This window comes from Equus quagga, chromosome 13 (genome assembly GCF_021613505.1).
Source record: "Equus quagga isolate Etosha38 chromosome 13, UCLA_HA_Equagga_1.0, whole genome shotgun sequence".
In the NCBI taxonomy this organism is placed as follows: domain Eukaryota; kingdom Metazoa; phylum Chordata; class Mammalia; order Perissodactyla; family Equidae; genus Equus; species Equus quagga.
The window spans coordinates 33,716,540-33,859,668 of NC_060279.1; the positions used below are offsets into that span (position 1 = coordinate 33,716,540).

The following is a 143,129-nucleotide window of genomic DNA, read 5'->3' on the forward strand; positions in this document are numbered from 1 at the left end:
CAGAGGCAGACTGGCTGTATTCTGTTCTGTTATCTCAGTCTCTGCCCTGCTCCCAGCTAAGGGGACGTGGTGTTTACTTTGTTATCTCCCTGGAAATGTCCTGTTATCCTCCCTTCTCCATCAGACCAGGCTTCCACTGAGGACAGGGCTGTGTCGTCTCCTCTCTCAACATCTGCTCCCTTCTAGAGCTCAGAATCTCTCCCTGAGCTAACCTTCCCTATAATTAATGTGATGGAGAAAGATCATACTAAAGACTCCTCCCCTAACTTCTTGTTGTTAATACTGTCAAGTCGATTCCGACTTCTAGCAACCCGGCTTACAGCAGAGCGGAACCCTGCTCCATCTTTTTGAGCCATCCTTTCATCCTCTGGCACTATTTCAGACTGTGTTCCACTGCTATTTACAGGGTTTTCATGGCCAATTTTTTGGAATTGGGTGGCCAGGTCCTTGGTCAACTTGGGGTGGCAACAATAATCAATGCCAATGATAACCAATGATTACTTCAGGGGCATGTGATGGAAAAAGCCACATATATCCCACGAAATCCTTCTCAAAGGTGTGTGTGAAAACTGTCCTCCCTGAGAGGGCCCATCAGCTGATGAGCAGAGTCGGGCAGGACCTGGGAAATATCCCACTGCTGCTCCAGTCCTCCTTGGACCAGGGCAATGGGCCCCACCAGGTTCTACTGGGCAGATCATGGTGCCCCTGATCCTCTGACTACCAGGCTCTTTAGGAAGCTCCTCCCTGTACAGTATGCAGGCTTCTCATCCACAGTGTATTAAGGACTTAGGAAATGCCATCTTTGTCATCACAGCCATTAAAAAATTGAGCAAAAAGTTCTTGGTCAGGAGCCTAATCTGCTATTATAACATTGTTCCTGTGGGCAAATCCAATTCCTTCTTTTCAATACCCATCAGCCTTTCCAGGAATATAGCACACAGTCGGAGATAGTGAGGAATGGGGATGGGAATAATCTCCCACCCAGCTCCCCTACCTCTCTATCTATCCATCTAAAATCGATATGCCAACAAAACCCAAATTCATATACCCAGGCCAGACCTCTCTCCTACATTCCACACTCACTTATCTGCTTAGGTGTTTAACAGACATCTCAAACTTAGCATGCCCCAAACGCTGCCCCTGATCTTCCGTAAACCTCTTCCACCCACCGTCTCCCCATTGCAGTTGATGGCAACTCCATCCTTCCTTAATTCCTTTCCTTCTCTCCCCCCTCTACCCCCACCACATCCAATCTTTCAGGAAGTCCTGTTGGCTTTACCTTCAAGGAAGATCCAGAATCCGACCCTCCTCTCCTCCTCACTGTTGCCTCCCAGCCACCATCACCTCCTGCCTGGGTTACAGGAACAGTGTCCCAACTAGTCTCCCTTGCCCACCTGCACTTATTCTCAGCAGAGAAGCCAGAGTGATACTTAGATCATTCTTCTGGCCAAAACCCTGAGCTGGCTTCCCATTTTACTCAGAGCCATGGCAAGGTCCTTTCACTGGTCTTGCAGGCCTTGCATGGCACCACAGAGACCTAACCCACTGTCCCTCCACCCCTGGCTCTGTTTTCTCGAGCCACACTGGCTCCTGTTTCTTGAACCCCATTAGGGTCTTTGCTCTGGCTGATCTCTTTGCCTGGAATGGCTTTCCTCTGGGTTTTCCAGTGGCCCAATCCTTACCTCTTTCAGGTCTTTGCTCAACCCTCTCCCTCTCACTGAGGCCTTATTTAAGATTGCAGTGCCCTTGTGCCTGTACTCCTTATTGTCCTTACCCCCTCTATTTTTTATTTAGTCTATAGCACTTATCCTCTTCTAACATACTATATAATTTATTTGTTATGATTACTACTAATTGACTCCCCCCGCCCCCTTCTCGCACTGTAAGCTCCACGAGAGCAGGGATCTTGGTTTTATTCACTCATGTGCCTAAATGCCAAAGAATTCCAAGCATATAGTAGGCACTCAATAAACATAGCTTCGAAGAATTAAAGAGAATGGGAGGAGACAGACAAACTGCAGCAGGAGGAGGTCACCTCCCACTCCAGGGCCCCTGGGGAGGTGGAAAGTTAGTGAGGAGCAGCCGTCTCCTCATGGGTGGCCACGAGGTCCCTAAGAGCCCAGAAGGTTGTCTGAGCCCAGCCAACTGATTATGCTGCCTAGCAGGCGGACATCCAGATATAGAATCTCCCAGCCTGAGACTCTTGGCTTCCTCAGTGGAGGGATGCCTGAAGAACAGTCACTTACTGTCCTGCATGTCCCCCACCCTCTGCATTAACCACTTAGTTCACAAGTACCATTTGGCAATGTGCTTCCTGGGTGTCAGTGGGTATGAAACCTGACCCTTCCAGGAGCTCCCAGCCTCCTTAAGGAGACCATTAACACATTTGGAAAAATGTACAAATGATGTGCATGATTGTTGATTCAGCTTCATGCAAGGCTGGAGAGTTGATACTATGAGATCACTTGAGAGGAGGCTTCTTGGAGAAGGAGTGCCTGGGGCTGGGCTTTGAAGCTTTGATTGGAGAAGGAGATGGGTCAAGGGGTATATTCTAGGCTGGGAGGTAGGGGAAGAGCCTGGAAAAAGGGGCAAAGTGCATGAGTTTGTCAGGGTCAGGGGACAGACAATAGCTCAGGCCTGTCTGGAATCGAAGGTGTGAGTTGGGGCTGCTAATTGCTGAGTCCTCTCCATCTGAAGGCCTCTCAGGGGTGGGGCTGCAGGAGAGGGGGAGGTAAATGAGTGTGCCAGCTGGAATGCTCCCAGTAAGGGGTGGGAGTGAGCGTGAGGAGGGTGTTCCCTCCATGCTCCAGGCAGAGACCCTTATTTCTTCCTCTGAAAAATGTCCAATGAAGACTCATCTCTCCCACACTCCAGTTTCTGCTCCATCTTCCAGGAGGCAAAGGAGAACTCGTCTTCTCTTTAGCATAGGGGGCCAGCTGACTCAGTCCTCCAGGAATGTGGCCCTACTCTGGTGGCAGCATTGAGACTATGCTGGTCCCCGAGGCCAAGAGCCAACTTGGTGATGGGATGTTTGTGTCTCCTTTAAACTGGGTGGTTGGACAATCTCACAGGGCTGTGTGTGAGGGGGAGGATGTTCACTGGGGTCAGTGATGGCTAGATGGCCACAGCTTCAAGGGATGGGACACAGCAGACCACCAATACCCTCCTCTGCAGGTCCAAGAACTCCCCCATCCCAGGGCCCTGACTCATGCTGCTTCCCACTCTCTACCCTGCCCTCCCCTCCCTTAGGCAACTCATTGGCCCTTCAGAAGAATATGGGATATTTCTAGCCCAGTGTGGGTACATAGCCGGATATTCTCTGCTTCAGCCCTGATCTGGTGCTGTGGCTGAGAGCCCCCTGCAGGCAGGTGCTGGTTTCCATCCTGGAAAGTTGCACCCTCCTTACTGTACAGCAAGGCACAATGGACAATCCTATCACCAGCCAGCCTGACCCTGGGCAGCTCCTCTTGACATCCTCACCACAAAAGTATGACTCAGAGAGAGGCCCCATGGCTTCTGACCTGGCTAGTGTGACTTACCTCTGGGGGACAATCACGGCATCATGTCCTTTGGAGTGACTTATGTGCTGTGCTTCTCTATCTGACCATGACACTGTCCCTTTGCTTGGACAGGCTCTCGAGACAGACAGCACTTGGGGCTCCACCTAGACAGTCCACGTGGGACTCTGAATGCTGCAGGAGCGGGCATGAGGTGGGTTGCATTCAGAGCTTGTTGGGGTCTAGGACTGCCCCTCCATGGCCACTGAGGCAGCTCCAGTGCTCTCCACCATTATGACCTTGGGTCCTGAATGTTTTGGGGCTTTCTGGATCTGGGTTGGCAGGATTCAGGTCAGGCAGCAGAGAAGCTGACCAGGACAGGATGGGCTGGAGTAGTTTGGGCTGAGGGTGCTGTAGGGCCCTCTGGCCTGGAGATCTTTTGCAGGCCCTCCACCCTCAGGATCATATCGAGGGACCTGGAGTGTAAAATCCTACCTGGTTACAGGCACCAGCCAGCTGTCGTCCATGGGAGTGGACTGGGGCAGAGGAAGACATGGCTTTTCTTTCTCAAATCAATTCACATTTCAATTATTAGGTTGCATCATATGAAATTACCTATATTTGACTATTTTTTTACTTATGAAAATGGCCATTTTCATATGATTCAACCCAACACATTGTTCAGTCTCCAAATAAAAGCCCGGTTTCCTGATAATTAAGGGCCAATCAACTCTTGACTTCACCCCAAACTTGCTCTTCTTTCTGTATTTCCAGTTTGGGTAAACGGCACCTCCATCTCCTGGTTACCCAGGTCAGATACCCCAGTGTCATCCCTGACCCCTCCCCATAATGAATACCAAGTCCTGTGTCTTCTAGCTCCTAGATGTTTCTTGAATCTACCCACTTCTCCACCCCCACTCGGTTCCAAGCAATCATCATGTCTTGCGAGGATCACGGCAGTAACTTCATCTTCCTGCCTTCTCTCTCTCCCCATTCAATCCATTCTCCACACAGACACCAGAGTGAGCTCTTAAAAATGCAAGTCTGGGGACCAGGCTGGTGGTGTTGTGGTTAGGTTCTCGTGCTCCGCTTTGGTGGCTCAGGGTTTGCAGGTTTGGATCCCAGGCGCGGACCTGGCACTGCTTGTCAGGCCATGCTGTGGTGGCATCCCACATAAAATAGAGGACGATTGGCACAGATGTTACCTCAGCAACAATCTTCCTCAGTCAAAAAGAGGAAGATTGCGGGGCTGGCCTGGTGGCGTAGTGGTTAAGTTCGCACGTTGAGCTTTGGCGGCCCGGGGTTCGCCTGTTCAGATCCTGGGTGCAGACTTATGGCCCACTTGGCCGGCCATGCTGTGGTAGGCGTCCCACATATAAAGTAGAGGAAGATGGGTACGGATGTTAGCTCAGGGCCAATCCTCCTCAGCAAAAAGAGGAGGATTTGTGGTAGATGTTAGCTCAGGGCTAATCTTCCTCAAAAAAAAAAAAAAAAAAAGCAGCAAGTCTGATCATGTCATTTCCCTTCTTAAAACTTTCAGTGGCCTCCTTTTACATTTAGAATTAAATTTGAAATCTTACCATGTCCTACCAGACCCTGCATGATCTGACCTCTGCCATTCTCTCCTCCGGGAGTCCTCCTTGCTCATTACCCTCTGGCCATGGGGACCTTCCTTCAGATGTTCATATATGCTGGGATCTTTCCAGAAGGGTTTCCAGTATGCTCATCCTCAGAGGCAGGCCTCCCCACTTTGCTTTGCTGACTCCTCTCCCTGCTGGTCTCAGCTGGAACGTCCCTGCTCGGAGAGGCCTTTTGTGTTGCCCGGCACCAGCTATATTTTGCTCCCTCCTTCTTCTTGCTCATGGTTGTTAGTTATTTTCTTCTATAGAGCTCAGCACAATTTGAATTAAACATTTGTGTGTATTTATTTAATGTCTGTCTCTCCCAACTAGATTGCAAGCTTCCTGGGTGTAGGGACCCGTCTATTTTGCTCACAGCTGTGTTCCCAGCATCTCTGGCAGGCAGTGGTGCTCATGAGCGATGTGCTGAGCGGTGAATGCTGCAGACAGACAGCTCCGTCCTCCGGGAAATCAGGGGCCGTTGTCCCTAGTTTGATTCCAGACCCACTCTGTTCTGCTGCTTCTGAGCTACAGTGCGAGCTGGGGGATTGCTCTCTGTGATGAGAGGAGGTCTCAGGTCCAGGAGGTGGATGGGGATCATGATAGGAAAAAGTCCAGGGGCAGGGTCCCCACGTTCAGGCCTGTCCTTCGCATTCATCCTGATTAGTTAAGCTAACAGTTTGTTACATAAAACGTATCCTGTCCTCCTACTTTGACCAATATACCTTTAAAATGACCTGGAAGGCCAGATCTGGATTCAGAAATTTTGGACATTTTGGGGTTTTGTTCCAGAACTTGGTAGCATAGGGAGAACTGGCCCCTCATCCCAGGACTGAGGCCAGACTCCCTTCTCTTCTCACCCACACTCCAGTCCTCACTGTGAAACACCTTGTGCCCACATGTGTGGACACCCCAGGCTTTGTGTCTAAGCTCCACACTGTCCCCCAAAGCTGCCCCTTAGCTACCTTCAGACCTCAGCCTGCACATATAGGCAGTTTGGTCCATGTTTGGGAGGATGAACCTAGGAAAAGGGCTTGTATAAGTCCCAGATTCCCATTTGGACAGGGAATTCCAGGATTCTGGATTCCTGGAGTGTGTTCTAGAAGGGGGAGAGTGAGCTCCAGGAGGATGTACCCTTGGCCCTTTGCCGTGGAGGAGAGCCAGAGCAGGCCCTGCAGGACGGGCCCAGGGCAGCGGCCCTCTTGCCTTGGTGGAAGGGTAGTACTATCTGTGCTCATGGCCTCCTGGGGATAACTGGACAGGGAAGGAACTGGTGGACATCTTGCTGCTGTGCTCATCCTTTCTGGACACAGCATCTAGAAGAATAAACTCTCTGTTAACTGGTGCCTGGAGTTGGCTGAGGCTCTAGCTGGTACTCTGGCTTCCTCCCAGGCGAGTACACGGAAGAGAGCTCTACACCTTCTCCCGACTGCTCAGGTCTCAGGACACCAGGCAAACCAGAGATGGGAGCCTCAGCCCCACCCCTGCATTCCTTGTCTCTCTTCCTGGAGTGGCCAGGCCTGTGGTCAGTCTCTCTTCCATCTGCTTCTCTCACATTCTCATGCTGAGCCATCACTGTGTGTGGGGATGTGGGCTCTGTGTTCAGTGCTCAGGAGGAGTCCAAAGCCTCTGGTGTATATGGGGATTGTTAGGGATTTTCTAGGAATGTTAGGCTGTAAGGTTGTTATCAGTGAGGGACAGGAGAGATCCCAGTGTATTTCTGAGCAAGGCTACCAGCTGATTGTCGCTTTGTGGGTGGGTAGGGTGGGAGGTGATGGGTTGTTGGTGTGGCGAGCAGGCCAACAGTGAGTCTGCCAGAGCAGTGAGCATCTGCAGTTAAGCTGGCTGAAGGTGGGCGAATGGCAAGTGGGTCAGCCAGTGGACAGTGGAGCAGCCGGCCGAGCTTGGACCTCCTCATTTTCTCTCCAGCTAAGCTGAGTTCGAATGACTTTACCTGACTTTGGAAGACTCCTCAGGGTCTGAGCAGCCCCAGTGAGATGATACAGGCCTGAAGGCCAACAGAGTGGGCTAGAGGGTGGGACTAAGCATGTCAGCGTCTCACTACAGTCATCTCACCCAGGACCCCCCACCCCAGGAGGGTGGCACCAGCCCCAAGTGAGCAGACTGCTATTCCTTTCCTGTACACCTAGAGGGGAATCTAAAGACAGCCTACCAGCCTGCGATGTCTTGGTATTCCAGGAACATAGTCAACCAAAACCCTGATGCTGCTCTGGGAAGACCTGCCACAGGAAACCACTATGCCGTACCTTCTTCAGTTCCTACCAACTGAGGCTTTACTCACAGCCAGAGCCTCTGTCCCTTTCACCACTTCCCCTGGGGACCTGATTGGCCCTTCTTGGGGACAGAGTTCTCACAGGCCAGGAGATACCTTTGAATGCTTGCTGGGGGTTGTATTATCACTGACCCATTGGAAGCATTTGTTGACATGTTGCTTCCCCACTAGACTGTAAGCTCTTTGAGGGCAGGAACTGTGATCCCACTATTCAGGAATCTCTATATCCCAGTTGGTGCTGGGGCATATGGTAGGTGATGAATAAATGCTCACTGAATGAACAGATAAATGTGTTTCCTGTTCTACAGATTCCTATTCAAACTTCTTTAGGTACTTAATTTTGTTAAACCAGCCCCCACTTCTGACAAGGTGTCCTGCAACTCCTCTCCATCCCCCAAAGGGAGGATCCTTGACTCCAGCTAGGCCAATCAAGCTTAGGATGTTTCTTGGGTATTTACACTTCAGTGAGTGACATGGGAACAGAAAACAAAAAAGATTTATTCCATGGGGGTCCTAAGGAAGTTATCCTGAGGCCTGTGTCCCCAAAGCCACCTGGCTTTGTCCTTTCTGAGGCCCAGTTGGTCGGTGTTGTCTTTGGTTCTCTGAGTGCTATAGATTGAATGTTTGCATCCTCCAAAATTCATATGCTGAATCCTAATCCCCAGTGTGATGGTATTTAGAGCTCCTGAGGGTGGAGCCCTCATGAGTGGGATCAGTGCCCTTGTAAAAGAGACCCCAGAGAGCTCCCTTGCCCTTTCCACCATGTAAGGACACAGCAAGAAGACAGCTGTCTATGAGCCAGGATGCGGGCTCTCACCAGACACTGAATCTTCTGGTGCCTTGCTCTTGGACTTCTCAGCCTCTAGAACTGTGAGACATCAATGTCTGTCATTTATGAGGCGCCTGGACTATGATCTTCTGTTACAGGAGCCTGAATGGACTAAGACACTGAGCTAACTTTCAGATAGAGTCCTTCTTTCACTTTAGTTAAAACCAGAGTTGGTTTCTGTTGCTTGCATCCAAAGAACTCTAACTGATTCAAGTGTTTTCCCTTTATTCTTAAATATTCTAAAGAACGTGATTTTTAAAATGACTTTATGTTCTAGATTTACTTGTTTAGCTGATTTCCTATTGTTTTGTGCTTTTCTGGCAATAATATTACTACTTCCCATCAATCTCTCCTTTTTTTTCAGTTGTGATAGATTCCCTGAGCAACATACTGAGAAAAGCGTCGGAAGAAAGGAAACCAGAATAAGTCGTCTTTGTAGGAAGCACGACTTGTTTCTGACACACTAGCCAAATCCTTTCATTGGTCTCTTTTGTTCCACTGTCTATGCATTCATTCTTTCTTTCATTTTTAATTCATTCTTCATGTTGGAAGGGTCTTAAGGATTATCGAGGGTGGGAATGGCAAATAGGTTTCATCTTGGCTTCCCACTTCAATTAATTGGTCAGAATTACTTGAGCATTGTGCCATATGTGGACTCAGTGGCAAAAATGTGTTATCACTAATTATCCACGTCTGAGATGGTGCTGGAAGGTGGAAGTCTGGATATATATACCACATATTTGTCATTTCTGATCGAATGCAACTCCCCACCTAATATGAAAAGTCTCTAGTCTCTAGTATTGCCCTGAGTTGGTTTCTGCTTAGGCACATTCATTAAAACGGCTCACTTCATATTTGGATTTCTCCATTTGCTAGAAAGTTCTTCCCTGGTAGTATGGTGGAGGGTAAGGGGCTGGACTGATTTAGATAACCTAAAACTAATTCTGACTCTGCCACTGGTAGATTCTGTAATTCTAGGGAGTAACAATCTCTTTGGGCCTCAGTTTTCCACCTGAGAAATGAAAAACTTGAACTGAGTAACCACAAAGTTTCCTTCCAGCTTTAAGATCCTGTTATTCATATGAGTCAATATCTGCCTCACAGTGACATGTTCCTCAGTTAAACAGTCTAGCCTCTGTGAGAGCACTTCAAATATCTGTGGACTTATGCCCCTCTGAGTTTCTTGTTCTAGATTGAACATGACTGGTTTTTTCAGTCATTTCTCTTACGATAAGGTCTCTAGACTTTTCACCATTCTGGTCATTCTCTTCTAGACACTGAGTTTTTCAGTGTCTCCCTGGAAGTGTGGCTCCCAGAACTGGATGCAGGCTGGTCATGCGTGGGAGTATTCTCACTGCTTACCCATGGGCTCAGCCTGCCCCTCCTGGCAGATGGGACCCATGTTGAGCGGTGCACAGCGTGAGGGGAGGCACCCATTAAAACTTGCTCAGATCTGGGGCTAGCTGTACTGTGCAGTTTGAGAGGCACTCCTTCAGTCTGCATGCAGAAAAGATGCAAGGAGCCCTGGAGTCAAATCTGGAAGGAAATGGTGCTTCCCCCGAAGACCAGTAAGTAACCTAGTGCTGAGTAACTGAACAGATGCTACTTCTTCATAAACATGAAAGGAAGATTTGCCAGAGATGTCATTAATGTTTGCAGCACCTTTTTTAAAAAATGAGGCATTGGGTGCTTGTATCTCCATTGATGAAAAATAAACGTCTCGCTAACCCTTCTCTCTTGCTATGCCCCCTCTCCCTTCTCTCCGACGTTATGTCACATGACTCCTTTGTCCTAGCAGCTCTTGTATTTGTTCATTGCACAGAAGAATAGGTACAAAGGCTTTTGCTCAAGGAAAATAAGATGAAAACAAGAAAAAGCAAAAGCAGATTTGGAGAGGATTCTGGTCTGACCACGAGCCTACTGGAAATAGTGGCTCAAAGGTTGTCGTGGGAGGAGTCTGACACCCACACAGAAGGGAGCTCTCCTGTCCACCCCAACCCCAGGGAAGGGTGTTCTGAAGACCGCAAGGTCTCACGTGCTCTGGTTTTAAGCCATCACTCTGACCCTTTCCCTTCCACCTCCCACCCCCTCCTGCCACTCAGCCATCCTGGCCTCCACTCTATTCTTCATAAACATCAACCGTACTGCCACTCAGGGCTTTTGCATCTCTGGTCTCTGTTTGGAACGCTCTTTGCCCAGTCACTGCATGGCTCACTCTACTTTACTGGGTTCCTGTTCAAGTGTCACCTCGTCAGAAGGTGTTCTCTGATTGCCTTATCTAAGATGGACCCCTTCTCCCCAACACATCATTCTTCAGCCTTTTACTCTGCCTTATCTTTCTTCTTGTTTTTTTTTTTTTAAAGATTGGCACCTGAGCTAACATCTGTTGCCAATATGCTTTTTGTTTTCTTCTCCCCAAAGACCCCTGAGCACATAGTCGTATATTCTAGTTGCAGATCCCTCTGGTTGTGCTATGTGGGATGCTGCCTCAGCATGGCTTGATGAGCGGTGCCATGTCCACGCCCGTGCCCAGGATCCGGCCTCAGCCTTATCTTTCTTAATAGAACCTGTCAACATCTGACATATCCTTACTTGCTTATTTGTATCATCTCAAATAAAACTCCATAAAGGAGTTGCTTTGTTCATTACCAATTCCCCAGTTCCTGGAAGTGTACCCAGCACATGCTGGACCCTCAGTCAATATTTGTGCTTGTGTGACTTTTAAAGCCCAGTGCTTGACACAAACATTGTTCTCACAGAAGCGTTTGAGTTTTTTACTGGAGAGTTAATTAGTCCACTAGTTCACAGGTGAGTCATTGGGGATGGGAGCATCAATTTATTTGAGTTGTGTAGGTCTGTTCAGAAAGGCTCTGGTGCACCGCACTACAAAACCACTGTCCAAATGAGTTCACTAAGAGTTACCTTGTGAAGGGAGAGTGGGGGTCTCCCCCAATCCAGAACTGCTCTGATCTGAGGTGGGGCCCTGGGGATGAAGGGAAGGAAGGTGGGGAGCGGTGTGCGTGTGTTTCTTCCATACAACCACCATGGCTCATTGCTAGATCCTGGGCTTTCCCTTTCACATCATTTTAAGGGACTGAGGCCAGTTTTGCTTGATTCATTGACCAGGCATGGGGAATGTCTCTGGGTGGCAGGTGTGGGCGACACAATCTGCCAAGTTGGGTGGCCATGTGCACTATTCAGGTGAAACTGGGGGAAGGTGATGGGAGAGAAGTGGGTGCAGGAAAGGCATGAGGACTAGCTGAAGCCAGGTGACCAGCAGGGGACCTCTGAGCAGAGCCAGCATCCAGGGAAATTCCAGGACTAGTCAAGTGGAGGAGTGGCCATGTGAATCTAAAGGCCAGTTGTGTTGACCGTTTGTCCAAGGTGAAGTGACTGCCCAGGACTTGGGGAGAAGAGGCAGGATCCTTGGACTGGACTGACATCCTGGGTAGAATGAAGCTGCCCTGGGAAAATACTTCAAAACCTACCCCTGTTTCTTCAATGCCTCCTTCCTCTCTATTATCAAGGCTTCAGTGAGGCCCCAGAAAAAATCCAATTACACCTGGAAGGGAGTAACCATGAATGTTATCATCTACTAATCTCTACGTGTAGCTTATCAAACTTTTTCCAGTGGCAAATGCCCAGAGCTTTTCTAGACTCACTCAGTGGCAAATTGTATTTTCCAATGATGGTCACAATTATAGCTTCCACCCCACATGCTCTTCTTTTTCTTTTCTATTTTTATAGTGGGTAACTTTGGTTTATAACGTTATATATCATGCTCTTCTTTCAAAGTGATGTTGACCATCTTCCCATTGAGTAGTGAACTTGAACTTGAGTGGCTCTTCTGCACTTGGATCTGAAAATGAGCGTGGCAGATTCTAGGATCCCTCAGCACCATTTACCTCCGTAATTTTCCTTCTACTTAGCTTCTCCTGCCTCCTTGCTCTCAATCTCAGGCAGAGACACTCATCCTGAACTGAGCTGCTTTTCTTAAAGTTGTGCAGGAACTTCCTGTTGACTGGGGCAAATCTAATATCTCTTTTCTGGGTCACCCTGCTAGATAGTGAGGAGAGAATCTCAAATCCCACACCCAGCTCCTCCAGGAGGCATGATGATCAGCGAGCATGGTGAATGTGTCAATTAATAAGGTATTCCCTGAAAAATGGCACCCATCCCAGCCATGGTATGTTAACAGTTTCTTGATTGTCTCATAGCTGCAGATTACCTTTGAGGGCCATGAACCCAGATGAGCTGAAAGTCCTTTGGGCCAGAAGGAGAAACCCTTGTCCCTCACTTTGCACCTTTACCTGTTTCTAGACCTTTTCCTATGATAATGTCTTGGTGGTCAGGAAGCCTCAGGGTCTCAAACTACAGGGGCTGCGGCTGGGGCTGGAGCTGGAAGTGGGTGATTCAGAGTTTCCCTGTTAGTGCAAATATCTAAGATCTATTACAGTTGGGACCCAGGTTGGAGGCAATCCTCTGGGTGCAAGTTGGTTAACACTTGTGTTAGTCTGCTAGGGCTGCTGTAACAAGATACCAGAGACCGCGGGCTTAAACAACAGAAATTTATTTTCTCACAGTCCTCGAGGCTGGAATTCCAAGATCAAGGTGTCGGCAGGCTTGGTTTCTCCTGAGGCCTCTCTCCGTGGCTTGCAGATGGCTGGCTTCTCTCTGTGTCCTCCCGTGGCCTTTTCTCTGTGTGTGGGTGCTTCCCTGGTGTCTCTCCCTCTTTTTATAAGGACATCAGTCATATTGGATTAGGGCACATCCCAATGCCCTCATTTAACTTTAATTATCTCTTTAAAAGCCCTATCTCCAAACACAGTTATGTTCTCAGGGTTAGGACTTCAACATATGGATTTTGGGGGGGCAACTTGAGGCCATAACAGTGCTTCATGAACAGTGGCGGGGGAGTGAATGCCTTGGTTAGCCAATGTCTCTGTGGATCTTGGAGAGCTTCCAGTTGTCCTTGAGGGAATGTCCCGTTAGGCCCATCTTGCTCAGAGCAGAACCAGATTGTGCAAAGAGAGGAGAGAGAAGGGGAAGGATGTGGAAGGTTGTGCCAGTGTTTTCTGTGTGATGGCTCCCAGGGTGATGGTTTCCCAGGCTGCTCCTGGGAGGCTGGATGGGAATCTCATGGGAGGTACAGGGACCAGGGTGGTTTCCAGACACCAGCTATGTCCCAGAGCATCCTGTGCCTGGCCAAGGGGGTTCCTGAAGATCCAGACATCAGTTTATATCCTCCCTCAAGGTAGACCCTACACAAGTGGGTTCTCTGTCTCTGGAGCCACTCTGTCAGCACAGACATTCTTCTTTTTCCCTGGCAAGGAGACCAGAAAGAAGGTTACCCCTCCAGTGTTGGGACTCTTAGCATCCTTGGCCTGGCCCAAAGCCTCTGAATCCTAACTGTCCTGGTCCAAGATCACTTCAGGAAAAGGAACATCTCTCTTCGTCTTCTAAGACCCTGGAAAAGGCAATGCTTCAAGAACAGGAAGTTCTTCCTAATGTCTAGCTTTCCTCTGCAACTATGTCATACACTTAGCTATAGAAGGTATACAAAGTTAGAGCTGGGATGGATCCAGTTAAATGACTGGCCAGAAGCCACGTGGCAGAGCTGGGGCCAGCCTCCAGACTCCTGGTGTGGAACCCTTCCACTGTCCCAGGTAGTTGGGTTCTCTCTGTCCCTTCTCAGTGGTCAAAGCTGCTCTTTTCTGAGCCTTCAAGACAGTAAGCTAAGTGAAAGCAGTCAGTCACAAAAGACCACATAGCACATGATTCCATTTATATGAAACCCCCAGAATAGACAATAGAAAGTAGATTAGTGGTTGCCGAGGGCTAGAGGGCAAGGGGGATTAGAGAGTGATGGCTAAGGGGTTTTGGGGTAATGAGAATGTTCTAGAATTTATTGTGGTGATGGATACACAACTCTTTGAATATAATAAAATTCATTGAGTTGTACACTTTGGATGAACTGTATGATATGTGAATTATATCTCAATAAAGCTATTAAAACAAAATGCTGCTCTTTTCCTGGCTTCCATCTTCTTACTACAAATCTTAGGGACTGTCTGGGGCAAAGGGCTAGAGCCAAACTCTAGGTGGAGTGCAGCCTCAGCTGCTCCCTCCTTCATCCCTCACCCATGGAAAGAATACACAGGAGCCAGCCATCCAGCCCTGTTTCCATGTGCAGTGGCTGGGCCAGAACTCTTGCCTTCTAGGACACACCCACCACAATGAGGTCTCCTTCCTCCTTCTCCTTGCTGACCCACTCTTTCCACCCTGGGGCCTGCAAGCCAAGTCAGGCTGGGATGGACAGATCCAGAAGCTTGGGTCAGTCAGGGGTTTCTTTCAGGGGCAAAGGCAGGGGCTAAGCTGGATGTAGAGCTCAGACCTGGGCCCAATCTCTGAGTCTCCCCTTCTCTCTTCTCCTTGAGAAGGAGGCCCTGTCAGCTCCTGGCCAGAGAGGTGTTTCTCTCAGGGAGCATTTCCTAGGAGTGGTAGGCAAGAAAGGTTTTGGACTCATCTAGACTTTTACTCAACAAGCTTCTATTAAAACCAACTAGGTGCCCAGTGGTGACCCACCATTTACCTTTAAAGGGTTGAGAATTCAGTAAGAGAGAAAGTACAACGGGTGCTGTGACTGGGGTAAGCAATGAGTATTAAAGGCAAGACACTAACCCAGCCTGGGGGTGGGGGAGAAGGTCAGGAAGGCTTCCTGGAGCAGGCAAACCTTGAAGATCATGAAGGAGATAGCCAAATGAAGAAGGGGAGTTGGGGGGGAAACCATGGAAAGTGTGTTCCAGACAGAGAGAATAGAAGGTGCAAATGCTTGTAGATGTATGTAAGAGAATAGTTCATTTGAACTGCAAAAGAAACTTCAAGTAGTTCAGTCTGATTGGAGGCCAAAATATAAGATGGAGAGAGCCAAGAGATGACGTGGGAGAGGTAAGGAGGGCAGACCATCTGAAGCCTAAATAGGAGGAGGTCCAAACCCTGTCCTCCTTCCCAGAGGTCCACCTCCTGCACCTGTAGGACTCCTACCTGAGCAGGGGCCCCAGTACCAGGCAGAAAGGAGACCAGCTAGGAGCAGGAGCAGCGAGACAGGCACCACCACCAGCAGCACATCTTTGTAGGAGGCCCTCCCTGGAGCCAAACATGGAGGGGCTGGGGTCAGAGGTGGACTTGATGCCTCACAATCCCTCAACCCCTGACCCCTGGCCCTTGGCATACCTGCCTCCTGATGGCAGCTTTCCCAGGGGGTGACTGTGGCTGATTCCCAGCTGACAGGATTGGAGACAATGCAGGAATAGGCCACACGCTTGTCTCCTGGTCCCAGTGAAACCCTCAGCACCTGTCCATCCGCGAAGAGGCCTTGTGACTCGATACTAAAGTCGATGGTCCCTTCTCGTCGCCAGCTGTAGGTTATGTCGCTGATGTTGGGGGCCGAGCAAGACAGGAACACCTGGCAGGTGTTGGGGGGCTGATCATCCCCTGGTACAGCAATGAACACTTGTACTACTGGCCTGGACACGGCATCTGGGCAAGAACAGTGGAGCAGGTGTGGGTTAAGGGGATGCTGGGTGGGGCCCACAGCTCCAGCTCTGGGACCCACGTGGGGTTAGATGCCACCTCTGACCAGGCCACTCTTGCTCTAAAACCTGGCCTGGCTCCCCATTACCCACAGGACAGAAACTGAATTCCTTAGTCTGGTATTCAAAACCCTTTGTGAAATGGACGGTGTCAATCTTTCCAGCTGTGCCTCCCTCTGGTCCTCCCCATCCATCCTCATTAATTTCTAGTTCTCCCAAACATGTCATGCTCTTCTGTATCTTTCATGCTTTCGTATGGTTCAGCTGTGCACACACACCTTTCTCTTCTCATTCTCCTAGAAAACTCCTACCCATCCTTCATGTCCCAGCTTGGACACATTGCTTATCATCTTGATTGTGAAGCTTTCCCCGATATTCCAGGTGTGGCTCTGTCTATCTCTTGTCATGGCACTTCCCTCATGATATATCAATCAGAGGGACAGTAAGTATTTATTAAGTCATCCAAGAAGACAAGCACATTCCTGGACTTTCGGAGCTTACACTTTGGTAAGGAAGACAGATATTGACAAATGACTATGAGTAATTAAGAAAATAATTACAAAATGCTGTGAAGGAAGACCGGGGGTAGAGTCTCTGTCTTATTATCTCCATAACCCTCGCTCTCCAGGTGCTCAGCTACCTGGGCCACTGAATAAATTGGTGTCCTGACATCCTAGGCCATGGCTGCCTTTTCCTATATGGGTTGATGAGTAACTACTGAGTCTCTGTGGCAATGGAGGCCAGCGGGAGAGCATTCTGGTGACGATGGGAGGGCTCAGTCTCTGATAGTATTCTAAAATCAAGCAGAGTAAAACCTCATTAATGCCAGCTCAATCTGGTGGGATTTGTGATATGAAAGAAGAAAAGATTTGCTGGGCACACTAATAGTATAAACAAAGATTACGGGGGGGATATTTACACTACTTAAGAGGACAAGCTGCTTCCAAACACGATCAGGCACAGTAGAAACACCCATTGACGTTTCTAGTAACTGATCTGCTAATTCAAATCATTCTTATCTATTGTCAAAGCAAAGCTCCTAAGGACGGCTGCTTGGCAGCTTTGCGCAATTAGTTCTAATCACGCTATGTATTTGGAAGCAATAAAACAGCAATTTCCTTAAAATCTGTAATTCAGATGCTGAGAACAAGGCGTCTTAGAGCTTAGTGGTGTGGGTGCTGCATGTATTATCACATTCAATGTCCTCATTTCACATGTGCGGCAGCGGAGACTCAGAACAGGGAGAGGCTCCAGGGCAGCCTGTACGGTTGTGTAGGTTATTCACTGCAGAAGGGCAATGGGCTAAGGGGACAACAGGTGAAGGTGGGGGTGCTGAAATCCAGCCAGCACTCTGCTTGCCAAGCCATGCAACCTGCTTCAGGGCTGCGTGCAACCAGAAGAGCAACCATCCAACTGCACACCAGCACTCCGAGTGGTTCACCAGAGGACAGCCAGTTAGCTGTCTCAGGGTGGGGTGTCTCTCCTCCCCAATTTGCTCTGCCTTTCTCTCCCTCACTGTTTCCCTCTTCCCAGCTGTCACCCCTATTCTCAATTCTCAATTTCTTTTTTCTTTTCTCCCTGCTTTTTCTCCCCACCTAGAGGTGGAGGTGATGGTGGAGGTGGTGATGGTGGTAGAAGTGATGGTGGAGGTAGACGTGGTGGAGGTGGAGGTGGAGTTGCTGGAAAGAAAGGCCCATCCAGCCCCCCGTGAATTCAGCCACTCCAGCTGAGGTACTGAATGCAGCTGCATGAACGACCCTGGCAAACCCACGTGGAGCAGAAGTCTTCCCAGCTGAGCCCTGCCAACCCACAGAATCACGAGAAATAAAAATAGTTGTCGTGTTTACTCAGGCGGTTCGGGGATGGTTTGTTGTGCAACAATGAATAACTGAGAGAACTCATGAATATTATATAGTTAAAATCTCTAAATACATCTAAAAGAGCTCTTTAAAGAAATATAAAATAAAAATTCTATAATTATAATTTAATATTTTAATAAAAAGCCTTGTGTCGTAATTTAATTGGCAATATTGTCTTTCCTTTTTTGTGGTACATAAAACGATGGCATGTCTTATGATCTTAGAATGAATGGAGAGCAGGCAAGCTCTGTCCCAAATGTCACTGTATTTCACCTTTATAGGCATCTACATGGTAATATTATGACACTCCTTCTACAAATGAGAAAGGTGAATGTCAGGGAGGCTGAGCATTATGTCTAAGGCCACTGAGCCAAGAAAGGACCAAGTTGGAGTTCAGACAAGGACTGCGGGTGGTAAAGCCAGGCTGCCCCACATAGGAGCTCACCTGGGAGAACCTGAGGAGTTTTTTTAGATGTGGCTGCAGGGAGCAGCTGTTCCCTGAATCAGTCATGAAGTCAGAGGCCAGAGGTCTCTGGAACCCAGTTCTCCAGCTCCCAGGACTCAGGATGCCTCTCTGGAGCTTTTGGGGGAAGGAGGGTAAGAAAGCTAGGGTCAGGTGCACTCACCATACACCTTGAGCTGCAGGATCTGGGTCTGGGCCCGACCTCCTGTGTCCACCAGCAGCACTGAGAAGTTGCCGCTGTCTCCAAACTCCAGTGGCTGGAGCTCCAGGCTGAGGTTGCTGTGCAGCTGGGCTCGGCCCAGGAATCGGGAGTGGTACAGAGTCTCCAGGGAACCCCGGAAAAATGTGGCCAGCAGCTCCTCCGAAGGCCAGAGAGATCTCCAGATGGCCTCTCGGACTTGGAAGCCAGGGGCACACTCTGCCACCAGCAGCACTGAGCCCCCTACCTGGCCCTGCACTTGGGTACCAGTGACTGAAGCAGGAAGTAGAGCTGAAAGAACAGAGAACCGTTACTCTGCCAGTCCCAAGCTCCTCGTCTCTCTTGTGCACACAGCTAAGCTGCCACGGAGCAGATCAGGGCCCCTCTCCCCACACTCCCTCCAACCAAGCTGAGGAGGGTGCACTGTGCCAGGGACTGGGAATAAAACAGTAAGGAAGAGAATTCAGTCTCTCTGCTCATGGAGCTCACTCTTAACCAGACTCTTAAGCAAGCAATTAAAATATATTGTTAAGTACAATGATAGGAAAAAAGGGGTGCCTTAGGAGAACACAGTGAGGATGATAGAGTGACCTCAGCCTTGAGGGGCTCAGGGAAGAAATGGTTAAGCTGAGACATGTAGGAGGAGTGGGAATCAGCCAGGCCAAGTGGAGGGCTGTCTGGAGCGGGGGATGGGGAAGCGTTATAGGCAGGGGAAGGGCCCATTCAAAGGCCTGGAGGGTGAAAGAGCCTGGTGCATGGGGAACTGAAAGTAGTTCTCTGCAGGGAGAGTAAGAAATTTCACTGCAGGGTTGGCGGGAGCCAGATCATGCAGGGCCCTGAAAGCAACTCTGGAGTCTGGGCTTTATCCTTAGAGCAATGGGGGGCCTCTGATAGGTTTTCAGTAAGAAAGTCACATGATTAGATGCACGGTTAGAAAGAGGACTCCAGCAGAGGTGTGGAGAATGCATTCGAGGTGGTTGGTAAGACTGAGGCTGCTTCTATTAATCCAAAGGAGAGTGATGGAAACTAGTGTTGGGGAAGGGAGCCCCTGGGACGGGGAGAAGTGGGAGGAATTGAGAGAGGTTAAGATGTAATCAGCGAGATCTGGGAGTGAAGGAGAAAGGAATTAAGGATGGCTCCCAGGTCCTTGGGACCCACTGAGTGCCATTCTCTGTGATCCAGAACAGGAGAAACAGAAGGCTGGGGAGGGGTGGAGGGTGGGGTGTGGAATGAGAAGTTGCTGAGTTTTGTTGGGAACATACGGTTTGAGGTGTGTGGGTGACATCTCTGCTCGAAGTGCCCACCCTGACTCCTTTGCTGGATAATTTCTGCTCATCCTTGAAACATCACTGCCTCCCCCATCTCTCTCTGTGTTCCCATGGTGGCCTGCGATCACGCTACGGACGCCCCAATCCCTCTATTGTTATTGTCTGTTTACGCGTCAGCGTCTCCCACTGGACTGTGAGTTCCTCTTTTCATCTTTGTACTCCCAGTGCCCACCACTGTTTAGAAGAAGGATATAGGAGAAGCTCAGTAAACTTTGCTGGATGAACGAGGGAATTGCTGAGGACTTACCTTGTGCCTGGCACAGTGGGGACGCTGGGGTGCAGAGCAGAATAAGAGCAGACGTGTAACATACCCAAGTGCTGGGAGTTTGGTTAGGGAGACGTGTTCTGGATGGCAACTCAGCCAGCCACTGGCAACTCCAGTCCCTTGCCCATCTATCTCACTGCTCTCCCCAGCCCCAGTCATCTCAGGCCTAACTGGAGATGGCTTCAGTGTTAATGCAGAGTGGAGGCATATCATACGGAGAGAATAGCACTGGACGTCAATCAAGACTCCTAGGTTCCATCCTGCCCTGGCTCTGCCATGAATGAGCTGTGTGAACTTCAGCACATTCCCCTCCCTCTCTGGGCTTCCATTGTCCCAACCGTAAAACCAGGGGTGCACCCAATCAGTTGCATTCATCTTGTTTCCCATTAAGAGCCCTTTGGAAAAATTAGTTTTGCTTCCTCCCATGTCTAAGGATTTGAAAGATTTGTGAACTAAACAAGATTCCTTTTTTTGAGGGATTTCCTTCACATGTCTAGAAATGTTGAGATCTGTAGGGCTTTTGGAGCACAAGGCCGGGAACCCAGGCAGGGGACTCTGGATAAAGTCATCTCAAAGTCTCTGATGTAAGCAAAGTTGTCTCAGTATTTGCTACACCCCACAATTCCTATACCCTGGCCTTGAAGTGCTGACCTAGTCACACTGATCACGTGTTAACCAAGAAAGGGAAGTCAGGCATCAGACAGGATGGCGGGACTGCCCAGTGTTGAAGAGACCCGATGTGTCAGCCATTCCATTACACCATTATCGGCCACCCCAAGTCCACACGCACTGTATTTGACTTGCTCTCGCCTCTCATCCCTATTCAGTATCCACCTCCCCTTACACAGACCTGCAGGAGGAGCCTGAGCTTTCCCACAGGTTGTGGAAAGACATCTCAGAGTATAAGAGCCCTGCCCTCCCCTTCTCTTCCCAGATGGTATTTAGAATTTCCATGTGTTAACACTGCCAGACCCTCACCATTCTCACAGCCATCTCTTTCCAAACAGCTGGTGCCACCCGCCTCAGTACTAACTGCCTTGCCACAAAACATCTTGTGTCTCATGGACATGATGACCTAATGCTGCTACCTCCTTCCGCCCAGGACCCTGCCTCTCTTTGCCTCTGCCTAGCTTTTGAGGTTGCCCAAGATCTTGCTTCAGTCTTCCTTACCGGGTACTTCCTTAGCTCCTGGGTTCTCACTTGGGTTTGGGGGGCCCTGCCCAGATGTCTGGCAAGGGGCAGCTGAGGAGGAACCTTCAGCTCTCTGAGGACAGGCCACCCACCTGCCCCACTTACCTCCCCAGAGAAGCAGACTCCATAGGGACCACACAGCCATCCTTCTCCGGAGAGGCAGGCAAACTCCCTCAACAACCAAAATCCAGAACATCCCAAGTCAAGTGGATGAACGGAAGAAGCTGTGGTCCTTCTGGAAAGTCCCATGTTCAGAAGGAGGAATCTTGACTCAGAACAAGATGCCCTGAAAGTGAAAACATCCAGAGTAAAGTGGAAGTTGGCCACAGGCCTAGCTGGGCTCTTTCAGGAGCTGATTTTTGTAAGTCAGCCTCTTTCACGTGCCTATGGTTGGCCAGTGCAATCGCAGGTGACAAGCGCCCCCACACAAGCCTACATCCTTCTCACTGACTCTCACCGGGCTTCCCTGCATCCCACCTGGCCCCACTGTCTGCCTTTCTTGTTGTAGCCACAGAGAGAGCTCCAAAATGCAGTTCCCAGCTCCACTTCCTCTGCTTAAAATTCTTCCGCTGCCCTCAGGGTAAACACTGAACTCTAGGCTTAGCATACAAGGCTCTCCTAAATCTACTCCAGCCCACTTCTCCAGGCTGCTCTCCCACATCCTTTCTGCTCTCTAACCATACCAGGCCAGAGCTGCCTCCTCTCAGAACTCCCAGTTTCACACCCCATGAATTGTACTTGCTCCTCCACCAGGCATGCTGTTCCCTTTATCCTTCTGGACTTGGCATGGCTATGCAGCCACCCAGTCTCCCATGCCAGCCTTCCTGACCACAGGCAGAGTGAAGAACCTCCTCTCCTGTGCCCCGTGGTGTGCCCATTATTCTGTCATTACTCTTAGCTGATTACTTTGTAACACTTTCCTCGCCTCCACAGACTGTTTGCCAGCAAGGTCTTATATTGATTTCTGTGTTTCCCACGGTGCTTGGCACATCATGGATGTATAATACACATTTGTAAAGTGAGTGTATGAATTCTAGACATGGTGACATATTTTGCCTCCTGGAAGCCCTAAGACTCTTCTCTGAGCGGATCTTATTATCACACTGTCAGAGACGGGGGGATTTGAAAACCAGAGTGAGGATAGCACCTTGCGGAGGTCACAGAGTGGCAGAGCTGGGACTTGAGTCTCCACCTTTGGAGTGTGGCCCATTTTGCCACAGTCACCACTTCCTCACCCTGATTCCTGTCCCACTTTGAGTTGCTTGGTTTCTCGAGTCAGGGAAGGCTTTGTGAGATGAGGAAAATTCCCGAGCATCCTGAGTGTGGCTTGCAGTACCTGGTCCTGTATAGCTTCTGACCTGTCAGTCAAACTGGATGCTCTGATCTGGACCCAGCCAGGAGTGAGGCAGACGTGGTGGCGGGTGAGCAGGAGATTCTGGGGTAGGGCTCCTACCCTCCAGGCACTCACACCCAAATTGTAAAAACAGATATGCCTGGGAGGAGAAGGCCACTGCAGGCAGGCACAGCCCTGTGCGAGTGGGCAGCACAGGCAGTCCGGGCTGCAGGGGGGCATGGGGAAGGGGCCTCTGTGGATGGGGGCCGGGGACTCTCCCTTAAAACATGGAATTTGAGCTGTACCTTGAAGGCAGGCGTGATTTGGATAGGCTGAGAAAAAGGGGAGGGCCAGAGGTTTGGGGGTGGGCTCTGAGCACGAGGGGAGAGCAGAGTGTGTAAGGCTTGGCAGTGGGAAAGTCCCAGGTGGGCTCCAGGGACAAGGAAGGCGGGGGATCCTTTATTGCTGAAGTGGGTGAGAACGGAAAGGGATGTTGGGGTCAGATTACGGAGGCCTTGAGGACTAGGTTAAGTGTCAGGTTTTTATTCTGGACGCAGGCGGCCCTCAACCTTGCTGAATACTTGGATTCTCAGGGATTCTGGTTCAGCGGGGCTGGGATGGGGCCAAAAGCTGTAGTTTTCACAAGGACTCCACTCCAGATGATTCTGAAGCTGGTGGACAGAGGGAATGCTCTGAGAATGCTCGGAGGGAGGGGACTGTTGCCCATTTGAGCTGTGGATAATCTGCTGGTGGGAGAGAAAGAAGAGGCAGGGAAGCCTGGCTGGCAGCTGCTGGGATGGTCCTGACTGAAGCAGGAAGGAAATCTCTAGAGTGGAGAGAAAGGGGCAGAGCAGGAGTCATGACAGAACTTGGAAGCCGCCTGGCTAGGAGGCAGAGAGGCAGGCCAAGCGAGGGGTATTATTTATGACTCCATTGTCAATTCCATCATTCATGCATCAGACATTTATTGAGCATCTACTTACGAGCCAGCTGCTGGGCACACAGATGAAAGCATAGCCCCTGTCCTCAAGGAGTCCGCAGTTTAGATGAGAGGATGGATACGTAACCCAATAATTACCATCAGTGTGGCAAGAGTGACGCATGCAAGGGTTTAGAATGGGTTCTGGTGCATAGTCAGCACTCAAAAGAATATTCATCATTGCTACTAAATGGCCAGAGTGAGGGAGGAGGGGAGTGCCGGGCAGATGCAGATAAAGTTGTGTTGAGGTGTGAGCAGCCCCTGCTCCATCTCTCCCAGACTGGGAGCTCCATGAGGACAGAGATCAGGCCCCCTGGCCTTCTGCACCTAGCATATCCCCAAGGACAGGCTTTCCAACAGGTGGTGCCCTCGAAGCATGTATTGAAGTGGACTGAATGATTCTGAGGTGTCAGGGCCCTGGCGGGGTGGGATTGCTGAGAATACAGGTGCTGAATTCCTTTGCAGGAGACAGTTAGCAGTCCCACTCTGTCTTAGCAGAATTGGTCATCCATAGTGGTCCATCCAAACAGAAAAGGAGTTGCAATCTTCCCTGTTCCCCCACCCTCCAGCCCTTTTCCTTGAGGGGAATTTCAGGGAAGCTGAGGAAGGGGGAAGGAGGAGGTTGGGTGAGGACTGGAAAATATCCCACCTCCCCAAATGGAAAGACTTCTGGCCCGTGACGACTGGAGAAAGATGGGCAGATGAAGGCGCAGGAAGGGTTAAGTCTGCCGTGGCAGGTTCTCCCCCAACTGCTAATCATTGGTTCAGACTACATTAATTACCCAGCCACAGGGGGAATGCACTGGAGTAAATTAGCTGGTGAGTTCAAAGGGGCCACTCCCCACATTCCTTAATTAAGAGAGCAGCTGGCAGCCGGGGCTGCTATTCAGCCTCCCTGGGGCCTTTCTGGGAAGCCCGGAGCCAGCAGAGTCTGCCTGCCACAGCCCAGGCAGGCGCAGTAGCTCCATCTGCCAGGCGCAAGGCCTGCGCCCGCCATTAGCCCACCTTCACTGCAGGCTTGGAGCGGGGAGCAGGTGTTAACTGCGGCCAAATAAGCCTCCTGAGCTTGACCATTAACCCTGGGAGCTGGGGTGCAGAGACTCAGGGCTGGGTGGAATTTGGGTGTGGTGTGAAGGGTGCAATTGTGATGCCCTGTCCCTGCCCACTCACAATTGTCCTTGCTCATTGGACTGGCCTGAGGGCACAATGAGGCCATGCTTCTCCCAGGAGGAGAAGTGAAGAAGGGAAAAAAAGGTGGGAGGTTTGAGGAGAGAAGAGCCCAGCAGGAAAGGAGGCAGAGGCAGAGTGCCCAACAGGAGGGAGGGGCATTCGGCAGGTTTTTTGCGAGCCAAGGGTGAGGGAAGAGGGCAGAGTGTACTGGGGAGTGGGTGGGACTCTGGGCATCACTTCAAGGGAGCGGTGCAGGATGGGGGCTGAAGAGGCAGGTAGAACCCCTCCTAAGCCCCATCTTGGTGTCCACCTTCACCTATATGGTTCCCACAGAGTGGACCATCTGCCTGCATGATCTGCCAGCTGACACCACGCCACCAGGCACTGGTCAGCCCCAAGGCTGCCCTGGGTGGGGGAGCTCATGCACACCTCTGCCTTACCAGCTGGCTTAGGCAGCAGTCTGTGATGTGGCAGGAAGACTGGGTTTGAGGCATTGCCTGCATGTGTGAATGGATGTACCTTTCCTCCTCTGAGATGGCACTCTCGCAGGTACATGGCCCTGAGCATAAGTGCCTCCTTAAATTTTGTGCCTAAGTCACCTCTCTTGCCTCACCCTCATCCTGGCCCTTCTGGGAGCAAGTAGAGGGAATGGAATCTTTGATGCACACAGCTGGAGAGGGAGAAACCGAGGAGAGAGGAGAAAGAGTGAGCCCAGAGAAATAACCCATAGCTCCTCGTGCAAGGTGTCTGAGGCTTAGGTAGGGTCTGCTTTTGAGGCAAAGATACACCTTTCCATGGGTTGAAGTCAGAGAGCATACAAAAGAAAAAAAGCCAGAATTGTGCTTTATTGAGGGAGAGAGTAGGGAGCTGGAAACACACTCATTCATTCACTCATTCACCAGACATTTGTCGGATTCCCATCCTATGCATGCTAATGCATTAAACAAATGTTTATAGAGCATCTAGCGTGTGTAAGCCCCATGAGGTCAGGAACTCATGCTGATGATGACAGTGATCATGAGACTGATAAGAAGAGGAAAAGTCACTATTGATCTGTAGCCCCCATGGGAAAGAATTCTGGAAACAAGTACAACGTAGGCTGTTCTTTCAAAGAGCTTGAGAGAAGAATTCCTCTGAGAAAAGGCACAGAGAGTGATGCATGCTGAAGAAGCAGACTTGCTGACCACTCCAGATCCTGCCAACTGCAGCTTCTTCCAGCAGTGCAGAGGGAGATATGAACATGTGTACAGGGCACGAAATATCCCAGTATTGGATGGAAAAGCCTGGGTCTCCCCCTTCCTGTGCACCCTGTAATCACAGTCAATACAAAGATGAAGGACACAGAGCTGCTGAGTGGATGCTCATTTAAATAAAAATGTAGAAGACCCTGTTTTCTAGCCAAATTTTAAATAACAAACCCGAAATTGACAGAAATCTCAATATGTGCAACCTGCCTGTTTTAGGGAAGGACTATGCTCTCTTTTTACTGTTGGTATCTAAATTTTACAGCCACATACAAGACAAGGACCAGGTGTTGAATCACATCTTGCAATGAAGCCATCCAATGAATGCATCAGGCTGGAGCCTAAGTCCTTGACTACCCAAGAGAGCCACCAGAGGGCAGCCGCGAGGCTCCCAGCTGTCCTCTTACTCTCTCCCTTAAGGGACAGTTCCAGGCTGCCTCTCCATCCTCAACCCAGCTTTGGAGTTCTTTTCTCTCTTCTTACCCTATATATGATGTGACTCCATAGAACCCAGGTCCCTAGAGGAGGCACAGCCAACTCACCCTTGCTAGGTAATTGTTTGCATTTAGCTCCGACTTGGAGAGAAAAATAACATTTCACAATGCAAAGCCTTGAGACTACATGGAGGCTGCTGGGGGGCAGTCCTGTGCTGAGCGCCCTGTGGCAGGCTGGGTGCTGTGGTATCCTTCCTCAGTGTCTGCAGGGTCTGTCCCTGGAGAACTGTGAGAGTCCCATTGTCTCTTGGAGATGGCCCTTCTGCTCCTGCTCACCAGTGTCCTCTAGAAATAGAAACAGGTTCCTACTCCAAGGACCGGAAATGGGACTTTCGGGCTGGCTGTGCTGATATCAGACAAACCAGTGAGAGTCTGGGCTGAAGACCATGGGTGTCCTCTGAAAGCTCTACTTCCTTTATGCTCTTTTTGGGGATTTTCTTAATAATTGTTCATTTTGAGAAAATCCCAGCTCATTCTTTTCTAAACTAAGGGAAAAAGAACTGGGGGTGGGGAGAGATTCTGGGGAGAGAGCAAAGCACTGGAAATGCCAGGCTGGTGTGTGTGTGTGTGTGAGACAGAGAGGGAGAGAGTGTGTGTGTGAGTGTGAGGCTGAGTCTATATGTATGTGAAAGAAAGTGCGGGAGTGTGTGTGTGAGTGTGTGTGTGGAATAGGACTTCTCACTTATCTGTATTGAAGGACCTGTTTTCTTTTTTATTTTCAATCCATTGTGAACCTATACTTTTGTAGAATACAATAAAAGCAAATTACTAAAAAACTGAAATTAAAAGAGGCATACAAAATACAAGCCCTAATTTTTTATGATTACACATAAAATTACTCTGTATAGAAGTTTCAAGATTTGCTATAGAAGTTTCTAGATTCTTGCTTTCAATTGTTCTACTTATCTCATCCTGGCCTGGTAGACACAGTTCACAGATGGGCCCTAGTCCATGGACCATGCCTTGAGTGTTCCTGGTGTAGGGGTGAGGGGGCGCGAGGGGAGGTATGAAAATTCAGGGAGAAGGCAGTCTATGGGGATGACTGGACCAGCAGGCTCCTTCGGGGTCCCCATCATCAGTGTTTCCTTCACGAGCTGTCCATGATTTGACCTTTACAAGGGTGTGCCTCCTTTACAGAGGGCACGGCCAGGGCTTGGGCTCTGAGGCTGCTTCCTGATTGACCAGTGAGGGCCCTGCGTTTCTAGATGACCTGGTGTGTGCCTCTCAGACATCCTAGCAGAGTCAAAGAGGCAAAGGGGAGGGGGTCTTGGTGTATTCTGGCCGTGGACTGGATTGGGGATGAGAGAGATGGGGAGGGGGATGAGGAAGAGGAAGGCTTCCAGTGGGAGAAGGGAAGAAAGAAAAGGGAATAAAAGAGAAGTGAGAAAAAAGGCTAGAATGGGTTGTTTTACTAGTTCTCCTGGGCCGCTCCGTCTCATCCACTGTCTTCACCCAGAGCAAAACCACAGGCGGTTAAGCTCCCAAAGGCTAGTGTACTTTGGTGAAGTATGTATTTTGGAGGCAGACCAGGCTTTTTAAACTTTAATGTGCATACAAATTGCCTAGAGATCTTACTGACTTGCAGATTCTGATTCATCAGGTCTGGGGTTGGGTCTGAGCATCTGCATTTCTAATAAGCTCAAGGGTAAATGCTAGATGTCTGCAGCTCTGTGGGGCCAGGAGCTCTCTGAAAACGTGGACTTCTTGCTAGGAGAGGTGGGTGGGGTCTGGTGTAGTCAAGCGTCGGTAACTGAGACTTCATTCTGTGGTTCCAGAGCAGGGCCTTGTGAAGCTGGCGCCAGGGCTTCGCAGGAGCAAGTGTAACTAATCCTTCATTGACCACTCTCAGGCCTCAAAGAGTATAGACTCCTTGAACAAACCAAATCAAACTAGCAGGCAAATGAGTGATATTGATGAACAGTATGAAACAAATTAATGATACACCTTTATTAACGAGTAAGCTTTACAACCATGTATCTTTTAAACATGCAAGGGGTAAGTGGGTTTTCTTGTGTACTCCACACATGGGGGCTTTGGGCGAGCCTCAATTCCATAAACTTTGGTAACCTGGAAGGGTTTGAACCAAAATGGAGCTGCACGTGAAGCAGAGTTCTCGGAGCCAGTGGGGCTCTGGCTTCAGTGTCAAGAATTCTCTGATATTGTCTGGGCCAGGCCCTTTCCCCACTGATCCTCGGTATCACTGAACCTCTGAGAGTCCCCTCAGCCCTGTGGTCACTCATGGGCCTCAGCAACAAAAAAAAGTTGGAAGTTGGAAGTTGAAAGTTGGAAATTCTTTATAGGAGCTACCCAGGGCCAGCCCTCTGGGATATGCAGATTGACGTTCTCCCCTTTCAGGGTCAAGCCAAGCACATCCAAAGGGACTGAGGACCATAACAGAAAGCACTTATATATATAGAGAGAAGGGACTCTGACCCCTCCATTCACGTGGAAAGAAAATATCTGTTGCTTCCAAGTTCAGTTCACTGTTGGAACCTATTGTGTGAGTGGGATCTCCCTTCCCACACACTGCCTGGGCTTCTGCTAAGAGGGAGACCCAGAGTTCATTCATGTGCTCCTTGAGTCTCCTCAGGACCCTCACCAGGACAAAGGGCTTAGGGGCTCCCTGACTGGGAGACCCACAAAAGAGGCTGGGGCACTGCTGGCCTGCTGAGGAACACTGGAGGCTGTGGATGGATGTGCATGTTGAGGGGTACCGTCACCAGTAGAGGACCTCATCACGGTCACCAAGGGGATCTCTGTGGGTCCTGCTTCTCATATTCAGCCGCTTGGCTGGAACCTCACCAAGCTGTGGGCATCTCACCTCAGTGTAGATGACAGAATTGTCCTGTGAGAGAGTCAGGTTAGGATGAGGAATCGGATGTAACACAGAGGATGAGAAAACAGCAGGGGGGTCCCAAATTACCTTTTCCCTTGAGGTTGACTCAGCAGGCCTGGCTGTGGGGGAAAGAGGAGTACACTTAGGTTAGGGTCTGTGCTCACTGTTGTGTCTCCTTCCTAACTCCTCCTTGCCAGTTGTCTTCTTCTAGAGAGCTCGTACCAGCCCAGGGAACTCTGTTCCCCCTTTGACGTCTCAGGACCCTTGACCCTCCATCTGCAAATAGGTGGGCCTGGGAATCAGGTGACCTGGGCCTACGACACACGAGCTGTGTGACCTTCGGCCAGTCACCGGGAATCTGCATCTCAGCTTCCTCAACCAATAGTGGTGGTGGTGCTGAGAGCGACCACCTCACAAGGATCATGGAGAGAATGAAGAGCGATGAACTTGTCAAAGACACTTTAAAATAACCACTACATTAGACACTTAGCGTGTACCAGCCAATCTCTTAGTTGTGAGGATCATATTTATTATTGATCTTTCTCAAAGTGGGATGAGAGAACCGAGGCTCAGCAAGGTTAATAACTCTCCTCAGCCACTTCCATAAGAAGTGGGACTGTAGGCAGTGTTGAATCTCTGCAAACATGAGGAGATCCAGGGTCCCCTTCCCTATGGATCTTGGAATGTAATGGCCCCTCCTCACTCTGGGTTTCAGATTCTTCACCCATCCGTCAGGGAAAGCCTGCTTAGAGCATGAGTTGGGAGCAGATCGCCCCCAGCCCCACCCAATCCTGAATCATGCCTTCACCTTTGTTGCCCTCCTAGGATTAAAGCGGTCACATTTCCTTATTTTGCCAATGAAAACATATAGTCTGAGGCTGGTTTCTTTTTTTCTTTCTTATGTTTAAGTCCTCATTGTGACTCTCCTCGGGAAGGAACCGTGCCCACGTGTGCTTTCCCGTCTGCCCTGGCAGTGCTTTGGGCAATAAGCAGTGAAGTCCTGGGGGAACTGCCCCCAGTTCAAGAGACTCCTAGGCTGACCACTGCCCTTAGTGCCTTTTATGGGAGGGAGCAGAAACGCTGGGCTCATTCAAACTCATTTCACAGACCAGGAATCGAAATTTCAGAGCAGGTGAGGCATACGGAAAGAAGCTCCCTGTTTTTTGAATACCTATTACATACCAGACAATCTTTAAGATTTCTACAACCCAGGTTCTATTCCTAGTAATTTATAATAGTCTTGAAAAGTAGGCATTATTTCTACTTTATAGCTTAGGCTCAGAGAGGTTAAATAACTTGTCCAGTCACACATGAGTACATAGTCAGGTTTTGAACTCAGTTCTGACTGACTCAGAAACACACACTCTTCCCACGACACCACGTTGCCTCTCTCTCTGTTAGAGTGAGGACTGGCCTCTCCCCATCCCAGCTACCCTGACACTGGTAGCCTGGCTGGAGGTCATGGTCTTCTTAACTCCCTCCTATAGCTGGGACTGTTTTGTTCTGACTTAGACTCTGGGGAAAAGAAAAACTGTATCATTCTTTTCTCTCTTTCCTTTGTTCCTCCACAGTGTTCAGAAAAAGGCAAAAAACTCCCTAGTTAGGATGGTAGCAGTGTTGGTTGAGAGGCTGTTGAGGATAGTGATTATAGTGGTCATAGTGGTGGTGGTGGTGATGGAAGTGAAGGAGGAGGCGGTGGTGGTGATGATGGTGGTGATGGAGATAGTGGTCATTACGGTGATGGTAAAATGGTCTTAGTAGTCTAGTGGTTAAGATTCAATGCTCTCACCCCTGCTATCTGAATTTGTTTCCTGGCCAGAGAACCACATTACATATCTGTTGGTTGTCATACTGTGGTGGCTGTGTGTTACCGTGATGCTGAAAGCTAGGCCAACGGTATTTCAAACACCAGCAGGGTCACCCGTGGTAGAGAGGTTTCAGTGGAGCTTCCAGACTAAGAGAGACTAGGAAAAAGGACCTGGCCACCCACTTCAAAAAAAGTTGGCCATGAAAACCCTATGAATAGCAGCGGAGAACTGTCTGATATAGCGCTGGAAGGTGAGAGGATGGTGAGAAAAGACTGGGCAGGGTTCCCCTCTGCTGCACACAGAATCAACTGGATGGAATCAACTCACTGACATTAACAACAACAAAATGGTAATGGTGATGAAACCCTCAAAGTGGTAGTGATACCCTCACCCCAGGCGCCAAACTTCCCATTTACATTGGCAAAGATGTCAAGTATGGCCCAAGATCACTCACCTTCACTATTTGAGGTTGTACGCACTGCAGAGTAGATGACACCTTCTTCTTTCTTATTCTGATAATGAACTGAAAGAAGGAACGAGGCTTAAATATGACCCACCTGCTCGCCCACCTAAGACAAGTGTCCTGAAGACACGCATGCAGGAAAGGCAATCAGGGGCTGTGTCATGGTGAAAACTGGCAGTGGGAGGCAGTCATTAATATAGGATACCCATGTTGGCAAGAGGTGCCTGGTCTCTGCAACAGATTCTAGCAGCTTCCCCAGCCCAACATTGTTTAAACTAGAGGTTGGCAAACTTTTTCTGTAAAAAAGATAGTAAATATTTTAGTCTTTGTGGGCCACACAGTCTCTGTGGCAACCACTTGGCTCTGTAGTAAACAGTCACGCACAATACATAAACAACTTTCTTTACAAAAATATGTGGTGGGCCTGGGTTTGGCCCATGCACCATAGTTTGCCAACCTTTGGTCTAAACACTCCCTGCCCTCTCTCCTGGAGTCCAGGCTCTCCCACCACCAACTCCACAGCTCTTGCTCGTCAAACTCTCTGCAGCAGCCATCCTTCCCCAGATGACTCTGATTCCTGAGACCTGGGGCTCACAAGGGCTTCCTTCTCCTTACTCCCCTCAAGAGGCCCTTCTCTGCCTTAATGGACAGACCATGGTCCTGCTGGGAGTCCTTACCTTTGGCACACAGTGAGTGCTGCTCTCCACTTGGAGCTGGGGGCAGATTCTGGGGTGGAAGGGGCCCTAGGCGATACAAAGTCACAATTCACTGAGATCCCTCGGAGAGAAGGCTGGACAGGGGGGACAGAGAGGCTGAGAGAAAGAATGTCAGTGGAGGCTACTGGAGGTCTGAGGCTGGTTTGTTCATGAAGGTTAATTCATAGGTCTGGACACAGTAAATTTTTATGGGATGTTTCCTTTGAAAAATACCCTAGAGGGTAGGATACCTCTATAGGAATCACAAACTGGGAGGGAATAGGGTCAGAAAGGATGGGTTACACCCTTGCATGGAAAGGGCCCCAGACCTACCAGTCAGGCTGCTTTTGAGAAGGGGAAAAAGCTAATAACTTTGACCACACACTATGCCAGACACTGGGCTGGGGAATTCAAATGCAGTGTCTACTTCAGCGCAAAGCACCTAACCCAGAGACCACCACATGGCTGGATGTCAAAAAAGCCTCCTTTCCTAATTCTTCGGTGTTGCAAAGGCCGATACTGTATCTCCATTTTACAGACGAGGTGACTGAGGCTGGGAGAGGTGACTTCTCCACAGTCACACAGGAAGTGGTGAGGACAGAATCTTAATCCAGGTTTGTATGCTTTTTCTCCATGATCATGCTGCCTCTGTGATAGCAGCTACTTCCAGAACTTTAAAAATTAGCTCCTGGGATAGGAATTGAGTCACATGTGGATTTTAGAACACCTGGTTCATGGTCAGTGCCCAAGAAATATTCATTAGCTCTAACAGCAAGAATGCATCAGAATCAGTGGGTAGGATCTGTGGAAATGACTCCTTCTGTGAAACCAAGGGTGCATTTGTGGAGACTCAGAGAGGCCTGTGATTATTAAACGTGCCCTACTGCTCATTCCTCGGGGCCATGGTTCCGAGTCTCCACTCCATGAAGAGCTCTGTGAACTCGAGGGAACTCTGTTTTATGGGAGGTGTGACAACAGGTAGTAAAATGAACACTTGTAAACAAACAAACCAGAACTTGCACACCTAAGTAAGTGCTCCTTTGAAGTAGGCCCCTTGCATGACCACATCCTAGTTCTAGAGACATCATCATCGGTCAAAATGTTTTGAAAATGACCTTCAGAGATACAGACTCAATCTACTGAACAGCTTTGGTGGTGGCATATTTTTGTCTGGTGAGGAATGGATATGCTATCTGGAAATGGGTAAGGATCTTCCAGAGCTGGGTGTGGAGAAGGAAGGTGTTGATATGACTGTTTTTCTTGTGTAGCTATGGAGTCGGGCCTGAAGGTGGTTTTCTGAGCTACATTATAAAAAAGGTTTTGTGCTCCTGAGATTCTGAGATAAGAGGACCACCACCCGGAGTCTTATTTTCATGAGAGACAGGTTTCTTAACAAGAAATAGCCCAGGTGCTCCTGGCAGTGGGGGTTGGGTGGGGAGTGGGGATGGGTGGGGAGTGGGGATGGGTGGGGGGGGGAGGGCAGAATCTCCATGTGAACAGGTAATGCTCTTTTACTCCCTGTGAAAGGCATCTTCCTCTTGATGATCTTTCACCAGTGATTTCTCTTCTATCATCTTGTCTGGGGCCGGGAGGGAGAAGGCTGTGCTATGTTGCTTTGCCTTTAAAGATCTGACCCACAGGTGAGTGAACGGAAACACCTGTGCTACCGAGGCCAGACTGGGCCACTGGAAGGAGGCTTTGTTACAGATGCAGGGATGGTAGAACTCAAAGATCTTCAGTTCATCGTCCTCTACTCCAGCGGCCTCCCCATCTAGCTCTGGGCCTGCCTCCATCTTTCTCCTACCATACAGGTAATATCTTAAAGCAAGTCTAGCCTGCATGAAATCTATACTCAAGACTAGAGGGAAGAGGGAATGGGAGGCTGGATGGACAAAGACTGCTAAATTAAAAAGGCGAGAAGAAGTTGGAGGCTGGCCCAAGCCCTAACTGGGGTGCCTGGTGAGGCAAGAGATTGGGTCTAGGGCCAGGGAGAGACTCTTTCAGGTATCCTGGCGGATGGTCAGGGAGGAAAACTTGGATCGCATGACTGGGTGGTCTTCCTCAGAGAGCAGTCTGTCCCAACTCTGGGAAAACATCACTAATTCCTCAACAGAGGGAGCTACAAACTTGAATAAGTAAATCTGGCTCTGGAGGTCTAGGAGAGCAATTGCTTTTGCCCTCGGCAAGTGGAAAATATGACTGTTGCCCTGCAGAGGAGGAAGTGGGGTTGTTTGAGCCTCTGTAGGTGGATTTGAAGGCCTAGGAATAAACTGGCACCAAATAGCTTTGGCTCATTTCCCGTAAATGTGGCCTGAGGTGAACAGGGTTAGAGTTGGAATAAATGTGTAGCCACCCAAGGTAATTGCTTTGAAAGCCAACATTCACGCTTAACTATCATGACCAAGACAGGAAGAAGAAGAGAGTCTTGAATATCAAAATTGATAGATTACCTAGAAATGCCATTTCTCTGATTGTTTTCCCTGTGCATCTGAATTTTAACCAAATTTTTTATTTTCAGTGATTCTGACTGGAGGAATTAGAGAATGGACAACAGGAGAAAGGGCCACCCAGGGAACCTGCTGGGTGACCTGCTGAGATGACTGAGAAATGTACTGAGCACCCAGCAAGTGCCCGTTTAACACATTAGGTTAGATGGTGTTAACTCATTAGTTGTTAGATAGATGTTATTGTTCTGACTTACACCCTTACGATATCTGAGAGCAGATCTTAGAGCATCTTAGAGTGAACTGGGCCAAGGTCACAGAATTAGTCAACAGCAGTGTTGGGGCCAGGCCCTTGCTCAGTCCTCTGCACCATGTTTCCTTTCTGATGACTTATCCACTGAACACTCACTGAGGGCACAGCCCTGTACAAGATGAGTGTGTGTGTGTGAGCAGGCACACACACTCTGGAGTTTTCATTTCTTCTTTCTCCTCTACTAGGTAGACCAGAGCTCTGGTGAGTTTAATGAGAGAGAGAGTTGGAGGCCTTAGGTTTTTTCAGTCAAATTCACAGCCACAGACTGTCTTTCAAATGTGAAGGACACTGATCGACATCAAGTTCGGTTTGTAAGAATCACTATTTGTGCCTCTATTCATGCCTCAGCGTGTAGCAGTGTGTTTGTGTGCATCTCTGGGTGACTGCGTGTGTGAGACAGTGTGTCCCTGTGTGTGTATGTTTTGGAAGCTGTAAGTGTCCCTCCATGGGCCCCTTTGTGTGACATGTGAAGAGAAGTCCTTCCTCCCACCCAACACCCAGGAGAAGAAAGCAGCTGGTCCTGTCAGACTCTGGCTTTCCAAAGGCTGGGCAGTGCCTGGCATAGGGATTCAGCAACAAAGAAAGCCAGAAAGAGTTACTGACCGTTTTTTCTCCAGGGTCTGAAATAACCCAGAAGTGCAGCAGCAATGACCATCACACCCAGCAGGCTTGCAGGTAGCCAAGGAACCAGCCAGTTGCTGCTGGTGGGGGTGGACAAGACCAGAGGACCTAGGGGGTGAGTAGAGATGACCATGAGCATTGAGGAAGAAATTCGGAAATACATCCCAGATGGGCACAGAAGAGACAGAATGGCTGGCATTAGGGGGAATCACGTGGCCTGGAGGAACCTTGTAGATGGGGATGAAGGATGGCTCAGAGGATGCCAGCATGGACAGGCAATGCCATGGATGACCAGGTAGCCCTTGCCCCATGGCATTCCCCACTCTCCATAGACTTCATTATTTCCCCACCAGGTTCAGTGGATAGGGTCCATGCTCAGTCTCGCAGTGCCTGCTACCAGCCCAGCATTGTGCTGGACGTGGTGGGAAGTACACAGAAGAGTCAGAAGTGACCCTGCCAGTTTCCTGGGGCTCAGAATCCAGTTGGGGGACAAGACGTACCATCCAGGGAGAGTGTCTCAGGCCCACTTGACTCTTTGGAAACACTGTTCTCAGCCTGGCAGGAGTAGTTCCCAGCATGCTGCTTTGACATCACTGGGAAGAGGAAGGAGACAGCTCCACCATGGGGGGCTGAGTGATTCCCCAGGATCTTCCCGTCGAGGTAGAATGAGTACAGGATCGGGGGGGAGCCCCTCTGGACCTCACAGAGAAGCTCCACTATGTCCCCCACTGCGAGGCCAGAGGGCCTGGGTCTCAGCGTGAGCAGAGGACGGGACACAGGAGCTGGGGCAGCACACAGGTTGGGAGGGTCAGCTGGACCACCCAGGCTCCCAGCTCTTCCTCCCCTAGGCACCCCTCCCCACACTCCCAGGGGACCCCATTGCCTGATGCCCAGATCCCTGGGGAGTGTCTCCCGTCCCTCCTCCACTTACCCTGCACCCTGATCTCCAGCTGGGGGCTCTGTTTCTGAACTCGGCCTCCCTCAGGGGCAGCCTTGCACCAGTAAAGCCCAGAGTCTCCATCCTGGGCTCCTGGGATGCACAGTTCTGGGTGGAGGCCCCTGTCCTGCAAGACGTGGCCCTCCTTGTAGAAGGAGAAGAGGAGCCGCAAGGCTGACCTCTGTGGGTGCAGCATTGTCTCACATCTCAGGGTCACCGGGCTCCCCTCACGGGGCTCAGAAGAGTGGACAGTGCTCAGCACAGGAGGCAGGAACAGCTCTGGGGAAAGGCACGCCCAGGACTCAGGACAGGGCCCTGGACAGCGAGGCCCCAAGAGGCTGAGGTCTGCGCTTCAGCACATCCCAGGCCACAGCCCCCTGTCCTGTGGAAAACACTCATCATCTCCCGGGAACCGGCCTCTCATCCTACCCACTAGCTCTGAAATGACTCCCACACACCCGAGCCCCTCTGGAATCCCAGGCCAGAGCCAGAGGGACCTTAGAGGTCATTTGTCCCCAGAGGGGAAGGGTCCAGCCCAGGGCCTCAAGGGGAGTGAGTGGCAGGACTGGTTCAGGGCTCTTCCTAGCCCCTCCCCAGGGCATCTCCCCTCCTTCTCCTGGCTCCAGATGTGCCCCATGGTGTGCAGGCAGGGCATTTGGACAGTGTCATGGATGTCTCAGGGCCCTGTGGACTGGCCCAGCATCAGGGGCAGCCAGAGGTGGGGGTACTGCCCAGAGAGCTGCTGACTTCTAGAGACCAGATCCCTGAGCAGCACCCTACTCCCTTCAATCCACCAAGCTGGTGACTCACCTTGGACTTGAACCATGGTAATCCTTGAGATTTGCATGTCCGTGAATGGACCGTAAGTCACCTGCCCACTGCACCAGTACCGGCCACTGTTTTTCACTGTTGCTGGCCCCACGGACAGAGTCTGGCTGTCCTTAGAGAACTGGAGGGATTTCCCATCTTTGTAGAATGTCACCCGGGACACGGCTGCATTCCTCCTTCCCTGGCATTGCAGAGTCAGGGTGTCTCCTTCAAACACGGGGTCTGGCCAGGCTCGGAGGTTCAGCCAGACTGTGAGACACAGGAACAGGGTCACCCTGGAGCTGCAGGTTCCATCAGCCCGTTTTCTTCCTCTGTCCCCCAGCCTGAGGCCTCCCACTCGGGATGGAGGCTTCTGGATGATGCCTGTACAGCTGTCACTGTCCCTCAGTCCTTCATGCCAGACCCGGGTCAGGGCCTCTACTCTCCTTTCCCCTCCTTCTTCTCTTCTCTCTCTTCTTTTCCTTCCCCCCCCCCCCCCCCCCCCCCCCCCCCCCCGCCACCCTCTTCTTCCTGTGCCTCCTTTTTGGCCTTCTTCCCTCCTACCCTCCTTGTCTCCTTTTACATTGCATTGTCCTCTGCCACCTTACCAAGCTTGGGTCAAGTTGGATTCCTTCCATCCATTGTTCTGCTGCACTCCTCCTGAGCCAATTCTCACTCCCCTAGATTGGTTTCTTATCTCCTGACTCCCCAAGAGCAGCTCCTTGTGAGAGCTGCACCCCTGCCCACCAGAGAGGAGCTACAGCGGCAGGTGTCGGAAGTGCCACCGCCTTGGCTCACTCCTGCTGCTTTTCTTGTCAGGCTTCCCCAGACCCAGCCTCCATCTGCACCCCCAGCAGGGAGTTTTTCACCACATTTCTACCATGGTCACGGGCAGGGATCTGTCAACTCTGTCCTCACTACTAAAAATGTATACTATACCCTGAGGTGGACAAGGAAGAGCTCCTGGGGACCCAGCATCATTTGCAGAGTGGCCCCAGGCCATACTTCTCTGACAAGTCAGACACCACCAGTCCCAGGCAGAACTCAGGGGCCTGAACTTTTCACTGGAGAATAATGATGAGGACCAGATAGGGAGCTCCAAGGGGAGCCCCAGCATACCTTGCCTTTGCCTGGATCTCCTTGGATCCTCAAGACCTGTCCCCTGGAAGTAATGATGCTCACAAAAGTAATGATGCTCCCAGCCTAACTAAATGATGAGTTTTGCTTCTACGACTGCTCCTTCTAGCAGCACTAAGTGTTGCGTTGAATTCTCCCTCCCTGGCATCACAGAACATGTCCTTTAAGGTCAAGATGTTCATAGGTCAGAGTTTTTTCCTACTCAAAAGAAAGCTCCATGGGGGTCAGTGGGATGGTGGGCTAGAGACTAAGGGCAGCTGAGGAACAAAGACTGATCTATAGACAAAGGTGCCTGCTTCTCTGACTATAAAAGGGAGAGAAAGGAGTCCAGGGTCTCGATGAGTGGAGAATACTGGGGCTCCAGGGCCACACTGGGAGGAGATGGAGGCCAGTGCTACCTGGAAGGAAACAGGATGGAGGCCCAGAGCCATTCTGCTGGGACTTGAGTCACCCTAGAATTACCCTCAGCCTGAGATCAGTGGAGTCTTGGTTTTCTCCTCTTCCTGGGCATTAGCTAAGTCTTCTGAGGCAGGGCCTAGTCTGGTGTTGCTCTGAAGATGTTTCTGGGGGACCCAATGGCCCTGCCTTGTAGCCATCCAATGTTTTGACCCAGGAACACACTTGGAGATAGAAGAGACATAGACAAGACTTACCTGTTTTCCCCAAACAGGGAACTACAAGAGAACAAAGTGAGAAAATTAGGTTAAGTAGCAGAAAGAATTTTATGACAAGGAAGCCTGTCACCTCAGGAATGGGTGGTAACACCCATTCAATCAACCAACCACCCAGCCCCACAGGCACCTAGTCATCCAACCACCCAATCACTCGGCCATGCAGCCGCTCAACCATCTAGCCACCCAGCCACTAAACCATCCAACTACCCAGCCACCCAACCACCCAGACAAGCAGCCACCTAACCACCCAGCTAACTAGCCACCCAGCCACCCAGCCACCCAATAACTTTTATGGTGGACCTACTGCCTGGACTCCTCTGCTCTATTTCAGTTAAAATGTTGCCTCCTTAGACAGGTCTTCCTGGGACACCCAATCAAAAGAATTCTCCTCAATCACTATCACAATGCCCCATTGTATTATCATCAGAGCACTTATCACTGTTATAAATTATCGTATTCATTAAATTGCCTGCTTATCACCTGTCTCCCTCTGTCTAGAATGTAAGCTCCATGACAGCAGGGACTCTGCCTGTCTTGTTCAGGGCCATATTACCTATGCCTATGACCTGTGCCTGGAACACAGTCTGTGTTCAATAAGCACCTGTTGAATAAATGCATGAATGCTTTCCTTTGTGCCCAGACATGCGGGGCAGGGAACAAAAATTAGAATACATAGGACTAGACTCTTGCACTAATGTGCCTGTGGGTCCTATCTGCACTTATAGAAGAACTCAGATAGCAGAGGCAGGACCTGACTCCTGTGGTCCAATGTCCCTACTCTGAGGAACAGAGGATGGAAGCAATCAGATGCAGGAGGTAAGGTTTCCCTGGAGGAGTAATCATTAAAGGATGTGGGACATGGACAGGCAGCTCGGATCAAAGAGAGAACTACAAACCAGCCACTGCATCACACACTTGCTTGCACCTTGTATACACTGCACTCATGCTTTTAAATGAATGAATGTTTGAGGAGAATAGGTGGCCTGGGAAGAGAGGCCAAGCCATAAAATGATGACAGATGAGGTTAGACAGATATGAATAGCCTACAGGATGGAGGACCCTAAATTGAGAGGCACGGTTGGATATGAGGCAGTGGAGAGTATTTTGGCCTTTGGGGCAGGGGTGAAACAATAAATGGTGTAGGGCTGAGAGCAGTCAGTCCAGCCTATCCTCTAGATTTCCTTGTGTCCTTCATTGCTGACATGTCCTAGGTGCTGTGCAGAACACTGAGAAATGCAAGAATGGCCTTGGGAGGGGTGGGTGAAGACTCTCTCAGTAGATGTTTGAGATGCAGATGTTTGCATGTTCATTCACATGCTGCCATCTTGCTGTCCACACTACCTGGGACACAGGCAGAGGCTTTCCACCTTCATTCTCTACTTAGCTCAGGGTTAGCTCAGCCACAGGTTCTCAGTGTGCGCAGAATTATGAGTTTCTTTCTTACCATCCTGCGATCGCCCCCTCCCCACATCTAAACATATCTTTTACTATGAGCTTGGTGTAGTGGAAAGCATGCAGGATTTGGAATCAGACGACGTGGACTAGACTCATGAATACAGCTCTTTCTGTGTGACCTTGGACGAATTGTTTAAATCCCAGAGCCTCCAGTTCCTGGTTCTGCAGGTATACTGGGAATGATAGCAGTCATTTTTTCCTGACGGAGTAGTTGCATAGGTTATATTGTCCCCCTGCCTGGGAAAGTGGTTATTACATTAGCTGAGAGCAGAGAGAAGGCCTGACCTCAGAGTGACTAAGACCTTAGTGTGTAGCGATGCCTCCCTTTTGTTCCCCTCTTCACCGGAAAACAATCTTGCAGCCACAAAGTGATAAACAAACAGGGTTGAGGGTACTGAAGCCTATAATAAGAGAGAAGCCATGCAGAGAACATAGAGACACTTCAACTGAGCTCATGTCCCCAAATCCCGAAGACTTGCTCTCCAAGGCACTGAAAGACCTTGGAGTTGTGATTGCAGACCCACCGGCTATAATCAAGACAGCAGTGAACCGTGCACATGCAGACTGGGCAATGTCTGCTTACAGCAGTTCCTATAAAAAGGACCTGGGGGCCTCAGTAGCTGTAGGCTAAAGATGAGGTGATAGTGTGATGAGATAGCCAAGAGCTATTGTCAAACTAGTTTGCACAGCAGAGTCTTGGACAGTGGAGGCAGCAGCCCCACTGACCTCTGCACCAGTCAGGCCGCTACGGGAGGGAGGAGAGTGTCTAGCTCCTGGCCCACTAACAAAGCCATCGAGACCAAGCATCCCAGGACAACGAACACGGTCTAGAAACCCTTTCCTATTAGAGGGATTGGGAGAAGATATTTATCTGAAAAAGACAAGACAGAGTAGGGAAATATGGTGGTCTTCAAATACTTGATGGGTTAAGCTTAAAAGAGGGGAGAGACTTATTCTGAGTTACTTCATAGGGCAGAAGTGGGGCTAATTCATGGAAATTAGAGATGTCAGGGAGGCAAGTTTCAGCTCCACATGAAGAAGTATCTCACAACTGTGTTCTACCACATCGGAACATGCTTCTTTGCCAAGCTGTGGCTGCCATGTAGCCGGGAGGGTTATGTGGAAGCCCCGTGAGACCTGTCATGGATGCTGTGTGTGTATATGAGGATGGGTTCCAGTACTGGGAGTGAAGTTGGTTAATGCGTGGCTCAGAAGAAAATTAAGGTTCATCTCCCAAACATTAAATATATCTTTCGTGGACAGCCATGTACCAGCACGGTCAATGTCAGGGCCTCTAGCCTCTTGAATCCCTGATAGCCAACAATAATATTAGGCACCATTTATTGTGTGACCATGCCCTGCCAGGCACTTTAAATGGATTTTATTTTCCAGTTTTCCTGATTAGAATCCAACTACATGCAGACCAGAGGTAGTGAGGTAGAAGGGAAAAAGCATCGGGTTTGACATCAAATGGACTTGGGTTTACATCCCTGTTTTGTTCTTGTTAGCAGGGTAATTCTCGGCAAAGTTTCTTAAACTTTTTGAAGCTCATTTTCTTCAACTGCTTAATAGGGATAAAAAAAAAATGCCTGCTCTCTAAGTCTCTGAAGGTTAGATGCGAAAATGTCCGCGCTACAAAGTAGGTGTTTTTCTCTCAGTCCCTCTGTCCACATCCGAGAGGAAATAGCAGCTCTGCTCTTACAGTAACTCTGTTCCTACACATCTAGCCATGGGGTCCATGACTTAGGCTGTTTTTCTGTCCTGAGCAACAAGTGTGACCCAGTCATGCCAGTCTCTCTCTGACTAACTCTCTCCTTTTTCTCTTCCTTTGTTCTCTCCCATCAGATCCTGAGTTCCAAGCTGGGAAGCTCTGGGACTTTATCTAGTCAAGTCCTAGGGCTGTTCCTTCTACAAGGTAGCCATTTGTCCTTGGGGATCTTTCCTCTGGAGTATATCCAGGCACTAGGCCATCCTGTCCCCGCCCTTAGTGTGAGCATTAGACCTTTCACTTGTTCAAATGGCCATTCGTAGAACACACAGGGTAACCCAGGGTAACACAGTGATGTCGGGGAAGGAAGAGCTCTGAGTGGAACAGGTATTTTCCTCACAGAGGTCAAATTCTCAAATTCTATCCAGGAAGAGACTGTATTTAGGAATGGTCTTGTTTTTCTGGTTCAGTGAAAACAAATAAACAAACTACTGAGACCAAATTTAAAAAGTAAGTCAACTCAGAAACTATAAAATGAAATGAAATATATGACGAGACTTGTTCCTTTAAGTGTAGCAGGGTGACAATGGCTGAGACTGAGCCGAGTCTGAGGGAGCCCAGGGACGCCCTTCCCCCAATCCTCTACTCATAGACCAGCCCCTTCAGTCACTGGCCTGGGTTACTGGCCCCGGGGGGAGGTGGGTCAAGAAAAGAGAAATGGATCAGAGAGAAAGGATTTGATCCTTCTAACCATCCCCAAGGACCAGTCAGACTAGAAACAGACCCCCATCCCCAATAGAGAGAGGATGTAGGCAGATAAAGGACAATCAATTTGAAAAGGCCTTTGAACACCCAGAGCAAAGACTCTTGACCAGTTGAGAAGCCTGGTAATTGTTGACAGGTTCTAAGAAAATGCTGAGGCTTCATAAAAATACATCTCCTTGTAAAACCCTAGCTCCCATCTGCTTTTCCCTGTTTCCCTCATCTCTCCCCATCCCCAGTAGCCTCCTTTCCTTCTATAACTTTATTTTTCCCCCACGACAGCTCTGATGAGTGTTTTAACCTGATTTCACAAGGTAAATATGTCACTGGGACTCAGAATGTGATTTTCTGCCTCCCTAATTTAGCTCTGATACTTCGAAGGGCTGCCCTTCCAGGGACCCAGGCAAATGGGACGGGAAACATCAGGGATCCCTCCTACCCACCCCACCCCCACCCATCTCTTTCAAATATACCCATGGGTACGCACGTGTCTCAAGCTCCAGCCATAAATGCACGTGAACTGAGAGAGGTCAAATCAGGCTTCGCGTCTCAGGAACGACTTACAGTCTTTGGTGCCCAGGAGGGGATGCTAACGCTCAGTGACTTACCGAAGAACAGCACAACCGTCCAGAGCAGCATGGCGCCTGGCCTGGTACGGAGAAGGGAGCAGGTCAGACTGAAGGCAGACGGAAAGCTGGGGGCAGAGCATCTAGGCCACAGGTGCAGGGTGGGGTGAGTAAGTCCTCTCACTAAAACGGTGCTACTGTTTGACAGTCTAAATAGAGGAAGTGGGGAAGAAACTTAAAAAGCTCAAGTTGGTATTTCCTTTTTGATATAAGGAGTATTATACGAATAAATTTTCTTGACCATGGAGCATGAAGGTATCAGTAAGTAAACCACTAGCAAGCACTTTTGAACATTCTCTCTGTGGCTTCAAAACGCTCATTCTAGGGAACCAGGATGGGGCATAGCTATGCAAAGATCCAGAAACTGCTAGAATTTGCTTGGTCTCAGCCTCAGTTAGCTTGGAAGGTTTCCAGCACAGTGCGGGAAACACGAAGATCATCCATCCCCGACCCTGAGTGACCACCAGTTCTCGGAGGTGCCCCACCGCCTCCAAGGAGAAATGTGTCTGGACAACACAATGAGATGGAGAAGTGAATCCTGAAAATGGTCCACAAGACCATCAGTTCAGGAGGGAATCAGAGATCAGTGAGGTTGGACTAGAAAGGGGCTAGAGGTTCTGAATTTGAGGCTCTAAGACCATCAGGTTATTATTTTGAGAACAATTGTTCATTAAAAGACACCATTAAGAGAGTGAATAGGCACCACAGGGATAAGATATTTTTAATACATACGGCTGACAAAGAACTCATATCCAGATTATAAGAATATCTATAAGTCAGTAAGAAAAAGACAGACAACCCATTAGAAAAATGGGCAAAATAATTGGATAGGTAATTTACAAAGGCAGATATCCAAGTGCCAAACAAACATAGAAAAAGGAGCTTGACTTCATAAATCACTGTAGAAATGCAAATTTAAACTACAACGAGATACCACTACGTACCCTATAAGAATGGCCAAAATCATATAAACAACCAAGTTCTGGTCGAGATATGAAGCAACTAGAACTCTTGCACACCTCCAGTGGGAGTATAAATTGCTACAACCACTTTGTGGCAGGAAAACTATGTGGCAGAATCTACTAAAACTAAACATGTGGATACCCGATGACTCAGCATTTTCACTCCTACTCACAGGCTGAACAGAAACACATGCATATGGGCACCAGAAGCCATGTGCAAGAATGCTCATAGTAGCATCATTTGTTACAGATAAAAACTCAATAGTCCCTCAACAGAGAAGGAGCACCTACCCTCACCACCCCATCTCCTTTGAGGAAAGAACATGTGAGATTAAGGTGAAGCACAGAGAGTCGGGTAAAATACTAGGAAGCACTTACTGACAGTAAAGTTTTTCCTGGAAGGCTTTACATGAGAAATTTCATAGTCTGGAAAGAATTTGATGTGCTGATTTCTAAAGGTGGGAATGGAGCGGGTGAATTTTCTGTTTTCTTGGCCAAGATGATCGATTCAGTGGAAGTGGGAAACCAATCTGACATGGCCAGGCATGTCTTTTGTGACTCAGTTGATTGGGAATGAGGTAAAAGCGGTAAGGAAGTAAAGCAGGAATTGGATATCTTGTCCACTCACCTCAAGATGCGAACATTTATATGTTTTCTTTTATCCTTCCTGTCCAACAGAGCTCCCCACTTGAGTGGTCTCCAACATTGTTCAGCTATGGGTCTAGAGGACCAGATGGCAGCCCTGCAGGGCTACAGCTAAGGTAGGAGGCAGGTGCAACCACAAATGGTCTAGCTTGCAAGCATTCGTGGTGCCCTGCATGCAGAACAGTTGAAGCTTCTGCCCCTGGCTGCTTCCACTTTTACTGGGTTCCAGCAGCTTGAGTGTGTGACCCCTGTCTGACTTCTCACTCTACTTCTGCAGAGTGAGAAGCTGCTGCACCTTCAGAGGTGTAAGTAAAATGGGCTCTCTGAGCTGAACTGGCTGCACGCCATTCCCTTGAGGGTGAAGCCGAGCCTAAGGAAGTGGGGCTACTGTCCAGGTTAGGAATGTTCTAGGACCCAGGCTGACCTTGAACCGAGACTGGAATGGGTTAGGGGAAGAATCAAAACCCATAATACTAATACTCTAAGGGAAGTGAGGGGCTAAATGGAGGTGGGGAGGATAGGAGAGGGAGGATTCTTATCCAGAAGGAGCTTGAAGCCCAAATACCCTCATGACTCAGGGTCAGCTGGCAGGGAGAAGCTGTGAGGGACCATGACTGTTGAGGAATGGGAAGAGTCAGTCCCACTCCTAGGAGGTGAGATGGGGAGCAGGGTAGCTGGGGTTAGGGTGCAGCTGTTGGCATAGAGACAGCATGGTGGGCTCTGGAACCACCCACTGGAGCTTAAATCCTCGCTCTGGATACTAATCTGCTGAGAGCTTGGCTAAGTTTCTAGCCCCTCTGCACCTCAGGGTTCTTATCTCTACAGCAGATAAATAATTACACCTGCATCATAGGGCTATTATGAAGGTTAAATTTGGTAAAAATGTGAGACTCACTTAGTGCTAATAGAACTTTCAACTGTGATGGAAATGTTCTCTGGGCTGTTCATGCCAGTAGCTACTAGCCACATGGAGCTATTGAGCACCTGAAATTGGCTAGAGAGACTGAGGAAGTGAAGTTTTAATTGTTTTTAATTTTAATTAACTTAAATTTCAATAGCTCCATGTGGCTAGTGGCTGCCTTATTGGATATTACAGGCTTGTAACAATGCCTGGCAATAGGAAGTGCTGATGAAGGTTAGCTATTGCTATAAGGAGGAGAGTCAGGAAGGCTTGAGCCACCAGAGTCTTCCTCTCAACCTTAGCTTTTACTGGTAAGGCCCAGAGAGGTGAAGAAATTGTGCAAAATACTTGGCCATAAAGCTGGTGGGATTGGAGCCACATCCCTAGCTGGAACTGGAGGTCCAAGGAAAGACCTGAGACCATTTCCCTAAGTTAGGTCCCAAAGGGAGAGCAAATTGGGGAAACATATTAAAAGCCTGGAACTTAGGACAGAAGCTGAAAAGACCAGGAGTCAGTGAAGATGGAGCCAGACTGGGAATGAAGCTCTAGGCCTGCCCTGCAGGGGGCAGGAAACCCTGTGAGGCATCTGGTCACCACCTTCCTTCCCTCTCCTTTCCTTCTAGAGAACAACTGGAGATCTTGGAAAGGCCAATGGAAAAAGTTTGTGTCAGGTCTGTAGCGACCCCTTGTGGCTACATGGACAACTGCCTTAAGGAGGGAACCCTTATGAGTGCTGAACCGTCAAGCATTTTTTTCGAGCTCTTGCTCTATGCCCAGTCCATCCCTGCCTCCAGGAGCTCAGGAATAGACAGGCATATAGTCAGTATAGTCTGAGCTTCTTAAAGCATTTTTTCATGACTGCATTTTTAAATTTTATCACACTGTATTATATTTGTTTCATTGTCCTTTTCTACATCCAGTCTGTGATTTCCTCAAAGGTAAGGGCTGAGTCTAAATCATCTTTGTGTCACCAGGCCTAGCCTTGTATCAGGTTCAAGATATACCAAAGTATAATTGTTAGGAGTTCTGGAGTCAGAAAGATCTGGATTCTAATCTGTTCTGCTGTTTACTAGGTGGAGGACCTGGGGCAGTGGCTTAATCTCTCTAGCCTCAGATTTTAAACTTGTAACATGGTAATAATGACATCCGACTTCTAGGACTGTGGGGAGGATTATACTTCCGCTCATGCAATATCTGTACGTTCACCCCTCCACCTGCAGTTGGACTCTACCCTTAGATCTTAGGAGGCTTTCATACCAATGCTATCCTACTCATTCTCTCCCATGTATTCAGTCACGCCACCTCAGCTGGATCTTTCCCATAGATGCTTCTGAAAGACGCTCGTCTCTTTTATCTTCAAACCAAAGCAAATCACACCCTAAACCCTCTCCTGACTCCACACTCACCGCGAGCCGCCATTCACAGTCTACTTGATAGAGTGGTTGATGGCGGCCCTTCCTAGCTGCTGTTCTGAGATACACTGGTGTGGCTCAAATGGTTACAGGTGTTATAGGATATTGACTTTCTCAGCCCTCAGGGCAGCTGGGTGGGGCCACACTTCCAGCTGGGAGCAGCCTTGCTCAATTACCCAATGTTCCATTTAAATATAATTTTCTCTATATGCCACAAAGCGAAAGACTGTGGAAGTACCATGTGCATTCTCCCTGTCTCCATCTGCTCCCCTCTCACTCATCCCTCCACCCACTCCAGTTTGGCTTCGGCCTCCTTCATGTCTCCAGCGTATCGGAGGGACAGGTTTTTGTCCTCAGTCTGCTGGACTGCAGACCACATTGTTACTGTGGATTACTCCCTTCTTCAAACACCAGGACACCTCTCCTGGTTTTCCTCCCTGCTCTCCCGCCACTCTCTTTTCCCACTCTCTCTGCCAGCTCAGATTCCCTCCTCCAGTGACTTGAAGAAGTTCTTCAGAGCTCCATCCCAGGCCCCTTTCTCTTTTCACTCCATATTCTCTTGCTAAATATTCTTACCTGTGCCCATGGTTAAATAATTACTTTTTTTCCTTTTTTTAAAAGATTTTATTTTTCCTTTTTCTCCTCAAAGCCCCCTGGTACATAGTTGTATATTTTTAGTTGTGGGTCCTTCTAGTTGTGGCATGTGGGACACTGCCTCAGTATGGCTTGACAAGTGGTGCCATATCCGTGCCCAGGATTCGAACCGCTGAAACCCTGGGCCACTAAAGCAGAGCGTGCGAACTTGACCACTCAGCCACGAGGTCAGCCTCCAGATAATTACTTTTAATGCAATGAATCCCAAATTTGTCTTCTAGTGCAGGCTGGAACCTCTATTTCAGATATGAAACTGCTTACCTGAGAGCTCCGCGTGGGGGTCTCAGAGGCTCCTTAAAATCAACCTGTCAAGACCAAACCCAGCCTCTGCCTCCCAGCCTCGTCCTCTTCTGGGGTTTCCTGTGCTAGTCGGCAGCACCACGCATCACCCTGCTGTGCAAGTCAGAAACCTGGGTGGCAAGACTCTGATTTGCCCCAAAGCACAAATTAGCCCAGCAAAAATGTTTCCATTAATATGATGCTTTTGGAAATAGGTATTGTGTATGTCCATGTGTGTGCATGCATACTTTATATTTCTGTTGTTTATAATTTCCCCACTGCCTGTCCCCACTGCCAGCCTGGCTAAATCCTACTCATGTCTCAGATTTCAACTTACATACCCGTTCCTACAGAAACTCTTTCCTGACCTCTGTTTCCCCCCAGCCTGGGTCAGGTGCACATCCATCTGTCTCAGCACTTACCACATCCATCTGGCATTGATCGCCTCTTGTGTGCATTCCTGCATAGGCCTACAAGCTTCCTGAGGGCACGGGCCATGTTTATCTTGTTCTTTGCTGTACCTGGCACAGGGTGTGTGCTCAACAAATATGTGTGAGACGGAGATTGAGATAGAATGGGGCCCCCCTTCTTTCTGCTCCTGCTTATGCACAGGATCAGTCCGTGGCATGGCTGCTGAATTATAATCTCATCTGCCCTCTTTCAGGTCTTCTCATCCTCAAATTAGTGGATTTTAGGATGACATTTCCCTACCTAAAGGTGTTTGGATGACTCTGAGTTAGCCTAGGATCCAAATAATTCAGGACTGTTATTCCTTCCTTCATGAGTGGGAGATGGTCCATTTCTTTGGAGGGCCTGCCATTTAATCTATGCTGTTCCTTTGAATCACAACTCCACCCCCATCTCTGTTTCCTTACTTTTAATTTTATACAAATCCACTCCATTCTTCCTTGCATGCATCATCCTAGGGAGCACGATAAAAATTTCTCAGTTGTGCTTCAGCTAGAACAACCTTGACTAGAAGCCTGTGGTCACCAAAAGCAGTCTGAGAAATTAGGAAATGGCACCATAGAGGGGCTGGAAAAGGATGGAGGCACATTCTTCCCTGGAGATTGAGGAAGAAAAGCATATATAATTAAAGCAATAAATTGGATTTTTTTGGCTCTCTGTTTACCATTGTCAAACATAATCTATTTCATGCATTTACACAGAATGCATAAATAGGTCAGATTTAATTTTCTTCACTTTGCTTATTTTCTACTCCAGTTCCCTGGGTAGACACGGAATCCAGATGGAAACGGGAAGACTGTAAAACTTGTGTATTTAGAGGAGGTGGTGGTAAAGGATTTAGACCCCTGGATCCTGGAAATTAGACACCCATGAGCAAGTAAAAACTAAAAAGAGGCAATGACATATTTGGGAAAGAGCAAGGCATTTGGAATCAGACAGTCCTGAGTTGGAATCCTGGCTCAGCCACATTCATTGTGTGGCTTGGATTTCCTTCTTGTTCCTCTTCTCAAAGGACTCCTCCCTGCACTCGTTCCCTGCACTCCTCCCCCACGGATTTCTGTCTCCACTGGATTCCTTCAATCTGCATATGGATGCGCACAAATATTATCCAAAACAAAACAAACCTCTCCCTCTGCCTTACTCATCTTGCTCAGCTTTCACCGCATGTTTCTCCTCCATTTATTGCCAAGCTTCTCAAAAGAGTTGCCCACATTCACCCTCTCCTCTTCTGCAACACCTACCCACTCAGCCCCCATCACATCACTAAACTGCTTTTGTCAAAGTCACAATGACTCCTGTGTTGCCAGCTCTAACAGATCATTCTTCTGCCTCCGATTATTCGGCTACTCAGCAGCATTTTCAACAGTTAAACGCTGCTTCCCTCTTGAATCACTTTTCTTTCTTGGCATCCATAGCATCCCCCCTCTCGTGTTTTCCCTCCTACCCCTCTGGCCACTCCTTCTTAGTCTGTTTCTAGATCCTGCTCTTCTTGACACTGAAGGTAGGGGTCCTCAGTGTTTAGTCCTGGGCTATCTCCCCTCCCTACCGCTCCCCTCCCCATCTCTCCTCCCCTCCCCTCCCTTCCCCTCTCTTCCCTTCCCTTCCTTTCACTTCCTAGCTCTTCTCTTCAGTGTTCACACTGTCTCCCTAGTCTCATGGCTTTAAATAATGTGCAGTGACCCCAAATTTATATCTCCTGACCTGACCTAACCTCTCTGGTGGACTTCAGACCTGAATATACAACTGTCGGCTCTCCTCCTCCACTTGGGTAGTTCACAAGCATCTCAAACTTAACAGATCCAAAATAAAACCCTTCATCTCTCTCCTCCTTGCTGGGAATGAATGACCAAACAAACACCCTTTTCACTGTCCCTGCCCTCCTCCCCATCAGTTTTCTCATCTCAGTCAGCACCACCAGTTACGTAGAAACTTCGAACTTCATCCCTCACAGCTAATCTATTACCCAGTTCTACTGGTTCTTCTTTAAAATATATCTCAAATCCACCTTATTTTCCCCACCTTTGCTGTCCCATTATAATGGAGCTCCTCAACGTCTTCTGCCTACATTATTGTTAAAGTCTCTTAATTCTTTTCCTGGCATCTGCTTTTGCATCCCACGCATTTCACACACACAAGAAAGAAGTGACCTACTCAAAATAGAAGCAGATCCAATGTAAATATTCCTCTGCTTAAAATTTCCAATGTCTCTCCATGGCCCTGAGATTAAAACATACCCCTTTTTATAACGCCCAGCAGGTCCGGCCATCTCCCTCTCTGGCCTTATTTGAGGCTGCTCCCTTCTGTCATGGTGCCATGGATGATCCTTCAGTTCTGCTAAGACCACAGCTCCTCCCTCCTCGGGGTCTTCATTTGCTTTTCCCTTTGCCTCCAGGGCTCTGCTCCATCCACCACGTCTCCCTCCATGGCCGGTGTGTGTATATATATCATTATATGTATAAAAGAATATTAAAATCCAGAAAAGTATAACAGATAACATAAGAAACATCTGGGCACCCACCACCCAGCTCTATTTAATTCTAAAATGTTGTCATCTTTGCTTCGGATTCTTGTTTTTCTTAAAGAAATAAAATAGCACAGAATCAGCTGAAGCCCCTTCTTCCCTAATTCTTTTCTCCTCCCTCTCTTCCCAGAAGTAACCTCTGAATTTGGTATTTATCATCCCATGTCTGTTTTTCTACTTTCATTACATACTGTTGTTGTGTATCCATCAACAACATAGAGTATTGTTTGGCATGTTTAAATTTTATGTAAATATTTTATTGTGGGAGGATTCTGCAACTCACCCTTTTCCTCAGCAAGGTTCGTGAGGTGGATCCATACCGACACAGGTGGCTCTAGCTGTCATTTCCACTGTGGCATAGTATTTCATTGGATCCACATGTCGACCTTTATTCTCCTAATGGTGGATAATGGTCCCATCTTCAATTTTTGGCCATTATAAACACTGCTGCAAAGAACATTTGTACACATCTCCTTGGGCACATATTTGAGAGATTCTCCAAGGTAAAACCTTAAAAACAGAATTTCTGAACAATAGCTTATATATCTCTTTGGCTTGACTAGATAGCTCCACATTGCTCTTCAAAGCGGTTGAACCAACTTCCGTGGACATTTCTGGAGCCTGTAGTCTCACCCAGTGAGCCGCCGAGCTCGGTTGGGCCCCCAGGGGGCGCCATGCAGCTCGCTGTCATCCAGGCCAGCTGCGGTGCCGGACCTGCGGTGGAGCTGGCTCTTCTCTCTCCTAGTTCGCGGTGCGGGCAGTCATTGCTGAGGATGGGATCCCAGAGACACGTTTAGCGCAGGTTCCAGCCCCTGGGCCGCTGGCAGATGTGACCTTCATCCTCTCCTCACCCAACTCTTCTAAAATTTGAAAGCAATACAAAACAAAAACTTCCCCATCTTAAACTAAAACTAAAAAGGACCCAGGTCGCTAGAACAAACATCTACATGCTTAATACCCAGAATATACAATGCTAACATTTTAACATTTATATTTGCTTCAGATGTTTTCTTTTTAAGAAATAAAACATTCCAGTTAGGCTTAAAGTTCTTCCTGTCCTTTCACCAACTTCCCTCCCAGGAGGCAGATAAGACCCTGAGTTTGGTGGGTATCCAAACCATTTATTTTTATAACATATGTAGGAATCCATAAACAATTTATAGTAGTTTGTTTTTATTCACACAAATGGTATTCTGTACCTAATATTCTGCAAGTTTCTTTCCTACACACCAACACTGTTGCCGAGATATATCTGTTGATGCCTGTGTATCTAGTTCAGTGTTTATCCATTCTCCTGATCATATATTTTTAGATTGTTTTCAGTATTTGGCTATTTAGACAGTGCTGTGTATACATTCCATGAGGATAGAGATTTTTGTGTTTTGTTCATGCTCAATTTTGAGCCTCTAGAAGTATCCCTGGTACATAGTAGGTGCTTTCTAAGTTTGTATTGGGTTAGTGAAGAAGTGAACAGCCTCATACCTGTTTGTAGGTTGCTCACAGGCAGAATTTGTCCAGAATATGCAGATAGACGTGAGGTGGCTGGATTTTCTGGGAGAGCTCACCCCGTTACTCTCCAGGGCTGCCGTACTGATTTACATATCCCGCTCCCCGCCCCCGTTTTCCTTTGGCCCTGCCACCTTTAGTATTTGAGATTTGGTATGTATGTGTCCAACTTGATGTATATAAAGTCTTATCTTATTCTTATTGTTGTTTTAATTTGCGTTTCCCGAATTCCTTTCTGACACCCCCCCTCCCTGCCGCCCCCAGCCATTAACTTGCTTTGTGGCTTCTGGGTTTTCAAATGAGCAGAAGTGGGGTGGGATGGGTTGAGGGTGGCTCTCAAGCTCTCAAGGGTGCAGCCTGACTCCTGCGTGGGGCTGCAGCTCTCCACACATTCCCAGCCTCCTTCTCTCCCCGGAGAGTTTTGAGCATGTGTCAGGCCAGACCCAGGACCTCAGGACTGAAGAGCAAAGTGTGGAGACCCAGCGTCACCCTTCCTGCCCAGTCCCACCCTGAGCTCTGAAGGCTCCTGTGAGGGAGAGGAGGGGACTCCCGGGGTGCCCTTGCTGGTCTGTTAATCTTGAGGTGTCCAGCTGGAGAGTGCCAGCCAGGAGAGGTCTTGGGCTTAGGGTGCTCTGGCGTTTGCAGCTGCCTCGACTCCTCTGAGGACCCTACATGTTCCTGTGGTGGAAGCTGTCTCTGAAGTCCCCAGCACTGCCCCTCCTTGGCACACAGCATGCCCTCCACTTATAGGAGAACATACCATCTGGTCTGTTTGGCGCCTCTGTACTTGACAAATTGACCACTATTTTGAGATGGAAGGGGACAGATTGTGGGAGAGAGGGTTGGGGAGTTGGGGTGCAACTGAGGTAGAAAGGGTGAACTCACAGGTCACCCTTTGGCTTTGGGACAATATGGAGGAATACCAGGGTGCTGGGCTGAACGCAGCGCCAGGGGTCACCACCCCTGTGGGCCTTGGAATCGAGTCAACTGGGATATGGCAGCAGCCCCGGATGTAACATGTGACGCCAGTGAATCAGCCAGAGCAGTGGATGTGCAGGAGCCAGGGCCAGCTGCCGTCTGAAAGACACACATTTCTAGCATGTTGGGATGACACTTGAGATCTTTTCCCATTTGAAAAGCATTAAAAAATCATAACCTGCATGCCCAGAGGGTGAGCACTCTGACTTAACAACCCTTTACTTTCTTTTTGCAAAGCATTCAAGTCATTAACTTCCAGCAAGCAGGGAGAGCAGGGTCTTACTTAACTCTTATCTTCGGAAAAGTCTTAAAATCAGCAGCGGTGAGACCTCGTCTCTCTCTGGCACTGTTAAATCATAAAGCACCATACTGCTGCTAAGTAATGGGGCCATTCTGTTAGAGTGTAGCTTAAGAAAAATGGAACCTAGTGACACGTCCTCTGCTCAGAAGCCTGTGGTGACTCCACACTGTTGATCAGAAACCATCCTGACCCCTTGGCATGAGTTTCTGCTGCCCTTTCAGCACCTTCATCTAACCATGTGTTCTCTGCTACCCACTGGATGAGGTTTGTACATCATGCATGCCAATCGACTCCCTACATCTTTCCCTCCCCCTCACAGCCACCCATTCGTCTTGCCCACCTCTCTCTCTAAACCTCCCTATGTGGACTCTGCCGGACACACAACAGTAGTATTTTTAGTAATATCCAACATTCCTGTATGCCTTTAGGCTATCTGACCACACCCTCCACATCTCATTGAAAGTTCAACTTTTTGGAATCTTACCAGACACACTCTATCTCTTTAATCACTCTAGCATTGCTTAAGTATTTTGCATTGCATCTTTTCCAATTGTGTGTATCCATCTTTACATGTACACTTAGGGGTGTACACATGTCATGTATCCCACACTAGATTATACATCATCTAGATTTATTCTTTCCTTCCCATTTCTGCATCTATGTGTAGATACCCAGGTAGGTGACAACATGTCAGTTAGTTGCCACGTGTTTATCGAGCACCCATGTGCCAGGCTCTTGCAATATCCTGCTTGATAAAGTGTCTTTGCATATCCTGGCCAGGCCAGGAAGTCTACGCTAACAACATGATTGTGGTAAACGCCTGTTTTTATATGCGTAGGCTGCTTTGGGCCATGCTGTATCAGCCTGACCTCAGTGGAGCTGCAGACTGAGGTACTAAGGTCAGTCATTTGGGTGCTACATGCCTATGTGACTGGCCCCCAATAATAACCCTGGGCACCAAGACCTGGGTGAACTTACCTGGTTGGCAATAGTTCTTATATGTTGTCACACATTGCTGCTGGGAGAATTAAGCACTGTCCATGTCACCCCATGTGACCCCACTGGGAGAGTATCACTGGAAGCTCGTGCCTGGCTTCTCCTAGACTCCGCCCTATGTGACTTTCTCCTTTGCTGATTATAATTTGTGTCCTTTCACTACAATAAACCATAACTGAGAGGATAACAGCTTTTCTGTGAATCCTTCTAGCAAATCATCAAACCTGAGGGTGGTTTTGGGGGCCCCAGCACAGGTAGCAGAGAGGACAAGGGCTATGGAGGAGGCGAGAGTGTGCGGTGAGGGAGGAGATAGAGGAATGGACTGGATTCCTCAGGACCTTACAGCTCGGGGTCAAGAATGGCATAGCTCTGTCTGCGGGCTTGATCCAAGCATAGTTACTTTATTTAAATCTATTCCATGGCCCTAGGCTGCACCCAGCCCTGACTAGATGTCACAAAATGTACCTACAGAAAACATCCAAGCCAGTGAATTTGCTTGGGGGTGGGGTTGGGGGAGCTCAAGGGCACATAAAGCCTACTGAAGGAAGTGAGCACTGTCACCTGCAGGGACATCTACACCGATTACTTCATGGCCCACCTTGGGTTTGGAACAGAGTTGATGCTCAATATATATTGGTAAAGAAGAAACAGTGGTGCGTTTATTACAAAAGCTAGGGGGAAAAATCCCAGAACTGTTTGCCATACTGAATCCTACATATTGAAAATTCAGAGGTGACATCACCAATTTGTTTCATGATCACATATCCATGGCGACAGAATAAGTCAAGGGAAAAATAGGAGGAGAGAGTGGTTGAAGCAATTTAAGCAATTTATTGGCACAAAGGATTCAGTTATCAAGGTTGCAAATAAGTCATCAACTTCAGGCATGGACGTGCACCAAAGTGTTTCTTGAATTTCTGCTTGCTTGGACAAGCACGCTGCCTTCTGAGAGCATGCCTTGAATTCATAATGGCTGGAGAAAATTTTAAAAGTAATGGAAGAAGTGCTTATGTAACTCATTTCTATATCAACGGGGGACTATATTTTTTGACGGTGCGGGAGGCTGAAGCAGAAGCTTGTTAGGGGTGATGACTGTGCTGGCAGCTTGGCACTCCGGAGGCAGAGCAGTGCTGCCACAGCCTGGAGCAGCAGCATGGGGGAGCCGTGTGACTACAGGGTGCCCCTGATGGCCCTGTGCATCCAAGTGCCTCGATTCCGGGGAACATACGAGATGCTGTTATATATTTTCTAATTACTACAAGGCCTCTTTTCTCTGCTCCCAAGAGGGAAGGCAGTTTATAGTTAGACAAACCCAGATTTGAATCCTGGTCTAGCTAGGTTACTTTGGGTGTGTTACTTAAACTCTCTGGGCCTCAACTTACTGATCTGCACACCGGTCATTAGAATAAGACCTTGTTCCTAGGGTCATTTTGAAGACTAAATGAGATAATGGCTATAAAGAACTTGGCATAGTGCCTGGTATGCATTAAGGGCTCAAATAACAGCAATAAAACCAGAGAGAATATTAGGGTTTTTAATAAATCATCAGACATACAAAGACATTTTCAAGAGCTCATGCTAGTCACATGTGCCTCAGGACTGTCATTCTGGGTGAGGACATCGCCTACTCTGAATTAGATAACAGTGATGTGATGGAAGTGCCCTGATGAATGAGCTTCACTCTTTTGGCCTTAAATGCTCAGGCTGCATTTTACAGAGCAGCCAGCAACTCAGGCGCTGTGGGCTCCAGCGTCGGGTGTAGGTTGTTCTCTGGCCTCCTAAGAGGATGAAGAGCAGATGTTGGAGGCTGTGCTGATAAGATGACCCTCGAGGCCAAGGTCTGATCATGAAGACAGACCCCACTGTGTAGCTGGAACCAGGGGGAAGCCTTGGTAGGCGGGATGTCTGGTCAAAGGAGCCTGGGTCTGGAGTTACCTCTTGGGTTTGATCCCAGCTCCTTCGAAGCAATTGTGAGGCATTGGGCAAGTTACTCATCTCTAAACCTCAGTTCCCTCAACTATAAAAAGGGAAAAATACCCAATTCGCAGAGTGGTTGTAAGGATAAAATGATATAATGCAATGTATGTAAAATACTTGCTATATGGTAGGTGCTTCATAAATATGACAATTATAATTGTATAAGTAAAGTGCAGTCACTACAAAGTGTGACATGCCTTAGAGGTAACTGATGTTGTTTTGTGACAAAACTATCCTGTGAGACCACATTATTTTCCTTCTTAGAAAGAATGGCAAGATACAGACAGCCGAAGATTTGATTTGAGGGTTGGCAAACCAGTGCTGTTCATTCTGGGAAATGGTTTACGGTCTGGATCAAATCCCCGCTCCAGGCGACATGTTCATCTCCGCCCTGGGAAGACTTGAGCTGGGGGATGATGGGGGGCAGGTGGAGAGGGTGTGCCTGAGGAGCTGACCTCCTTAGCGGGGGGACGATCAGTGATGAGCTGCTCTGTGGGACGGTCCCGACATGTTATGAATGGCTCTAAGGGCGATGATGAACACAGCTCCAAGGGAGGTGTGGGGCAGTCACAGATACACGCTGTTCCCTACTCTAGTCCTCTCTGAAGCAGGAAACACATGGCCTGGCAGGCAGTCATGGAACCTAGAGCCCAAAGGGCAAAAGGACCCCAGTCGGGGCATGCTGTGGGTGAAGTGGAGGTAGGAGAAACAGGCCAGGGAGGAACAATCTCAAAGAGTGTGGCTGGTGTTCCTCTCGTCCTGATGTTTCCCACATAGAAAAGCCTCCATTAGCAGAGAATTAGGATCACATGCCAGAGAATAAACATAAATGGAACTTTAAAAACATGGGGGTGAGAAGTCGAAGTTCCTGCACTTATGCCCACCAGCAACTCACTGAGAATAAACCCTCCTGAATGGAGAAAGTTAATGGTGTCTATCACCATCTTGGAAACCCAGCCTGGGAAAAGGGGAGGACTGCGGGTGGGTGACAGACGCTGCTCAAAACAGTAACTTTTGAGTTGGCCCTTTCTCCCGCATCGAGATGTGTGCATCCACAGGAGAAATTCCCGGGTATGTTGCCACCTCTACTCCCACAGGAAATGAAAGCCTATGATTGCATCTGGTGCTTGCTGGTCTGATGCAGTGGTTCTCAGCTGGGGCCGATTTTGTCCTTCCAAGGGACATTTGGCAATGTCTGGAGACATTTTTGATTGTCACATTTTTTGGGGGGTGGCATGCTGCTGGCATCTAGTGGGTAGAGGTCAGGGATGCTGCTAAACACCCTCAGCACACAGGGCGGCCCCCACAGTGAAGACTCACCCAGCCCCAAGAGCCAGTAGTGCAAGGTTGAGAAACCCTGGTCTGGGGCAATGTGAGGTTCTTTTGTCGATGGAAGTGGCTTGTTCCCCTCACCTATCATCTCAGTGGAGGGTAGAATGGGGGAAGGGTCAGGGCTAGGCTGTTATGCCTCATTGGTGGCCATATACAGGAGAGGCGGTGATGAGAAGGCAAAAAATTTGAGGGTGAGAATGAGCCCGAAGGGAGCCTCAGGCTAACCTCCTGAGGTAGGTGGAGGATAAGGGCAGAGTTTTCATTTCAAGGCAACTCTTACTTATTTAAAAACCAATTTCCTTAAGCACATAATTATATGTTTATTTCCCTAAGGAACTCTTGAGGCAGAGGAGACCTGCTTAAATTATGGGGATGGAGGCTGTGCACAGGGCCTTAATGGGCTTAGAAAAATTTCTGTCTCCTTCGGAGGAGCCTTGGGAGGAAGGGAACGGTGGATTCCTCTCCCGTAGTGTAGAGGATGGGGGGAGGATGGAGTGAGGCAGGAACAGAGGCGGAAAGTGTGAGGACTGGTTGTACGATCCCAGCAGGTCAGGATCCGAGTAGAGACACACACTCTGGGGTGCAGCTTCAAGCCTCCCACTTCTCTCTTGCCATCCTCATAAGCGGAGGAAAGGGGTCCAGGAAGTGGACCATTCACACCCTTCATGCCGCACTGCCTTCACGTGCGCACACACACATCACTCACACTCATACACCCCTTTGGAAGATGCTCTGGTTTGCACCAAGAAACAGAATGGGCCATGCTGTGGTGGGAGGAGCAGGCAGCGGGGGCAGGGTGGAGGAAATTTGGATGACAGCACGGTAAGGGTTTTAGTGTGTCCCCTCTTTGTGTTATTTCTCATTTCCCTGTTGCAGCCTGAATGCCTGGAAGTGTGGGTGCTTCTCTTTGGGAGATGGCCTCACCTGGGCAGGCTGGGTGCAGACCAAGGGAATAGAAGGAACTCATTACTCAGATTTGACACAGAGGGAAAAAGTGGTGAGGCGGGGAAGCCATCTTACAGCCTCTCTGTCGCTCCTAGATTGGCAAGACCAGCTAACATACCTTTTGTGTAAGTGTTGGAGGAGGATTAAATTGGGTGGGCAGTAGTGGAAGGGAGAAAGATGTAGTGAGGAGCAAGTAGCTTAGAGCTGGCTGTGTTCTAGGCTAAAAGGATGGGTCTACAGGGGAACAGTTGCCTCTTCCCTCTATGTCTCCACCGCATCTGGAATGCAAATCTGTCATAGACCTGTTATATGGGGTGGGACTCTGTCTGTGCCCATCTCCTCAAGGAGGCTGTGAATCATGGCTCATTCGCTGGGTACCCTCCACATTTAACAAAGCCTGGTACATACAGGCACTCAGTACATATTTCAAGATGAATTTCTACCTTATCCAGCCTGGCCTGCCATAACAGAAAACAGGACAGGAATTCAGGTAGAAGTTACAGCAAAAAGAGTCCATTTGGCTGGTCTATCCCATTCATCCTACCTCTAAAAGCTGATAGTGTGGTGGTGGTGCTGGTAGGATGGGATCCCATGGGGTGAAGGTAACATCTGGGAAACATGGCCAAGATTCGTAGCCCTCAATCTCTTCATTTAATCATCAAATATCCTCTCTGCTTAACCACCCAGAATGGCTCAGTTCCAGCATTCCTTAACCTGAGGTGTGGGGCAGCACACCGAGCTGGAGGTCACAGGTGAGCTGAGCAGCCCGAGGCTGGTGAGAGGCATCCAGCCCTTGGGAGATGGAGATGGTGGTTATTTGTGAGCACAACATCTGGGCCTTCTCTGTCCTGAGAGGGCTAAGGGGATGACACACGTGGGGCATTTGGGCCTACACTGAGGGGTTGTGTCCACAGGGGCCCTGTGAGTATCAGAGACCCTGGGCTGCTGGGGCTTTGTGTACTTTTTATTAACCAGCTCCCGAGAGGACATCAAATATCATCAGGGAACAGATACATAGAGTTTCAGCACCTTTAAGAGGCTGAAGATGTGCGTTGTAGTCCTGGCCCATCCGTTTACTTTCTAGAAGTGTGACCTTGGGCCTCTCTGAGCCCTAGCCACCTCATCCAAATAGGGATGGCCCACCTGCCTTTCCTATATAACAGAGTTATTATTAGGCTCAAATAAGTTGCTGTGTGGGGGTGCTTTGTAAACTGTAAAGTGCTATGCAATGTGATCTGGTTTTTATAAGTTATTTATTCAAGGAAGCAGCAGAGGGACCCCCCACATCAATGGGGCCTCCAGCCATGCCTTCAATCAGGACCTGCCTGCAAGGGAGGGCTACTTCAGTCTCTTGAGCCAGCTGGCAGCTGGAGGGTTCAGCACTTTTAGTCCACTTCTGTGTCTCTGGCCCCATCTAACACACAGCACAGGGCAGGGGGGGCCTGGCAGAGGGTGCTGAGGCCCCTTATTTAGTTCGCTGGTAGAACTGGAAGACCGCTTTCTCCTGCTCATAGGTCTCGATGGAGCCGGGTCGAAGGCGCCGGATTTCAGCGATGGCGTCTCCTGCAGCCAGTCGCCGCTCCTTCACCAGGTAACAGGCCAGCATGGTGCCAGTGCGGCCAAAGCCCAGGGCACAGTGCACTCCCACGGCCTGCGAAGGGGAAGCTTCATGGGGTGGAATCCGATGCCCTCCCAACACTCTGCTGCCCTCACTTGGGCCAGACAGCTGTTTCTTCTGGGTCAGGCCCATGATCTGCACATTTCAGGTCATCAGGGGCAAGAAGTGACACCAAAATAAAGGAGGGCTGTCCCTGTGAGGCTTGGAGGTCACCAATCACCACCGAGGTGGCTGGTTCAATTGCTGGGCTCCTGCCCTGCCTCCCCGCAACCCTTGACTGTGCTGTCCAGTGCAGAAGCCACTGGCCATGTGCGGCTACCAAGGATCTGAAATGCTGCTAGTCCCAACTGAGATGTGATGTCAAATGCAACTAGGTTTTGAAGATGTAGTACAAAAAAAAGAATAAAAAAATCTCATTAAGAATTTATTTTATATTGTTTATATGTTGAAATGATAATATTTGTGACTTACTGGGTTAAACTATATTATCAAAACTAATTTCTCCTGCTTCTTTTTATTTTTTTTGAGGAAGATTAGCCCTGAGCTAACATCTGCTTCCAATCTTCCTCTTTTTGCTGAGGAAGACCAGCCCTGAGCTAACATCCTGCCCATCTTCCTCTACTTTATATGTGGGATGCCTACCACAGAATGGCTTGCCAAGCGGTGCCATGTTCGCACCCGGGATCTGAACCGGGGAACCCTGGGCCGAAGCAGAAGGTGCTCCCTTAACTGCTGCGCCACTGGGCGGGCCCCCTCCTGCTTCTTTTTCACCTTTTTAAAATGTAGCTGCTAGAAACTTTAAAATGACGTATGTGGCTCGGTTATGTTGTACAGAGCATTACTCTGCAGACTGCTCAACAGCCTCCGTCTGACTTCACCCCTACCTCTCCCAAGTCTCTATAGCCTTTCTTCTTCGCAACTCACAATATTAGCTGGTTCTTCGCAGCATCTCCTCAAGCCCAGTTCACAGTGCTGGGCCCCTTCTTTACTCCACCCACTTACTGGCCCGCCCTCTCCCCTTGGTCTGTGCTGGTGGCGCCGGTAGAGTCCTGGCCCTATGGTGTTCCCCCAATCTCTCTCCCAGAGCCCAGATAAATTACTCCCGGCCCTGACTTCCCCAGCTCCGCCCGTGTCTCCGCTGACCCCTTCCAGGTCCCTCCCTTCCTGCGCTGACCCCGCCCGCTGACCTCTCCCCGGGCGTTGGCCTCGTCCACGATTTGCACGAAGCGGTCGATCTGCTCGGGGGCCGGCGGGCAGAAGTCTGGGATGCGCAGCCGGTGCAGGGTGAGGCCGGGGCAGCTGTCGCTGTGCGGGGGCCCGCGCTCCGTCAGGGACACCAGGTGCCGCACGCCCAGGTCCAGCAGGAACTGGTAATGGGCAGGGAGCCGGGGCAGCGCCAGCCCCGCCAGCCGGCCCGGGAGCACCCACGAGAAGTTGGGGGGCTGCACGCCCATGGCTGGGGGAGGGCACAGGACAGCGCGTCACCGGGAGCGAGGCGGGCCGTCCCGCTCCGCCCATTAGTCCCCCCGCCCGCCCCAGGCCTGGTAACCCCCACTTACCTAGGGCGGGCGCTTCCTGGGACCACGTGGTCTCCGGGGCACCGCCCAGGATGAAGTCTGCTCCGCCGCGGGGGATTGGCCGAGCTGCCTGGGGGGCGGGGCTAGAAACCCAACGCGGGCTCTGAGTGACCGAGACTCCGGCCCCAAGGAGGACACTCACTGATTGGTTGGGTAATCAATGATGGGCGGTACTACTGCAGCGGTGCGCACGGCGATTGGTGGAGCACTCCAAACAGCCAAGAAGGAAAACCTAGGAGGGACTGGGAACTGTTTTCTGTGGATGAAGCAACCCGGGGTCAGGCTCTGCTGCTCCCTGGCGGCCGGTGGGAGTTACTGTATCACTGGCCAACTGGCCCTGCCGCCCAAGGGGCTGGCCTCCTCTTCCTTTCTTCACACTGGATGCCCAGGGAGTTAAGAGATGCCAAATACACTCCGCCTTGGGGGAGGAATCTCCTCTACAATGACTCTGACTAGTCATTATCAGTGACTTTTTGAACTCGTCCGGTAAGGTGGAATCACTACTGTAGAAGGGACTATTTTCATTTTTCCATTGCTGGAATTATTAAAAAAATATTGGGCTGCCATGTGGTGCCGTGAAATCCTACCAGGGATAGTAGTTATAGTATAATTATAAGAATAATAACCAACAACATAAGAATTAACATTTGTTGAGAGTTTACTATGTGCTGCACGTGATAGACAACTAGTCTACTTTACATGTATTAAATCATTTAATTGCCACAATAATCTTATGAGGTAGGTAATCTAATGAACTCTATTTTATAGATAGAAAACTGAAGATCTGGAGAAGTTCAGGAACTTGACCAGGAGATGACTGATGGCCTGGGGATTTGGAACCAAGCAGCCTGGCTCCAGAATCTTGAACAACACAGCATTGTTTCCTAAGGTTAAAAAGAAGTTTACTGACTCTTCACATAACCATCCTCATGTCCCCAAATATCATCTGGGTTAAACAATTGCAGAATTTCTTAATTTCTCTTCATATTTCACGATTTCCAGGCTCTCTGAGTCACCCCCCCCCCCCCCCCCCGCCCCGCCCAGTGTCATTCCTAGGAGGTGGGGACCTACATCTGTGTGTGAGCTGACCAGTCCATATCCTTATTTGAACAATGTGCTTCTAGTGATACAGGCTAATTGTAATTATGAATATAGTTAACCTCTATTGAATTTGCTATGTACCAGGCCCTGTGCCAAGTGCTTTCTGGAAGAGCCACATGTGGAAGGCATTTTTGTATTCCTTTTGAACATGAGTAATCAGAGGCTTAGAGAAGTCAGTTAACTTGGCCAAGGATGCACAACTAGTAAGTAGCTGGGCTGGTTGAGCCAAGGTCTCTCTGATTTCAAGCCCAGGGCACTTAGCCATGAAGATGTACTTCCTTCCCTCTGTCCCCACCTGCCCCTGACACACACATTTAAAACTCTGGTTCCAGCAAAATGAAGGAATTTCTCTTCCCTCAGAGTTCAACGTCTGCTCTGACCCTGTGGAAATGCACTTACCGTTTACCCAGACAACACTGAGGTCTTGCCTCCAGGTACTTTCTCCAAGTCCCAGGAGCTGCCAAATCTACCCTTTCCTCTCCTTCCTGCAGTCAAAGCTCTGATTAAGCCCTTCCTGTTTGCACTCTCATTTCCCACACGACTCCCTAGCAATCTTTCTAGCCCATCCCAATTCATTCCTTTCTCTCCTTCCCTGCTACGCTCTCAGCCACCAGTCACCCCTCACCCCCACCCAATTTCTCTCAATCCCATTGCTCCCCAGGGTTTCTGGCTGCCCTGCCTCTGGAGACCAGACTCCAGCACTTGTTCCTTTCAGGCTGAACTTTTCTTAGTCCCTTTGCCTTGTTCTCCTTTCTTTGCTCCCTCCACTCATTAGGGAAAACTTCCCACATTTCTCCCTACCACCTACGTCCCTTCCCTGCATCCTTGAGATCCAGCCCAGAGCCCCTCTTCTCTAGAGGGAAGACATTTCTGGGGAAGACAGAGATTCTCTTCTCCCCTGAGTCCCCTAATAGGGATTCTCCCCTTCGTGTGGATCTTTGCAGGAGTAGAAGTACATCCATCAACCCAGCAGGGCCTCCTTCTGGAAAGGCCAGTTGGCTCCCTTTGTAGGAATTCCTCTATTTTCTCTACTGCTCTGCCCCTCTCTTCAACAGACCGTGCCTGGAAAGACCCTGCCTTGGACTGTGTCCCATTGTCAAAGGTGCTATTTAATTTTCTGTCTTGGGCCCAGGGAGCCTCCAATGGAAAGGAAAAACCCTCTCTGATGGTTTCCTGGCTAGAACCCCTACAGTGTCAGCACCCTGCATGTCCCCCCCCCACACCCTCCATATGCAATCCTGATCTTGTTTTCCTTTCTCTTCTGTGAAGTGTTGCCTGACCCTCAGGAAGATTTAGGTTCTTTCTGTACTCCTATCTCACCTTATATAAATATGTACTCCCAGTATGGCAGTTATTTTATTGGATTGGGGTTACCTGTTTGTGTAGAAGCCAAGACAACATCATTTTCTCTTTGAATTCCACACATTTAATATGGAGCCTGGCACACGATGCTCAAAAATGTTAAATGAACCAATAAATGAAAAAATAAATTAGTAGAATGCCTAGGCAATAGTGTGAATGTACATTTCTGGGAGTGTATGTGAGTCTACAGGACTAAGTGACAAGGCATGTTTATGTCTTTTTTTAATTGGATGAGTTTGAGGACTGTGTTGGGTATTGTGTAGCACCTTCTTAAAGTGTACTTTTTACATGTTTGTATTTGTGTTTTTAAGGAAAGAATGACTGTGTCACTATTGTCCTGCCTTTTTGTTTTTTAGATTTTTAAAATTTTTCCTTTTTCTCCCAAAGCCCCCCGGTACATAGTTGTATATTTTTTTAGTTGTGGGTCCTTCTAGTTGTGGCATGTGGGATGCCGCCTCAGCATGGCTCGATGAGTGGTGCCGTGTCCGCGCCCAGGATTCGAACCGGTGAAACCCCGGGCCGCTGAAGCGGAGCGCGTGAACTCAACCACTCGGCCACGGGGCCAGCCCCGTATCCTGGCTAAGTTTAATTACTATTTTTGTATAAAGGGATAAATGCTCTTTATAGAGCTCTGCTCCTGTTGTGTGCATGTCTATGATCACATGTGTATGTGAGTGTGTGTATGTGAGCATGTTGAGGGGGACATATTTCTGGAGAACAATCTGTTGACACTGACAGTGGCTGAGTACTAAGCTTAATTTCCCTGACTTCAAGGAATTTACAACATACTTGGGGGGATTTAGATTCAGAAGTAATTGTTCTCATAACATATACTGAAGTACTAAATTGCTCGTCAAAGACAACCAGATAATATATATTTAAAAGTTAATTGTGCAGTAAAAATAACAAGCACAAAAGAAGTCAGTGGGGGAAGATAAGCTTGGGTTAGAACCACCAGAAAAGTCTTATGAAGACGGGGATCTTCCTTCCATTTTGTTCTCTGTCCATTGTGAAATACTGGAAGTAACTTTAATTATAAAGCTCAACAGAACAGTTTTAGGGCATCCTAGCTCCCTCTTCTCCAGTTGATAAGAATATTTTGACCTCATTCTCTTTCATATTGAGGCCCCAGTTACTTGACTGGCTTGATGCCAGTGGCAGTTAGAGGCAAAGCCGGAGTCAGAGAATTCCTTCCTCAGGTAGGTCCCTGTGTGCCACCAAGGCGAAAGATTGCTTGGGTTTGGTTCCCGTGGCTCTTGAACTGCAAATCAGAATTCTCAATGTCTTAAATGTTCTCATCTTCCTTTGTCTAAACACATTTCACACCTGGGACTTGATGATCTGGAAATTGTATTTAAGAAGGGATGGTGTGGTAGCCAACCTTCAAGATGGCTCGAATGAGTCATCTCATGCCTTGTGTAGTCCTCCACATTGAGAGGGTCAGTTTTTGTAACCAGTAGGATATTGTGGAAATGATGGTGTGTGACTTCTTAGGTTAAGTCATAAAAGACGTTGTGGTTTTTGCCTTGCTCCTTCTTGAGAGAAGCCAGTTGCCATGTTGTGAGGACAGTCAAGGAGCTTTATGGAGAGATCCATGTGGTGAGGAACTGAGGCTTCATACCAACATCATGTAAGAGAGCTAGCTATTTTGGAAGTGGATCCTCCAGCTCCATCAAGACTTTGGATGACCTGCCCAACATTTTGACAATAACCTCATGGATTCGCTGTGCCACCAAGCTAAGCCTCTCTTGAATTCCTTATCCACAGAAACTATGAGATAATAAACGTTTATTATTTTAAGCCATCAAATTTTGGGTAATTTTTTTATGCAGCAATAGGTAATTAATACAGATGAGAATATTCAGATAGAAGGAAAGAAGAGAAATAATTTCTAATCAACTCAAGAAGTGAAATGAAATCAAGTTTATTTTTAAAATAAAAAGATACCATAAGCAATTGTGGTCTAAGTGTGTGTGTGTTTGTTGGGGATGGCGTGTTGTGATAGGTCAATGAAAATCTTCCACATTTGGAAAATCATGCTGTGTAGAGGAACCAAGCAGAGGAGTTTGGGTGTGGGTTTTGTGTGTGTATGGTGCTGGAGATATGGGGGTTTATGTGGTATTTGTATAGTTAGGGATAATATACAAATTATTTAATAACTGACCATGGCACAGGAAGCAGGCAATCAGAAGGGACCTTCTACCAATCAGCACCATTGGCTATAAACAAAGAGTGAAACTATCCTGCTGTCTATTGGATTCATATCTGTGTGGAGTGTAGAGGCTTAGACCTGATCTGGGGTGTGGCTAGATTACCTTGGACATTTTAGTATAGGTCTTTCCACAAGATGGCACTGATAGCTTTTCCTTGTTTTTCTTTTTTTGTCTTCTTAAAAAATTTATGATTTGTATACTGTTACAGAACGTACCATGACTGAAATCTCACAATTTACTGGTTGATTTCTTGTACTTCTGACATTCTATCACCTTCATAGCACTTAAAATTATATATTTCCTTTAGACTTTTCCAGCACATCAAGACTTCATCTTGGGATGTTGTGGGGTGGTGCCTTATACCAGAAGCTACGATTAGGGGAACTGGAGATGGGGAAGGAATCGTGGGCCAGGCTTTGGTTTTGCAAAGCTATTCAACAAAGGCAAGTGAGGGCACGATCAGAGAAGAGGGGGCACTCAGTTAGGTAAGAACCACCTTTGTGATGAAAACCATCCTGGTTGAACTTGCTCACTTCTACTGTTCAGGCTGCTACAACCTTTGCTTTCCTTGGATCTGAAAGAAAGAAATTACTGAAAATCTTTGCATTGAACTTTTCACAACGTAAATGTCAAAATTGAAGGAACCTCAGAGATCTTCTTATTTTACCTCTCCATTTCTAGGTGAGGAAATTAATGGTCACTCAGTCGGTCCAGGCTAGGACTCAATCCATTCTATCAAATGTCATTGGGTCACTAAACAGTGTGACGTAGACCAAGTTACTTAAAATTTCTAAGTCTCAGTTTCCTCATCTACAAAATATAGAAGTCTATAATGATCGGATTATTAAGGATTATTGATGGGGTTAAACGAGCTAGGAGTATTCAAGTACCTAGCAAAGCGCTGGCACATAATTGGTGCTCAAAAGATGGAAGCTACTGCTACTACCACCATCATCACAGGAGGATTTAGAGCCCTATGCATAAATGAAGAAATTACTCTAATGAGAAGCGTGTAGTCATACGATGCTATGGTTGGGAGAATTCTAAGATGGCCCCAAATGACCCACACCCTTCGACCAGAGGGTATCACTCCTATGATTATGTTAGGTTACACGGCAAAAGGGGGCCACATGGCAAGGTGGCCTGTAGGAGCTGAGAGTCCTCCCCAACTGATAGCTACTAAGAAATTGGGGACTTCAGTCCTACAACTGCAAGGAAGTGAATCCTGCCATTCTGAATGAGCTAGGAAGAGGGCCCCGAGCCTCAGATGAGAGTCGCAGCCTGGTTGGCATCTTAATTTCAGCCTGATAAGACCCTGAGTAGAGGATCCAGCTAACTCGTAATTGGACTTCTGACCTACAGAACTGTGAGATAATAAATGGGTATTGCTTTAGCCACTAAGTTCATAGCAATATGTTACACAGCAATAGAAAACTAATGCAGATGCCCTGTTTACTTACTTTATTTTCTTATCTTCAATATGCTGCTTGCAATACTATACCTTTGAGGGTTCTAAACTGTCTTATTTCTTGTCTCTTTCTCCTTTACGTCTTCCAGTCTCCAAAACTATAGCGCACACAGGTCCATTTTCCAGTGCAGATGCAACAAATGCAACGAATCAATGGAGCTCAGGAATTGTCAATATCGGATTCCCTCCAGGTACTTTCCCAACCTCCGACCACTAGACCAGTGCTTCTCAAAATGTGATCCACAGTTGAGCAGCATTGGCATCAGCTGGGAGCTTGTGAGAAATGCAGAATCTGAGGCCCCGCCCCAGGCCTGTGGGATCCCCAGGGGTTCCTTTGCACACCTAAGCCTGAGAAGCCCTGTTGTAAGACCAGTTTGTCCTGCAGCTCTGTTTTCCCTTCTGCTTTACGGTCAGCAGTAGCACCTAAAATATGGCCTGATCGCCTTTGGTGCCTTGGACATCCCCAAGTGTCTCCTCTTGGGAGCTAAGACGCTTTGGCTAAGCGGGGCTGTGGGCAGAAGAGCCAATCAGCACAGGGAGAGGTCTCAAAGAGCCTTAACTGGCCTGAGTAAAAGCATGAGGTCAATTAGAAACACCCAGCAATCCCTGATTGGAATAATCTATTGCTTTATCTACAGGCTAGGAAGATGTCCAAGAAAAATACACCTAGGTATACACTGTCACTTTCCTGTTTTTGTTGCAAGGAAGGGCTTGGTTCCCAGATTTCCTTTCTGGAGGAATTCTTGAAATATCACTTTCCCCTCTCTCCACCTTTGAAGTGCATTCCAGGCCGGGCAGAAAGTACCTGATTTATCATCCTTCAATTTAAGTGCCTCCAGCTTCCCTGCAGTTCGAGGGAAAGAGGAAGGAGCCATTGACCACTCCCTGTCACATCCCCCCCCCACCCTCCAGCAGACCTTCTTCCGGCCCAGATACCATCTTCTGGAATCTCCCTAGGACCCATCACCTCCATGGCTCTCTGGACTGGCTTCCACTATTCCAGCCTCTACACATATCCCCTCTGTGCAACTGCCGTGACTTTCATAGAACACAGATATTACTTTTCCAGCTCTTCAGTTGCTCCTTATTGCCTTCAGGAAAATAATCCCCAACATTTAATACACTGACACAGGAAGTCCTCCTGGATGAGGTCTCTTGCTTCTCTCTTTAGCCTCATCTTACCTTATTCCTGTGCAACAATGTATGTCCCTGTCACACCAAACAATGTGTGGGTGGGTCGTCAAGGATGCAGAGCTCTCTCACGTGGCTTTGCACATGCTCTTCCCTTTACCTTTCCCGTTCTTACCTTTAGCCTGCAGCAACGCCTCACCTCCCGCAAGATGCAGTTTGGAACACGCCCCTCTCTCCAGGAAGCCTTCCCTACGCCCTTACAATTCATATTTTGTATCTCTTTTCAGAGTTTCTATAGCATCTCTATCAAAACCTTTAATGCTTTATATATTTAAAGCATTTTAAAGTATTTATTGCTTTATTATACAAATAATATGTCTAGTGTAAAAACACTAAAATATATATACACAAAATAAATATATGTAAAAAATATATACACAAAAAAGAAAAAAATGATTACCTGTTACCTATTTATAGTAGTTGGTATCCAAAGAGAAGCCATTCTGTGTTTTCCAAGTCTGAAGGGAAGCAATGCAAGGAATTAGAGGTTTACATACCTGTTGGATAGGCTGGGTTAGCAAAGGTCCCAGCAGATCTTAGCCTGTGACGTCGAAGTGAGAGGCTTTCAAAGACCCTGCCTGAAAACCACTCCACTAGAAAGCTCAAGAACTTCTGGGAAAATTCCCATCAGTGATCTCAGTCTGCAGCAGTAATGTGGGGAGTCTCAAGAGATTCGCCTGGATGCTGTTTTGAACCTCTCATCTGTCTAGGCACTTGAACACCTCTGAAAAATAATGGCCTCTTCTTTCTTCTGGAGATGTTGTTTCCAGCATCTCCTCTGTGGTGCAGAGGTCTTAATAATGAGCAGCATTGGTGTGAAGTTTATAACAGACAGTTCACCTAAAGATAACCACATTTTGGTGCACCGCCTGTCATATGTATTTGTGTGTATGTGCATATAGGTGAATAATATACATGTCAAAGTCTCTCTTTAATGTGCTGTGTCTATCTGTCTATCTATATACATTTCTCCTCTCTGGCTCCTTGAAGGTTTAATGAGCTTGCGTCTCTACTTTTTAAAGCAAGGATTCCCAGCACTGGTTTGATGACACCCTGGAGTGTCTTCATTTATCTCAGGGGGTGCCTTGAAATTCACAAAACAAGGTTAATTTAAATTCATTTTCATTTAAAAAGGTAAACAGACATTATATAGTAATTACAGGTACAAGTGTGTGTGTTGAAATCAAACTAATAAACGGTTGCCTTAGAGAGGAATCAAGAGGATGGGGGTGAGGTCGGAAGGAACCATAAAGGTAGTTTAGCTTGAATCTTTCTAAAACATCCCCCCTAATTACTTCCAAGTTGGTATTTCCCCAAATTAATCATGTTTCTCAAATTGGGAGTCAGGGTTGTGGGGGCTGAAAGCTCCCAGTAGGCAGGTCTATCATCTGTGCCTACCATGGGGCCCGGCACGTAGTAGGTCCTCAGGAAGCACGTTTTGATTGACTGTGGTTGGTGGGGGACATAGTGGTGGTGGCTGAGGAGAGTGCACATCACACGAGAGTTCCAGTTCTGCGGGATTGGAGGCCATGAGCTATCTGCAGAGATTGTGGTCTGGGTAGCAAGCCCATTCAATTTCCAGGAGAGTGTAGATGCCCAGACAGTCCAGGAGAAGCGGACCTAGGCTGAGGTTCACTGGCCTTATGTGACTGGCCAGAGTCTTCTGTAGTTGCCCTTCTGCTAACAATTTGTGCAAATCATCAGAAAGTTAGATGGGTCAGCTTGCATCATAAGTAGATAAACATCAAAGACTTGCTGTTAAAGGTACAATCCCAAGGTCATGGATGCAGGAAAGAATTTTGAATTTTGCATGACATCACTATCTTTGAAGCAATGGAGCTGATGGCGGGTTCAAATCCTGTCTCTGCTATTTAAAGCTATATAACCCTGAATAGATTGCTTTACAACCCAGTGCCCTCCTCTATAAAGTGGAGATAATCAAAGCACCTACCTCATAGGGGGGCTGTGAGGATTAAGTGAGTTAATCCATGTAAAGTGCTTTGAACAATGCTTGGCACAGTGAGAGATCAATAAACACTGGCTCCTGTTATCATCATCCTCACAGTAGGCTCTACATGCTTATCAGGGCTAATTGGTGGTAGGTGTTTCAATTAGAGAGTAATAGGGATACCCATTCCCCTCTGCCCTTAGCTTGGAGAGCTTTAGTGATCCCGTCTGGTCCCAGGAACTCTTCCTTTTGTCCCCTAGACTTGGGGTAGAAATATCGTTTGCAGTGCTGGGACTGGAAACTTAGGCAGAGGGTTAATTTTGTAACAAGCAGAACAATGGAAAACTGCCACATGCACATTGACTACTCAGTGAATCCCCTTGTCACACTTTGAAGGGATATTCTGCTTCATGGGGAAAAATTGTACAAAATACCTGGTTTTGTAGAATCACAATTGGTAGAAAGGGATGCATGCATCTTTTAGCAGAGTTTTATGGCCTATCAATCCTTGAAGGCAAGACGTCATTAATCAAGAGACAGATTCAAAATGTGTTCATCATTACCCACTACTATCGATGAAAAACCCCAACCTCTTCTGGAGAAAATGGTTGATGGGAGGAGAACCTTTGAGGCCATTAAGACACATTCATGATTCTCTTTATTTTAGTGAAAAACTAAACATGCCTATATTCTCAGATGAGGAAGATGAATCAGCTCTCATGTCTGATTTTAGCAAAATTCAAATAATAGGTTTGAAATGCCAGTAACTCTATTTAATCCTTTTTCTCTTGTGCAAATACTGAGGAGTATACATTGTATGATTATTCAGGTATTCAAACAGTTAGGATCAGAAAATTTCTCAAATTCATATACCGTTTATTTCTAGGGTTGCTTATGACTATAACAGAAACAAGGCTGATGAGTTACAGTGATTTATTTGAACTTCATGATACCCTAGAGACCACCTTCGGCCAGAAAAGATATTTGATTTACAAGAATGTGGAAAGATAGTGGAAAAGAAGTGTTTTTAATGGTTTGCTTTGTTTTATAGTATTTTGGAGTTCCAGGGTTATAGTAGTCTGAGACTTTCTGGTTCCTGCATTTGCAAAACTCTGTGCCTCTTCAATTCAATTAAACAAATATATACCAAATATACCTATGTGAACAAGATTTTGAGCTATACTTGAATGAAGATACAGAGAAAAGTACAAAACTTACATTTCACTTCTGTAGTAGATGGCTATAGTCACAACCCCAGTGAATGACACCTGCCAACATCCACATCCTTATATATTCCTCTGCCACCTTGACACTGGGTTCAGCCATATGACTTGTTTTGGCAACAGGACATAAACAAATGTGATGGAAGCAGAGGTTTGATAAGCACTTGTCCATTGAGGCTTGTGCTCCTGGAACCCTGAGACCATTATGCTGTGAGGAAGCCCAGAATTAAATACCATGTGGTTGGAGAGGCCAGTTGGGTCCAGACCCCAAAGGCCCCCTGGCTGAATGCAGCTGCATCGGTGATCCAAGACATAACCCGCCGAAGAATGACCCAGCTGAGTTACAGAATCATGACAAGTAATAAATCATTAGGTCACTAAGTTTTGTGGTGGTTTGCCACGCAGAAATGGAAAAATGATAGAAAAATTGACACCTGGAAGTGGCATGTTGCTGTAACAAAACCCTAAGTTCTGTCGCATTGACTTTGAGACTGGGTGGCTGGCAGAGGCCATAGGGGCAGCAAGTAGAGTGCTAGTGGAGCCTGAAGACCTGAGAGGAAACCGCTACTGGAGGCTGATAAAGGGCAACCATATTATGTAGTAGTGGGACAAGTGGCAATACTGTCACTTCCAGGAACTTGGAAGATAGAAAATGTACTTAGTGAAGTCTTGGATTTGGAGTAAGATTTCCATTTAGAGTGCTGAAGGTGTCAATTGACTTTTAAATAAAAAGTTATATGTAGTAGGGTATGAGAAGAGAGAGAGAAACTAAGGAAAGAACTGGTCTGTGTGCAAGCAGAATTTAAAGTAAATATGGAGGGTCCAGGATATGCTGGGCTAGGAAATAAAACCACTTCACATTTCTAGTGTCTCCAACTGGCAAAAGTTTCTCAAAGTAAGATATGGTCTCAAGACACAGATCAAATCAAGAGTGTGGATTTAAGACTTTGTTAAGACCACAGTAAGATTTGAAATGGTGGCTACTGGACTCTCTCAGCTAGACAAAAGCCTTCTAAGTATTTTAAGGGCATTTTTCCAGAGCATCTTGACATGCTGACAAAAGTGGAGGTCTGTCTCAAAAATAACTGGTGGTATAGCTTTTGTCTAATGAAATGGACATAACCTGGTAAATAGAAAACTCACAGAGTTTATAAGGGAATTGGACTAGTCTAGATTAAATGGTGCATGGCAGTTCAAAGTAAGAAAGAGTCAGGAGGCAAGCTGAGAAAACTACTCAGCTGCAAATAAAGGCTATTTCTTATTGAAAAGGAGGAACATTCCAGAGGGCAGAGCCACCCAGTTCCAGGGAGTAGAAGCAGGCTCTATTCAAGAACCATTTCCTGTACCCAGAATAGGAGGTCCTGCAACATTTGCTTGGCTGGATTTTAGAATTCCATACCGGTAACTGCTATGTGGCTCCCTGTTCCTCCACCTTTTAAATAGAACTGCCTATTGGGCATTCCAACTCTCTTGCCAGCTTTGTGTACACGATGAGGTACTGATGAAGTGAAGATAATGTGTTATAGGGTCTCGTAGCTGTATGTAACAATGCTGAATAATGGATGAAATTCTTGATGAGCATGGGGCAGAATAGAATGAGAATGGGCTATGAAACATTGTTAATTGTTGATGCAATTGTAGTTCTGCAACTTAACTTTGGGCAAATTACTTAACTTCTCAGAGTCTTTGTTCTGTACCTGTGAAACAGGGATTACTACTTCACATAAAATAGGATTTTATGAGATTACTATCAGGATTAACGGAGATAACATCTGTAAAAACATGTTGTGCAATGCTTGGCACGTGGTGGGTGTTTACCACATGTTGATCTCTTTCTACTGGAATTTGCTTTGCTCACCAGGGAACATTTCATTGAGTTCACTGGGATCTTGGTCTTGAGGGTCATGGAACAGCAATGCCAGGGATCAGGAAGACTGGGGAAACTGGGTCCATGATTTCAAGGTTAGGAATCTGTAAACCAATTCCAGGGATAAAGCAGAATTTCGGAATTGATTTTTCTTTAGGGTTCTCTCATATGTGCTTTCATTGGTCTTCTAAGCACATTGTGCAGTGGCTCAGTCTTTGGCATTCTCTTCCTCTTTCGCTTGTCAAAAGACCCTGTCCTCAGTCCCACTTCCTTAGGGTCCTGCTGAAGTACCCCCTTGTCTTATAAATTGCTGTTAATATATGAATTCCATCCAGAAGTAGAGTCAGTACCATGTCTCTGACATAATCTAAGACATATAAAAGAAGATATTCCTTTTGTGAGAAAATGATCTTGCTTCTGAGCTCTGGATCTGGCCAACCCAGGCAAAGATAATGTTTCATCACTCAGGTGGGATGGCCTCAAAAACCCAAGCAGAGGACCCAGTTGGTCACAGCATTCTGGACACTTGGAACAAGGTGCTAGTGGCACTTCTGGCCAACTGAAAGGGCACCATGGTTACTGATGAGTTGCCTGCTTCAGTCTAGTATCAATTTGACTCTGCTGGCCTCCGGGATAGTTTGTAATAGCAAGAAATGATCACTATGGTGCATTGGGAAAAGTGTTAATTACCTTCAAAAAATAAAATGGTAGAAGGAGAAGAAAAGTTGAAGCTATTCCAGGAAAAGGAATGGGAAAATTCCCTTAGGGTGACTATTCCTTGCCGTCCCTTTGAGAATTCATCCATGACGAAGGTCCTCAAAATGCACACGATGCCTGAGAGACTGGGTGGCGGGGGAAGGCACTTTATCAACCTATGCCTTCCCATCTTTTTTTCCTGATCAACTTGCTGATTTTCAGGGTGGTCTTGTGGTATATCTTTGGTTCCCTTTTGTTGGTTTTCTATTTTTGAATTTCCATTTGTTGAACAGCTTTAATGCATCAGATACTGTGCTAGGTATTTTATATGTATTTTTACGCTTAATCCTCACAACTGCCCTACACTGGAGACACTATTTTCTCCACTTTATAAATGATTTTGACTTGGAGAGATTTGAAAGCCAGGCTGCCTGACTTTGATGATTTTGTTCATTCACTGCACCAGGTGGTGGTGGGTAGGGTAGCTGCAGGGCTTCTAACTCAAGAAGAGTTGCACCAGTCTTTGCGGGAACCATTCTCTTTACTGACTGGATTTGCTTCCTCATGCAGTACTGTTGGTTACAAAGAGTCTTCTGAATACTTCTCACCACCAGAACTGCTCGAGTTCTGCTCTAACGGGGAGCTAATTTATTTCCTTTTTACAAATTTTATCCAGTTGAAGGCCTCCTTCTCCTGCCTTTTTTAAAGGACAGTATTGCTCTATTAAATCATAGAGCCATTATTTTGGTGGACTTTTGATTTAAACCTTGTGCTGGTGTTGTCTTCCATAAATTATAGTTCCGAATTTTTTCTAACATTTTCTATGATGAACAGGTGGGATTTAGGTGTAATATTCCATCATTAATAATGTCACTTCATTATGTGTTGGAAAAATCTGTCGGGAATACCTTTAAGATTGCTTGTAAATGTAATTGATCTTGCTTTGGTCTTTGTGCATAAAAACTAGTAATGGTCTGGTGTATCAGTCACGGCTTGTCAGGAAACAGATAGCTCTCATAAAACTAAGTAACTGAAGAGAGGTTAAGAAAAGGAACTATTACAAAGGTATAGGCAAGGTTGGGGAAAACCTACAGGGGTTGGTGTGGCATCCTGGGAGCCATTGCCACTCACAGGCCTGAACAATCAAAGTAAGTGAGAGGTTACTGGAATTGGAAAAGTGTGGCTATGTGAAGACGGCTGCCTGAAAAGTGTTGTATACTCTTTCTTAGAGAATGCAGATGGCCCATGGTGGCCTGGCAGGGAGGGAGCTGGGGGAACAGATAGTCTAACTTTCCATCTTCCCACCTCTAATCTCCTGCTAGTGCCTCCCATTGGCTGAACTCCTCCAGAAGGGAGAGGTCAAGAGAGCTTGTTGATGCAGCCTGCACAGGTTAGCCTTCTGGGGCACGGAGCAGTGGGAGAAGGGTGGAGAAGGGGGGAGGTGAAACAGAAGACAGTCAGCAGAGCTAGGATGCGAGATCTGATGCCTAATGCTTATGTTCAACTTGAGCTTTAGACCATGGCAAGTGTTCACAGGGGTGGTCTCCTGATGAGTCAGATAATAATTTCAGTCTTTAAAAATGGGCCTGTGTTCTGCCTTTGCTTCCTTCAACCCTTCTTTTTTATTTGTTTCTTAATGATTTGAAACAATTTGTGCATGATCTAACTGCATGTACTCCTATTATGAAAAGTATAAAAATAACTATTCTCTATGCTGGTAATATAATTTTGTTGTTGCTAACCAGAAAAGGCCTCTTGATCTACTGGAAAACAGAGTGGCTTGAATTCAACTTTTCTAAATCCCAAATCATCATTTTTGGCAGACAGTGTTTTCAATTTAATTGGCTTATATCTAATGACTATATATAGCCGGCCAGCTCTTTCAGCTACTTAGGGGTACATTTTGCAACCATTTTTCTCTGGTGGTTTTGCTAGAAAATTATGCTACTTAAAAGTAGATTTTTCTTGGGTGCATTATTGACTTTTGTTTGCTTCTGGGTCCTGGGAGGTTGGTAAAATCTATTTTGAAAATGTTTCAGGGACAAAGCATAGTATCCATGCCTGCTCAGTAAATGCTGGTTGAATGAAAGAGTGAGGGAATTAACTCTGTAGCTTTCATTTTATCTTTCTTTCCCCTAATTTTTTTTTTTAGGGAGATTAGCCCTGAGCTAACATCTGCCGCCAATCCTTCTCTTTTTGCTGAGGAAGACTGGCCTTGAGCTAACATCCATGCCCATCTTCCTCTACTTTGTATGTGGGACGCCTACCACAGCATGGCTTGCCAAGTGGTGCCATGTCCTCACCCGGGATCCGAACTGGTGAACCCCGGGCCGCCAAAGTGGAACGTGCGCACCTAACTGCTGCATCACCGGCCTGGCATCCACCAATTGTTTTTAAGAGAGAGTTTCTGGAAATCATCTTGAGGAAAACTTTGGTCTTGCTGGGAGGTCCTCCACTGAAAACCCCCATGTGGAGGCGGGGTGGGCACCTATTTGGGTTTTGGTTAGGAGCCGTCATTTTCCTTAAAGGAAGTAAGACTGTCTCCTGCCCTATAGATTTTTAAGGTGTATGGGGCTCTCCTTCATTAGCAATAAAAATTTCATGTAGTTCACACTCTTGTCAAATGTTAAAATTTGGACATTTCTGCTGCCCAATGCCTACCAAGAGCTTAATTAGAAGGCGAGCAATTCTCTGATCAACAGCCAAAGGATAAACAGTTTTTTCATTATTCTAGATCAACACTGTCCAATAGAACTTTCTGCAATGATGGAAATATTCTATAATTGTGCTGCATGATATGATAGCGATTAGCTAGGTGTGGCTATTGACCATTTGAAATGTGGCTATTAAGACTGAAAATGGCATTAAAAAGTTTTAATTTAATTTTAATTAATTTTTTTTTTTAAGCGATTGGCACCTGAGCTAACAACTGTTGCCAATCTTCTTTTTTTCTTTTCTTCCCAAAGCCCCCCAGGACACAGTTGTATATTCTAGTTGTGAGTGCCTCTGGTTGTGCTATGTGGGACGCTGCCTCAGCATGACCTGATGAGTGGTGCCATACCTGCACCCAGGATCCAAACCGGCGAAACCCTGGGCCACCAAAGTGGAGTGCGCGAACTTAACCACTCGGCCACACGGTTGGCCCCATAATTAATTTGAATTTAAATAGCCACTTATGCCAGTGGCTACCATGTAGGGCAACACAACTCTAGACATCCTGGATTTTATCCCTGGATCAAGTCAGACTATCCCTTCTTTGGCTTCAAAAGAATAGCATTTGTTGAATTGCAAATTTCTATCTTGAAATTTATGGTGGTTTTAAAACATGTTTTCATATGCTTGGACACTCCTCCATCAAAATATGGAGACTAATTACCCTTCCCTTGAATGTGAGCTGGCCTTAGTGACTTGCTTCTGGCAAATAGAATGTGGAAGAAGTGATGCTGTGTGACTTTCGAGGCTAGCTCATGAAAGGTGATACAGCCTGCCTGGCTCTCTTCTTCTCAGCCTGAGCTTCCATGTAAGGATTCTGGCTGCTCTAGGGCTACCATGCTGAAAAGTCACGTGGAGAGACCACCTACAGACGTCTGAAGAGAACCAGCTGTTCTAGCCCCCAGCTTAGGTTCCAGATGATTCCAGACCCAGCCACAGTCTGACTGCAGCTTTGTAAGGAACCCTGAGTGAGAACTGCTTAGCTGAGCCCAGTGAATCCCCAGTGAGATAATAATAAATGATTGCTATTGTTTTAAGCCACTATTTAGGGGTTGTTTCACAGCAATAGATATCTGGAACACTCTTGTATGAAAGGATGCAGCAGAAAACATTTCTATTAAGCTCCCTGGTGTAGTCATTATTTGGTTGTTTTAAGGACAAAGTCTTCTTCATCAATTACTCTTGGATCTTAATATCAGGAAGAGCTTCACTTTCTTGAGCAACCAATATACTTTTATTTTAATACCTTTTTGCTTTGGTTGCTGGGAAGCTCAAAGCTGAATTCATGCTCCACCTTTGTAACTAAATAGGACTGCAGAGAATTTATTTCTGTGAGTTTATTTTTCATTTGGTCTTATCTTACTATACCCTTTATAATTTTTTCTTTTTAAAAATCTCATTGCAGTACATACATTGTCAAACCACTTCAAAAAATGAATGCGAGTAATGTTGGGCCTTTGCTGAACCATTGTGAGCTATAAGATCATCCAGTGAATTAGTAATGATGGTTGGGAAAGCTCTGGCATTTTATAACTCTCAAATGGCCTTATTTTATAGGAAGAAAATAAAGCCTTGAAAAGTGAAGCAACTGCTGAGGGATACAGAGCTAGTGAGTAGCAAAATCTCAGCCCAGGGGAGGCTGTCTCTTACCATCCATTCACGCATATGGCACCCATTGGTCAGATATTGGTTCTTTACTAAGGACCAGCTCTGGGGATGGGATGATGATACAAAGATAAATAAAACCTCACTGAGGGATTGACTCTCAAGATTATGCCTGATGGGGGATTGTACACGTGTTTAAACATAAAATAATATATATTATAAAAGAGATACAAATTAAACATTGTAAATGTTCAGAGGAATGAGAGATCACTTCCAAGTGGAGGATCATGGAAGGCTTCATGAAAGGCAGATACTGAGCTAGGCCTGGAACGATGGATATGATTCGTATCTCTAGACATTGGGCGAGAGGATGGGGTGAAGGGTGAAGCAGATTAGTAGCAGGGAGTTTAATGCTGGGAATTCTAGGCACTGTAGTGTTTGGTGGGAAAGATATTTTGGGCAGTGGAGATTGTGAAACATCTCAAATTATGCTATGGGAGTACTTGTTTAATCTTCTGTTTTGGGGCCCAGCTCTGTCCAGGGGCATGTGACCTGCACATGTGGATGTGATGGACTCAGGGAGAGAGACAAATGCTGTTTAAAGCTTCCACATAGCTGACTGCTCAGAAAACCCAATGCTTGGGACTATATTCTCAGGTACTTAAAACCTTTTGTACCTTAGACTTTAGTATGGAAGAGAAAATGCTGGAAGAGATTCTAAAGTGTTGTGCAGCCCTGCAAACAAGGGGGCATTTCAGAATACTTCTGAGGAACCCAGTGGTGTGCTCAGCTGCTTCTTAGACTGCCTTACATTTCTTGCAGCCTCATGCTACCTGGTGTTCCGTGGACAGTAAGCCCAGCAAAGCTTAAGGGTAGACCTCTGTAGGGACCGATCTGCAGTTCTTTCCAGAGCTTGATTGATTTCTTACAATTGGTCATAGGCCGCTCTCCTGAAATTCTGCAATTGCCTCTTGAAATAAGAAAACCCAAGGTCACGTGGATAGGAAATTACTAATGGGATGGAAACTTTTCTAGATCATTAAAACAAGATCCTGCCCCTTGTCCGTAAGGGAAAGTCTAAACAAACTTCCTTTCTTGGCTACGAAAACCAAAATCAATATCTTGTAACAGCAAAATTCAATGCTATTCTGCTGGATTCTTCTGGGCACACAAAGTTCAAAGAGCCCAGGTAGATGACCCACAGTTGTCCTGACTTAGAATCCAAGTTCTTGGGGTGCTTTCCATAGAGTGCTCCCAATGGTGTTAAACCACCAATAGTCAAAGCTGCTATATTAACTGTGCACAAGGCTGTACAGCCTGTAAGTCATTTTTGTATACATTATCTCATCTAATCCTCATAAAAACTAAAGGAGGTGAGTATTAACTTTGCTACTTCTGCAGAGGAGAAAACTGAGGACCAGAAAATTTAAGCAAATTATCCTAAATCTCAGGGCAAATGTGCATCAGTGGAGAGGTTTACATCTGGTCTTAGGAGTCCAAGTCCATTTGTGCTCTTCAGCAAGGTCCAAAGAGGGGAGGCCGGGTTGGAAACTGTAGGTGGAAGGGTGAACACAGAGGTCTGTTGGGTAAAGATCTGATCATCTAGGGATATGCTGGCCCCAGACAGAGACAACCTTTTGCCAGCCTTCTCTCTGCCTGGGAAAATAGTCAGTTAGTGGCAGAGACCCCCACATCTGAAAATGATCAAAGTTATTACGTAGTTCAAATCCCTCATTTTTCAGATGAGGAATCGGAGGCCCAGGGTTAAATGTCTTGCAAAGATTTACACTGCTAACTGATGACAAAGCTGGCATTATTGCCCAGTGTCCTGGATCGTATGCAAGAATTTCTACTGTTACACCTGAATGCTCTTCCTGCTACACTCTCTCTCCTTTTGTCTAGGCAGAAATGTGTTTACAGTGAAAGATGATTGGGTATTCCTTAGATAAGTGAGCTAAAATTAACACTTGCTACCATTCATCGAACACCTGTGATGTGCCAGGTTCTATCCTAGATATTTCACGTGAATTATTTTTAATCTTCACAAGAACTCTGAAAATTTGTATATATTATTATCTCTGTGTGGAGACTGAGACCGGCGCTGGGGAGGGGCTTGGCAAGACAATACTGAGTTCATGCTCTTTCCACCGTGCGATGCGGCCTCGGTAATAATTTATCTCTTGTCCTAGAAAACAGAAACGTCTGAATTTTTTACATGTGCAAGTATCATTTTTGAGAAATCATTAAAATTCAAACTGTCTGTGTTTATTCCTAGAACTATATCTGACTAAAAAAGGAGATAAGGAAGATGAATCAGTTATCGCTTTTGAAATAGTCCTTAGAATCTTGATTAATAACTATTTCTTTATTGTGGAGGAAAACCAACAATTTTTTTAAAAACTGTAGTTCAAGTCATATGCTTAAGTAATTTTTTTAGAAGAGAGACAGGTTTTGTTTTTTTTAACCCCTATTCATCTGGAGTGCCTGGGGCAGAGCTCTAGAGGGTGTTTGTGTTAATTAGCTCTTCCCTTCAGGTTCTAATACCTTTAGGACACGAAGCATAGTCATCATTTATACGTCAGTTAGAGTTACTTGATATACCTGCTGTCCCCTTAGCATCTGTGATATGCCTTCCAAATTTAAAAAAACAGCATAGTTTTGTAATTTGGAAACTGAGGAATGGCGAGGTCTGAGGGCCCTGGCTCTGAGGGAGGATTTGGACCACAGGTGGGCAGCATGGAATCACTCGGGACTTGAGAACCCACAGGGAAGGGTGCCAGGAGCTGGGAAAATGGAACTGACAGGAAGTTGGGAAAGTGTCAAAGTGAAATTTCTCAATTTCCGTTCTTTTCCCTGACCCTTAATGACTATTTCTTGGCCAAATCCTGATACGACATAGGTGGCCAATTACTGGCTTAAAAGTTCTGACCTTTGTCAGGCTCTGCATGGGGGGCCATGATGTGTCTTTCAGTATGATTCCAAACACTATACCTCTGTCATTTGACTCCATCCCTGTTTACATGGATCCTCTGTTTTTTCCACCTGCACAACCCAGAAGGATCACATCCTGGATTGCTCCCACAGAACTGAGGTAAGAGCCTTCCTCCTGAAATAGCAGGTACCTCAGTGTCAAGGCCATCGTGACAATACCTCTGGTGCCTGTGAATTTTCTGGTTCCTAATCTCTGGCTTTGTTTTTAACCTATATACTTAATCTTGACTCCTGATATGTGCCTCATCTTTTGGCTTCTGAGTCCTATTGGCTTTCCCATTCCCAGCCTCTGCCTGTAATTCTTAGATTTGTTTTATTTTTCTGCCTGGATTCCCATCCTGGCTCTGGGATGCCCCATCAGCACCAGTCCTGACCCAATAGGGAGATTCATCTCATTGAGCAACCAGGTAAATGAGAGGACTGTGGAAGGAGTTGACAATCTCACATTGTCATCTAGCATCTGGCACAATTCTCATGGTCTTTTTGATCATGGCATTGCTTTTACCTGTAATAAGAGTTCAAAGGATGTTTCAACAGAAGAAATATTTTGTAATCAAGGGGCAGTTATTGTTATTCTTTCCAGTTGTTGAGTTAGCTATGCATTTATAAGTTATAACACAGTGTTCCAAATTTATGTGTTCCTGTGGTGTCCTGAAATTGGGGTCAGTCCACCTCTCCAAAGAAGACTAGACATGTTCCTGTGATAACAGGATATTTGATAGAGGCTTTATGGGTGATAATTTCTACTGCTTCTTCCTCATTCTAAAAGTGAACAAGTCAATTTCCCCACAGAGCCTAGATTTGTAGGTATGAAATGATGTATGTATGTATGTATGAAATCCCAACTGATCTCAAGAAGATATTATTAAAGGAAGAATTTCCCATCCAACACAACTAACCCATATCAAGATCCTTGATTGGGAAAACAAAACTCAATATCTGATCCTAGCAAAGCTCTGACCCTTTATCTCACAGGTTTGTTGAGAGTGTGTAACCATGGGTAGTTTCTTGGGCAAATGAGCCCAAGATTTATTTCTCACCATTTTCTGGGAGTATATTGAAACATCTGCAAATTAAGATGGGATGGGCTCTCAAATATCAGTTCTTTCAGACTATTGTTCTTAAGAATTCATACTGTGCTTGTTTCTAAAATTATAGATGATTGTGACAGATAAGTCGATGAGTCAATGTCATCTCTTAGAGTTCATGATGACTTTAAAGGCATGTTGTCAACCACATTTCTAATGAAAATCAAGCACTTTCAGGTGTGGCTCTTAAACTAGTAGTTGATTTCCACAATGTCACACTTTATACTGCACTTATAGCTGCTTTTTAAGCTGCAGGATTTGGTGGGGTTGGGAATGCTGAGCTCAGGAAGGATTTGGGACAGTGCTTGGCAATCCCATGACATCTTGGTTGTTCTTTCCCATCATCAACCTGGCATTGACTGGATCAACAACCAAGCACTATTCCCGGTTTATGTTGAAATTCTCTTTGTCCTTTGAAATCTTGAGTAAAGATTTCCTCCTATTGTGTAACTCAAAAAGTCTGATGAAGTATCAGGTTTGACATTCTGTTTCTGGAAATTGCTCTCACAGAGGCCACATGTGGGTGTTCTAGAGTTGCTCAAGTGACAGTTAGTGCTGGATGATGCAATGGAGGCCACAAGCCAAGTCCGTGTGGCAATAAAACACATCCTATAGGAACAGAGAGAGAGATAAGCAGGGGCAAATCTAAGACGGATGCAACAAGAACTTGAAGGATCTATCACTCAGACAACCAAGGTCATAGAGAGCAGAATAGGAACACCAAGAAAACAGTCCCTGATAAACCAATGCAGTAATTGGAAGTGTTTCTGGCGATGTGAAGGAGGACTCTGGAGGCCTCCAGGGTGAGATAAGGCAAGCAATCAACATGTCAAGGTAATTTGTTAGCAGTTCTGGCTTTGGGTTGAGGTGTGTAAACCTGCCTGCTGTGATGTATGAAGCCTGCTAACCTGAGGAAACTTGGCTATAGAAGGATAATAGTAAAGTGGAGCCTGTTTGGAACTGACAAGAGGGGCCACCCATACATGTAAATGTAACATCTGTCCCAATGAAGGCAGACCCAGATTACAAACTGCTTATATAGATCAAGGGGTAGGCATGGCCTCCATATTGGACTGCAGGGTATTTTCCTGCTTTCCCTGATCTTGCTGAGTAGCTCTTATGGACTGATGTTCTCAAAAAGCTGGGAAATGGGTATAGGATTTAGTGAAGTTTCATCAGTATAGGCCAAGGGGACACTAACTATAGCTCTCTGAACTCACACCAACTGTGCACATCCCTCACCATCTCACTGAGCCCACACAGATTCTATACCACGCACTACCTTGTTAATCTCACACCTGACTCTGTATGTTTTTCACTGTCCTACTAAGCTCGCACCACCAGCACACACCCTTCTCCATCTCAACAATTTCACATCCGCTCTGCACTGAGCTCAGTAGAGATCACACAACCAGGCACACTGACTTCACACAGACTATGTGTTGCTGTGACAGGCAGATGGTGGCCTATGACTCTTTGGCAGCCTCAAGGTTGTCCCTCAGATTTGGGATTCAGGGGGCATCACGTGTGTGATAGTCACCCCCCTCATTTTGCTCTTTATAGCTTCTACTGGGACTGGTATTCACACAGTCATTTCTCTAAAAAAATAACCCTCGTTAATTTTTCATGGATGAGTTTCCTATCTTCTTAACTTCAAGAGTCCTACTTTCTGCTCACCCTGCCCATCTTAGCCTTTGGATATTATTTTTATGTTAATGACACTTCCCATAATAAAGACGCTGTTGCTTCAGGTCTTTGTTCTTTCTAATCTGTCCTATGTTATCACTTGTTGGTAGGGACAAGTCACTTAGCCCGTTTGAACTTCAGTTTCCTCATCTGTAAAATGAAGGCAAAAACACACCGAGGACAGTAACCCACTTAAGCCACAAGCTGATAAGTGGCAGAGTCCAGGCCTGCACTCAGGTCTGCTGATCCGTTCCTATGACACGAATAACTCACAGCTTGTTGTGAAAATCAGATTAGGTAACGTGCTGAAAGGCATTTTGTGCTCTCAAAAGTGACAGGAAAATCTGTGTGATTATTGGTAGAGATTTATGCTCCCTAACAATCCTAGTGACAGAGTGAGGGCTCTGCTTTTAGAGAAAATTACTTTCCTTTACTGTTTTGTTTCTCCCACAAACCTCAGGGGAATGGCTTTTAGGCTTTGTAAAGAGTCAACTAATACTTATGAGGCTCTAAACTACAGTTAATGAAGCTTCTGTTGGCCTTGCCCAGTGTCTGAGTCTTCTCTGATCTTGCCGTAAGCTAATGTTAGTTCTCCTCTGTCACCAGGGACCACAGTAATAATATCATCCCTTTTAGGTGTACCATCTCTGTGTGTGTGTGTGTGTGTGTGAGTGTGTATCCCTGACAAGAGTCACAAGGATACCGTGTTCCTATTTTATATCTATGTGGCTCAGAGCAAAGCTCAGATATTGTTGGGTTCTATATGAATGAAAACCCCTTCGTGAGGGAGATGCGAAAGAAAGAACATTTTGAGGAAATGGAGGCAAAGCTGATCTTAGAGCAGGAACAGGATTTCTTTGGTGTGGACTTTATTAAGAACCATTCTTTGGAGGCAGATAATGGAGATAAAAACTTGAGAAATTTTTTATCCCAGAATGGATTAACACTGTGGATGGTGGTGGGGCCTTTAGTCCTAATGTCCTGGACTGGTGGGTGCTGATGGATGTGCATGTGGTGTTTGTTCCTCAAGCCCCAGCTGCGGTCCTGGGGTCCTCATGGTCTCAGAGGGCGGGGTCCTTCCGGTGCCTCCTGGAGAGTGCTCCTCCCACTTCTGTCTCAGATTCTGTTGCCATTCACTGCCATCCACACTGAGGGGCTGGCTCTTTCCTCTCTCTTTCTATCCGACCCAAGAACACTTCGGAGGATCTAAGAGAGTTCTTGAGAGGAATGAGCTTCTTTAAGAAAGGTCACCATAAATAATAGAATTGTAGGATTTTTAAAACCGAAGAGGGTCTCAGAAACCTTATGGTTCAAAGTTCTTATTTGATAGATGAGGACACTGAGGCCCAGAAAGGTTAAGTGATTTGTGCAAAATTTTGCAGCACAATAGTATCTGTGTTTGGATGATGATGCAGGTTTCTTGATTTCTAACTAAAAGCTTTTTTTTACTGAGTCTTTTTGCAATCAAGAAGCAGACAATTTTTTGATGAATAACTATAGGAGAGTTAGGGCAGATTTAAGAATTACCTGATTTATTATCTGGCAGTGGTAGCCACTCTAAGAGAAAATGGCTCTCAGTTAGTTTTAAGCAACGATGAGGGCCACAAAAATGCACAAATAAATTGTAATGCCCCATCCGCATTTCTCAGTGCTCTTCATTGCTCTTTCTGTTTATGGTCGCATCTTCTAGTGTCTTCCATCTTAATAAACTAAAGACACAAGGAGGTACCCATAGGAGTCTATCTTTTTTATTTTTTTGCTCACAAACACGGGTTCTTATGAAAGCCCAGAAAAGAAGAGAATAGAAAGGTTATATTTCCTTCATCTTGCTCTCCACTGATTGACTTCATTTGTGGCCAGGGACTGTGGGCCTGGGCTTATTTCCAAGGCTACGTGTAACCAAGAACTGGAAATGGAAAACTTAGCAATGGTGTTCAGCAGTTTTCTTCTTCTATCTTTAAAGAAAATGTTTATTTAAAAATGTCATTTAAATAAATTCAACTAGCATGAAAAGTTATAAAATAAAGAGTTCGCATTTTCACCCAGTGGGGTGTTGGAGCTGACCCAGACAGGCTCACCAGAATGGATCACTATTCAGGAATTATTGCGAGCCTGTTTAAGTCATCGGTAGCTTGAAATTAGACAGGTGGGAGTGTTTTCACCATGGAGATCAGCAAATGCTACAAGTCAGGAATTTATTTATTTTTTTTAAATCATAGATTCAGTTTGATTGCACAATATCTTTGCCACATAAGAAGTTCCACTGCCTGGAGATAATCATTGTTAATTTTCTTATGTAAACATCCAGGAAAATGATTATTCCTATAATAGCACATATGCATGGATTATTTTAATTCGTTTATAGAAAGAGAATAATATTTTATGAAAGTTTCTGGAGCTCTTTCCATATCAACACATATAGATCTAACAACTCACTATTTTCAGTTGTTCTATAGTGGGCTATGTTATGGCTCTACCATAGTTTATTTAACCAATCTCTTAGTGATGGGTGTCTTTCTTTGGGTTTCTCCCAAAGTAGACCCTGAGACATGGGTTTGGGTGCAGATAGTTTATTAGGGGTGAACGAGGAAGCCAAGTGAGACAGTGAGCAAAGTGGGACAGGGAAGTTTGCTTGTTTAAATCAGGATCCAAATAAGGTTTTCATGTTTGATTGGTTTATATGTCTCCTAAATCTCTTTGGATTTATAGGCTCCCCATTTGTCATCTTTTCCCTTGCAATTTATTTATTGTAGAAACTGGAGGCTCGTGGTATAATTTAATATGTTCTTCCATATGCTGTGTTTTCTATAAATTATTGGTGGATATAAAGGTAGAAATTTGTCCCAGTTTAACAATGATAATAAAATAATGATAGATATTCTGATTGTTAAGCTCCATTTATTTTTATTAACACTATTTTTTTATAATAGACTTTGTATTTTAGAACAGTTTTAGATTTACAGAAAAACAGAGAAAATCGTACGGAGTTTCCCATATACTCCCCCCACACCCCTGACAATTTCCCCTCTATGAACATCTCACTTTAGTATGGTACATTTGTTACAATTAGTGAACTGATATTGATGCATTATTATTAACTAAAGTCCGTAGTTTATTTAGATTTCCCTGGTTTTTACCTAATGTCCTTTTTCTGTTTCAAGATTTCATCCAAGATACGTTACATCTAGTTGTCAAGTCTCTTTAGGGTCTCTTTGGCTGTGACAGTTTCTCAAACCCTCCTGGTTTTTGATGACCTTGACAGTTTTGAAGAGTATTGGTCAGGTGAATGGTAGGATGCTCATCTATTGGAATTTGCCTCATGTTTTTCTTGTGATTAGACTGCAGATATGGGTTTTGAGGAGGACAATCACAGAGGTAAAGTGTCATTTTCATCACATTTTATCAAGAGTATAAACTATTAATGTGATTTGCGACTGTTGATGTGAACTTTGACCACGTGGCAGGAGTGGTATCTGTCAGGTTCTCCACTGTAAAGTTACTCTCCCTGCTCCCAAACTTCCACACTCTTTGGAAGGAAGTCACCGAGTGCAGCCCACACTTAAGGAGTGGGAAGTTATGCTCCCCCTCCTTGTGGATGGAGTTGTATATACAATTCTTCGGAATTCTTCTGCATGAGATATTTGTCTCTTCTCCTCAATATTTATTTACTCAATCATTTATATATATCAATATGACTCATAGATATTCTATCTTTTGGGCTACAATCCAATGCTGCTTTATTTTCTGCAGCTCAAACTGTTCCAGCTTTGGCCGGTGGGAGCTCTTTCAGCTGGCTGCAGTGTCCCTTTGACACACTCCTCTCATTGTGGGTTATCATTTACTTATTTTTTAGCACTTTCTTAGCTTCTTGGCTCCACTGGTTTTAAGGAATAGAAATTTACTCCATTCGCTTCCAGTTTCGAGTGGGGGGATTAAATTTTTTGGTAAGAAGAACAAAGTTTTACTCTCCTTCTCATTTAATGAAATGTCATGGCTAGCTTTGCTTGATTTCTTAAACCACTGGGGTCAACAATCCTCCCCCCCCCAACCCTCCATTCCCCATCCATAATCCTTTTAACTCCTTCCAAGCCACATGTCCCAAAGCACAAATTCCCTATCATAGAAATTATATATAATGCTCTATCAGCTGATTAGATTCCCCTTAAGTTTGTTGAAAAGAAAAAAATTTAAAAAGCACTTGACTTATAAAAGGATTTGCTTCCCAATATCCAGTTACTCTGAATTATATGAAAAAGACTTTATCAAGACTTATCAAATGACCCTTAATTTTATCTATTTCCTTTTAGAAGTATTTATTCAACCCAATATGCTTAGAAAGGTTTAGCAAAATTTGAATATTAATTTTAATACAGCATTGTTAATTTTGATAACATACATTTATTATGCACTTTTTTGGGGGGAGCAAAAGTCTTAGCTCTGGAGATTTAACTCAGTCAATTTATGGAAATTACCCATCATGTAACCTAACAATGGTGGGCCATTAATTATGCCAGGGCAACAGGCATGAGCAATGACCGCCCTGGGCAAACTGAGACATATGTTTACCTTATCTAATGAGCAAAGCCACTATTCGTTGTCAAAATCAATCAGCCAAATCAACTTCTTTTCTGTCAGAAAAAGTCTGACTTCATGTTCAATTCAAATAAACTTGCTATTATGCATTCCCATGACAACCAGTTCACTTCTGAACACAGCGACTAGCTGGGGATGAGATGATCCCATTTCCTCACACATCAATTTAAAAAGATGCAAGTTTAACTCCATTGATTTTATAATATTTACAATTTAAATAGCAACATCCAATACTCCTACAAGTCAGAACTCCACTTTTTGCAACCAAAGCTTGTTCATCAATAAAATTGTGTTCCCAAGCTAAAGCAAATTTTAAAGCATGGATAAAAGAAATAAAACTTAATTTCTGCATCGTCATTGTAGCAAGCAGGGCCTAGTGCAAAATGAAAATGTGGGGCTCCTTGTTCAGAAATTAAGTATTTCATGATGCCAACAGCAGAGTTTCAAAGCCAGCACAGGGTCTTCTGAGTGGGGCCCTTCTGAGGCAGGGACCTGTGTGACATTTCAGGTCACACATTCACGAGCTGGCCTGGACAACAATTTTGTTTGTAGACACCCTTATGTCCCCTTCCTAGTATAAGCCAAATCAACATGAATAAAAGTTTCCAAAATTTAAAAATAACATCACCAAGGCACTCTTTGCATGCATTTTCTTCTCTATCAATGCGGACACCATCTATTAACCGGAAATGTCTGTGGATTTTCCTGTCTGTAGGTCATAGGAAATCTATCTACCATAATCTTTACCTTACACTAGTGAACAGTTTTCTCAGTGCCTCAGTTTCCTCATCTGCAAAATGGGAATAATGGACCTATCCCAAATTGTAAAGACTGAGTTAATATGGGAATGCACTTAGAGCAGTGTCTAGCATATAGTAAGTGCTATAGAACTGTTTGCTATTATCATTATTATTATCATTCCTATTATTATTTGATTGTTTCATTCACTATCCCAACTACGATAATGTCAGAATAGGGAACTGATTTAATGGCAGTGACAGACTTGGCATGTAAGATCCTTTTCCTATCAATAGTGCACCAGATATCATAACCTTTTCCACATTTATGTAAGAGTCTCTATTTTTCACTAGAAAAATAGTGACACTGATGCCAGCCCTGATATCGGTTCCCCTGCATTAAGCCCAGCATATGTGGGGTTAAAACCAAAGCACTCTTTTCCTGCTTACTCCCTGGCACCCTGGCTCCAGAATCCACTATCTGCCATGGAGACGGACACAGCCAAGGACAGTTACCTGGATTCCATATCATCTCCTCCTCCTTCCAGAAAACAGTGTCCCAAGGCTGAAGGCAAGCTAGTGGGAAAGCTCTGACCAGCAAGGACACTGACTCCCCCTCCCTCTCTACAAGCAGCCACATTCCTTACAAACCTTTAAAACTCCTTGCCTCCCCTCCTTTGGGGAGATGAGATGAAATGAGACAAATTTGAGGGCTCACTCTCGTCTCCCAGCTTATATCACCCGAAATAAAAACCCTTTTCTTGCCATAAGCCTGGCATTCCAGTTTTTACTTGGCTCCTCTTGTGTGGTGGGTAAAGAACCTATGTTTGTAGGCGGTAACAACACTAGTGAGCAATGCTGATTCTTATAAGATTCTTGGAGCCAACCCTGATCACTGTGTTTAAATGTTAAGCTTACTGATAATGGTACCAGTGCCCTTAGCTTTCCTCACAATTAATTGATTTAATTTTAGAGTCTGAATGTTCTGTAAATAAATTACTGTACATTGCATTAGAAATTTTTTTCATACTGTTGTTTCACAGTGTTTTATGATGAAGATCACCAAACAGAGTTGTTATTAGAAAGAAATACAGGTTATATGTAAGATTCATTATATTTAAGTATTGGTGTTTGCTTTCAATTCTACTTCGGTATCTCTTGGAACTTTGGTTGAAAAACTTCCTTTATATTTTTATTAGAGCTTGAGTCTGTTATAAAAAACCCCCAGACTTTTGCTTCACTGTGTCGGAGGGAATCTCCATGTCTGCTTTCTTCAAGACTCTGATTCCTTCTTATTGGAATCTTAGCCACAGATTGGCAAATTTTAAAAAATTTAAATGACATAAAATGCCAACTTCTTTTACTAGAGAGTAATGGTGCAATTCAAAACTGAAATCAAATTTGCGTGAAATCCATCTGTATTAGTTTTGTAGGGCTGCTGTAACGAAGTACCGCAGACTGGGTGGCTTAAAACAACCGAAGTGATCGTCTCCCAGTTCTGGAGATAAGAAATGTGAGATCACGGTGTCAGCAGGGCCACGCTCCCTCTGAGACTTAGCGGGGACTTCTTCCCTGCCTCTTCCTAGCTTTTGGTGGTTTGCCGGCAATCTCCAGTATTCGTTAGCTTGCAGCTGCATCACTCCAGTCTCTGCAGTGGGGGCGTCACAGCTGGTGTGCAAATGGTTTCCTAGATTCACCCCCTTGGGGGCCAGAGTCAGGGCTCCAGAGCTAAATGCAGCAGGATCATTTTAGAAAAGGGAAATTGAATAGAATTACTTATTAGAGGCTCCTGTGCCTGCTGGAGTTCGAACTCTGTGAGAAAATTATTGGAAACCTGGGGAGTTAGGGGCAGCCAGTTGTGTTTCTCTGGCTCTGCTACACTCTACCCATGTAGCCATTCTTAGAAGGCTGGGAGGTAAAAAATTGAGGCTCCCTCTCCATTTTATGGAATGAATATACCTTCCTTCACCAAGAGCTTTGACAGGTACAGCCTGGATATAGACCCTAGAGAGGGGCAGAATAAATGATCGCTAATGCAAATAATGTTTCACGACTGTATCATGGGACCAAGATTCAAATCTTTATCAGGAAAGCAAGCAGAATTATTCCCCAGCAGGGAAATCCATGTGGGTTACGTATTAGAGATTCTTGTGACCGCACAGCTCCACTTCCAGGTGTGCAGATTCAAAGCCAAGAAAGATGAAATGCATTGAGGCAGGACAGAGGGAAATCTCTGTCTCTGTATTATGGCATGAATTCCTCTCCTTCTTCTCTTTTCTCCACTCTTAGAGCTCTAAGGAATAACCAGAACAGAGAGCTCATTCCTCAGGGGAAAACACAATTGAACATCAGAGCTAGAAAGGATTGTAGAGATCATTCAGCCCAAAACACCTCAGAGACATCAGGTGTCTTGACTGAAACCATACAGCCTCATGTTCTTTTTTTTTTTTTTTTAATTTTTTTCTTTTTTCTCCCCAAAGCCCTCCGGTACATAGTTGTATATTCTTCGTTGTGGGTCCTTCTAGTTGTGGCATGTGGGATGCTGCCTCAGCATGGCTTGATGAGCAGTGCCATGTCCGTACCCAGGATTCGAACCAACGAAACACTGAGCCGCCTGCAGCGGAGCGCGCGAACCTAACCACTCGGCCACGGGGCCAGCCCCACACAGCCTCATGTTCTTGACAGTTCTGGTGCTATTGCCCTGACAATGCAGGAAATCTGGCCGCATTCCAAGCCAGGATCCAGGAGCCATGATGATGGGCTGTCCTTGGGAATGTTCAGTAATAAATAGCAGACCCACAACTACTCTTGCTTTGCAACCATCTCGCCCAATGTTCTTCTTTATAATGGAGGACCCTAAGGCCCCAACAGCCCTTACCTTCTTCTCGCAGACTCTGTGGATTCAGCCTATTTCACTTTCTTCTTCAAACATCTGCTCAGTCTCCAGTGCTTCTCACTGGTGCTTCACACTGAACGGATTTAACATTAAGTCTGTGTGTGTGTGTGCGTCTGATATTTAATATTGTGGTTTATAAATCTTCTGGAAATTGGAGTAGCTTTTCATAGGTATGTCGTTCCAAGCCCTTCTCTCTGTGAATGGAGGTAAGATGATTCTTGAATCCCATAGCCAAAGATAATGAAGTGACCCTATTGATGAGTACAGGACTAAATCTTAAAACTATAAAGAATGCTGCCTGCCAAGAAAGAATCTGGAGGGGCCGGCTCCAGGGCCAAGTGGTTAAGTTCGTGTGCTCTGCTTTGGCAGCCCAGGGTTTCGCTGGTTCAAATCCTGGGCGCAGACCTAGAACTGCTCATCAAGCCATACTGAGGTGGTGCTATATGAGTCCGATATAGCTGAGCCAGAAGGACCTACAACTAGAATATACAACTATGTACAGGGGGCTTTTGGGGAGAAGAAACGACTCTTTTTTCTGAGCAGTAGGTCCTAAAATGGGCTTAAGTTGTTTAGTAAACCATGTTGTAAACACTTGTGGTGTCATAAAGCCTTTCTTGTTCCATTTATAGAGGACAAGCAGAGTAAATTCAACATAATTCTTAAAGGCTTTAGGATTTTTAGAATGGTAAATGAGCATTGGCTTCACCTTAAAGTCAGCAGCTGCATTAGTCTCTAAGAAGAGAGTCAGCCTGTCCCTTGAAGCTTTGAAGCCAGGCATTGATTTCTTTTCTGTAGCTATGAAAGTCCTAGTTGGCATCTTCTTCCGATATAAGACTGTTTCTTCTGCATTGAAAATCTGTTGTTTGATGTAGCCACCTTCATTAATTCTCTTAGCTAGATCTTCCGGAGAACTTGCTGCAGCTTCTACATCAGCACTTGCTGCTTCACCTTGCACTTTTATGTTATGGAGATGGCTTCTTTCCTTAAACCTCATGAACCAAACTCTGCCAGCTTCAAAGTTTTCTTCTGAAGCTTCCTCACCTCTCTTAGCCTTCATAGAATTGAAGAGAGTTAAGACCTTACTCTGGATTAGGCTTTGGCTTAAGGAAATGTGGTTGATTTGATTTCGTATCCAGACCACTAAAACTTTCTCCATATCAGTAATAAGCCTGTTTCACTTTCTTATCATTCATGTGTTCGCTAGAGTAGCATTTTTAGTTTCTTTCAAGAACTTTTCTTTTGCATTCACAAGTTGGCTAACTGTTTGATGCAAGAGGCCTAGTTTTTGGCCTATCTTGGCTTTCAACATGTCTTCCTCACTAAGCTTAATCATTTCCAGCTTTTGATTTAAAACGAGAGATGTGAAACTCTTCCTTTCACTTGAAGGCTTAGAGGCCATTGTAGCGTTATTAATTGGCCTAATTTCAATATTATTGTGTCTCAGGGGCTAGAGAGGTCTAAGGAGAGGGAGAGAGACAAGGCAACAGCTGGTTGGTGGAGCAGTGAGAACACACACAACATTTATGAATTAAATTCATGGTCTTATGTGGGAGCAGTTCACGGCATGCGAAAACAATTAGAATAGCAACATCAAAGATCGCTGATCACAGACCACCATAACAAACATAATAATAGTTAAAAAGTTTGAAATATTGTGAGAATTACTAAAATGTGACATAGTGACATGAAGTGAGCAAGTGCTGTTGGAAAAATGGCATTGATAGACTTGCTTGACACAGGGTTGCCACAAACCTTCAATTTGTAAAAAATGCGTTATCTGCCAAGCACAATAAAGCGAAGTGCAATAAAATGAGGGATGCCTGTACACTGTTTGAATTTCTGAATCAGCCTTGCCTGGAACCAAATCTATACCTGGACTTTCCAAATTCATGAGCCAATAAAGCCCCTGTTTACTTGAGTGAGTTTGAGCTGTTTTTTGATGGCTGCATTTGAAGCTGTGACTAGCTTTTCTAAGGATCCTCGGAAACCAAATCCCTGTGAATTTAGACTGACCATTACTGTCCTGGAATACCATGTCTACAGCACTTGAACCTCTCCTAGAGCCTCCTGTGGGGATTGTCTCTGACAAGCAAGCCCCTCTTTTCTGATAGCTGGTCATTCACGTGGGGTCAGTTGTGGGGTTTTAAAAATCTGACTCTATCATTATTTCAATTTGAGGAACAAAAACTAAAGATCGTTGAGATCCAAGAATCTGCTGTCAGCTTCAATGACTGGAATGCACTTGCCCAGTGTGCTTGGGTCCTTTGTAGAAAAGGACTCCTCAAAGATGATGGCTGCTGGTTTCCTCCAGAGGTGTCCTCCAGCATAGCCTTTCAGTACTGGGTGAGCAATTACAGTTACTCCACAGAGGTCATATCCAGGCATGAAATATGTGGCTCCCTGTAACTACTTTGGGGAAGTACTTTGGGGAAGGCATATAGTAGATTAGTTAAACATAGAGGATCTGGAATCTGATTGCCTCAGTTCCAAGCCTGGCTTTACAACTGACTAGCTATGTGACCCTAGGAAACACAACCTCTTTATGTCTCAGTTTTCTCATCATCAAGTGGGGAAGGGATAATAGTAAATTAGCTCAAATGGTTGTTCTAAGAATCAAATAAGCTCATGCATATAGAGCACTTAGTGTAGTCCCGGGCACGTGGTGAGCTCTCAAGACAGTTATCTGCTGTTATTGTTACCAGGCTGTTTTGTATCATATTCCTAAACACAGGTTCATTGTATACCATCAAAGTGCAATTTGGTGGAATTGGTCTGGGACAACAGCATTTGAGGGATCTAATTTGCTAAAAATTAAGTTCAGAATATTAGGAGGATGAACAGCAAATCTTTGAGGTGATTATTTATGAATATTATTTCCCTAACAGACTTTTGATAATCAGTTGGAAGCGTAGAAGTTAAGGATACGTTCTTGGGCAAAAATGTGAGTGCAAGTATTCTCTGTTGTCCAATTAGGGCAGATCCATACACCCTGACATTCAGCTAAGCAGAAGAGAGGGTTGATACATTATAGTTAAAGAATCCAGTTAGGAAATATGTCTTAATTATAGAAGACCATCCCAACTCCCCAGGGATGTGGGCTGAGCTAATATTTTCCTCAGAATTCAATTACTGATACCTTACTACATGTAGTTTAGTGGACAGCCTCTGGCCCTAATAGTTTTAGCCAGGAAAATTTTTATTGCTAGTATTCACATTCAGTGATCACTAAAAAAATCTCAATAAAGCATTCTTAGAATGTTTAAATTTAAACAATTTAGCTTACGGGTAGATAATTTAACATAATTTTGTTAGAAAATATATCCAAGGCGACTGGTCTATTGTTGTACTATATGGACTTGTTAGACATCATTCCAATTAAATGTTAGATGACATCTGCCAGAGGATGATTTTGGTTTGGGTGAGTTGGGTCTAAGCAATTCTTTTTCACAGTAAGTGGAGAGTAAGATCCATTGTCCAATGAAGACCACTTCTAGCTGATGTTAATAAAGCCATGTTATCAGCACTGGCGTTCCTTGATAGCAGGGATCATGCATCCAGTTTGCCTAGAAGAAGAATCAGGCATTAAGGCTTAAGTTCAAAAGACAGAAGGCCAAATGATAGATAAAACCGACAATAAAAGCCACTGTAACGGGCGTCCATGAGAAAAATGAGGTAAACTATACAAAAGGCACATGCATAGTAGACCATAAACATTTCTTTCCTTCAAAAGAGGTAAGGAGAATGGATTTATACTCTTCTATCAATGAAATGAAGTTTGGATGCAATGGGGGTAGTGGCCCAGCACCTGAAGAGATACTATAGTACATTTACAGGCCAAATAAGAGGGGGCAGACCACTCGCATACATCAGAGATTGTAAATGTCTAATCATAGGGAGATGCTGGAGGTTGCTACTTGATAGAACACTTTCCTGGGGACTGAAAATAGTCAAGTTGGTGCAGGAGTCAGGGCCAAGGCTTAAGTGCCAAGCCTGACCCAGTGTGAGCACTTTAGCAAGAGATGCAACATGGTCATGTGCAGAGCAACCACCTAAAATCTCCCTCTGTCAGGCAGAAACACTGGATCACTGGTCTTGGTGACAAGCCTTGCATGGTCTCCAGCCAGATGAGTGGACAAGCACCCATCTCTGTAGTCAATCCATGGCCGGGAGGAGAGACTAAGTCTGCCTCAGAAATGGGGCTGGGACCTGACGGAAATGGCTTTGGAGTCCCAATGAACAAAGTAGGTAGGATGGTAAGTCTGTGATTTTTTTTCCCCATACTTTTCACTGTTCCCAAGTTTGGTGTGCCCCAGGGAAAAAAGTATGGACAAATGAAGCGCACATGACTCCAGATCATTAAAACAACCACCAAAATACTCAAATGGGGTTGCTGAAGTACAGATTTCTGATCCGTAGAATCCCAGGGAAAGAAGAGAAGTGCTGCTTTGATTTCTAAATAGCTTTATCCTAAGATAACCAACCTCTAGTCTCAGATGGGTAGGCATAACTTGCTTGGATTCCTTCCCTGCATTTCTCAGCCTCTGTCTCAGCTACACATCTTTTCATTTCTCCTGTACCGGAAAGTGGGTTAAGTGGCCTTGTTAGCCTTCTTTTTCAGAAAATGCAGCCTCCTATCTCAAATTTCCTGGATCGCCTGGTCCAGTAATTCTTAAATTGTGGCCTGCTGACTACAGGCATCATTATCACCTAGGCTGTTTATTATGAGTGTAGATTCATTGATCCCAGACCTACCAGATTAGACTCTCTGGAGTTAGAACCCAAGAATCTGCAATTCACAAGCTCTTTTGCCCAATATGTTTTTGAAACCATCACTTTAGTGTCTTCCCGGCAGCTCAGAGGCTTCTCTGGGGGACATGCCTGGATCCCAATAGGCTTGAAGGCGAGTGGTCATCTTTAAAGAAGGATCTAGTATATATTGACTCAGCTTATTGCCTTGGCCTGTGTCTGGTGCACTCTCTGTGAACTCATTCAGTGTGATCACCCCTACCCTATGGCCTTTTCATACATACAGATGAGTGATCTCATAAGTTTCTATCACTGCTCCCAGGAGGATAATAGCTTAATCACATGGGGCAGATCACAGTCTTAAAAATACCTTACACATACTGAGTTCTTACCATGTCCTGGGCACTGTTCTAAGTCCTTCACATGCGTCTATTAGTTTAATGACAACCCTATGAGGTAAGTACCCTTTTATAGCCCTCATTTTACAGAGAAGGAAACTGAAGTCTAGAGAGGTTAATTAACTTGCCCAGAGCTTGGATTGAACCCAGGCAATGTGGCCACAGAGCCCTGTGCTTCTAATCACTGTGCTCTACCCCTAAATGCAACAAAAGCTTACACTTTGCACTTACACTCCTAGTGGGGGAGGGAGAGTATGGGATGTGTGCATGTTTTCTCAAGGGGAAGCCATTCCAGGATGCCATATATCCAAATTGTTAACTACCATTTCTGGGCAACAGGCGATCTCCCAACTTTTCATTTTGTTATTATATGTTTAGCAGAATGACTTGCACATAAACACCATACTCAGCCTCAGCATCAACATGATGTTAGGTAGATTATTCCTTTGACACACTGTCAAAGTTCTTCTTTGACTTAGAAACCCCCACCTTTTCCAATGTCATGTGTGCCTTTAGACATAATTTCATATCCTAGGAAGCATTAACCAATGCATGGAATCATATGAGAAATTCTCTAAGCCAGCAATTCTCACCTTTGCATGCTAATACTATAATCACCTGGGGAACTTTTAAAAATCCAGCTGCCCAGGCCGCATCCCAGATCATTACATCAGGTTCTCTGGTGGTGAGATCCAGGAAGCAGTTTTCTTTAGGCTTCTTAGGTGATACAATGTGCAGCCAAGTCTCCAGCAGTGGAGGCTGGGCATCCACTATTCTATCTCAGTGATACTCTTGAAAAGACGGCTCTTGTCTCTGACTGATTGTGAGGTTGTTTCTGACCGATGTGTCCCTTTCTTCCTCCTTTCCTTGTGCTCTAGTGGTTTCAGTTTCAATTGGGGGAGCATACCAAACTCTTTACTGAAACCCTGGGGTCTAGAGTCGGCGCTGTTCTAGAATTAAGTAAAGTGATAACACTATATTTGCCATGTTTTATTTAGTCAGTAAAGCTGCACCATGATAACAAACATTCTGTTTGTCTTAGAATGTTTTCTTCTTTTTCCTCAATTGGTACTTTGGATCTCTGCAATTTGAGGTGTTTGTCTGAGCTACTGGGGCTTTAAATCAGGGAGAAACCAAAGTGCCAAGATGTCTAGAAAACCCGCGATCCTTTGGTATGTTTATTGGGTTATCACAAGCCGTAAGAGGAAGAGAGGAGAGGCCTCCGTAGCAAACATCTGACATGAGGGTAAAGCTGACTTATTACACCTCTCTCCTGATAAAGTTCACCCAATGCTCTGTCATATGATGTGAGTGGTTCTGGGACTGTGTTGGCAGGTTGCTGGAACCAGGGCTAGATTGTGAAATGGTTCATTGGGAAGGTCTCTCAATTTCTGTCTTCCACTTTTTCTCTCTTCTCTTTCTATTGCTTTAGCTCTCCCTCTCCCTATCTCTACATCTCTATGCCCCTAGCTCTCTCTTTTTCAGTTTTAAGCCTTATTCAGGATAACTATTTTGGAGATAGTTCTGATAATGTGGTGGGCTCCTTGAAATCAGTAATATTTCAAAAGAGTCCACGCGTCACATGGCTAGTTACATTCTTTTGACTTACCTGGGGAGCTCATTGCTAACAAGAAAGCAATTTGGGTATTGGGAAAACAACTTCTTCCTTCTTTGTCCCAATCTTTTCACATGTTCCATATTTTTTTTTGGTTCAGATCATGTATATATCTTTTATTTTGCAAATGTTTAGACTAAGAAGTGGAAAGGTTTTGAAGCAATTGCTTTAAGCCAATCTTATAGTTTAAAAATAAGACGCAAGAAGTTTAAGAAAGGATAATTAAAAAGAAAACTTAACTGTACGTCATTAGAAAACAAACCTTTCCAGAAATGTACTACCATCTGTAATAGTTCTTTTTTCTTGTGTGTTTAGAATATGCCACCCACATGTTAGTTGGTTCTTCCAGTCAATTGAGAAATAACCTCTATTATTAATTTCTCAATGAATATCAATGGGAAAACTCATGATGAGGCTATATGAATAAGCTCAAGATTCTTTATACATGCAATTATAGTGTTTTATATAGGAGTTTATATATTGCAAAGTACTTTTTTTTTTTAATTTTTTAATTTTTTTTTATTTTTAAAGATTTTATTTTTTCCTTTTTCTCCCCAAAGCCCCCCCGGTACATAGTTGTGTATTCTTCGTTGTGGGTTCTTCTAGTTGTGACATGTGAGACGCTGCCTCAGGGTGGTCTGATGAGCAGTGCCATGTCCACGCCCAGGATTTGAACCAACGAAACACTGGGCTGCCTGCAGCGGAGTGCGTGAACTTAACCACTCGGCCACGGGGCCAGCCCCTATTGCAAAGTACTTTTGTACCTAAATACATATATCTCAGGGTATCTAACTGATGCTGTTCTCTGTTTTAGGTATTCTTGGGGTAAAGCCAAATAGCCACAGTCAGACTGGGTGTCCTATTCATAAAATGAAACAGTAGCTTTGGAGCTTCAAGGACTATTGACCTTCATTTCCTCTTTCTTTGTTTCTTACACAGACACAGACACAGATACACACACACACACACACACTTCTTTTTAGAAGCAATAGCCACATATGGGAACGTTGCTAATGAGGGGAAAAAAAAATCCTCCATAATGTCACTATGATAAGAACATTTATTGTTTGGGGGTATTCCTAATAGATTTTTTTTTAATAAACTAGTTACTTCTTTTAAAAAATAGTGTACAAACAAATTTATTTTTTCTCTTATAGTATCATAAGCATTTTAACATGTTGTAACATAAAATTCACAACTATTTTTTAAATGACTTTCCATTCTATTTAGTGGATGTAGATATATACAATTTACTGAAATATGCCCCAATTTTCTGATTTTTCACTCTCCTAAGTAATGTTATGGTTGCCTTTGTGACTAAAGCCTCTCCCGTCCCCATATTGTATGGCTCTTCCCCAGAATGGATTCCCAGAATGTGACTGTTTTAATTCACCAAGCATTGCCACACAGAGCTCTTGGAGCACCAGCGGACACCACAGAGTCTCTAATAAATAACCCATATTGATCTCTCATTTTGTGATTTATCTTGGTTTATTTGCTCTTAGAGCTTTGATTCATGGCTCCAAGTGGCAATTTTGGAAAATCATTAACCCGTCAGTTGAGCCACTCTGACAGTTGCACATATAAGGTCAAGATGGAGCAGCCCTGAGACAGAGAGATCTCAGAGGACCAAGCCCAGAATCTCAGCTGCTGATACCTTCTTCCAGGAGGATATCTCAGGATTCTAGGCACAGTGACTGCAAGGAGGGAACATGCAGAAGCTGTTGCTGTGTTTCTTGATCGTCATCAGCCTCCCCAGTGCTTTTTCCCAGAGAGGTAGGCACTGCTTCAGATGGTAGCTGAGTTCTTGTCTCGAGCTTAGACTGTGCAAAGCCAAGTTAGGGAAAACGGCCAGCATCGGGGAGGGGTCATGGTCTGGGCAAGAGGGCAGTCTGTCGTTTCTAAATCCAGTTTCTTTCTATATAGTGAGAGAATACATCTTTGTGGCCTAACAAGCTGTTAAAAAAGAGACAACAGGCCCAAAATGGAGTCTCTTGTGTTAAGCCCCATGTCAGCGAGCCAAGACTTAATACCTAAACTAATTGTGGTTTTAGCGCACTTTTAACCTGGGATTGCCTGGTCAGTAGTAGTGAGGTAACACGGTAAGACCCCTTCCTTACCCAGGAAGGCGGCTTTGCCTGAAATCATCCACTCTTTGCTAGAAACTTCCTCATCCTGCCCCCTTCTGCCTATAAAAGGCTTTCATTTTGTAGAGCTCTTTGAAGCTCCTTCCATCTGCTAGATAGGATGCTGCCTGCCTCATGAATCGTCGAATAAAGCCAATTAGAGCTTTAGATTTACTCACCTGAATTTTGTTTTTTAACAAAGCTCAACTGCTGACATTTCCCCTCTCTGTTTTCTATCCTACAGACATGTCCAAACAGGCCTTTGTGTTCCCCAAAGAGTCAGGAAATTCCTATGTGTCTCTGACTGCAGAGCTAAGGAAGCCACTCACAGCCTTCACCGTGTGCCTGCAAGCCTATACCGACCTGACCCGTGATTATAGCCTCTTCTCTTATGCCACAAAGAAGCAAAATAATGAGATCCTCCTCTTCAAGGGACAGAAAGGAGCATACAGTGTAAGCGTGGGTGGAGCTGACGTCTTTTTCAAGCTTCCTGAGCGTTCTCCTGCACCAATGCACTTCTGTGTCACCTGGGAGTCCCACTCAGGGATTACAGAGCTCTGGGTAGATGGGAAGCCCATGGTGAGGAAGAGTCTGAAGAAGGGATATAATGTGGAGACAGACGCAAGCATCATCCTGGGACAGGAGCAGGATTCCTTTGCTGGGGGCTTTGACAAAAGCCAGTCTTTCGTGGGAGACATTGGAGATGTGAACATGTGGGACTTTGTGCTGTCACCAGATGAGATTAACAATGTCTATCAGGGTAGCGTCTTCAGTCCTAATGTCATAGACTGGCAGGAGCTGAAGTATAAAGCATACGGTGAAGTGTTCATCAAGCCCCAGCTGTGGTCCTGAGGCCCTTTTGTGAATCCTGAAGTTGCCTCCTGGGGATTACACCTTAGTTTTTCCTCATCTTTCGCTCTGATGTTTTATTGTCTTACATACACAGCTCCCATGCCCAGGGGGGACTATATTTCCCTCCCCCTTCTCCACTGTTTTCATCATCGCAAGGGTAGTGCAGAGCAGAGGGTCTTATTCAGGGCTGCACATTAGAATTAACAGCCCACACTCCAGGCCAATGAAATCTGATTTTGTGGAGGTGGGCCCCAAGCATCTACATTTTTTAAAGCTCTCCAAGTGATTCCAATGTTCAGCCAAGGTTGAGAGCCACTGCATTTTAGGTGTCTAAGAACCGGAGAGCCAACAATTTTTTTTCTCCTGAAAGACTGCATGTGTTTATTTGTAGTCTTGCCAGCATTTTCATTTCCCTCTATGGTCTGACCCAACCCATTTTATTGTGCTTTATTGAATTATCTAAAGGACATAGGAGTAGAATTTTTCTAACATTCTTCCCCTACCATCGGGATGTGATCATTATAAGTTAGAATTATCTTTAATTCCTAATCCTTTCAATTTGAAGTTTCAAAAATCTAAAAAGAAATGTTTTATTGTTGTTTCTGTTTAATTTGTTCTATTTTTTCTTGTGAGAGTTCCATTATTTTTCTTTCTCATTTATCATCACTCAGATCACTTTTATCTGTATATCCTTATATTTTGAATTTTTATTTTTTAAATTTCTTTTATTTTTATTCTTTCAAAACTATCCTCCACATTAATGATTTGCTTTTCTGTTTGGCATATTGGGATCTTTAGTGTTTCTAACGCCATTTAAAATTCTGCAGTGCTTTTTGAGTTGTCTTAAATTCTTTCCAGGATTTGGTATGTTTTAATCGACTCTCATCTTCCATTGTCTCTGGTTTCTTCAATTTGCTTGAGAATTTAATACAGTTGCTGTCTAAAATTTTCTAAATTTTCCTGTGATCAATCTTTTTTTGAAATAAATCTTTTACAGGTTTTAAACAATTTTCTTCTTTATTTTAGTACTTTTCAGTCCTCCTATTCAAATACAGTGTGGGGAGTGACTTCTCTGAGTCCCCTTCCTGCTTACCTGGCCGCCATTAAGTTCCCTAACAATTTAAGCTGGCTGGCTGGTGGACTTATGTTTATGTTAGGAGTTTCTAGTCATACAGCCCCAGCGTGGACATCCTGCAACTCCCCTTTAAGTGACCCCATCTCCCCCAATTTCTGCCAGTTGTCCCAGACTCTCATAGGTGTACTTTCTCAGATATTTGTGTCTTCATTTCCCTCTCAATAGAATGACCTGGAGTGCGAGGGAGGACACAGTTAATAATAGCAACATAATTAGGCAAGACCAGGTTCTTTTGGAGAGGGTCACAGGCTGGGGAATCTTCTGTCTCCCTCTGACTGGCTCCTCCCTGTGGAAGGAGGAGGGACTTAGCCTGTGGGTGCCATGTCCCCCATCTGACCTCCATTGATTCACTCAGGGGCCAGATTTCATAAGCATGTGACAGCTCTCTCTGGGCCCTGGAATCCTTTGCTCTCCACCAGATGTGAAGCAGATGGAGATTCTTGTTGCTGCTCTGTCCTGGAGCTTAGATCTGAAGGGGAAAAGTTTCGGGAAGGCCTTCCTTACTTTCAATCCAGGCTGGATTCTTTGCCAGCCACAAGGCTGATGTTATGATCCTTATTTGAGTCCTGTGTCTATTTCTCAGCTCCTTTGGAACCCACAGGGGAAGAGATGAGATTGCCCCTCAGAGCTCTAAGTGTACCATGATGAGAGACAGAAGCTCCTCTACTGAGAGGTCTGGACTTTGTGGTTCTTTACCTACAAGCAACAGCAAGGGGACCTGGGCAGGACTTCAGGCTTGTCAGAGCAGTAACAGAACAGTGAACAATCTCTCACCTACCGCACGAAGGGTCCGCTCTCATTGGGGATGGGGTTTACACTTGGAACCGGGGTAGGCTTATCCAGGAGTTCCAACTCAAAAAATTGTGAAGTTCCCCAGGAACTGGGGCAGGTTCACTCAAAACAAACTGAGTCCTGATGCCTGGAATCTTTGGCTTTTGTATTGTGAGTGCCAGGCATTGACAGGCAGAACTAGATACTGTTCCTCTCAATATGCTTCACTCATGTTCAAGGTCAAAGTGGGACTACTGAAGGTCTAATCTGTACATTTGTATGGCTCATTTGCAGTTTCTTAAAGGGCCCCTCTCACTCCTCCACAACCTTTTACCCAGAGTTTAAGATAACAGACTGCCTGAGCTTAGATCCTTGTTCCATCTAACTCAATGGTGTGTGACCTTGGGCAAGTTATTTAAAACACTGTATTCTTCAGGTTTCCTCACCTTTAAAATGGGGATAATATAGGGCCTACTTTACTACCGCATAACTAGTGCTCAATGCATGTTATCTATGATTTACTAATAATATTATTGGCTTGATCATGATTGTGGATTTCAAAGACCCAGGCGCTGAATGAGAGACCCAGTAGGCAGAAGGGATCCATCAATGAACAGGTGTAGGAGAAGGGAGACTTGGACTCTATGGGCCATGTGGCAGCTTGTGGTAGAGAAAATAAATCATGAAAATTATCACAGACTTATGGGACAAGGGGAACATTTGAAAGGCGTGTGCCTGGAATACTTGTGGCTGCTGGAACCAGGGTTGCTCAGAGAATGAAGATGATGGTGAGAGGGCGAGGAGGCTCCAGAATTTGGCGTGTGGTCAGAAAACTCTCACTTGAATTTTTAAGAGAACATCAGAAACTAAGGGAGGATGAAATCAACTTAAAAGACAGGTTTTATTCTGCAGTCAAAACAACAGGAAATGGAAAAGGAAAGGAAGATACTGTGATCCAGTCCATGTTGGCCCTACAGCGGGTAATAGGAGCAGGATCAGTGTGGGCAGCTGGCTGCAGCTTTTGCAGCTCAGCAGCGGGCTCGCTTCAAAAGAACAGAGGAGCCATAGAGATAAAGGAAGTGGGACATTAGAGGAAGCAGCATCAGATCAAACTTCTGAGGAAAAGAAGGTAGAAAGAAAGGTTTCTGTATCATTGAATAGCCCAAGTCACTTTGGGCCTGGAAACTCTAAATCTGAGGAAAGGTGGTGGCCAGGGCGGAGCAGGGCCGGAGGACACAGGGGTCACCACTGAACCCCTGAGAAGAAAGGCTTTGGAAGCGCTCAATACACAGTACAAATCCAAACTCCACTGACCTCTGACTGGGAGGTCAGACTCAAAGAGGAAGCATTTCCACAAGGCTTCCTTATTCCTCTTGAGCAGAGAGAATGATGTTTTCAAATGTAAGTAAGATCAAGGCCCCGCCAGATGAAAAACCTGCAAAGGTTTCCCATTGCATTTAGAATAAACTCCAACCGTTTCCCTGGCCCAGGAGGTCCTGTGTTTCCTTGTCACAGGCTCACACCTTTCTCTTTCACTCTCAGATTCCAGCCCTTCTCCCATTTTTTTCATTTTGTGGGGGATCAGGATTTGCCACCCCAAAATATGTCTCTTTGGCTTGAGTATTTTTAAGAACAAAAGAATCAGAAAGAAACTTTGACCTTCCCCCTAACTGCCTGAAAGAATTTAAGACAGAAGGCCTGTCCCAGGAAGGAGCTCTCACCATAGATAACTCTAGGTGTGGTAGACAGGAGGGCACCTAGCAAGGCCCATTTTATCAAAGTTCTCTCTCAGGTCCCATTGTCTACAGATGGCTCAGAAACATTTGTTTAACAAACATTTGCTTTCCTCTCTCCATGTGAATTGCCTTCCTCCCCTTTGAAGTCTTGAACTACTATCCCCAACAGCCCCCTTTGCTTTTAGCTGAAGATCTTATTTAAGGTGGTGGCCTTGGCCATTTTGGCAAGTTACTCAGTTTTCCTGGGTTTCTCCCAAGTATACATGTTATTAAATTTGTTTGACTTTTTCCTGTTATTCTGTCTCATGCCAATTTAATTCTTAGACCAGCCAGAAGAACCTAGAGGGTAGAGGAATAATTCTTCCTCCCCTACAATTTCTTCCACGTATATATATTGAATGCCTGTGATGTGACAGGCACTAGCTTTACGTGCTTGGGATAAGCAGTCAAACCACAGAAACAGGAACAAAACCACACATATCAGACGAACTTAAGGTCACCTAGAATTTACATGACAGTAAGTTTAAATGTGCTTGATTTCTTTCCACAAAGCTTTGTGTTTGCTCTTTCTCTAGATCCTCAAATGGCTGGTTCCACATCACTCTGATCAGATGTCCTCTCGTTACAAAGGAACTTCCCCAGTCTCTTTCATGACCTACTATTGATTTCTAAGCAGACAACACTATCTGAAAAAAAGAAAAGAAACTGGGGGGACCATTGTTTATTTATTGTTTTCTCCTCTACCAGATTGTAATTTCCATGAGAGCAGAGACATTATTCTCTTTTGTATTCCAGTTTCTAGAATGGTATGGCTCATAGAATGTTCTCAATAAATATTTGATGAATTAATTAATTCTGGAGAAGGCAGCAGCAGCAAAGAAATGATATGAATGCTGCTGAAGATGGAGAAATACTTAAAGAGTGGGAAGTTGTAAGACCATAGTTTTGCTCACAGAAAGGCCTGTTATAAATGTGTGTTAGCCTGCCCCTTAGAGAATGAAGGTAATGGCCACAAACAGAGTCCACACTTGATTCAGAGTTATGCTTCTGTGAGTAAAGCAGGTAGGGAAATGGAAATTAAAAAATTATTGAGAATAAATGGAATAGACAGCAGGGTGATCAGGCAGCTTCAGGAGAAATCTGCCAATTGCAGACCAGTACAAATCTCTAAATTTTTCAAAGAGACAGAAGTATTCCTAATGTTAGTTTCCATAATAAGAGGCAAGATGCCTATTGGTGAATTTTCCTCTAGGATATGGAAAATATTGTAGCACAAGGAACTTCTTGATAAGAGGAAGATTTCTCCCCAAATACGTGTGTGTGTTTAAGACTTGTGCTGACTTATTGATGTTTAGCTTTGACTAGGGTCTCTTTTGTTTTAAAATCAAGGTATAATGTAGGAGAGCAGAATGTGCCACCCCAAAATATGCCTCTTTGGCATATTGGTTATGTAGGAGAGGAAGAAACACTCCTCTACCCTCTAGGTTCTTTTGGCTGGTCTAAGAATTAAATTGACATAAGACAGAATAACAGGAAAAAAACAAAACAAATTTAATAACTTGTATATATGAGAGAAACCCAGAAAAACTGAGTAACTTGCCAAAATGGCCACCACCTTGAATACCATCTTCAGCTAAAGACAAAGGAGGGTGTTGGGAGTAGTGGTTTGGAGCTTCAAAGGGGTGGAAGGCAATTCACACGGAGATGGAAAAGCAAATGTTTGGTAAACAAATGTTTGCTGGGTCATCTATAGACAGTGGGACCCAAGAGAGAACTTTGGCCTTGCTAGGTGCCTTCCTGTCTACCACACCTAGAGTTACCTATGGTGATAGCTCCTTCCTGGGACAGGTCTTTTATCTTGAATTCTTTCAGGCAGTTATGAGGAAGGTCAAAGTTTCTTTCTGATTCTTTTGTTCTTAAAAATACTCAAGCCGAAGAGACACATTTTGAGGTGGCAAATTCTCATCCCCCACAAGTATTTCAAGCTGGTTATTTTTTTACTTTGTTTTTTTTTTTTTTGACAAAGATTAGCCTTAAGCTAACTGCTGCTAATCCTCCTCTTTTTGCTGAGGAAGACTGGCCCTGAGCTAACATCCATGCCAATCTTCCTCTACTTCATATGTGGGATGCCTATCACAGCATGGTGTGCCAAGCAGTGCCATGTCTGCACCCAGGATCTGAACCCGTGAACCCAGGGCTGCCAAAGCAGAATGTGTCCACTTAACTTCTGCACCACTGGGCAGGCCCCTCAAGCTGGTTATTTTTAAGAAACAGCAGACACAAGAGAAGCTCTGAAAACTGAGTAGAAAATACCCTTTTGTAAGAGACATTTACATTTATAATGGAAATCTCCAGATGTAAGGGTGTTTCCCTCTCTGTTCCAGGAAGAGAAAGATGACTCTAAATCTCTAGAAATTGCTTATTAATGGAGAAGGCAATCACTGAAATCTGTGTAAAGACCTTACCCTGTTTACCGTGTGTCCCATAACCATCAACCCCCAAATTTTCTTTCATCTTTAGCTGGAGATGGTATTTAAGGTGATGGCTCAGGCCGTTTCAGGGAGTTACTCGGCTTTGCTGTGTATTTCCTGTGTATACAGGAGGTATACCCATTATTAAACTTTGTTTTTTTCTTGATAATTTTTCTTTTATTAAACAGGGGTCTCAGCCAAGAACCTAGAACAGTAGAGGGAAATTATTTTCCTCCACTAAAATAATGTACATGTCGGGGACTGGAATTGGCCACCCCAAGATATGTCTCTTTGGCATGAGGATTATTTTGGGCTGGTTACTTTTAAAGACTGCAGACATGAGAGAAACTCTGAAAAGCAGAATTTAACCCTTTGTAAGGAAACATTTACATTTGTAAAGGAAATCTCCATCTGTAAAGGTGTCTCCCTCTCTCTACCAGGAAGAAGGGGGGATGACCTTGTCTCTAGAAACTCTTATCAATGCAGAAGGCAAGGACTTAAATCTGCATAATAACCTTACTCTTGTTTACCGTGCTTTTCTGGTAATCTCCCATAACTGACTCCCCCCATGCCCAACATCCTCCTTTGTCTTTAGCTGAGGATGGTATTTAAGGTGAGAGCTTCCACCGTTTTGGTGAGTTGCTCAGTTTTTCTGGGTCTCTCCTGTGTATACATGTTATAAAGCTTTGTTTAATTTTCTCCTGTTGTTCTCTCTCATGTAAATTTAATTCATTATCTGGCCAGAAGGACCTAGAGTGGGTAGAGGAAATGTCTTCCTCCCTTACATGCATATAGAAAAATGCATGAATCATGAGTGTATAGCTAGATGAATTTTCCCAAGGTGAAAGTACTCATGTAACCATCACCCAGATCCAGAAATTCCAGAAGTCCCTCATCTTCCCTCCCAGCCACAGCTTCCCAATCAAAAGCAATCATTGTTTTGATTTCTAACTCCATAGATGTGTCCGTTTTAAAACTCTATATCGAAGATTTTTTATGAACCATTTAAGAGTAAGTTGCTAACATCATGCTCCATCACCCCCAAATATTTTAGAGTATAATTCATGGAAACAAAGACCTTCTCTTATGTAACCTCAATACAACCATCAAAAGTCAGGCATTACTATTATCTAATTTACAAATCCTATTCGAATTTCACCAGTTGTCTCAATCATGTCCTGTATGGCAAAAAGTTCCAGTCCAGGATCATGTGTTGCATTTTTTGTCATGTTTCTTTAATCTCCTTTGCTATCTGGAGCATTTATTAGTCTTTCCTTAATTTTCACAACCTTAACACTTAAGGGTTACAGGTGACAAGAAATTTTCACATATTGAGGTTTATGGGGTAGCTATTCTGGTTTAAAACTGATTCAGTTTGAACTAAAGAAGTCTGACTTATTGGCTATCAAATGTACATTGTACATTTGCTTTAAACATTAAAGTAAAGAATGCACTAAACATCTCAAAGTAAAAGAATCCATTCTTTGGAGGTAAGAATGTATACTTCCCCTCCTACAATGCCAGTATTGGTAACACCCACCAGTATTGATAAATTCCATTTGCCAGACATCAGGGTCAAGTTGACCTGCTTTTTGCACTGAACATCTCTTTGAAACTTTGATGAATATGTATCCTGGGCATGTTTAATGTATGTTCTTTGTTCTAAAAATGTGTAAAACTGTACTGAAAACCATGCTTCTCCAGAACACTTTCCTCCTTTGTGGAGACTGCTTTCCTGGATTATAGTCCTCAGCTTGGCTCAAGTAAACCTCACCTTATTTCTCTTATCTATATAATAGTTATTAGTAATTTGCATCAACACAGGACAGAATATTCCTCACTTTGGTTCTATCTGATGTTTTCTAATGACTAGATTCAGGTTATGAATTTTTGGCAGCAATATCACAGAATTGAGGCTGAATTCATCTCATTGTATTCCATCAAGAGGAACACATTTTGATTTGTCCCATTACTTGATCACTTGATTAAAGTGGTTTCATTTGATTTTATCCATTTAAAGTTACTTTTTCTCTTTGTAGTTAATAAACATGTTGTGAGAAGATACTTCAAGACTATATAAATATACAATTCCCCATCAAATTTTCATTCACTAGTTTTAGTATCCATCAATGTTTCTTGGCTGAATTAATTATTACTCTGATAGTTTATCAAATGGTGGTTTTCTAATTCCATCATTCTCCCTAGTTTGTTCATGGCATTCTACTCTAAAGGAAAAACTTTCTCTTCTCATTCACTCATTTATTTATTTGTATCAGTGTGGACTCAGATTATTTTGGTTTCATTCCACTGTATAGCACCTTCACTTGAATGAAAATGGTAATTTTCAACATCTATTTTTTATTCCTAATCTCAAGAGGAATGTTTCCAATAATTTGTGATTAAGTACGTTTCCTCTGTTTTTTTCAATTATTTTGTTGTGATCATTATAGTTTATAATAATGTCTAATTTAAAGTGTACATTATTATTATTATTATTTTTTGTGAGGAAGATTTGCCCTGAGCTAACCATATGTTGCCAATCCTCCTCTTTTTCTGCTTGAGGAAGCTAACATCTGTGCCAGTCTTCCTCCACTTTGCATGTGGGATGCCTCCACAGCATAGCTGGTGAGTGGAGTAGGTCCGCACCGGGGAACCAAACCCACGAACCCTGGGTCACCAAAGTGGCATGTGGAACTTTGACAACTTGGCCACTGGGTTGGCCCCCAGGTGTACATTATTACGTATCAATTTCTGTATAGACTGCATCTTGCTCACCACCAGTAGTCTAATTTTTATCGGTCACCATACATTTGTGCCTCTTTACCCCTTCCACCCACCACCCAGCCCCCTTCCCCTTTGGTAACCACTAATCTGTTCTCTTTGTCCATGTGTTTTTTAATCTTCCACATATGAGTGAAATCATGCAGTATTTGTCTTTCTCTGCCTGGCTTATTTCACTTAACATCATACTCTCAAGGTCCATCCATGTTGTTGCAAATAGGATAATTTTGTCTTTTTTTTTTTTTTCTGGGGAAGATTAGCCCTGAGCTAACATCTGTTGCCAATCCTCCTCTTTTTTTGCCTGAGAAAGATTAGCCTTGAGCTAATATCTGTGCCAATCTTCCTCCACTTTATATGTGGGTTGCCACCACAGTGTGGCTGACAAATGGTGTAGGTCTGTGCCCAGGATCTGAACCCGCAAACCTGGGCCACCGAAGTAGAGTGTGCCTAACTTAACCACTACTCCATGAGGCTGGCCCTTATTTTGTTTTTTTATGGCTGAGTAGTATTCCACTATATATATTATACCACCTCTTCTTTATCTGTTCATTCATAGAAGGGTACTTGGGTTGCTTCCACGTCTTGGCTATTGTGAAAAATGCTGCAATGAACATAGCGGTGCATAAATCTCTTTGGATTGTGGATTTCAAGTTCTTTGGATTAATACTCTGTAGTGGGATAGCTGGATCACATGGTATTTCTATTTTTAATTTTTTGAGAAATCTCCGTACTGTTTTCCATAATGGCTGCACCAGTTTGCATTCCCACCAGCAGTGTATGAGGGTTCCCTTTTCTCCACATCTTCTCCAACACTTATTATTTTTTGTCTTGGTAATTATAGCCATTCTGACAGGAGTAAGATGATATTAGTTTTTAGTTTAGTTTAGATTTAGTTTTGATTTGCATTTCCATAATGATTAGTGATGTTGAACATCTTTTCATGTGTCTGTTGGCCATCTGTATTGAGTTGTACAAGTTCTTTATATATTTTGGAAATTAATCCCTTATCAGATATATGATTTGCAAATATTCTCTCCAAGTTTGTGGGTTGTGTTTCCATTTTTTTTCATGGTTTCCTTTGCCTTGAAGAAGCTTTTTAGTCTGATGTAGTCCCACTTGTTAATTTTTTTTGTTTCCCTTGCCTTAGTAGACATGGCATTTGAAAAGATGCTGCTAAGACCAATGTCAAAGAATGTACTGCCTATATTTTCTTCTAGGAGTTTTATGGTTTCAGGTCTTACATTCAAGTCTTTAGTCCATTTTGAGTTAAATTTTGTATATGGTACAAGATAATGGTCTACTTTCATTCTTTTGCATGTGGCTGTCCAGTTTTCCCAAAGCCATTTATTGAAGAGACTTTCCTTTCTCCATTGTGGGTTTTTGACTAAGTTGAAGTGTTTATAGTTACTTTTGGTGATTTCCTTCCCTTTGTCTTTTAATTTATAATTATTTGCTACCTGTTCTGAAAGAGAGCTGCAGTTTTCTGATTTTGTCTGTCTATTTATCTCCTTGCTCAAAGCTTTGTAGCCCTTTGCCTTTTTGTTTCAGGTATGAGGGCATCCTGGATCATTTCTTGTAGGGGAGGTCTAGTGGCAGTGAACTCCCTCAGCTTTTTATATCTAGGAAAGCTTTTATTTCTCCAACATATCTGAAGGATAGTTTTGTGGATATAGTATTTTTGGCTGAAAGTTTTTGTTTTTCAGCATTTTGAATATATCCTTCAATTCTCTCCAAGCCGGTAAAGTTTCTGCTGAGAAAACTACTGAAAGTCTGATAGGGCTTCCTTTGTAGGTTATTTTCTTCTGCCTTGCTGCCCTTAATATTTTTTCTTTGTTATCAACTTTTGCCAGTTTTACTATTATGTTCCTTGAAGAAGATCTTTTAGCATTGAGGTAATTAGGAGTTCTATTGATTTCATGTATTTGTAAGGCTGGTTCTTTCCCCAGGTTTGTGAAGTTCTCAGCTATTATTTCTTTGAAAAAGTCCTCTGCTCCTTTCTCCTTCTCTTCTCCCTTTGGAATACCTATAATCCTCACGTTGCTTCTCCTAATTGAGTCAGATATTTCTCAAAGAATTCTTTAATTTAAAAAAAATCTTGGTTCTCTCTCTTCCTCTACCTGAAGCGTTTCTATATTTCCATACTCTAAATCTACAATTCTTTCCTCCATAATGTGAGCTCTATTTTTTAAGGATTCTAGATTATTTTTTATCTCATTAATTGGGTTCTTTGTGTCCAGAATTTCTCCTGGGATTTTTATTGTTTCAATCTCTTTGTTGAAGTATTCTTGCTTCTCATTAATTTTATTTCTGAGCTCATTGAATTGTCCGTCTGAGTTTTCTTATAACTCATTAAGTTTCTTTGTGACAGCTGTTCTAAATTCTCTGTCATTTGGGTTGTAAATTTCTATGACTTCAGGGTTGGTTTCTGGAGACTTGTCATCTTCCTTCTGCTCTATGTTGTTTCTCATGGTGCTTGATGAACAAATCCTTTGCTGGTGAATTTGTGGTAGTATCAGGTCTCAGGTTCCACCTGCCAGCCCCAGAGAAGGGGAGCAGGGGCTGTGTTTCTGATTCCACTTTGTCTGCTGGAAGTTGTGGAGGTACAGTGGATGCTCCCACTGGTCAGGAAAGCATTTGCACGTGGGCTCAGCACTGCCACTGCCTCTTCTTACAGCCACACTGAGGTACCTTCCCACTTGTGGGTCTACAGCAGTACTGTGGGTGCTCTTGCCAGCTAGGAAAGCATTTGTAGGTACATGTAGATCTGCTTCAGCCTCTTCTTATGGTTGTGCTGTCTCCTATGCTTGGTGGGTGGGGCTTCTTCATGGGGTCCTAGCTTGGGCCACTTCTTGGGACCACAGCAGCATGATGGGCTCTCCTGCTGGCCAGGGAAGTGTTTGTCCATGGGCTCAGGCCTGCTGCCGCCTCTTCTTATAGTCACACCTTGGTGCATTCCCACTTGCAGGACCAAAGCATCACTATGGGTGCTCCTGCTGGCTTGGAAAGTGTTCTTGCAAGCACACAGGGCTGCCAGGGAAGGGTAGGGGAGAGCTCACCTATCTGCACTACTTCCTGGGGGCCCCAGTCCACCCATCTTCAGATGTATAGCTGTGTAGGTCTCTCAAGCATCCTGTTGTGCTGTATGGGTATCCTCCATGGGTCAAAGAATGTCTATTTAGCTGTAATTCAAAGAGGGAGAGATAATGGGAACAGCTCACTCTACTGTGTTGCTGATGTCACTCTCTCCTCCATTTTTTTTTTTAAAGTATCCTTGCATCTTCTTGTGGCAAAAGAAAAAGTCCAGCCTCGCAAGTAGGCTTTTCTAAGGATAACAGTCTTAGGCCTGTTATGCTAATATTTTTCTGTACAAGGTCACAGAAACTATCTTTGGAAATATCAATTATCTTAACAGGTAAAATGTACTTTGATGGAGGGATGAGATCCTGTGCCCTGGCCTTTTCTCTTATTGGTGAGTTTGAGAGTGCAAGTGGGGTGCATTCCAGAGTAGAAAGCTTCTAGTATTATAATATGGTCTCAACAGTTTCCTGTTTACTTCATTCCACCTACTAGGTGATTCTGTCTTTCATGAGTGTCTGCCTACCTAGTACTTCTGCCCTAAGTATTTCTGTTTTCCAGAGGCTATCTTCCTCTATTGTGACTGATTCTTCCATAGTGTGAGACAAGAGGAGGAGAGGGTAGAAAGAAATGCTCAGATTATGTATACTTTTTGTTATCAACTCTTCACCTCAGTTAGAATCATCCTACTGTGAGTCTGCCACTTAAAGCTGATGTTGGTACTAGCCTGATGATGTTGCTTTCTCATCAAGCTATTGCAACGAGATGGGCACTAATCCTCCCAGGCAATGTGGGCAAGATTAGAAAACTGGCCCAATTAGAAAACTGCTTCCCATCATGCCCCCAGTCTTGGGGTCTGGCTTCCTTTTGCCAGAACTTCCTTTTTCCCTTTCACATTGAGGCTCAGTCACTTCATCTTCCCAAGCGTTTCTCCCTTTTTTTGTACTGGGATCCAGCAACCTCTTTGTCACTTTGGTGCCTTCTCCAGAGTTTGGTTCAAGGGAGGAAGCCATGAGTCCATGCTAGCTTGTCATATTCTACAGAACTGCCAACCTCTTAAGGAAGAAACTTAATAGGAATCACAAGATCTGTATGAAAGAAAGAGCATTGTTATTGTAGGCCAAGACACGAATAAATTGGAAAGACGTTGCATTCCTGGGTGGGGAGACTTTATATTATAAAATCTCAATCATCCCAAGGATGTCAATCATTTTTAAATTAATATATAGATTTAATTTAATTTGAATAAAATTTCCAGCTTATCTTAATCAAAGAAAATAAATCTGAAATTACCTTGAAGAACAAATATGTGATACACGGCAAGAAATTTTTGAAAAAGAAAAAAATAGTAAGGGGAAGTTGTTTTTGATACATAGCAGAATTTAGTATTTATAAAACCACTAGAATCAAATGAATATGGCATTTGAATTGGAATTGACAATAGACTAATGAAAAACAAATAAGAACTCAGAGAAAGATCCAGGCCTATATGGAATAAAGCAATTCATTTCAGTAGAGGAAAGGATGGCTTTGGCAATAATTGGTGTTGAAACTATTGTCTATCCATTAGAACTAAAATAAAGTTAAATCTTAATTTTGTACCATATAAAATGACAAAACACCAAAGGCGTTAAAAAATTTAGGAAAATATTTTTAAAAGACCAAGGTCATGGAGACTTTTCTGAACAACACAGGAAACTCACGGCTACATAAAAACCCTGCTATGGCAACAGTCAATACAAGCAACAACTAACACCAGTCGACAAACAGAGAATATTCTCTGTTCTGTCTGTCTCTCTCTCTCTTTCTGTGTTTGTGTGTATATCAGACAGAGGGATAATATCTTTAACATACTAAAAGTGCTTACAAATAGATAAGAAAATTTAAACAGACAAAGCATACATATGAAAGGACAACCATAGCACAGAAATTGCAGATGGCCAGTAAAGACATGAAATGATCCTCAATCTTACTTGTAATCCAAGAAATGCAATTTAAAGACAATGACAGTATACACCTTTTGAAATGCTATTAGAGTGGCAAAAATGTTCTTAATATCCAGTTATCCCTAGGTTGTGGGAAAATAAGCAGTTTCATATATTTGCACTAGGAGTGTAAATTTGTTGAAGCTTTCTGGAATTTAATATGACAGTACCTATTAAAGTTTTGAAACACTCACATTCTTTGACATAGTAATTCTGCTTATAGAAATCTGTCCTACATCAATTAGATCAAAGTTCGTAAGGAGATATGTAAAAAGATATTCATTACAGAGTTCTCACAACAAACATCTGGAAAAGCACATGTGTTCATCAATAGGGGAAGTCTTGAATGTGGTTGAATAAATTATGCTATATCTTGCTATGGAATACTGTGCAGCTACTAAAAAATAATGAGATTGATCTACATGTACCATTCAGGAAAAACGTTCAGGGACAAAAAGCAAATCACAGACCAGGATGTGCAGCATAATTCCATTTTGCAACACAAATCATTTTTATGTGTATGTATATACAGATGGTTGGTATATAAGTATATAGATAGATAGATAGACAAAAGGTAGATCTGTATGAAGGCAAGATAAATTGGGAAAGATTCTGTTTGTGTTACAATAAATAGGCAAAGGTGGGAATTCTCTACTATTGCTTTGTCGTAAAATTGTTGAAGTGATGGGACTGTGTCAGTCAGTGTTCCAAGTAGAAAAGAGAAACCATTCTAAATATTTTAAGCGAGGAAGTATTTAATATAGAGAATTAAGTATTTGCAAAGCCATGGAAGAACTGAAAAAGCAGGCTTTTAGATGGCGTCTGGGAATGGAATGACCTCTAGAATAATCAAGAAGTAACACATAGGGGTCTCCTTTGAGGCCACTGCTGAAACTCCAAGTTCAAGAACACAATTCCCCCTCACACCTGTTAAAATGGCTATCATAAAAAAGACAAGAGATAGCAAGTGTTTGGGAGGATGTGGAGAAATGGGAACCCTTGTACACCATTGGTTGGAACATAAATTGGTTCAGTCACCATGGAAAACAGTATGAAGGATCCTCAAAAAATTAAAAATGGAACTACCATATGACCAGAAATTTCACTTCTTGGTATATACCCAAACAAAACGAAATCATTATCTTGAAGAGATATCTGTGCCTTCCTGTTCATTGTGGTATTATTTATAATAGCCAAGACATGGAAACAACTTATGCCCATTGATGGAAGAATGGATAAAAAAAAATGTAACACATACACACACAGACACACAGACAATGGACTATTATGTAGCTATAAAAATAGGGAAATCTTATCATTTGCAATAACATGGATGGAACTTGAGGGTGTTGTGCTAAGTGAAATAAATCAGACAGAGAAAGACAAATACTGAATGATCTTGTTTATACGTGTAATCTAAAAAACCGAAACTCAGAACCAGAGAAGAGATTGGTGGTTGTCAGAGGTGGGACATTGGGGGAAATGGATGAAGGTAGTCAAAGTGTATAAACTTCCAGTTACAAGGTAATTAAGTTCTGAGAATGTAATGTACAGCATGGTGACTATAGTTATGAACACTGTATTGTATATTTGACACTTGCTAAGAGAGTAAATCTTAAAAAAGTTTTCCTTACAAGAAAAAAAATTATAACTATGTGAGGTGATGGATGTTAACTAAACTTACTGTGGCATCATTTCTCAATATATACATATATCAAATCATTATGTTGTATACCTTGAACTAATACAAAGTTATATGTTAACTACACCTCAATAAAATGGAGAGAAAACAAACACTCAAACCAAACAAAAAGTTCACAATCCTATAGTTACCATCCCAGGGTAAGAGAGTTAGAATCAAGAAACAGTGGAAGCTGTTTCTCAACACCCAAGATACTGAAGAATGTGCACTGGAACGCTGATCCTAGTAAATCTCATGTCTCCATGATTTTGTTATCCAGCAAAAACTACCTGAAAGAGAGGAGGAGAAGGGCTTCCATCTCAATTCCATCTTCCAAATTTCATGTAAGTTCACTGAATTGACAGAACCTGATTCACATCCAGAATCTGAGCTGCAAGGGAGCTTGGGTAATGTGGTGTGTAGCTACATCATTTCAGGAGAGAGAGTGGATGGAGATTGAGTGGAGCAATCCACAGGATCCACCACAGGGATTGTGCATAAAGTTTACTTTGTTGTGTCTTTAAATGTTTTGATATGGACATATGCCCATAATGCATCTCAATCACAAAGAATGGATATCAATACCCACATTTTATCATTTTGTATAAGGAAAAGGCTTAGAAAAATACAAAAGAGATTCAAACTAAAATGTTGAAAGTGGTTTTCTTGGAGGGGAAGGATTACAGGTAGTTTTAAAAATCATTGGCAAATTCTATAATAAACATATCTTGCTTTTTAAAACGTGACAAACTTTATTTTTTAGAGCAGTTTTAGGTTCACAGTAAAATTGAGCAGAAAGTACAAAGAGTTTCCATGTATTCCTTGCCCCCACACATGCATAACCTCCCCTTCTATCATCATCCTGCCCCAGAGTGGCACATTTGTTACAAGTGATGGATCTACTTTGACACACCATTACCATTCAAAGTCTGTAATTTACGTTAGAGTTCATTCTCGGTGCTGTACATTCTATGGCTTTGGATAAATGTATAAGGACATGTATCTATCATTATAGCATCATACAGAGTAGTTTCACTGCCTTAAAAATCCTCTGTGGTCTGCTTATTCATCCTCTCTCCCTACCTCCCCACCCTCTGGCAATCACTGATCTTTGTTCACTGTCTCCATAGTTTTGTCTTTTCTGGAATGTTATATAGTTGGAATCATACAATATGTAGCCCTTTCATATTGCCTTCTTTCAGTTAGTAATATGCATTTGAGTTTTATCTTGCTTTTTTAAACATTAAACATTTTTAAAAGACATGGAATACAGGATGAATTTCTGGATCATGTGACCTTTGAGTTAGTGTTATATTCTGACCCATTTCATGAGCTGCTGTGAGTGATACCATGAAGGCAGGTCTTATGAGCTGAATGGCAGCCTCGCTGGTTCCAGATTAATGTGCTTAATGGTGGAAATGAGGGAGTGGGCTGGACATCACTATCTCTCTTGGAGAGAGAAGCCTGGCTCGAATTTACCATGGACCCCATTCAGCCCATTGAGTCAGCAGAAATAATTCGAAGAGGGCAATGGAGAAATATTTAAAGTTCCTCCCTCTTATTTTCTGTTCCCCTCTCTCCAAGAAAGAGAGTTTCTAAGTGATTGGTCAGATTCGAAGACTCTGATGGTTTCTGGTTTGTTGAATTAAAAAATTCAGTCTCTTTTACCTTCTCTTCTTATGACATCAGAGTGTAGGAGAGCCAGAACCTTATCTTCTCTCTGCATCACCATTTTTCTCTGCAGTGTCGTCTCTCTCCGCTTGGGTCTGTCTTTGTCTCCTCTCTCTTTCATCTTCTACCCCCTCCCTCTCATGCTCCAGGCCAATGTCACCAAACTCTCTGCATCAGGGGATTTGGGCCCAATCTCAGGGACATAGCAGGGTTCTTAACCTTAATTGACTGTATTCATATGAGTTATAAATTTTAGGCACACTCTACCAATATTTGTATACTTATTTATTTGTGAATCATATATATGTAGTACAGATATATTATGCACATCCTAATGTTCATAGAAATAGAAATTAAGAAAGGATAAAATTAAAATAAATACAAACTAGTTCCAGTATTTAATTCTTGCCTGAATGCAGGGCCAACTTCATGGATGCATGAGCTGTATAGTTTCTCACAGGAGGGCACCATACTTGGTTTAATGCTTTGCTGTCACAATATTGGTATTCTTAAATATTTGGAAAAAGGAGCCATTCATTTTCATTTTTCTCAAGATCCCATAAATTATATAGCCAGTCTTGTCTTAATGCAGCATCTTCCCCTTCACTGGTTTTAGCTCGCTTCCAAAAGGAGTGAGCAAACCCAGAGCCCTATATAAAGTATGTGTGAGATAATAGAAAATATCTATTGGTCTCTCCCCCTACTTTCTGGCATACAGTTCATGAAACCGTTGTAATTTTCTGGGTGATAGGAGTGTCTTTTGTTCTATTCAAGTGACCCTGAGTGGGCTCTTGGAGGAGGGCTGGTCACTGGAAAGACCAAGCCAAGACTAGAAGCTTGGAATTTTCAGCCTCATTCCCCCATCCTCCAGAGAGGGAAGAGTGGCTGGAAATGGAGTTAATGATCAATCATGCCTATGTGATGAAGCCCTCATAAAAATCCCAATAATCTGGGGTTTGGAGAGCTTCCAGGTTGGTGAACACATTGACACTGGGAGATGACACACCAACTCCATGGGGACAGAAACTCCTGCACTTGAGACCCTTCCAGACCTTGCCTATGTGTCTCTTCATCAAGCTGTCCATCTGTATCCTTTAATAAACTGATAAACATAAGTAAGTGTTTCCCTGAGTTCTGTGGGCTACTCTAGCAAATTAATCAAACCCAAGGAGGGGGTCATTGGAACCTCTCATCTGTAGCCGATTGGTCAGAAGCACAGGTGATAACCTGGGCTTGCGACTGGCATCTGAAGTGTGTGTCTGTGTGTGTGTGGGGGGAGTCTTTTGGGACTGATCCCTTAACCTGTGGGATCTGACGCTATCTCTGGGTAGATAGTATCAGAATTGAGTTAAATTGTAGGACACCCAGCTGGTGTCATGGAGAATTGCTTGATGTGGGGAAAAACCTCCACATGTTTGGTGACCAGAAGTGAAGTGATTTCTGTGAGTAATGAAAAGAGACTCACAGGGAAGAAACACACACGAGAGAAGAACTGGGTTTTTCCCTATATAGGAAGGAAAAAAGTGAATTGCTCCTTTTCAGTATGTGTTCCCTAAGTGTTTTCTGAATTAGGTAGATACAAAGAGTACTGGGCAGAACTGTTTTGTTGCAAGGGAGGGAATATAACTTAAACTATCATGAGCCAAATCAGGAATCTACTGGTCATGGAACTAAATTGCCAAAAGGAGGCATGGTAGGCCTCAAGGATGGCTGGAACCTGGCTGGAATGTTGCCAGGGCTTTCTCTCACATTTGCTTCTCTCTGCTTGTTTCATCTTCTCACAACCGGTTCTTCCACGTGGCTGGAAACTGGTCACTGGGAGCTCCAGGCTCATACCTCATATCTTTTTTCTAGAAAGTTCAAGTGACACAGGAAATGGCCCAGACTGATGGCGCCCATTACTGGACCAACTCTTGATCCCAGTTTCTCAACCTTTCTGGGTTGTGTGGGTGTGTTTGAGGGAGTGGTGGGGAAGAGATGGAATTTCACAGATCCTGGAATAGCTAGATTCTTAGGCAGGTGTTTACCCCAGCTTTGTTGAGACATAATTGACATTGTATAAGTTTAAGGTGTACAATGTGTTGATTTGATACACTTATATGTTGCAAAATGATTACCACCTAGCGTTAAGACAGTTCTTTTTATTTCTTTTTCTTTATTTTCTCTCTCTCACACATAATTACCACAATTTACTTCAAATTCCTGCCACAGTTTCATTCAATCAAATATTTATCTATAGCTATGTTTAGTTTGCACAGTATCAATAACAGAAAACTACATTTCTGAGTTTTCCGATTTTACTGTCATTATTCATTTCCCTCTTTAAATTATGAACATTAAAAAATTGTATTTTGAAGTAAGAACATGGATCAGTTGTTTAGTAGAGACAGGTTGCAAAGTAAGCTTGAAATCACTGAAAACAAGTAGGAATATTAGGGAAATTCAGAAAACCAGTCATAGTGAGGGGTGTGGCAGACATGATATTGTCCCTCAGGAACCAAACAGAGAAGATGACAAAACTACCTCTTGTCATGATGGATGAATCAGCAGTAAATAGCAGCATTCAAAGGAAAAGGTTTAGGATATTTTTGGAAGCCTTTTCAAATACAGGTTTTATTATGTTTAAGTGTGAATGAGCATAAGACATTTTTTTCTTACATGAGAAAATCTGCGCATTTAGTTGCATTCTTAACCTTTGGAGGTTCCATTCTAAATACTGGGAAGAATATTCACATGTACCCATCTCCCAAATATAAATTTTTCCTGTAAAAATTTGAGATAATTTTTATAGTTTTGCTTTCAAAATTATTTAACTAAAAGTAACCTATTTAACTCAGGTTTCGCTGTATCTTTTGCACGATCATTTTTCACACATGGGAAATTTTTGGAAGGGAGAAGTTCTCCTCCCAAACAAATAATTAAAATAACTGAGTTAAGTTTTTAGTTTTTATAAAATTTATTTTCAAAGGGAAATTTATTATGAAAGGTGAGATGGTTTTGAAAGTTTCTTTTTTTTCTACAAGCCATATATATTTCTACTAAATTCATTGGAGAAGGTGTCAGAGTATACAAATTAAAGATTGATTTATTATTTAGCTGTAGGGAAAAAAAGATGTATTCAGAAAGGATAAATATCTAGACAGGGTGAAGTGATTAAATTCTTATCTTAATAATTGAGAGATGGGCCACAGATTTGACATATTTAGCAATTTATAAGAGCCTCAGTACTCTCAATAAATAACTGTAAGGCAAAACTATTAAAGTTTTTATGGTGTAAAACAAAACTACTGAATGAAGATGATGTTTGAGATTTGACTAAAGAAAGTTGATTGTGGAGATTGAGTCATTTGAAATTCTTTATTCATGTGGATGTGATGAAAATTATAACTTTGGTGGTAAAATAAGGAAGGACATCATTACCATCTTTCTTTGTTGAAAACAAATTCCTTTGGCAAGTATTTTCCCAAAATAGCAAAATAAACTGGTCCGTGGATCAGCAGGTGTTTTACCTGAACAAATGACAAAAGCTGTTTGATCACTGAGTAAGGAAATACACTGATCAAAATGTCCTCCAAGTACAAGCTGTTAAATGTTGGCACCTCTTTGGCAGTATTCTGGTATCTCACCTTGGTGATCACCCTGGCATAAGAATAAAACTTTAAAACCAACAAAAAATGAGCCTCTCTCCCTACAAAACTCCAACCACCACTACCAAAATCTGATTCTATTTTTATCTGCATGAGTGAGCCCAGACTCTGGAAATGTTATGACACTAAGACAGTCAAGAGCAATTGCCTGGTTGCTGACTCTGATTTACCAAGTGTCAGTTCAGTTCAATTCAGTCCAGATCGTAAAAGTGACATGCTTAGTACATCAGTCTCTTATCTGCAGAGCGGTAAGATAGGTGGAACACGGTTGGGTTATTTAATGTGACTTTGAGTAATTTTAAACCTATATATCAATAAAATATCAACAAAAATCAATGTATTAGAAATCCGAATGAAAAATATGTACTCATTTTAGGATAGAACACAAAACTGTTAAGACATTTCATGTTTGTGGCAGATTTGCTTTCTCATGCAATCCATGGTCTCCTGAGGTCTTATCTATTTTGTGTGTGTGTGTGTGTGTGTGTGTGTGTGTATAAGCAAAGTGCTCTGGGTTGGGTGTTCTGAAGTCAAAGCTGAGAAAACAAGTCAACAGTCAAGAGGCAAGGTACACAATAGGAAGTGAGGTTTATGGCCAGGAAAAAGGAAACAGAGTAACAAGAAAAGCTGGCACAGAAAAGCAGCCCATAGGGTCAACGGTGTAAGGAAAACATCCTTCCCCATCCCCCTTACTGTGTGCTCATCTCTTGTCCTGAAGTTGGGCTATTATTATATTCTGATTCTGGGTCCATAGATAAGACCCACATGAAACGTAGGATCTTGATTCTCCCACAAATGTCTAGATATTTCCAATGTTAATCATTATGGGAAGAGGATGATCTTAACTCATAGGAAGATGAAGGTGGGGCTTAGCAGGAAGGAGAGGGAAATTATTCCTATTTTAGTCCCTTGCTCACTTGGGCCTAGACGTGGAGGAGGAAAGAATTGCGTCAGGATATTCCTTGGCTCTTGCCTAGGGATATGCCTTGAGTTGGGAGAGAAATAAGCCAAGGCCATCTGAGGTGGACAGGCCAGAAACTGTGGTCTCCAAGAATAGTCATATCTAGGAACCAGATCTAAGATTCACTTTGAGTTATTTTTTTATCTTTAATGATTTAGTAATGTTTTACTAAATATAACAGTATGGGTTATGGAGAATTGAGAAAGGATTTATGTCCATTTTGGGGATTCAGTCAAAAGAGAGAGAGAGAAATCTCTGAGACCATTAGGCAGGGGTGATAGAGAGTGCCTTGGGAATGCGAATTTCATGGAACCAGAGTTGGAGGCACCAAATCCAGTTATTTTTTCATATAAATAGATTTTTGTGGTAGTCGTTTACTCTAAGGAATTTGGAGAGATGAGAAGTATTGTAGACTGGCAGAGCAACTTGATGTGTCATGGCAGAAGTACTAGGAGAAAGCAACCAATGAACGGAAGATTGTTTTTTGGAGGTATTGGGCAATTATTTATTTCTTAATTAACTCTTTCTTCCCCTTTGCTCGGGCAAAAACTAGCTATTTAATATCTCTCGAGACAGAAGGCTGATAACAGTGTCTGGTGCATAGTGAAACAAGATATTTATTGAATAAATGAATGAATGAATAAATGAATGGATGAAGATGACACAGTCTCAGTCCTTGCAGCTCACAGGTGAGGAAAACATGTACAAACAACTATATTCCAATGAGACGTGTTGTAGCAGATTAGATGACAATGAACTATAGGAGTATAAATTAATAGAGTAAATTATTTTTCCTTTCAAACAAGGGAGGGGAAGATTGTGAATGGAATAAGGGGTCAAGAAAATATTCAAGGGTGGTGAGATTTTGAATGGAACTTGAGGACAAATTCATTTTTCCTTAGTAGGGAATATTTGAGAAAGAAATTATAATGAGTGGGACATAGCTTCTTAAAATAAATGAGTCAATATTTTGTGATCAATTTACAGTGAAAGTCTTGAGGCTCTGAGATGTAATTTTTAGATCATTTCACTTTATCCAATTACACAAAGAGGACAATACAAGGCAAGGGCTCATATGACAGCTTTAGAACTTTTTCCAGGAAGGTCAGAAGATAGAAAACCTCACATACTTCCCAAATCTTACCTAAAGCTTTATGTAAATCTTGGGGGATCCTGGTTGCCAGAGAAGATATCTTGCCTCATGTCTGTGGTTTAGAAACAGGCAGGGATAGATGGTTGATACCAGGGAAATAAAAACAAGTGGTCTACCATAAAATTAGAGCAAGTTATATCTTTCTGATATAGCAGAGATGGTAAAATGGGATTAGGATATGTCTGATGAAATAGAAGCAGAACTAGGGGGAGTTAATTTATGCAAGGGCTTTTTCTCCTAAAGACATGATATTTGTTTGGCACGCTTGGGGAAAAACTGGACACGGGAGGATGGCTTAGTGTGTATCTCAGATTCTTTCCCTGCTTGGGCCCTATGGATCAGTTCTTGAGCATTTTGGAGATTTGAGGTGATAGGTAGAAGTCAAACGAGCTGTATTTTTTAAGCACTCAGCCACACATGAAGAACAAGCAATTCAGGCTTGGTACTCCATTGAAGTGGGGAGATATAATTTTCCCTACTTCATGGGGAAAGATAGCAAAACTCTGCTGCATTGAGGACTGAATCGAGAGCACCCAGACTTGGCACCTGATAGCGTCATCCCTGGAATAAACATCGGGCTTCTCACAGAGGGCAGTGGTGGCAGCGACAAGGAGAGAGGTTTTGTGAGCTTCAGAAAAGTAAATGGCAGTAAAAGTCCAAGAGGGGACTAAAGTCACATGGATACCACCAGAGAGCCTCAGAAATAACAGAGTATAACTCTGGGGCTAGGGGAAGGGCCATGAAGGCTTTCAGTTAATGTGATTCAATTCTCTTTCCCAGGTTGGTGAGGCCTGGGAAAAGCCAGAAGTTAACAGAAAAATCAATAGAGGCTGAGTACTCCAAGGCTTTACAATGAGCAGGTGCGTAAGCACATACTGAGGCTTGATAATCAAGTCATCAAAACAAAGAAGTAGGGCAAGTTGGATGGGATTTTGGAATATCAGGGGACTCAGAAAAGAGCATCTAGATGAGACCAGAATAGACACTAGTTCATTTATCTTACAAGCATTAAGGATTCTCCCTTTCTTCAGTGAGGTAAAACAGAAGAGGCAAATCATTACACACAGTCTAATGTGAAAGGCCAGGCAATTACGACCAGTAAACATATTGTTCTCATCATAGAATGTGAATTCAGTCACTCTCAATGGATCCATTTGCTATTTTTCTAAAGATTTTTGATGAAGATCTTTCAGGTATTCATGTATTGAGAGAGCTTGACTGAATGGATCCAGATTTTAGGTTAAAATAATGGTGTCTAGAGAGAATAAAACCAGGGAATAAGCACCATTTATACAACTTGGTCATTGTGGGGCTTATTTCTCTCTGGGTATGCCACTGTTAGTTTGAGTGACCGTTTATTATTTCACCCGTCACATGTATGTAGTATAAATCACTAAGCCATCCGTTTATGTTGTGAATATAAATCTTATTCAATAAACTCAGGTGAGCAAGAAATGTCACATCTCTATTTGCTTTAAATAAAATTAAGTAAGTCTCTGGGCTTCTGTGCCATAGAGTTGCTGAACATTCTAACTTAGTCATTATTGGGGTTCCCTTTCTGATGGCCCAAGGTCATGTAAAGGTTTCAGGAGTCTTACATTAACACTCAAATATCAAGGAGACCCACTGGGTAGTGCTGAGATGCCCATCATTCAAGCCTTTCTGGATCCTTGAAGCCTGCGACTCTGCTGCTTCTGCCAAGTAGACCATAGGTCTCTTAGTCTAGGTTGGGAGTCCTAAGGATCTTAAGGTACAGTTTGAAGCCATCTTCTCAGAGACTCTGCTCCCTCCCCAGAGGGCTGGCAGAGGTTGGAACCAGCGTCCCTGATACCCACTGGTCTTGCCAGTCTCTGTTCCTCTTCCAGCCTTGGGTATTCTCTTCATTCTCCCTGGATGCTTCCATGTGTCTGCCTCCCTTGACTCCCAGCATGATCTCTGCAGGAGCTCAGGGTTTGTTGAACACATGTTCAGTAGGAGACTATTTCCAACAGCTTTGATTGCTTGCTGTTACAAACCTTCCTGTGACACAAGGAAGCTCAGTGCTACTTGCTTGAAATAGGATATATTCCACTATACTGAGCGATGGCCATAGCAAATTACTACCTCAGGGGATATCCTTGCCTTGTTTATTCAACAAACAGTAACCTTCCCCGTAACTATGTGACAGACTCTGATGGGCACTGAGAACATTGGAATGAACATGACAAGGCCTTATCACTGTCTTCAGGGATGTTGTTGTAGTGGACAATATGCACAAGTCAACAGCCAATGACAATACGGTTGATAAACTTGGGAAAGTCACCTAATCTAGGATTGGGAGGTGCATACATCATTCTTAGAGGATGTTTCATGTAAGTTGAGGGTGGAAAAAGAGCAAGAGTCAGCTGGACAAATGAGGATGTGAGTCAGAATGAACAACACGTGCAAACATCTGGGGTAAGAGAGATACCAGCATGTTTTAAGAATTGAAAGATTAACAGGCCTTGGATGTTATCAAGTGAGGTGTGGAGAGAAATGAAGCTAGAGGATTAAACATGACCCCAATCAGTGAGAACTTGTAATGCCTGCTAAGGTCTGTAGAGTTAAGGGGTTGGCTCACTTAACACCCATCCCAATCTCATTTCTTGCCTTCCTTTTCTGTAGTGACTGGAAAGTTAAAATATTCAACTTCCCAACTTCCCTTTGAGTTAGGAAGGCTGTGTGACTCAGTTCTGGCCAACTGATACCACGTGGAAGTCCACAGTGCTGCTGATTTATTTCTTTACTCTTCCTGCCTGAAGGGCAACAATTGCTAGAGGTCATCGTAGGGCTGGTGGAGCAGAAAGACAGGACAATCCTGCTTCCCTGATGGCATTGTGGAGCCACCGTACCAGTGGCCACACTCCCTCCCCCAATACTGCTTATGGGATGAGAGGAATAAACCCACATTTGGGTAAGCCGCCATGATTGAGTTTCATGCAGATGAATGCAACTCCTAATACAGGGAGCTAATAAAATGTGTTAAGTGTGAGAGTCGATATTTTTATTTGAGAATAATTGCTGTAGCTCCTTTGTGAAAACTGGTTTGGAGGGGGACAAAGGTAGCTGTGAGGACACAAATAGGAGAGTTGTTGGAAATCCAGGTGGGAGCTGATGGCACCTGGAGGAGGTCTAAGCCAGCAGTGTGGGAGAGACACAGATAGATCTGAGAAATGTTTATGGGGGAAGAGTTAACTGGAGGTTAGGAACACAAGGCAGTTGAGGGGTTTCTGGTTTGAATCAGTGGGCAGAACGAGCAGTCTATTTCTAATTGTTTACTTCTCTAAATAATGCTGGGGTCCAAAAAGCTTTTTCATATTTTGAGTAATTTCCTTAAAGTGGTGGATGGAGTGAAGTTTTCCCAGCTTTTCAATTATGACTATGGAGATTTGGAGCTCCAGGAATGCCTGAAGTTGCTAATAAATAACTCTCGTCAATTTCCCAGTTTGGGAGTGATCCTGCCTCCTTTGCCCCAAAAACAGAGCTTGAAGAGGCAGCTTTGGGAAATGATTCACACATTAGCTGATATCTGGAGTTAAAGTTGTCTATGATATCTAGATCTTGATAGCTCAGCCACTAACACACTCACTGTGGAGAACAACGGCAGGAAGAGTGAAGCTGGCGAAGCTCCCACTGTTTCCTGGTCCTCATCAGCCTCCCAGCCCTTGCCCAGCAGTCGTTTGCAGCCCCACGCTCTGCCTGAGATCTGATCCACTGCCTGAGATCCCAGTCCACTGGGCTGAGACTTTGAAAAGCCTTGTGTGGGCTGGGGGGAGGGTGAATGAGTTGAGAGCACCCAGAATTGAGGGAGTTAAGAGCTGGAGTGGATCTCTAGCTTCCAATATTGTCCTTTATAAATATAACATATAACTCAATTTCTTATTTCTGCCTTTTTTCCCCCCTTCCACAAACACAGGCATGAATGGCTTTTGTGTTCTCCAGAGAGAGAGAGAGAGAGAGAGAGATAAAGAGAAAGAAATTCCTACCTAATTAGATAAGCACAACTAAAGAAACCAATAGCCTTCAGTCAGTCCAGGTCTACACTGATTGCCTGGGTGTGCAGCCTCTTTACCTGATGCCTGGGCCCAAGCTAATAAGACTCCTTCATAAGGAGAAAGACTGATGTGTATAGTACTCATCAAGTGGGATGGCAGCCCTTTTCCGGGTCTCTGGGCCATTCTCGCTTTGCTGCACATCTGTGTGAGGTGGAAGCCCTTCAGGGATTGCAGACTCTGGGGGATGGGGCGCCCGTGGTGAGGAGGAGTCTGGAGAAGAGACATTCTGTGGGGACAGAGGCAAGCATTGTTCTGGGGCAGAAGCAGATTCCTTTTGGGGATTGGTCTTCGATATGAACCCCTTGGTGGGAGACATCAGAGATGTGAACAGGTGGGACTTTGTGTTGTCACCAGAAGAGATTAACAGTGTCTGTCACGGTGGGCCTTCAGTCCTAATGTCTTGGACTACATGGTGTCAGTGTATGATGTGCATGGGGGGGTGTTCACCAGGCCCCAGCTGCACTCCTGGGCCTGTGATCCTCTCAGACAGCAGCGGTCCTGATGGTGTCTCCTGGATACCTTCTCTGTGTCCAAGACTCTGAAGCTTTTTGTGCCTTTATACACTGGAGTGCTGCACTGTGGACACTGGGCTTCCCTTCCCTGCTCTGTCTTCATTAACATCAAAGAATGCACATTTCTTCTTTTTTTTTTTTTTCAAAGATTTTTTAAAATTTTGTCCCTTTTTCTCCCCAAAGCCCCCAGGTACATAGTTGTATATTCTTCGTTGTGGGTCCTTCTAGTTGTGGCATGTGGGACGCTGCCTCAGTGTGGTTTGATGAGCAGTGCCATGTCCACGCCCAGGATTCGAACCAACGAAACACTGGACTGCCTGCAGCGGAGTGCGTAAACTTAACCACTCGGCCATGGGGCCAGCCCCCACATTTCTTCTTAAGTGAAAGGCAATCCATCTGATGTGCTTTTTTCAGAAGGCGTCAAACTGGATTTTTTTTTTTTAAATTGAAGGGATTTTAGACATAACCCAACATCCTTATTGTATTGGCTTTTTATTACTATTGTAAAAAATTACCACAAATTTGGTGGCTTAAAACAGTGCCAAGACAAATGTATCATCTTACAGCTTTGGAGGTCAGAAGTCTAAAATGGATGGGTCCACAGGGTTGTGTTCCTGCTGGAGACTCTGGTGGAGTGGATTTGTTTCCTTGCGTTTTCCAGCAGCGAACACCTGCCTACACTCCTTGGCTCATGGCTCCTTCCCCCATCTTCAGAGGCAATGGCTTAGCATTTTCTCTTCTGTCTGACTTTCTGCCCCCTCTTATATGGACACTTGTCATTACATAGAGCTCAGCTGGGTACCAAGATAATCTCTCCATCTCAAGATCATTAAGTTAATTACATCTGCAAAGTCCCTTTTGTCACATGAAGTAAAATAATCACAGGCTTCAGGGATTAGGACATAGACAGCTATTCAGCCTATCATATTCATTTTATAGAAGACACAACTGAGACCCTAAAGAAGAGGAATTTTAAAAAACTCACATGGCTACTCTGGGCTGCTGCTAGTCCATATGGTGCTTTCGTGTAATGGGTAGATCATGCCAGGTACATGGCTCAGTGAGTGGAGTGTGGGGAGATGGCAGCCCCATCGCTCCCTCAGCTGGACACTCATGTACAGTAGACACCCTGCACACCATACACAGTGGCCCTGGGGCTGCTGATTTTCTGTCTTGGAAATAGAATGCTGGTCTTAAGATTTCCTATTCTGATTCCAGCCTCACTCCTGCTCTCCACCCTTCATGGCTGTGCCTCTCTGAGTCTAGGCATTATCTCAAAAAAGCTGGCTCAGGGAATTCAGGACATGCATGGGCTATCCTCCTAAAGCTATCAGGTCATGCCGCCTTTCAACCCTGCCTCTGAGTACCTTCCATTCAGCTTATATATGACAGATGTCTTTTATCAGTAATATTTCAATAATCCTCCTCCTATTCCACCTCGTCAGAATCCATAAATATCTACATCCCAGTCAGAGCTCCTATCTTTTATAGGAGAACTGCTTGCATCTTGTTCTACAGCACTGAGAGTTTTAGCCACACTTAAAAGGGCAAGACATTTTGGCTCTGAGTTTTATAAATCTTCTGCGGCAATGTTACCTTTCTACACCATTATTACAAAGGAGCTTTGATGAGCCCTGACTGCAAGGAGAATTCCTTTAGATCAGCACTGTCCAGTAGAATCTTCTGCGATGACAGAAATACTCTAATCTTCCCTGTCTAACATGGTAGCCATTAGCCATATGTGGCTACTGAGCACTTGAAATGTAGCTAGTGCAACTGAGGAAGTACATTTTACATTTTATTTAATTTAAACTTAAATAGCCACATGTGGCTAGCAGCTACTGTATTGGACAGCACGGAGCTAGATTCCTTCCCTGAGATAAAGGAAAATAAGTGTAGGATGTAGGAGAGGGTGTTCTCAATCATAAATGCTTATAATTAGGAGAACGAAGGAAGTAGAGGTCTCCACTGGAACAAGAAGACAAGAAAATCTGGGAAGGTTTACAAATTGTCTTCTATCAAGCCAGGACCTAATTTTCTCTTGTTTCTACCAGAGGACAAAGAAGTCGTCATCAAATTATGTAATGTATTCTGGGGCAAATCTTTAGAAGTATGTACTTTATGTTTTTAATCTTTCTGTTGTGTTCAGTATTTTTATTAGGACTCATTTTCTCTAGCTTTTTTCTTTCTTTTAAATAGAGGTGAGTTTATCCATACTTATAATTTAGTTAAAAAAAAAAGCGTGCCCAGAACATCTTTTGATTCTGTTCTTGAGCATCAGTTGGAAGGATGCTGGAGGATTCTTTCTCTTGGGAGAGTTGGGTTCAATATATGAAAGTCACTTCAGAATCTCTCCATTTGTTGCAACATTTTACATATTGTCACTTCAAAACTGTGCCCAGGTGCATTTTATTTTAAGGATCTGAGATGATATAGAGGCCTTATGCTTGAAGAAAGAGAAAATACAGCATTGGGAGAATGTTTGGGATTATGATGTCCATCTAGGGTGTTTATCAACAGGGAGCTTGTAGTTTGTCTGATAGAAAGTTAAATGGGGCTTTTGCTGAGAGGTAAAGAGTGTGCTGTGGTCAAAATTAGATGGCTCTCTTTAAAGGATGGGGGAGGTCACTCTCTGGAGGAGGTGCTGGGACTGTGGAACGGGACCCAGGATGCATCAACAAAAGGAAGATCTTTTAGAAGGAGATGGAAAAACATTAGGGGCAGCCACCCTCCTAAGTTTCTGCAGGAGGGATCATAGAATTATACACGCTTGGTGTCAACAAGGCAGGATGACCTTCAGCCAGTAGCACCCAGTAGGTGCTGAAGTAGAGTCGAGTTGTAGGAAGCCACAAAAGAGTTAGAGAAGGAAAAGAGAGTGGCAATAAGGAACAAGAAAGACAAAATGATGGATAGGGTGGAGGATGCCTAGTGCCATTTCTATTTCATCTACTGCAAAAATACTAGTGCACTCAAAGAAGGGCGAAAGAAAAGAAGCAGTTCCTAGAGGTATCAGTACAAGATGTGAGGGGATAAAGACAATGGGATGTTTCCGCCAACATCTGTAGTGTGAAGGAGATAAGCAGGTGCCTACAAGAGATTACTGTGGTGGGAGTCCCCACCGTAAATGTGCCCTGAGACACATTTCTGTAGTCCTGTACAAGCAATACAAAAAAGATTTTGTAAGTTACAGATAAGTAAGAGGATATGATGTGTCTTTGAGGAAATATTAAAAATGAGAGGAATGAAAGCTGAAATACTTCTGTGAATTTTTCAGGAAATCTTTAATTTTTTTGTGCACTTACAATTAGAGCTTTCTCCTGAGCCAAATTCTATTGATAAAGAGATGAATGAGACAGTCTCTGCCCTTAAGTAGCTCTTGGTCCCGCAGGAGAGGAACAATATAAACATAGTATTATGCTCCCATGATATAAGTGTGATATATGTGTGTGAATAAAGAATGTTGGGAATGATTTATTCTTTCTAGAAAATAGGGAGGGAAGAAAGTAAGAGAAGAACAGCCAAGGGATAGTAAGATTTTAGTAAAATCTGAAAGTCAAATAAAATTTTGCCTGGTGCAGAACTTGGAGAATAAAATTCTAGGTAGAAGAAAAAATAGTATAGTGAGGTATTGAGATCTGATGGATTATAGGTTGGCTGCTTAATAGCAGACACTTGGTGACACATTTGTGATGGCCACAGGGAGGCAGTGGGATATCCTACTTGGTACAACTGATGCTGAAGAAGATCTGCCAGGGGCCATGTATCTAAGCTCTACGTAAGGACGGATAGGAGAAAGAAACTACTACTCTGGATCATCTGGATTCTTCCTGAATGTTCAGATGACTGTAAGAGAACTTGAGCATCTCAGAATCCATTTTGGTTTGTATCTGCAGTTCAGAAACAGGTGGGTCAGAAGGAAGAAACTGGGTGAGTTGAGAACCTGCGGGTTACTATTAATTAGAGAGAATTGAAGTCTTCCAGGTGTGCAGAAAATCTTGATTGTGCCAAAACTCGGATTCAATTTTGAAAATGGAGTCTGTATGTTAGGAACAGATAGAAGGCTCTTGAGAAAACTATTTGCTCAAGGATTTTTGGCTGAGACAGTTTGAAGGTTTGCTTGGCCACTTGGGGATAAGGAAAAGATAGGGAGAATGGCATGGCATCTCAGATCCTGGTTCTCTGCTCAGGGCTATAGGGCTGTAGGCAGAAAGTGAAGGGCTCATGGGGCTGGAAGCAGAAGCAGAAGTGGAAGCAGGGTTTTTAAATATGGACATAATAGCTATACAGCTTTTGTGCCTAGGTAACAAAAACGTGATAGGATATGTGCAAGAGGGATACTTCACTCTTTTGCAAAGAATGGAGCACAGCTGCTCTGGCCTCGCTAGACCTCTGAAAACTCAAGGTGGCTTTGGTACGTGGTGGGCAGCTTTGGGACCCCAAAGACGCTGCACACGTGGCACGGACATCAGTGTTTTCTTGGAAGGCACGGCCCCTTGAGACAATAGCAAGACATTCCCCTCTAGTAGCTTTATGGGTGGAGGAACATTTCAGGGTGGTAGAATAAAAATCCACCAGAAACTTGGTAAATTCACGTGGGCCACCACCGGGGACCCCAGGAGCATTCAGTGAGGCTTGGAGGGTGTTGGCCTACCTGAGTGATGCAGGAGGGGCCCTGAGCCAGTGACACTGTGTGTTTGTGTGTGGGTTGATTGTGGTAAAATATACATAACATAAAATTTATCATTTAAACTGTTTCTAAGCAAACAATTCAGTAGCATTAAGTACATGCACAGTGTTGTACAACCACCACCACTCTCTGTTTTCAGAAATTTTTAATTATCCCAAACAGAAACTCTGTACCCATTAAACAGAAACATCCCTTTTCCCCCTCCCCTCAGCTCCTGGTAAACTCCCTTCAACTTTCCGCCTCTATGAATTTGCCTATTCTAGATTTTTCATATGAGCGGAGTCATATATTTGTCCTTTTGTGTCTGGCTTATGTCACATAGCATGTTTTCAAGGCTCTTCCATGTTGTGACATGTATCAGAATTTCCTTCCTTCAGTTTCAAGGCTGAATAATATTCCATTGTATATATAAGCCACATTTTGTTTATCCATTCATCTGTTGACAGATATTTGGGTTGTTTCCACTTCAGTTAGATTTTAATGATTACTATAGGTTGGTGATGTTTGGGAAAAATTTTTTAGCATCAAAGTCAATTGACAAAGAAAGTAAACAATTATATCAACAAAGAGGCAGCAAAGTAGAAAGACACTGCCAACAGCAGATCAAACTATGTGGGACAAAAATATGAAACCCAGAGGAGAAGATCTAGGTTGAACCAGATATAAAATGTTTCATTGATCACAGGGGTCAGAGGCTATCATTAATTACTTAGTGAAAGAAAATTGGAGAATTTTGTCAGGGCCTGTAGTAGAAATATCTTTAAACTTCTAGGTATGCAGCCCTCAAAATGGATGTGGGCTTTATCATTCTCAACGATTCTTTTTTTGCCTTTTATAAAATATTTCAAAAAGGAACTTCTAAGCGTGCAAACACACACACACACATGCACAGGGGTCAGTATGACACTAAACTAATTAGAGAGAAAATTTTTGTTATTTAAGTGGGCAATCTCAGATAAAATGCACTACTTAGAGAACTTCTTCTTCATAATGTTTATTCTTTTGTATATGCCATTGTTGTTTTAATGCCTCTGTGATACTTCAATAAATACATTGTGCATGTGGAGATAATATAATTGACTATTCATTTATTCACAAAAATGCATTACACACCTGTTATGCAACATGATCAGAACATACAAAATCTGTGCCTTCATGCAGTTATAGTTTTATGAGCGTATATAAAAAAAAGAGAGTTCAGTTAAAAGGGATGTGGAAGAGTAGGGTACCATGGAAGAGATGAGGTCTCTGACCCAGATCTCAGAAGTCAGGAAGAGTTCCTGGAGGAAATGGAGTCTAAGATGCATAGAAGTTAGCTGAGTTGAGGAGTGTGTGTGTGTGTGTGTGTGTGTGTGTTTGTGTGTGTTGGAGTGGGGGGTAATGGGATGAGTAGTATTCTGGGCAGAGGAAACAGTGGGTGTAGAAGTCCAGAGGCAAAGAGATCATGGAACACTTGAGACATGAAAGTTCGATTTGCCTGGAATGTAGAGACTGAGTGACTGGGACGAGACTGGAGAGATCCCTAGAGTCAGATCCTCAGGGCTTTGTGGGCATATTAGCCTGTTTAAACGTTACCCTGAGGTCAATGAGAAGCCATGAAAGTATTTTAAGCACTAGAGCAATACGATCACAGTTTAATTACGGAAAAATGACTCTGGAAGGTTGAGAATAGATTGGAAGGAACAAGAGTGCAGGCGGGATAAACTGGCCAGGAGCTTGTTGCAACAACGCAGAGGAGAGGTAGTGAGGACCTGGACTAGACTTAAGGTAATGGGGAGGGAGAGAAAAGGAAGGGTCTGAAAATAGGAGTCTGAATGGACAGAAGGAACAGGTGAAGGAGAAGGTGGAGAAACAAAAGACTCCCTGGATTTCCGGTTTGGGGGATCCTCTGGATGAAATATTTAGGGTGATTCTGTCTTTTCACTATTTTCGTCGATTACATATTGAATATGTTTGGGTGTAATACTGCCTCAATATTTTCCATTATTTCCTTAGAAGAGGTTCTGAGACATAAATACTTATTTAAGGAAGATTTATGAAATTAGATATTCTCAGGTTTCCAGTGGCTGCCACTGAGACTTGGAACTCCAGCCCAGAGTCTCTAACAACCCAACAGATATCCTGGTTTGGGAATGGTCCTCATTCCTCCTACTCCCACCTCCAGAACCCTTAATATTGGACCTTAGAAGTAGTTTTATAATATTGTTTGCACAATTGGGAGTTGCCTGTGCTGCCACGGGCATAATCTTAAAATAGAACAGGTGCCAGGAGGATAGGGGTCTAAGACATTGAAACCCTGTGGTTTTAGGGATCACTGTCCTTGTCAAGGAAAATACTATGCTGGCCTGATGGAACCAGCATCTGAATGAACATGGAGAAACAATTGTATTTTCTGGTCACCAGTTGGTCTCTGAGCCCCTCCTGACCCTGAGATCACACTCCTGGCCAAGACCGGATTCTCCTGGAATTATCCTCACTGCCCAGGTGCTAGTGTACAGCAGAGCTTCTACCCTGCATCTTTCTTCATCACCAGAGAACTGTCTGGAGAGTGGACCCTGCTCCATGAGAGTGTGAGAAACATTTTGCAAAGCGGGAGCTACTATAGGATGAGAGTTCTATACTTGCAAGCGATTTTAGAAACAATCTAGACCCATAGTTTTCAGTCTTATCGGATCCAATTGCCATATAACCGTTATGTCTGACATCTTCTTTATTACCCTGAAATGAAATCCATATGTAATATAGCCTACCATTCGCATAAATTAAGCATGTCAGTAGAATGCTTATACTATAATAGGAAAAATAAATGAAAGGAAAGTAGTGTATGATAAAGTACTGTGTATTTCCATATGAAAATGCTTGGGCATAACTATGGGTGAAGATATAATGAAGTGGTCCGGTGTTCGCATCTTTAAGTGGAGTAGCTGTGAATGCAACAGCCACAAAGATGGCCCAAAACATGAGGGGAGATTTCCTAACTCAGAGATCACAACAGCCTTGTGATTTTTGTGACGGGTGAACCATTCTTATAAAATTCTGAAGCTAGCAAAGTAAAATTTTCCCTTGATTAACATGGTAGCTGCATTCCTGGAAAATCCAGCTTAGGTTAAAACCTTGTAAAACATATTTGGTATTTATATGCAAAACAAATAGAAGGAAGCACTAGGCTTGGGTGATTATGAAGATATTATTATTTTGTTAAATTACTTAAAAGTCTTGGAGAACATTTAAAAGTCACAAAGAGCAATTGTATTGTGTGGGGCTGCACCAAGGATTGCACTATTTTGGGCATCCCAGCTCCTACCTTCTACTCTCAGTAGGTTCCCTAATCATTGAAACAATGAAAAATTCCCCATAAACGCTCACAGTGGCCTTTGGGAGGTGGTATCAACTCCTTTGAGATCCACCCATCTAAAGTGACATTCTCTCTTTGCAGAGGATCTTACTGTGGTTCAGGCAGGAGGACTGATTTTCTAAAAGTCATGTGGTGAGTCAGGTTCAGATGTGGAGCTTAAATCCAGGTCATCTCGTATCTTATTCAGTGTTATTTTCCCTTAGCCCTTTTTTTTTTGTGAGGAAGATTGGCCCTGAATTAACATCTCTTGCCAATCTTCCTCTTTTTCCTTTAGGATGAGTGTCACTGAGCTAACATCTGTGCCAATCTTCCTCTATTTTGTATGTGGGATACCGCCACTGAGTGGCTTGATGAGTGGTGCTAGGTATCTGAATACGCTGGGTATCTGACCCTGTGAACCATGGGCCACCAAAGTGGACAGTGTGAACTTAACCACTATGCCACTGGGCTGGTCCCCTCTTTCCCCTATCTTAACTCACTAACATTTTGGGAACTGAAGGAACAGTTTTACTTGTGCATGGGTAATTTAATATGTTTCTCAAATCTCCATTCCTCTTACTGAGAACCTTGAAGAAAATGGTTGTTTGAAAGATTATGAGTTCAGTTTAAATAATCTCATAAGATATTTGTTGGCCCTGTTCACATTTCCCGCATCTATTTGAAACTCTAATGTCCAAGGCTTCATGACTATGTGAAGTAACACTTATTTTAAAATTTTAATAGATATATTTACATTTTATCCAACTAATACATACTTGTAATTAAAAGATGAAATAGTGAAGAAATGTTTTAAAGAAAAGCAAATCTCTTGCCTCACCAGTCTACCCCTAGTCCTACTCTGCAGAGGCAATCGCTTTGAACTTTTAAAATGTTTTTATGGAGGTAGCTTCCATTTTTCTAAAAAAGTCTTACATTGCTATTTCTTATTTTGCCAATTTTGGACGTTATCTATAGACATCCTGTTATGATAGAAGTGGAGTCAGACCGCCTTCCCCACTTCCCCCAAATGAAGGTATCTCATCATTTAAGTTAGTTTCTCGGTTACTTTGTAACATTTACTTGAATTCTAGCTTATAGAGACACTACAGTATCTCTTTACTCCTCACTTTACATATTACAGGATGAAAAAATTAATATCCCTACACTTTCTTTTCCTTCTTTCCTCCACTTTTCACTTCCTTCTTTCTATCTTTTATATTTTTAGATCATTAAATTTAATAGCACTTACAATCTATTAACATAACATAATCAAAAATTGTGAGCTTTGCTACAGATCGATTCTAAAAGCTGAAACTCAGGAGTGTTTTTATGCTTACGATTTTGTGACTATTCTTCACTCCAGAGCCAAATTATATGCTATGATTACATTTCTTTCTAGCTTGGTTTTTTCCTTTCCCTCCGGAGTTTCCAATTCCCTTTTTTTCTTGTACTGTTGTCTTTGTAGCAGTAAAGATACTGCCAAATGAAAGGCACCTCTTAGGGCCTGCCCGGTGGCGCAGTGGTTAAGTGTGCTCATTCACTTCGGTGGCCCGGGGTTTGCCGGTTCAGATCCAAGGTGCGGACGTAGCAAGCCATGCTGTGGCAGGTGTCCCACATATAAAGTGGAGGAAGATGGGCATGGATGTTAGCTCAAGGCCAGTCTTCCTCAGCAAAAAAAGAGGATTGGCAGCAGATGTTAGCTCAGGGCTAATCTTCCTCAAAAAAAAAAAAAAAAAAGAAAGATGTCTCTTTATCCTCTCCACCCCCTCCCAACCTTGATACCTCTTTTTGGAGGCAAGTGTTTTTTCTCTCTAACCTGGGTTGATGATTCTTTAGGGTGGTTGAAGAGATGTTGTTTTGAGTCTTCCCACTCTCATTATTCTCCTAGGCTGGAGTTCCAGTTTCCTTGGTCTCATATCTTTTTTTTTTTTTTTTTTGGTTTATCTCTTAGATTTGCTGGAGCATGTAATAGTAACTTCCCAAGAAAGGGTAAGATATGAGGGAAATAGATGCTCTGGGTATTTACATGTCTGAAAATGTCTTTATTCTGCTCTTATACTGGATTGATAGATTGGCTATCAAATTCTAAGCTGAAATATTTTTTGCTTTATTACTTTGGAGGGTTTCATCTTTTAAAATTCATGTTAATTTGCCAAGTCTGATGTCAATTTACTTCTCATTACTGAGTGGACTGTTTTTTCCTTTTGGGAAATTTTTAGGATCTTCTCTTTACCCTTGGTGTTCTAAAATTTCAAGAATTTGGGACTAGACATGGGTATTTTTCTCTTCATTCGTTGTATTGCACACAGCAGAACATCTTAGCTTGGAAAATTATTTGCCTAATTCTGGGAATTTCTTATATTATTTCTTTAATAATTACCCATTCTTCATTTTCTCCTTCTAGAGTTCATATTGGTTGGATATTGGAACCTCTGGCTTGATGTTTTTATGACTATTTTCTGTTTCTTTGTATTTAGGTTCTATTTTCAGAGAGATTTTCTTCATTTCATATTTCAATTCTTTATTAATAATTTTTATTTTGGCAACTATATGTTTTTATTTCTAAGAACTTCTTTTGGTTCTCTGAGGGCTCCTTTTTCATAACACCTCTGTTGGAGGAGGTCACTGAGAATACGTGACCACTGGTTGACCTTCGAGATGGCCCTGGGCGATTGGCTCCTTACCTCCTCCCCTGTCCTTGGAATGTAAGCTCCGCCCACCATTCCACACTAGGAGCCGTTTTCAAGGAGGCAGCCTTGAGATAGCAATGGGTTGTTGAGACCATCTGGACTGGATACGTGACTGAACACCGTTAAGGCCTCTATATAAGCGTCTAAGATTCTGGCAGGTGGGTGAGGAGATCTATTCATCTTGCAGCCACCAAAGACAGGCCTCATATATAAGTTTCCTTCCTTGTTAAATCCGCCCCCTACCAATCTGGAGTGGTCTGCCCCTTTCTTAGGTCTCTCCATGCCCTCGGTGTGTGGGGAGGTCACTTTTGGATTCTACCCCGGGGAATTCTAGAGGTTGTGAACCAATGATCCCCTTCTCCTTATAGGAGATTATAGTGGCTGAGAATATTAGAGTTTTCTTTTGAAGTTCTCGTCTTCTCCCTAAATAACTGTGCTGCTTCCAGAGTTACTTTTCCCCTTCCTTATCTCAGTCTTTTGCTTAATGCCACATTCTTTCTCAAATACGTAATGATACTTGGTTATGCATCATATTAAAAAATAAGGCTATAGAAAAGATCCAGTCTGTGTGTGTGTGTGTGTGTGTATGTGTCCATTTATGGACTTTCTTTTTTGAATGAGCCTGTGGGGAGCCAGCCATTTAGCCTGGGGATCATTAAGTAACACAATCTAAAGAGTCCCCTGGACGTTTGGGACCATATACAAGCTCCCTTTGTTCTCTCTATTTTGGTCAATTTCTTTAGCAAAGTGCCCATTGTTTGTGTATTCACTGTTGGTCTGGATGTAAAACACTTCCCTACCAAGCATTCTGTCAAGGATCAGGGAGGGGATTGCTGGTGGTGCTGCTGTTAACGGTCCTTAGGGCCTAGTTCCTTCTGCCTGGGGTTCCCAGAGTCTCAGAGGCAGGCCAGTGTCTTTCCGGGCTCTCCCGGGAAGACT

The 143,129-nt window shown here is 44.6% G+C and overlaps 4 protein-coding genes and 1 long non-coding RNA gene across 8 annotated transcripts; 2 read left to right on the forward strand and 3 right to left on the reverse strand.

Annotated features, from left to right (window-relative positions):
* Positions 1-13,009: 13,009 nt before the first annotated feature.
* Positions 13,010-21,410, reverse strand: SLAMF8 (SLAM family member 8). 2 transcript variants are annotated; one of them, XM_046683138.1, is made up of 5 exons: positions 21,241-21,410; positions 18,316-18,642; positions 15,472-15,777; positions 15,283-15,384; positions 13,010-13,561 (listed from the first exon to the last, which is right to left on the reverse strand). In XM_046683138.1, the coding sequence occupies exons 1-5, from the start codon at positions 21,329-21,331 to the stop codon at positions 13,500-13,502; spliced, it is 888 nt and encodes a 295-aa protein (XP_046539094.1). In that variant the 5' UTR covers positions 21,332-21,410; the 3' UTR covers positions 13,010-13,499. The 2 variants fall into 2 exon arrangements, with proteins under 2 accessions (XP_046539094.1, XP_046539095.1); XM_046683139.1 differs by lacking the exon at positions 15,283-15,384.
* A 6,932-nt stretch (positions 21,411-28,342) lies between these two features.
* Positions 28,343-43,654, reverse strand: LOC124250940 (Fc receptor-like protein 6). Its single transcript, XM_046683267.1, has 10 exons — positions 43,624-43,654; positions 39,070-39,090; positions 37,283-37,549; positions 36,467-36,751; positions 36,036-36,317; positions 35,518-35,643; positions 32,140-32,205; positions 31,454-31,522; positions 29,279-29,310; positions 28,343-29,200 (listed from the first exon to the last, which is right to left on the reverse strand). Exons 1-10 carry the CDS (start codon positions 43,652-43,654, stop codon positions 29,072-29,074), a joined length of 1,308 nt encoding a protein of 435 aa, XP_046539223.1. The 3' UTR covers positions 28,343-29,071.
* A 17,098-nt stretch (positions 43,655-60,752) lies between these two features.
* Positions 60,753-62,741, reverse strand: DUSP23 (dual specificity phosphatase 23). Its single transcript, XM_046680231.1, has 3 exons — positions 62,696-62,741; positions 62,324-62,592; positions 60,753-61,169 (listed from the first exon to the last, which is right to left on the reverse strand). Exons 2-3 carry the CDS (start codon positions 62,588-62,590, stop codon positions 60,984-60,986), a joined length of 453 nt encoding a protein of 150 aa, XP_046536187.1. The 5' UTR covers positions 62,591-62,592; positions 62,696-62,741; the 3' UTR covers positions 60,753-60,983.
* Positions 62,330-65,320, forward strand: LOC124249336 (uncharacterized). Of its 2 annotated transcripts, none has more exons than XR_006891356.1 (2): positions 62,330-62,420; positions 63,482-65,320. It is a non-coding gene; the product is annotated as an uncharacterized LOC124249336 (long non-coding RNA). The 2 variants fall into 2 exon arrangements; XR_006891357.1 differs by having other exon boundaries at positions 62,347-62,476.
* A 17,724-nt stretch (positions 65,321-83,044) lies between these two features.
* On the forward strand, positions 83,045-104,832 carry CRP (C-reactive protein). Of its 2 annotated transcripts, none has more exons than XM_046684423.1 (2): positions 83,045-83,190; positions 103,220-104,832. In XM_046684423.1, exon 2 carries the CDS (start codon positions 103,222-103,224, stop codon positions 103,825-103,827), a length of 606 nt encoding a protein of 201 aa, XP_046540379.1. In that variant the 5' UTR covers positions 83,045-83,190; positions 103,220-103,221; the 3' UTR covers positions 103,828-104,832. The 2 variants fall into 2 exon arrangements, with proteins under 2 accessions (XP_046540379.1, XP_046540378.1); XM_046684422.1 differs by lacking the exon at positions 83,045-83,190 and adding an exon at positions 102,381-102,625.
* The last annotated feature ends 38,297 nt before the right edge of the window (positions 104,833-143,129 follow it).

Bases quoted from the DNA above. Each gene is read 5' to 3' on its own strand.
- SLAMF8 (XM_046683138.1), bottom strand. From the start codon at position 21,331: ATGTTCTGGATTTTGGTTGTTGAGGGAGTTTGCCTGCCTCTCCGGAGA. The intron at 18,643-21,240 runs GTAAGTGGGGCA...CTGTTCTTTCAG, and splicing joins GAGTCTGCTTCTCTGGGGAG to CTCTACTTCCTGCTTCAGTC. The intron at 15,385-15,471 runs GTATGCCAAGGG...GTTTGGCTCCAG, and splicing joins AAGCTGCCATCAGGAGGCAG to GGAGGGCCTCCTACAAAGAT.
- LOC124250940 (XM_046683267.1), bottom strand. From the start codon at position 43,654: ATGCTGCTCTGGACGGTTGTGCTGTTCTTCG. The intron at 36,318-36,466 runs GTAAGTGGAGGA...GTGCTGCCCCAG, and splicing joins GCTGGAGATCAGGGTGCAGG to CTCCTGTGTCCCGTCCTCTG. The intron at 29,201-29,278 runs GTAATTTGGGAC...ACTCTCTCACAG, and splicing joins AGTCAACCTCAAGGGAAAAG to GACAATTCTGTCATCTACAC.
- DUSP23 (XM_046680231.1), bottom strand. From the start codon at position 62,590: ATGGGCGTGCAGCCCCCCAACTTCTCGTGGGTGCTCCCGGGCCGGCTG. The intron at 61,170-62,323 runs GTCAGCGGGCGG...TCCCCTTCGCAG, and splicing joins AGGCCAACGCCCGGGGAGAG to GCCGTGGGAGTGCACTGTGC.
- CRP (XM_046684422.1), top strand. From the start codon at position 102,562: ATGCAGAAGCTGTTGCTGTGTTTCTTGATCGTCATCAGCCTCCCCAGT. The intron at 102,626-103,219 runs GTAGGCACTGCT...TCTATCCTACAG, and splicing joins CAGTGCTTTTTCCCAGAGAG to ACATGTCCAAACAGGCCTTT.